This window comes from Lepisosteus oculatus, chromosome 8, assembly GCF_040954835.1.
Source record: "Lepisosteus oculatus isolate fLepOcu1 chromosome 8, fLepOcu1.hap2, whole genome shotgun sequence".
NCBI classification, from domain to species: domain Eukaryota; kingdom Metazoa; phylum Chordata; class Actinopteri; order Semionotiformes; family Lepisosteidae; genus Lepisosteus; species Lepisosteus oculatus.
This window is the reverse complement of record NC_090703.1, coordinates 26069208-26178117: the sequence shown is the minus strand read 5'-3', so window position 1 is coordinate 26178117 and position 108910 is coordinate 26069208. Positions and strand designations below refer to the sequence as shown.

General features: G+C 39.0%; 3 protein-coding genes across 6 annotated transcripts; 1 reads left to right on the top strand and 2 right to left on the bottom strand.

Annotated features, from left to right (window-relative positions):
* Positions 1 to 947: 947 nt before the first annotated feature.
* On the bottom strand, positions 948 to 11802 carry LOC102689266 (eukaryotic translation initiation factor 2 subunit 1). The gene is made up of 8 exons (XM_006632688.3): positions 11624 to 11802; positions 7841 to 8082; positions 6367 to 6446; positions 4838 to 4989; positions 4224 to 4330; positions 2269 to 2366; positions 1752 to 1895; positions 948 to 1463 (listed from the first exon to the last, which is right to left on the bottom strand). The coding sequence occupies exons 2-8, from the start codon at positions 8079 to 8081 to the stop codon at positions 1338 to 1340; spliced, it is 948 nt and encodes a 315-aa protein (XP_006632751.1). The 5' UTR covers position 8082; positions 11624 to 11802; the 3' UTR covers positions 948 to 1337.
* Positions 11803 to 12694: 892 nt separating this feature from the next.
* Positions 12695 to 26946, top strand: atp6v1d (ATPase H+ transporting V1 subunit D). Its single transcript, XM_006632687.3, has 9 exons — positions 12695 to 12945; positions 18930 to 19047; positions 19346 to 19425; positions 19735 to 19802; positions 20217 to 20261; positions 22759 to 22862; positions 23535 to 23601; positions 25310 to 25388; positions 25889 to 26946. The coding sequence occupies exons 1-9, from the start codon at positions 12905 to 12907 to the stop codon at positions 26031 to 26033; spliced, it is 747 nt and encodes a 248-aa protein (XP_006632750.1). The 5' UTR covers positions 12695 to 12904; the 3' UTR covers positions 26034 to 26946.
* A 1964-nt stretch (positions 26947 to 28910) lies between these two features.
* On the bottom strand, positions 28911 to 108262 carry pals1a (protein associated with LIN7 1, MAGUK p55 family member a). Of its 4 annotated transcripts, none has more exons than XM_015351178.2 (15): positions 108067 to 108262; positions 84565 to 84663; positions 77159 to 77657; positions 70148 to 70356; positions 61850 to 61927; positions 43150 to 43299; positions 42039 to 42200; positions 41642 to 41719; positions 39210 to 39393; positions 38707 to 38778; positions 36794 to 36865; positions 35006 to 35173; positions 34348 to 34550; positions 32969 to 33079; positions 28911 to 32108 (listed from the first exon to the last, which is right to left on the bottom strand). In XM_015351178.2, the coding sequence occupies exons 3-15, from the start codon at positions 77520 to 77522 to the stop codon at positions 31932 to 31934; spliced, it is 2028 nt and encodes a 675-aa protein (XP_015206664.1). In that variant the 5' UTR covers positions 77523 to 77657; positions 84565 to 84663; positions 108067 to 108262; the 3' UTR covers positions 28911 to 31931. The 4 variants fall into 4 exon arrangements, with proteins under 4 accessions (XP_015206664.1, XP_015206666.1, XP_015206665.1 ...); XM_015351180.2 differs by lacking the exon at positions 108067 to 108262 and adding an exon at positions 96599 to 96967; XM_015351179.2 differs by lacking the exon at positions 108067 to 108262 and adding an exon at positions 89507 to 90007.
* Positions 108263 to 108910: the final 648 nt, after the last annotated feature.

Genomic DNA, 108910 nt, shown 5'->3' with positions numbered 1-108910 from the left:
GAATAGCCTTCTGTCCTCAATTACAATCGAAGACTGATTCTTGCCATAGATACGCAGCAAACTGGTCATCGTCATTCCACCTATTATGTTGTTCTAAATCGGTTTGTAACTCAAAATCAGGCATTGTTCTTGACTTGCCTTCGTACTTGTTTTGGGTTTACGATCCATACTGAGGGTGATGCTGCAAGAAAAAGAAATGACCGGAATGCTACAGGCTCTATAGCTAGTTCCCAAATCGCAGCTCACATACTGTACGTGCTGCGCCAGATTTGAATTCTTAAAATTTCCAGCATTTGATTTTTCATTTATTTTTTCATCGCCCACTGCGTATACGCGAATCTGCACACAAGTTTCACGTAAAACGCAAGTCTGTTGTACTCAAATGAGTGAAATACTTGTCTGCACATGAAAACATGATATTGCAATGCAGTGTTGGTTTGCAAATATATTACTTTAAATATTTCAGAATGCAAGCATTTCAAAGGGTGGGAATTATGAACAGCAGTCACAATGAATTATGGGTATGAATACTAGCAGAATGACTTCTTATTTTGCTCTTCTGAATATACAAGCAAAAAATACCAATTATCACTAGCCAAAAATAGAGGACAGGCTCAAGAGCCCTAATAGGGTGATATGAGAAATTGCAAGGGTGGTCTCCTTTTAGCAGATGTATGGGTATAATAATTTGGCCTGTTCTTTAAATGTAATACATGAATGTGATTCTAGCCTCTTGAAAGGAAAAGTACTTATTTTCAATGGAAGCAGTTCATAATGATTTTAAACTCTACTTGCACAATCTCAGGGTACCAACATAGGGTACATAGAGATCCAACACTTTTTCAGAAACTACAGTATAATTTTCCATGATTTCATACACCACTGTGTGCTAAATGTATGCTACAGGTGAAAACAAATTTAAGAACAAGCAGCCACTGAAACCCACATTCCTTCAAACTGTTTTATTGAAAATTTCCAGAGCTTTAATGGTATAATGGGCAGTCAACCACAGCATTTCTGCTCAACAAATCTCTGTAAAGCAACCCCAGCAAGGTTTCAATAAATGAATCCATCCATCCCTCACTCCCCCTGCAGTAAACACCACCCACAGCAGAATTATATCTTGAAGAAAGAGTAAAATCAGGTCTTGTTCAGGGAAAAAAAGGCCACAGCCAAGGCATTAAAGTAAAAATCCTAGTTCATTTAACAGTTCGAATGCATTGGTGTTCAAAATACTTTCAAGTGAAGTAGTTTCTAGGCTATGTTCAAACACTGAGTCGAGTCTGTGTGTTCTAACTCGAAGACAGCTGTCTGTGTGGGCCCAGGACATGGTGTAGTTAATCTTCTGTCTTGGCTTCCATCTCTTCCGTGTCGTCGTCCCCGTCCACTTCAGCATTCTCCCTCTCCAGTCTCTCAAGCTGCCGGGCCAACTCTGTCTCATCGGTGTCTGTCACCACCTTCGGCTGGAAAGGAGACAAGGATAAGTGTCATCACTTTACCACTACATGGTCTTCTTTTCAGGTGTTAATTTTGGAATTAACACTGCATCCTCACAAAAGGTTAAGAAGAAAGTGGTAGGAGTCAGATACACAATCTTATACAACATGAGTTGTTGCTGCTGGGACACTCATCACAGATTTCATTTTGTGACAGCAGCAGTTAACTTTCACCCAACAGAAAGTTTATAACTACCTCAATATACAAAAAAATACAAAGAGACATGAGTCCAGCCTTGCAACGTTAAAACTCACCTCCATTTGGATATTGAAGACACCCCTCTTCTCTTCGATCTTCTCTTTGATGGCAGCCATGGCCTGGTTGAGGACGGACAAGCCTTCAGTTCTCTCCAGTGTGGTCGTGGTCATGACGTACCGTGGTGGAGCAATCAGATTGATCTGTGTGGCAAGGACAGAAGCATCAGGGGTTCGTTTCAGAACTGGAGTGACAGCAAAATGCGAGTAGCTGTGTAAACTCAGTAAACTCACCAAACATGCATGTGTACGTTTGGTATACCTGCCTGCCAGGCCTAGCAGCAACAATTTAGTCACAAATTGCTTTCAAAGTTTCAATAACATTTTATTCAATGATTTAAACAGGTAGCAGATACACAAAGACATACTTGCAGAAAACAGAAAGAGAACAAGCCTGAACATGTGAAAGTTTGGCTTCATTCAATCATGCACCATAAATCCCTACGACAAGGACACAGGTAACTTTAGAATATTCCAGCACTGGAAACAGCCTGGAGCATTGAGCTCCCCAGCTCACCTTAATGGGCATGGCCTCAGTAGAGCAGTTCAGGCCTGCCCTTAGAGCCTCTTTCACTGCGTCAATTCCCTCATAACCATAGCAGGCCACTTCGATATCTGCAAGACAGTGCACAGTCAAAGGCTGGTTTCATAAACATTAAAAACTGATTATCACAGGTACTTTTTGAATTTAGTTTACTATTAATTCAATATGTTTTCTATTAAGTGTTCTTTATTTATTTAGTGTCCTTTAAAGGTACTTGTTTTTTAAAAATTTCCATTATAAGAGGTCTCTGTTAAGCACATGAGTGATGCTTACAGGGGAAAAAAACTGCTTCTTTAACACCTAACTGCTGGTTAGGTGTTATAAGTACATTAGGGATTCACAGCATTAGTCAGAACTCAGAAAGCTTCACTTATGGCCTTGAGCAAGACCAGTTTGTTCTCAAGGCATTCAACTTCAAACAGTTCTTTAAACAGCTCGTGCACTTGACATGAAACAATACAATAGATGTCCACACATTTTCTGTCTGGGATCCCCTGCACAAAACAAAAAAGCTAGCAGCTATATTACCCTGCAACTCACAACTGGCAACCCACTGAAGCTAAGCAGGCATGCTCCTGGTCAGTACCTGAATGGGAGACCTCCTGGGAAAGCAAGGTCATTCCTGAAAGAGGTGTTAGTGGGACCAGTAGGGAGCACTCACTTTACAGTTGTGATGGGGACACTATACTGTAAAAAAGATGCTGTTCTTCGGAAGAGATGTAAAACCGAAGGCCTGACTCTCTGTGGTCAATAAAAATCCCAGGACGTTTCATGAAAAGAGTAGCTGTGTCACATTGGCGCCCTGGCCAAATTTTCTCCTGACCTTTCCCCAGTCACAGGCTCCTAATAATTCCCATCTATGAACTTCCTTTATTACTCTGTTTCCCTTCCCACTGATTGTGTAGCGAGTGTACTAGAACACTTTGGCTGCTGTTGCATCATCCAGGTGGGTGCTACTCATTGGTGGTGGTGGAGCAGAATCCCTATTACCTGTAAAGCACTTTGAGTGGACTGTCCAGAAAAGTGTTATATAAGCATAAGGAATATTATCATAAGTTTTAATTTACATTAACAATCAACTATTTTGATAAAGCTACAATAATTAAATATTCATTAATTTATAGCAGGACATTCGTCAACATTAATTCAATCTTCAGTTTTAATATTCATTAATGGAATAATAATGTCTTCTCCTTTAGAACACACAGCAGGCATGATCGTAAAATACACCTAGTACGCAATTATGTCATGACCAGTGTGAACTGGCAGAAATCCTTTTGTTTGTACATTCATGCACAGATCTGATGCAGAGAGATTCTTTTTAAGAGTGAACACAGAGAACTGTTTGTCCCAAGAAAAAGTTAATTGCTGTGGTAAGTCAGAACTGAAATCTGCAAAAACAGAGAAACAGAACTGATAGCCAAAATTTAAATTCTCTAAGTCAAAGAAAGTTTAGCAGGGTGCTTCTGTTTGGTGAAGGAATCATCAAAAATGCATAAACTAACAAACCGATCAGAGTGAGAAGCAGCCAATAAAAGAGGGAATGTTTCGAAATGGGCTTTAAAATTGTTGGCCTATTATCATTATCCAAGATCCCTTCTACTGTAAATAGATACATGAGAAAGTCCTGTTTTTGGAGCAGGGCCTCCTCTTACTGAAACAGGGAACATAGGACAAGTTTCATTTTAGATTTCAATGTTTAATCTGCAGAAATTAAAATGAAGATTATTTAATTCCTTTTTCCATAAAACTATTTAATCCTTATTCCTGGTCCTGGACGATTGAATGGATGAAGTTAAACTCCTACTATGCAGCAGTTGTCCTTTGACTTTAGTAGGAAGCACATGGGTGCCACACCAGGTAGCTTGTGTAACAGGCAGAGGAACTCTGTAGGTAGGCATAGCGTTTGGGTTTTCCCCTTGTTCTACCTGCTCTGATCTTCACAGCCTGTGGGGTAAGTCGCCTGTTGATGTTGTCGATTAGAACATTCCTCTCCTCCTCAGTCAAGTCCAGCCCATCAAGAATTGATGGATCTCTGAGCAGGAAACCAAAAGGTCACAATACATTAGGAAAATCAAGGACAAAAAGTAAACATTTTTATTTTTAAGATTCTTATTATACTAATAAAACCCAAAACACTTAAAAACAGTATTAAAATGCTTTAAAATACTTTGTTAAAGGTGATTTGTGATCCAACATTTGTATTTTGCTTTAACAATTCAAAAACAAAATGTGGTGTGAAACAAATCACTTACTGACCCCTAGGGGTAATTTTGGTCAATTTCTGCCCTTGCGAAGAATTTGGGATGAGTAAAACTGCTTCCAGTTAAAATGTTTATCATAAAACACCAGGTTGAGAGAACCTTTTCAAGGTCAATACTAGTCTCCTGAAATATTACTTAGAAGCTGCTTTGAGTTGTGCATTTTAACTGGTTTCCTTAGAGGCAATTACCAATACACTGAGGGTAGCAATGGAGGTGCAAGAGGTTTAGCATTAGCATCAATGCTGAGAGGGCTTTTGGAGGGTGCAGGGGAGACTCACGAGACAGCCTGTTTGAAGACATCGTAGGCACCGTATCCAGGTCTCTTGTACTTCTCATCGAATACCCAGGCCGTCCTCTGGAAGAGACTCTCCAGCTGCTCATCCTTAGTGTACTCCAGCACTTCAGCCACGTGGCGCAGGATACTGTACACCTGGCATGGAAGGCAGCAATGGAACAGTTACCTCTGTGTAGTGTGCACATTCACATTTGTGACTGGTGGGTCTAAGCTCTCTACAACTTGCCCATAATCAAATCAAACAATCAAGAACTATTGATAGACCTAAAACACAGGACTGACCCTGGTGACATCTGCCCCATTTGCTTTCCTGTATGAATTACAGGACCTGTATATCACCTACCACAAACTAAAACACAACACATGGTGTAATAGGAGTAATAATAACTATGTATTGCCTTTCCAACAATTACTTTAAAAAATCCAGTAAGATTAAATTTTTATAGCATATGCCATGCTATTTGTTTCTGTCTACTGTAACATTTTCAAATTCAAGGAAAGGTAAAAGGGGAATTTTTCAAAACAATATGAACATAAAAACTACAAAACTGTCATTTTCAATTCTTATGCACACTGTCAATCTTTTTTAGCAACTGCACTGCCATGAGATTGAACAAACAGGAAAGTCTACTGTTCAAGTCACAGGCTAGTAATCATATGCTTTATTCTTCTAAATGTATATATATACACAACTCCAGAAGTGTAACTAACAGAATTTAAAAAGAACAGTAAGTATAGGCAATAATGGAGATATGAGGCAAAGGATAAAAACATACACACAAACACCAGAGAAAGAAATCTGAGATTGAAGAGGATCAAAAGCAGAAGTCAAAGCAGTTCTCCGTCTCCCAAGTGGTAAATGCCATGTTGAGGAGATGGAAAGACTTTAGTTCCCAGTGAGCCTTGAAAAAACTACTTTGAACTGATTAGTCTTCAGAAGAGATATAAACAAAAAAATAATGTATTTCACTAAAGAACTGAATTGACTTAATAAAAGGATGTACAAGGCAGAAGAGCACACTGAACAAACCGAGGAGTAAGGTGAGGATATAGACAGCATCATTAAACATTTGCTTCAGACATATAGAGGGTTAGAGACTAAACTGACAGACATGGAGGGGAGTTCAAGAAAAAATCAACCGAATTCCAGATGTGTGTGAGGGTGGATCAATAATCACGTTAAAGAATTGGATTTCCCCACAGATTGAAAGAGTTCATAAAACCCTAGGCCCAAAACCAACAGATATGTGCAGATCAAGATCCATTATAAAATTAGGTTTTTTAGATATTAGACCAAAGAAGAAATCCCCACAAAATCATGGGAAAAAATACATTATAAAAATAACAGAATATACTTTGATCGTGATTATGCACCCAGATTTCTAGAAAAACATATGGAGTATAAAAAATGTAACTGTTAATATAAAAAATGAAGAAAAAGCCAAACACTGTATGTATATTTTACATGTAAATTGATTCTTTAATAAAAAACATAAAAAAATAGCTGCTTACAGTTTTGGATTTTGTAAATTTGTCTTCACACTTGATGGCCTCTTCTGGAGAAACTCTCCTTTTGGATAAATCAATATAACCTTTTGACATAAAATAAAAAGTGATGAGTTATTTACAAACAGACTGGAGTTTGACAAGACCTGTATGAAGTTGAAAAGTTTAATACAGCAGGAACAATTCAGCAGCCCATGAAGTACAAATATACCTTCACTGAAATCAACTATGGTTTGAAAATAGTTTGGTTTGTCACATCACACTGTAGTGGTTACTGGTTCTGTCTGCCAACAGATACAATGGGCTCCAATACAATGACTGAAAAGACCTCAAGATGAGGAACACTAGTACGTTCAATCCATTCTTTAATGCTGACTGTCATTGCGCGCATTTGCTAACTCACATCGTGGGCTGCTCTGTGCTGGGAGAGATAAGACAACCTCCGTGACATTCTCAAATCATCCGATCTGTTCTAAAGAAGAATGGAAATATATGGTTCTGTTCTGAACTTAAGAACAGACAGTGCGGTGACAGATAAGGAAATTCTTGCAAATTCTGGGCCAGTTACAAGTTTACCTCCCAGTAGCTTTCTAACAATCACTTGCCACTGCTTCAGAAGAGGGGCAGGCAACCACAAAGGTTGGGTTCCTGTAGGTTTCTGAGGCACCTCTCAATTTGCATCTGATTTATAAAACCTGACCTGGAAAAGACATTGGATTTGACTTCTTTGCTCACAAATCCGATTTGTTCAATTATGTGATTGAAGCGCAAGATGGAATGACCTTTCAACCTTTTACTCTGTTAAACCGTTTCTCCCCCCAAAATCTTTTCATTGTTTTTCAATATTAACTATTACCTTAGTCATTACAACTCTCCCATAAAAACTTCATCATGCAGCTTTATTGGTTGCACTGGAAAAGTAAAACATTTGAGACATCTACCACACTACTCAAAATGAAGGCCATGAAGCTAAAAATGTCTCCAGAACATGGGTGAACCAAAAATCCTGAAAATCAGGGTTTAGAACTAGGGTTCCCAGTCCAGCTGGCTGTAACTCCACTGTCAGGTAGTTTTTGTTTCAGCAGAACACATAATTAATCACTGACCCAAACGTATATAATAACCAAATTAAGATGTTTTAATCGTTTGCAGCCATAAAACTTGTAATTTAGAGATGTTGTTATACCTGTACTAATTAACTAACTTTTTATGATTTAAAAATTAAAAAGGCCTAATCAGTCATATTAGTTCCACGAAGCTGGTTAGAGTCCAGGTGAAAAGAAACCATTCAAAACACAGATTCAAATCAACCACACATGGGAAGAAACTGGACTATAATTTACTGCCTTTGTAACATCATGGCTCTCTACTGAATTGATCGATTTGGCAAAATTCCCTCAAGGACAAGCAGAGAGAGGTCACTGCTTCACAGGCCAGCTCTTGCCTAGATTCTCAGGCAACACTTGCTTGTGCTACTCACCTTTCTCCTTGTCCACCCTGATGACCACCACGCACTCGTTGCGGCCGATGCGGATGAGTTTGTTTATGGAGCGTATTCGTCTCCGAGAGAGCTCGCTCAGCAGGATCATACCCTCGATATTGTTGTACTCCAGCAGGCTGACATAGGCACCCATCTCTGCGATGGAGCGTACGTTCACCATTACCACATCCTCCACTTCCGGGAACTTGTGCTGGTAAAATCTACAGCTGAGCCCCGGCATGCTGGCAACAGAAAAGGCACATCCCATGGCATGACACACACACAGGAAAGGCAGGGAAAGACAGCTCTAGTGCATAGACTTTCAAACTAGATAACTTGTACCTTTATACACTGATGTAGGTCAGCACAAAATCGCAAGCCTTTGCTCAACAGCATACGTATTTCAGCCATACAGTGAAAAGCATAATTACTGGGACAGTGAAGTGAAATTTGTCATATATGCGAATGATTTTAAATTACTAATGAAATATGAATTTCAGATCAAAAGATTAATATAAGGTAAAGTACAGAATTCCAGTCTTTGTTTCTGGGAACACTTTTGCACACAATACTAAAAAAATGTCAGTTGTTGTGTTTAAATCCCCCATTTCAGATGAGCACAAATATTAGAACAAATGTTTCTAATTGCTCAAGTGAAGACACAAAAATTGTGAATGTATAGCCTTGGTTCTAGTCTTTGGGTGTTTACTTTTTCAGTCTGCCCCTTGAGTTAGAAACATTAATCAAGATGATGACTAGACAGTTGTCTATGATGAAAAACCAAGTAAGAAAATGAAAGCAAAGAAAATTCCAATTAGAGCCACTGCAGAGAAACTGGGCATCACAAAATCAATTATAGAATGTGCTGAAAAGGAAGAAAGTACTAGAGGTGTAAGCATTTGGCAAATACCAGGTACTTCAAGGAAGATGACAACAATTGATACAAAAATCATTAGAGCTGTAAAGAAAACCCCTACAATAACAGCCAAAGAGATTACAGACAATCTCCAGAGTGCAGAGGTGAAAGTATTTCAATTCATTGTGTTGTGACAGGAGAATTACAAGAGATAAACTGCAAGATTCAAAACTCTTAAGCCTTTTTTAGTCTTATCAGCACTAAGAACAAAAAGGCCAGGTTATAATCTGCAAAGAAGTACAAAGATGAGCCACAACAGCTCTGGAAAAAAAGTTTCATGGATAGATGAGATGAACATAAACCTCTATCAAAGTGATGGAAAGACAAAAGAGGGGAAAAGGAGAGGAACTGCACATGATCCTAAGCACACCACCTCATCAGTAAAACATACTGGAGTTAGTGTCATGGCTTTTGCATACAAGGCTACCTCCAGATCTAGCTGACTGGTCTTTCTTAAGGATATAACTAATGGTAACAGCAGAATGAATTCTGAAGTGTGTGGAAATATCTTGTCTATGTCCAAAAAATGCTCTAAAACTCAGTGGATGGCAATTCAACCTGCAACAAGACAATGGCCCAAAATATACTGCACACTTAGCCAAGGCAGTAGGGTTCATCAGGAAGAAGAAGTGGAAACTTCTGAGCTGGCAAAGCATCTCAAAGGAAAATATCAAGTCTGGTGATGTTGTTGGGTTGCAGACTTGAAGCAGTTATCACTTGTAAGGGGTAATTAACTCAAAGTTAATTTGTCTCAATACTTTTGCTGACAAAACAAATCAGGAGGGACTGACCATAAAACCATTTTTTTTAAACATGTATGCACAAAAATATCCCAATATAAAAGCTTGCATTCTGTTTAAGCTGCCTTATGTTCATCTTTAAATCTGAAATACAATTTGGAAAAGTATGCAGCAAAAGCGACACATTTTACTTCACTCTATATTTGTTATACCACAAACCTGTGAAGGATTGAACTGAGTGTTCTAAAAAGAACTGTAATTCTATGGGACTGGCTTTGTAATGAAAAACAGTGTTAAATATTATCAAATTTAAATAAGGAAATTTAATAAATTAATTAAAATCAATTTTCTTTAGATTATAGTAGTCAGTTTCTAAAGCACTGAATCATGTGTATACTACATGAACCCTGTTGCTATAGTATACTGTAAGAAAAGAAAAATAAAGCTATTAGTAGTTTTGGATGAAATCTTAGTGAAGTAGTCCAAGTCTTATTGTTCCAGAAACTATTCAGAAACAATACATCTGAAGGATTTCAATTGCTATATACGCAGACCTTATAGAAGCATTCAAAAGTGCTTTGGTTGCTCTAATTGTACATTGTGATGTTTCACATTAAAGCAGCAGGGACATCAAATAGAATTCAATTTGAAACAAAAGATCACTTACAACCAATACCAGAAACGTGTGATAATGTCTTTACGAATAGCTAAATAGCTGCAGGGGAGATGAAAACTCAGCCAAACAAAAAGTACAAATACTCTAACCACAAAATGAAATCTATCTTGAAAGATAACCACAAAATGAGATCTAATATCTAGAAAGATAAATAAAATACAGTTGCAGATACTGTGAAGATCTTGACTCCTAACTAACCATCTTGTAGCGTGATCTCATGAGATTTCAGAAGCTGATCAAGAGTTGGCCCTGATCAGTAATAGGATAGGAGACCTCCCAAACAAAACAGGTTGTGTTGGTGGATTAGAATTTGAAAACTGATGCCTCAGTATGGTGACCAAGACCACTCTGCTGTATAAGATGTATCCCTTAGATTAGATATTACACTTAGGTGTAAACTACTTGGTCATTAAAATCCCATGGCACCGGCTCTGGTGGCTTGGCTAAATTCACTTCTGGGCCTGTGCAATTCAGCCTACCTAAAGTTATCACTTAATTAATTTGATGACACAATTTCTGTTCTGTTATGGGGCTGCTGGCACATAATAGCAACCTAACATCACACAGCCAAACTCACCATGTAATATTTTCTTTTTCTGATGTGTTTTATAACTTTACTAATTTTAACACGATTTATAACTGTTTTTGCGTATCAGCCAGCTCCCAGAAAGAGTAAGACGACTATCTCGCATGAGAAGTGGTATAGGGCAGGTTTTCATGTGGTAAATACATGTGGTAATACAAGAATGGTCTGAAGAGCAAATGATTTGGGCACAAGAGCGTGCCATATAAATATATAAGAGGGGGTATTGAATAAAGCCACCACTAGTCTAGGATGACCTTTTTAATAATGGGCATTACTGCTTCAATCGCATGTCCCGAAAGACTATCGTGAAAAATTAAGGAGACTTGGGATAATCACTTCACCAGAACACGACCGACTGTGCATATTCCTGCCTTTTTCGTAAACTGAAATTTTCAGTCAATGGTGAAAGAATCGGTCAATTTCAGTTCCTGTCATTTTAATTTCCCAATACACTGAGACCACTTTACAATATCGTATATATACAGTTGAATTTTGAAGGCATGTGGCGACTTCTGCAACTCTTCTCAGAAGAATGGTATCGTTACGCACTTCTGTTAGTTTTTTATATGACTTCTTGAGTAAATCTGGCACATAAACTGCATCTTTGTAACATTTTGAGGCACTTTTCCCAAAGCAAATTACTACAACGCTCTAACGAAGACAGGTTGTGTGACCAGACCGCTGAGATTCGTAACAACATTAGATGGTGAATGACTGTCCCGAATAAACCTCTGGCCAAAAAGCTAGTTTATTATCAGCCACATCTGTATCAGTTTCTACAGTAACATCACATGTAGCAAGACTACTCTCCCCCTCCACCCAATTCATTCATTTTCTGAACCAAGGGATTAAAAAGCGACACTACCTTTATTCTTGATAGAGATCCAAACTCCGTAATGTTGAATAATTCACCTACGTTTGAGTATTTCTCCTCTCGACAAAGTTACGCAGAAAAAAATGTATTTTCTAGTTAAACGCTGAGAACGGCCTAAACCTTAAGCGCAGTTAGTTTCCTCAGCATGGACGCACAAACACGTAAACCCTGACCCGGAAAAGGAAACTATGAAAAGGGAATCGGCTTCGCAAGTTTTGTGACGGTGACACCTAGTGGAGGTGAAAGTTGCTGTTCTTATGCACGAGAATAAGAAAAGTACATCTGTTACCAAAACCTAAAATACAACAAAACTGTCTCGATGATGTAGACACATTTGTTATATAGAATATATATATATATATTTGTTTTTCTCCGTTTCAATTCTCAGGAAAATTTGTTTTTCTTTTGTCAGTGGTTGAAAGAATACACTGATGCAGACGATTACTCACACATTTATGATCGATAGAAAAAGCATATTTTTGAATTATACGAGCAAATAATTGAAATTAGCATCCAATAGTATGAAAGACCACTGGAGCTTTTCTACGTTTGAGAACTGTAGCTAACGAGCGAAAAACACAGAGCTTGAAAACCGCTCATAAACCCTCATAAAACGATTTTTTAAAATCTAAGGAATTTAGAAATTTCGTTTTTATGTTTCATTAAAAGCTTCAAGCATGGCAAAATTAATAATACAATTTTTGCGGCATTATTCGAGAAATTATTTAATTAATAAAACAAGACAAGTACTTAAAATAAATAATACTATTCAAAAGGTTTTTTTTTTATTTATGCATAAGAGATTAACAAAAATTACAATACAAACAAAAGTACATATAACAGTTCAAGACAAAAAGATCGTCAGGGGTAGATACTACTACATAAATTCAAGTTATGTAAAAAGATTAAACAAATTAAATAAAAATAATGTTTTCATATATATTTTTTTACTTTCATATTTTTGCTACTATTCAAAAGGTACAACTTCTGTCCTTCGGTTCTTACTGACATGTCGTTGGTTCTGACGTACCCAGTTTTACCTTTGACCTTCGCCACCTCTGTCACATGACGTTTACCCAGCTGATTCGCCTCTGACTGACACTGTTGACCAGGGAGATTTCCAGTTTGCTTTTTCCCGAAAGCTATTGAATAGGGAAATCATTATAAGGAAGGACGTCTTAATAAAGAACAGTTTTCCTAGGATAAATTCTATTGCAATAAAAGTATACTGAACCTAGGCAAATCAAAGACGCGTCGCTTGCATCCAACAACATGTCAGGCAAGGACAGGATCGAAATTTTCCCATCCAGAATGTGAGTATAATTATTCTTGCAACATCCAGTTCGTTTCTGCAACGCATAACGAATAATATAACAGCACAACGACAGAAGCATTCCAGACGTTATATTAAGCTTAATTTGTACATTTGTCAAATCAATTTGTTCCGAAAGTTGGAACAAATTGTTCCTGACAGGACGCAACTGCCTTTTTTGAATCGAGTGTGTAAAAAGCTTTACTTATATATTTTTAAGTTTTGTTTTTAAAGATAGATGATTATGGTGTGATATGTCCTCAATGACATATTTAATATTCTTTGAAGTTTTTAGTAATGTTACATTAATTTGACATATATTTAAAAATACATATTTACAAAAATGTGAAGCGAGTGTATAGGTAGTATATCTGTGTGTAGGGTAACGTGACTCAAAAAGTTGTTCTAAATGAGGAAGGATTATTGTGCGACAGGCCCTAGATCATGTGAGAAAGAACAGCTAATTTTTTCAACAGAGCTCTGCTCTCTCTGTGTGATGTCTGGAATTTATCTCAGTCAATACAAAACTAATATTTTCCCAGCTCAGGATGGTTTTAGAACAAGCACTGTAACGTCTGCATGTGTGTGATATTTTAAAGGTTTTTTTTTTGTCTTAGTGGTTGATGAATGTTTTTTTCCACAGAAACACACATATCATTTGCGTCGTTAGAAAAGTTTAACTCTTTATAGTGCAGGCCTTTTATTTGCTACCAAGGCAGCAGAATCTTTACTTTCTGTAGATAATTTAGCAATGCTGGGCAGTCTGGATGAAAGCATTCCAGTAATACAGTTACAGAGACGCTTTGTGTCTAGTAGTCTTAATAAAAACATAAGAGAGGGATGCTGATGAGAAGAAACCTAACAAGAAAACCTTATTTATACCTATTAGGATCTTCTAAAATTGAATAATTCTCCTCTCATTTTCCTTTGTCCTAGACTGAAAAGATTTAACCTTGAGCCTTTGAAAAATTATTGTTTCTCCATTGAACTATTTTTACATTTGTATAGATGTACAATATCATTGTTTGGTATTGTGGCCAGAACTGAACATAGTATTATAAAGTGAGTTTTTACTTGTACATTGTAAAGCATAAGCATAACTTCCCTGGAGTTAAGTTAAACACTTCTATATACTGAAGCATTCGGTTTCTTTTTATTTGATTCACCATATTGTCTTGATGAGGACATTAAAACAGAAAACAGGATGCTATGGATTCAATATGGTGAGGCCTAGTCAATTTTTTGGTTTTGAGCAATCTTAACCCCTGTTGAACCTCAGTTTCAGACATGTTAAAATTACCCTAAAACTAATGTTTTGTTTAGCAGTGGATGTGTTATTGAAATCTTTAACTGTAAAAGCTTGCATGAAATATTCATTTAGCATGGTTACTATTTCATTATCATCTTCTATTAATCCACTGTTATTTCTTAAGCTATTATAAATTATTCTTTCACTGCTGCAGTACAGGAAAAAATGCTCTACTATAATTATTTGTGTCTAGTGAAGTACAGTATTCTTTTAAGTCTACTTCTAAGCAATAGTAATACAATTTTTCAGATGTGGCTCAGTATGCTCTTTTTCCATTTTAATTTTGGTATTTTACACTGTAGAGCTCTCTCTAGAGTGCTCCTTTTTTCTTAATATCTTCTTTAAACAACTTAGGCCACATTTACATAGACATGGACTTTTTTAAGCACCAATTTGATTTTGGCCTTTAGTGTTAATAATAATAATAATAATAATAATAATAATAATTGCTTACACTTATATAGCGCTTTTCTGGACACTCCACTCAAAGTGCTTTACAGGTAATGGGGACTCCCCTCCACCACCACCAATGTGCAGCATCCACCTCGATGATGCCACGGCAGCCATAGTGCGCCAGAACGCTCACCACACATCAGGTATCAGTGGGGAGGAGAGCAGAGTAATGTAGCCAATTCATAGATGGGGATTATTAGGAGGCCATGATTGGTAAAGGCCAATGGGAAAATTTGGCCAGGATGCCGGGGTTACACCCCTACTCTTTTCGAGAAACGCCCTGGGATTTTTAATGACCACAGAGAGTCAGGACCTCGGTTTTACATCTCATCCGAAGGACGGATGATGTGTTGTGTCCTGTGTGGTGTTGAGCTAGGCCATGGTTGAAATATGCTCTATTTTACTTTGTTTTTCAGTTACTTACTAGGTAATGTGAACTAGAATACCCTAGAAAAAATACTGCTGTACTTTGACAAAAGGCCATTGCGAATCTCAATGCAACAGGCAGAATCCACATTTCCTGAACATTACTGTCCAGACTGCAGCACCACATTGTGTCCTAAGCCAAAGAGTCATGGGGACTCTACCTCTACATGAGTAATCTAACCATGGTCATTTTTGACAGTGCTGTATGTTTCCAGAATAAGTGAGTGACAGGTCTTTGTTGTTATAGTCACCCTAAAAAAATCACCCTAAGGTACCCATATACAGTGGATATAAAAAGTCTACGCACCCTTATTGAAATTACAGGTTTTTGTGGTGTAAAGCCAGAAATCAAGATAAATCATGTCAGAGAATTTTCCATATTTAATGTGACCTTGAAACCAACAAAATTCAAGAGAAAAACAAATAGATAATTATTAGGAAAAATAATTGAAATTAAAAAAACCTACAACACCCTGGTTCCATGAGTGTGCACACCATTTTATAGTGGGTGCTGTAGCTGTTCAGAGTTAACCAATCACATTCAAAATCATGTCCAAAGGTAAGTAGCATACACATGCCATCAATGAAAGTGATTCTGATTAACCCCAAATAAAAATCAGAATTTCCTGTAGGATTTCCTTGAAACTTTCATGGTTGCATCCTCCTGGGATAGCCATGGTCCACAAGGAGCTGACAATCAAAGGCATTGGATGTACCATGGAGCACTGTGAAGACTATCATCAATAAGTGGAGAAAATGTGTCACACAGGGACGTTGCCAAGATCAGGACAACCCTTAATATATGCGTTTTCTGTTGTCAGCGATCTCTTGGGCTCCATGCAATATAATCTGTACAGTCGTCACTGGGCAGGAATGTGTTAAATACCAGGCTGAGCTATGAAAATCTTACCCATAACAGTCAAAGGAGTTTTCTGTGCACAATACCTTTCAGCCCCAGTGACAACCAGCCAGCACTCAATGTCTTGTCACAGCACAATCCAGCCAACTCCAGATTCCAACATACTGTAACAGCTTTTGTGCTTTCACAGTTGTCTTAATAAAGTTAAAGTTTTGCAGAGAGATTTAAAGCTATTTTTACAGATATAATTCATTGTAATGTTTTCTTTAAAACCTTCTTAAATGTACTACATTTTGTTAAGAATAGGTTGGCAGTTTACTCGTTCATAACACTCTGTAACATCAGTAGACATATTGTTTTTCCTGAAGCAAAATTTGTATATAATTAACATTACTGACAAAATAAGAGTTGAGATCAGAAGTATTTAATAATAATAATAATAATAATAATAATAATAATAATAATAATAATAATAAAACCTTATTTTATATAAGCGCCTTTAAAGGTGGCTTCTCAAAGAGCTTTACAGGATGACAACAACAATAAATAAGAAGAATACACAATTACAATATAAAGAGGAGACTGTGGATGGTGGTACTAAGAAAAGCAGAGGGGTGAAGAATGAAACCAGTTAAGTAAAGGCATTTCTGAAGAAGAGGGTTTCGAGTCTGGATTTTGAAGGAGTTTAGAGAAGGTGACTCTCTGATATCCTTTGGGAGAGAGTTCCAGAGCTTGGGGCATAACAGGACAAGCCCCTGTCACCCATACAATGTAGAAGGGCTTGGGGGACAGTAAGGAGAGAAGAATTAGATGAGCGAAGGTTGCGAGGTGGAGAGTAGGGCGATAATAGTTCAGACAGGTACTGAGGTGCCAAGCCATGCAGAGCCTTATAGGTGAGCATGAGGATTTTAAAGTCTACATGGAATTTGACCAGAAGCCAGTGCAAGGATTCCAGGATAGGAGTAATGTGAACACTTGCACTAGACCTGGTTAGGATTCTGGCTGCTGAATATTGGACATACTGCTGTTTGTTCAGAGTAGATTAAGATACCCCAGCGAATAGAGCATTACAGTAGTCAATTCAAGAGAACACAAATGTGTTGATCAGCTTTTCAGCCACAGTTAGTGATAGCATAGGGCGTAGTCTAGCGAAATTTCTGAGGTGAAAAAAAGATGTTTTGACAGTATGCTGCACATGTGGGTCGAATGTTAAGCCAGAATCTAATATAACCCCAAGGTTTTTCAATTTTGATTCAAGCTCAAGTACAGAACCATCTACAGATAGGGTTACAGGACTGGCTTTACGAAGCTGATGGAGGGTGCCAATAAGCATGACTTCGGTCTTGTCGCAGTTAAGATGAAGAAAGTTTTGAGTCTTTCAAATTTTTATGTCAGAGGTGAAATTAGATAAAATAGAGACAGCCAAATCAGTGTCAGTCTGGAACACCAGACTTAACAAGACCAATTTCAGACCTGTACCCATTGAGAAAGACAAAGTGACAGCGATCAGTGAGGTAAGATTTGAGCCATTTGAAAGCAGTGTCAGAAACTCCAAACACAGTCTCAAGACGAGAAAGTAAGATGTTATGGTCAACAGTGTCAAAAGCAGCTTGTTTTTTGTCTCTACCTCATCAGATTCTTTTTGGTGAGTACAAGTAGAATATTCTCACTGGGCTTCATGAATGTAAAATGGTTTGGGTCAAACCACAATCAGTTCTACTGCTGGATGAAGGTCTTCTTTATAATGAAATAGATCATGAGACCCCACTGGCCATACAGGTTAGACAGCTGGAACTGCTAGAGGTTCCAGCCTCTCTACTTTTCCAAATCTCTAACCACATGAGGTGCCCAATTAACCTCACACAGATACATATGTGAAGTGCAGCACTGGAGGACAATGCTTGTTTTCACCCTACGTTCTCTCTTGTATTTATTACTAATGCATTTTATAATGCTTGTAAGCACATGTCATTTAATCTTGAAAAGTTCATAAAGGAGGCAAAATATTAACTACAAATATAAAGTGGACAACAGAACGTGAAAAGGCTGCTTATGAAAAATATATTTATGTTAACAAATCAGTTGCATCTTTCAGGCAATATGGAAAAAAACAATATAAAGGCAAACAGAATGTTAGGATATACATCTGAAAACATAGAATTAAATTAAATAGCTGTTATGTTAAAATTATTTAGTAAGGTCATTAGTGATACAAATTAATATTACTCGCTTACACTAACAGTCTAAAACATACCTCTTTTCAACCCTGAATAAATAAGGACACAAGGGACATGATTCAAACTCCTAAAAGGTACTAACGAAGTTACCCCTATGGACATCTTCAGAATAGGCCCCAGGAACAGCAGGCACCTCTTTACTCAAGGTGATTGTGGGAATCTGGAATAAGTTGCAAAGCCGTGTGCTGTATGGCCCCCTTTTATGCCCATAGATTTAGACTTTTGCCATGCCTACTGGTACAGTAGAGGTAGGTGTACGAATGTGATGTAAGATCACTTATAGTATATCAGCCATCTTGCCCACAGCACAGCACAAGGCATAGCCTGCTACTACTTTATAGTGCTCAGGAGCCATGGAGCATACCATGTGTGGATCATTCCCACTACTGTGAACAAGATAAATCATAATTATGAACATACCATTCCACAATCATGTGGACAGCATATAATATTCACAATAAAACAGGATCAGAGTTAAAAAAAGACGGAATAGAAGGATGTAAATTCTTTCTGACTATATATAAACATTTTTCCCTGTATATTTTCAAGTACTTCGTTTTGAGCTATCTTCTGAAAAGGTTGTACCAATGAAGAATCAAGTAGAACACACAGATTCAGTTGTAGACATTAAATTAAAACACTAACTTAAAGAACATTCAAAACAAAAAAATTAAAGAGCAGAACATGTCAACTTTTGTCAGGGCGCAGACCATCATGAAGGCACGCCTGAAGGGAGCCCAGACTGGACGAAATCTCCTGAAGAAGAAGGCCGATGCCCTCACCCTGCGCTTCCGGCAGATCCTCCGAAAAATCATTGAGGTAGCAGAAAGTGCTGCCTGGTTTGGCACAGAGAATTAGCACATCCATGTAGCCCCATAACAGAAAGTTTCAAACTTTAAAGCAAGGATTAATCAAATTATGATTTTTAATGTTTTTTACATATATAACTTATAATACCTATACATTTTCCTCCTGATTTAAACATGGTGAGAACATTGTGCAGATAACTCTTATTTAAACTCTAATAAACTCTTGTATCTAGAAATAAGTCTTTGTGAAGTGTTGTAAGAATACTGGGAGATGCAGTGATCTGTCTGTGCTCCTATCTTTTCAACAGACCAAAACCTTGATGGGAGAGGTGATGAGGGAGGCTGCGTTCTCTCTGGCAGAAGCCAAATTTGCTGCTGGAGATTTCAGGTACAGTAGGTCTCATGAAGAGAGAGGAAATTGATAAGGCTTAGTGATGGTCCTCTATTACTTCCCAATTTATATGGAAATATGGAAGGGTGTTCATTCTTTCATGGTTGTTTATTTGTTAGTATTTTGTTCATTCAGTGAATTCCTCTAGCTGATTCTTGTGGGATGCAGCAGTAGAGTACAGGGGCACTAATTGGATCCTGAGAGACTGGAGTGACTACTGTAGCAATAGCATTTGAGTCTGGAAAACCTGATGGGACACTGAAGGTTTAGGATCAGTAACTGTGAAGTCATCCTCTTTCCTAACAGTACCACCGTCATTCAGAACGTGAACAAAGCACAGGTGAAGGTCCGTGCCAAAAAGGACAATGTAGCAGGTGAGCAGATAGTTGTTTGTATTTTGGGGGAATATGGAGTAATACATATTAAACATCATATAATGACAATTCCCTTCTCAACTTTTAGTTTCTTTCAAAGATTTTATCCCTTGACATGCAATTGTTTAATGACTTATATTTAGAAATATTTTTAGAATGTCATATAAGAAGTAATAAAACATTGTAGCCAAATGAAAGTTATCTGTGAACTAGCTTTTTTGTTTGTCCACTAACAATAACAGGTGCTGTGTATATTAATTTAGTGAGGGATACATTGCAAAGTAGTTCAATGCTGACTGGTTACTTTTGTTAACAAAACAAAATGGGAATTAACATCCTCAAGCTCTGTATTTGTTTCTTGTTTTTCTTAGTTTGTTTTAAGTAAATACAGAAGGTCCATTTTCTATGTTTCAGGTGTGACTCTGCCAGTGTTTGAACACTACCAAGAGGGAGGAGACAGTAAGTTTTGACATGCTTGTACAGTTATTCCTCACAGAAAGCCCAGGTCACTGTAGTTCAGGGCTCTAGTGTTTGGCTTTTGAACAGCCAAGGGAGTGAAGAGTTTGTTTATTTTTTCTTGGGTGTACTCGGCTCTCCTGCATAAGTTTTAGATAAAGACATTGGGAGCTATTGGAAAATCATTCTGTCGGTACAGTATTAATAGTTGAACCATGAATTCAACAGAGTTCAACAGTGCAAAGTTATAACAATATGGGATCTAAAAACATGATGGCTGAGGGAGATTTTGTATGTGAAAGATCAGTTATTGGATTAGTTACTTGATAATCCATTTATTATCATGTCTTCATCCTACAGTATGTCCAGTTTAAATGTGTAGGATTTAGGAGGCCAGTTTTCAGGGGGTGTTGTTGGAAGACTGACATATCTCCCATTGTTCTATTATAGAGTATTATTTTATTCCTAGTGCTGGAAGGCCAGTATATCGCCAGGTTTTAACTTATCACCGAATCAGCTAATTATTGGCTCAGTTCTGTTAAACTAGTTCTCCCAGCTCTTCAAGTCTGGGTTCTTTAAAGAGACCTGGGAAAGGCCCTCCAGCAGTGAGTGATCCTGCTTGGAGAATACAGTATGTGCTAAAATTGAACCAGTATGGGAAAAGAAACTGAGTGGAAAGAACTGAGTTGTCAAAAAACAAAACTCAGGCCTCCTAACTAGTAAAGGCATTTGCCCTGGCTCACTCTGAACTCTGTATTCTAAGGGGCGGAGCAGTGGCTCTGTGGTTAAGGATCTGCACCTGTGGCTGGAAGGTTGCTGGTTCAAATCCCGCAGCCGGCAGAGGAATCTTACTCCGTTGGGCTCTTGAGCAAGGCCCTTAACCCCAACTGCTCCAGGGTCGCTGTACAATGGCAGACCCTGCACTCTGACCCCAGGCTCTCTCCCTATCTGTATGTCTGTGTGTCTCATGGAGAGCAAGCTGGGGTATGCAAAAAGACAATTCCTAATGCAAGAAATTGTAAAGGGTTAATAAAGTGATGTTGTTGTTGTTATTATTATTATTATTAGTAATTATTATTATAAATAATAATAATAATAATAATAATAATAATTATCATTATTATTATTATTATTATTATTATTATTATTAAGTGTTGTGGGTTCGAGCATGGGTCGTGTCATCAACTGACTGTAATCAGTACCAGTTGAGTGCTGCTGAGGACAAGGTGGGATGAGTCTGCCAGGGTGCTCTCAATTACATAGTGACCCCTAAGTTATAAAGAGTGTTATGAAATATTGTGCAGTGGTGTTGAAATAACATGTAATCTGATACATGAGTCTTGTTTATATCACATTAAACAACTCTTTCCAAGAGTTTTCATTATATAGCCCCCTGCAGTATTTTAAAATTGAGTATGCTTCATGAAATATTTTATATTTTTATTACTTTTAATGATAGATTGGATGTCAATATGAAGAAATTACTATGCAAAGAAAGCTGAAACACTCACATGATGAATTAACATTTCTGATAAAATAAAATGTATATGTCAGTGTATTGTGTGAAAAGTTCTGTTGGTACTGTTTATTAGGTTAACCAAAGTTATGTGTTTTCCAGAAGTTTTGGAGAGTTTTCGAGTCATATCTGCTCTGTATGGATAATCTGTAACTATGCTTGCACCCCTTTGCAAGATCTGGATGCAAATTTTAGATGCAGGTTTCGTTTAGACCTAAAGTAACATTTATTTCTGTTGTCCTCGTGTTTAACCTTCATGCTGTTAGAGGTACTGTTGCAATACGTATAGGGCTCCTCTTCTGATTAAAACCAAGGTTAAACCTAGAAACTCTTTGCTTAATTTTGGGTTTCCCCTTAAGAGGTTTTCCCTTTTAATTCTGATGTTAGAATTATCATTATTATTACCGTTATTATCACATGGATTTTTTGATAATGTGGGTGAGAAAAGTTGTTAACCCTTATATGTCATGTTCATACCTGAAATGGTTATTCAGTCTGAGCTCTACTTAGCTTTCCGTGCATTGCTCAGATGTCCGTGTTTCCTGTCCTTCATGTTCTTGAGTGGAGACTCTTTGGGACTGTTGGATGAAATCGGAGATGGTCTATATGTATGAGCATTTAAAAACTAAAGACTCCTCATGATAGAATGAATAAGCTCTGAGTCTCTGAACTAATACAGTATATTAAATAAAGTGTATATGAAATACAATCTATCAGACTAAATATAACTGGTTGTACAGTAAAGACTGCCAGAACCTCACAATGGCAGAGGTGGAGGAAACACCTCTAGACACCTAGAGCTGTATACTGAAATTTCAATTTGCCTTTAACAGTGTTATACTATAACTGAAAATCGGATACATTAAGTTGAAGATGAGTGAAAACTTATCAGACTATTGAAGTTTGCTTTATTGTTTCTTCATTTCCATCATTCAATGGAATACATGAATCAATAAATGTCCCAAATGCCTCACTCCCTGCCAGGCTATGAGCTGACAGGCCTGGCCCGAGGTGGAGAGCAGTTGGCCAAGCTGAAGAGGAACTACGCCAAAGCTGTGGAGCTGCTTGTGGAGCTGGCATCTCTGCAGGTGAGCGGCACCCTGGCATGACCCGATTTTTGTTGTGATAGATGGCACACTGGTACCCAGCAAGTAATGGGGTAAAGCAAAGAAATCCTGGCCAAAAACAAAAGCTTTCTGTCCCTTGTTGATTGTGTGCCACTGCATAAGGCACCCTGGATGCAGCCAGCTAATGATAGCTCAGCCTGGAACCGGTGATCTCTGGACTGTGGACACAATGTAATTAATAAATCCAGGGTCACAGTTGGTCTTGAACATTAGACACAATTACAGGAAGTGCTATATTCATTTATTTAAAAAAATCAAGAAACTATCTTAAATGTTTAATAATTTAATAATTCTTAAAATTAATAAAGAGATATCGACACCTAGAAAAAACCCCAAATATTAACATTCTGTTGCTTTACAGATAATAAGACGTATTTAAAATTGTGATATTACAATTGCAAAGAGCAACCCAACAGTTTACAAAGTTAAGGACATCTTGTTGTTTGGGAATTGAAAATACCATTGATTTGAATTAGCTGTAATGTGGATTTCATTATAGAGAATATCCCCTCATTTAGATGATGTGCTGCTAAGTATAACTGATATACGGCTCATGGTTAATGCCATGTTGAAATAAACCTTCCATCCTGCCTGTGTTGCACTGTGCTGACGCATCACTTTTGTCTATCTCAGACCTCCTTTGTGACGCTGGATGAAGCAATCAAGATAACAAACCGCAGAGTGAACGCTATAGAGCATGGTGAGTGCTTGTTAATCGCCTGCTAATTTAGTTAGAACAGTGGTTCTCAAACTTTTTGGACCAAGTACCACCCCTGATCAAACCAAAGCATCCAAGTCTTCTTCTCGTAGGAACCACAGAAAATCTCAATGACCAACATGAGCGCGCGCCCACACACACTCACATATACATATAATAAAAATAGCACTCTGCACTTACCATTTTAGTGAGAGGGATGAGCCTGTTTAGTCGAGCAAAGCAGATGTGAATTCATTGGTTGAGCCTTGATACAATTCACAACTGTGACAGCAGAGTCTAACAGATTTTAAATCCCCAGGCATTTTCTTGACTGTCAGGGCCTCACAGTGGATGCTGCAGTGCGTCCACTTCATATCTGGAGCAACCTCTCTAATTGGTGCAACTAGACTGCTGTGTCTGCCTGTTATTGCTCTAGTACCGTCTCTACAAACTCTGATGCATTTTTTCTAGTTGATGCCATTCTCTTTGATAAATTCATTTAGAAGCTGAGATATGTGCTCTCCTGTAGTTTTTGTTGGCAGCGGCTTACGGAACAGTCCTCATGGGACGTGCCCTCAAACTCAAATCTAAGGTGAACGTGCAAATTGGTCAAATCAATGGCATCTACAGTAATTGCAGTGAAAAGCATCTGTTCATCTTAACGTGCTCCATCAGCTTACTTTTGACATCATCTGCCATATCAATAATTCTACAAGTGACAGTGTCATTGGAAAGGGACAGCAGGTTGAGCTGTTTAGCAGCTTTTTATCCACACATACTGTGTCAGCTCTTTTGCCAATGGTAAACAAAGTTCTTCACAAATAGTTAGGGGCTTACCTGCTTTAGCAATCCGCAAGCTTGCATTTCCCCCCATTTCTGTTTCAGGAGTCCGTCTCAGAAGTTAAAAGAATTTTTTATTTCATGTGCATGGGAGTGAAACACAGAGATGCTTGGTGTGATTTTTCTCAAATTAACCTAGAACAGTCCTTAAATATTTTTCTTGTTATCTATCAGGCTTTCCTGCGCTCACAAGATTGGCATTGTTCCAAAATCATGCACATTCTCCTACCTCCCTCTTTGCTGGAGATAACTTTTTTGAAATACAATTGGTCACTTGCATTCGTACCACACATTCCTATACAATCGTATAGAGTTACATAGTAGCTCTTGTGTCCACTCAAGTATTAGTGAGCGCTGTACCGTAGTATATAGGCTGCGTATTTGACACATAAACTCATTTTATTAAAATAGAAAATATGAAAATTCGTCCCAATTATTCAGTGCACACAACAAATTTCCAGGGTCATCTGGTGTACCACTTGGGGGCACTCTGCAAACCAGCAGCGGTATGTGTACCACAGTTCGAGAACCACAAAGAACCAAGAAAAACCAAATATGTGGCCTATTTGGCTGCATGTCCAACACAGCTGTGAGGCTTCAAAGAAGGACATCACTAATGTAGATGAGCAAAGATAGAATTGAAAACTGTTTCATCACAATTTGCAGTAAACTAATGATAACTGAAGTCTGTACATCTTTATTCAGTTTTAATGTATAAAATTGGAGTTTCAGTAATGGCTTGTGGATGTTTTGGTGGTGAAGAGTGAGCACACTGGAAAACTAAGCCATAATAAATCACTAAATAAGAAAAGAAATTGCAGAAAGCTAATCTGTTGTCAGAACCTCCTTACATTTCTCCTTTGCGTTACAGTGATCATTCCCCGGATCGAACGCACTCTGTCCTATATCATCACAGAACTGGACGAGAGAGAAAGGGAGGAGTTCTACAGGTGAGACAAAGCAGATGAAGGCAAAAATCTGTCTGGGTGTAAGTCATTACAAACAGTGAGGCCTTTGTAAGTGTCCCTAAAGTTTACTGACAGAAATCTAACAAAATGTCAATAAAGCAAAAAAGTTAGAAGTAGAATTACCTAGATGTATTATGAGGGGAGGAATGTGTTGTGTAAAGCAACATGCAGTTCCAGTAGATCTTGTCCTGTAGCTGGAGCAATTAAGCCAGTTCAAAAAGAAAATTACAAAATTAAGCAGTTTCAAACCTACTAGCTACCTGTTCTGTTATATTAATGAAAACATTTCCATTTTGTCTATGGGTGGCTTGCCTTTTTCGGGTTGGGTATGCTCACTGGGGCCCCTCTTTAAGTAGAGGAATCACCTGATGGCTCCTGGTAACTGTGACTGAAGTTCATCCAAAAGGACCAAAACGGCTGACGATTAGATAAGACTAGAATAGAATAGATAAGACTATTAATTGTTTTTTGCTTTTCATCAGGTTGAAAAAGATTCAGGAGAAGAAGAAGCAGATCAAAGAGAGGACTGAGAAGGAGAGGCAAGCCCGCATGGCTGCTCTGGGCACTGTGGCAGAGCCAGCGAATCTCCTGACAGAGGAGAGGGATGAAGACTTACTGTTTGAGTAGCTGTCTGTCCACCTGGACACTACCCCCAGGCCCTGAATTTGATGTACATCTGTTATTTATTGTGAGACTTGTGTTGTATTGCAGCATATCCAAAATACTTTTTTTAAATTGGTATTATACTTGTGTTCCCTTTGAAACTCTCTGGCATTTGTCACTGCCAGATCTTCTAGGGTTCAGGGCTTTCAGATATTTAATTCTTATTACACAGACAGTGATGAAGGAATAGTGTATGAGGGCTTCTGTTAATCTGACAGCTGCTCAGAATCCTACAGGGTTATATAGCATCTTCTATTCCAATTGGCATCACAGTAGCACAGTTTTGCAGATAAACAAGCTTAACATTAAGCTCTGGGGCCTTGGTCTTTTACTTTGCTTTAAAATACTCTACTTACTAATACTTTAAAACAAGTGGGACAATTTACATTACACAATATTTTTCAGGAAATGCTCAAAGTATTTCAGTTGAAAAAGCATTGGATTACTATAATTAACTAAAAAGTAGGGACAAAATAGAAGCCTAAGAAAGAAAATGGACCGAGTTATTGGTGATGCAAAAAAAAACAAAATCTGTGGAGATCAGTGTGTTCTTGTAACAGTTAGGCTGAACAATTTGTCTTTATTAGGGACAACCAAAGCCTGGCTTTCATTGTACCATTCATTTTATGTCTATGGTTTCTATTGTAGTACTGTAGTACTGTATTCAGTGTCAGTTACAAAAATGGTAACAAGAGACCAAGTTCTGTGTGGTGAACTGGTTAGTTTTTAACTCTTAAGCACGTGATTGAGTCTGAATGGCAGTGGGACCTTTCCTATGGTATTGTATTCTATGACAACAATAAGTGAAGCATGACAGTTATCGTTTCCTTCCTTGATTGGAAAAATACTAAATAAAATCACAGAAATTGACAAAGTATTCTTGGTACATGGTATTCATTACATTTCATACTTGAAAGTGTTATTGTACCCATAGTATCATCATTTTGAAGTAAGCATAAGTGACCTGCATGATTTTAAGGAGATAAAAGTTTGAGAGAGCTTTAAGGCTATAAGTGACCCCTTGTTGAAATATAGGCTACACTAATACTACTGATGGGCAGTTACAGTTCTCATACTGTCCTTTCTAGTTCTTGTAACAGAAGAAAGAAAATGTGTTCTTTCAGCTGAGAAAAACTGAATAGGACATGGTAAAAAATGCCAGCTTCTTTTTGCCAACACCAATTAGCAGCAAATGAAGATTGTGAGACATTAATTCATCTACATTGATCAAACCCATCTGCCTCAATTTAAACATTTCTAGCTATTCAGTTTTCATAATGCGCTTTCAGTTTGCTCGCCCATTACTAACAAAAGAACTGACGCAATGTCTCCAGCCACCCTTGCGAAGGATACTGAGCAAAAAGCAATGGACTAAGTAGATTTTTGTTCAATTATTATGTATAAGTGTTTAAAGAATTTAAATTTACAATGACAAAATAGACAGGAGTGGAGCTGAAATGCCTTCTTTCAGTTCACCTGCCTAGCCCATCACAGACATGGCACTCTTAAAAAACCCAAGGGAGGCCCCCCCTTCAAGGGCTATAAAAGTCGTCAAAATGCTAAAACATTTGTTACAGTATATTACCGAATTGGTTTAGCCAACTCTTCAATTTTACTAATGCTTGTCCAATCCCAACTGGTGTGCTGCTACAATCACCAAAGGCTCCAAAGCACCTTCATAAACATTAACATTCTTTTTCTCCATGAGATGTTTGATAAAGGAAATATATGAAAAAGAATTTGAGGTCAGGAGTAGCTACAGAGTTGTGGTGGGATGAGTCAGAAGGGTTTAAGAAGTGCCTTCCTAACCACAGTCTCCAAAGATCCTCAGAGAAACGGGGAGGGAAAGACAGGGATCCATATCCTTCTTGGGTGAACATTGGCTGTTCCCAAGAGCAGTTTGTCTCAGTGAGTCAAGAATTAAGATCAGTATAAAACAAAAACAGCAGCCTTCCCCATATGTACTTGCCTGAGATGCATCAGTTTACATCAGTTTTAAGTTTGCAGTTGCATGAACAACACACTGTTCCTTGAATTGCTTTGAATCCAAGTTGCAACAATGATGTTAGGGTGGATAAGTTTGAAGAAAAATATGTATTTTGTATTAAGTAAGATTTAAATGTAGGCATATTAAATCAATGTCCAATGTCCCTTTCAAGTATAGTGACACCTGGAAGCAATTGCACAATCGAGGAACAATGCCAACTAAGTCCCATAAATGTAATCTATAGACCACAAAGCAAAACATAGCCGATGTGTATTGACTCTGTAATAGATTTTTAATCAAGGGTGATGAAATTTTAGCCTGTAAACAGGCATGATAAAACCTGATCCAGTATTAAAAGTAAATACAAATGTGAAATAGTTACATGCTATATTTTCAGGCCACTGCATTTTACCAAAGCAGCCCTGAATTTCTTCATCTTAGGTTTCATCCAGCTCTCCAGGATTAATCACATTTTTGTTCTGAATGTACAGTGATAGTCACAATACCTGTATTTTCTATACCTGATGTTTACTATGGAATAGTGTAAAATAGTGAAACTGGTGGAAAATTAGTTTCCCTTAAACCTCTGTATATCAGAACATTTGATTGTGAAAGACTTTACCATTTGAAAAAAAAAAAAGAAATCACTGCTGGTTGTTTCTCCTTTCAGAATCGGGACAACCCAGTATAGAACATAAAATGAATCCTTTCTTAACAAATCCCTGTGAAATACAAGCTGTTTTATGAAAGGTATTTTAAAAAAGTAATATTTCCAGCAGTGTTTCTACACAGTTATAAAGGCAATTGAGTATATTTAGATCTCCAGAAAATGATAAAGCAATCAACAAGCATAGTTGAAATTTCTATTATTCTGTTTTTTAATTTGCTGTGCAGAATAAATCATACAAAATGAGATCTTCAAATGGCCTCAATTGTACATTACTTACATTCATTAATTTTAATTCCAGTTTATTTGCTTAACTACATCACATATTACAATAACAATGTTACTGCTAAAACATCCCTGTCTGTAAAATCACCCACCAGAAAACAAAAAATTCAATTTTAGCTCAAAAATAAAGGGTTAAGTTTGAAAATAACCTATTGATGTATTTTACAGAACATTCTATTTTTCATAAAAATAGGTTGTCTAAATACATTATCCCTACAAAAGTGAGGAACAGTACTTCAGTAGAACTGTTTCCAGTGTGTGCTTAATTGTTTATCAAGAATTTACCTGTATAAAAATACCACAGCTTAAAGGTCAGTATACATACTCAGTTAATGTATTTATGTAATGGTGTATATATGTACAGTACACACACTTCTAAACACAATCATATATACAGAGTAAAGCAAACATTAGTGACTGCTCTGCAGATTTAAGGGAAAGTAGAGGGTGTTCTACAAAAGATGAAAATCTTTAACATTAATACATTAGACAGCCATTAGGGGTTGTTCAAATAAAAAAGTAAAAGCAGATGCCTTTCCAGCAATTAGCACTGTCAGAAGAGAACTCAGAAGACTGTTGGTGACCATCCCTTCAGAGATGACAACGTAATATTTTGTGAGGAAAGTGGACCCACCCAGCACTGACATTTGGAAAAACCCGCCTTTTAAATGAAGGCAAGGTTGTGTGTATTTTCCTGCTTTTTGCATGTACAATTCCACACAGCAGGGGGCATTAGTTGTAAAGACATTGCTTTGCAAGTGTTATCACCATCAGCAGTAAATGAGTATGAGCTTCAAGGTCTTTAGGATGGCTGTACTCTTCTCTACTCACTTACTCAGGTTGCAGACTTAATATCACAGAGCTGATATCTGTTGTTCCTCCCTTAGCTCGAGTCAGCTGTGACCAGCGTTTCCCAGTGGTAGAGTACTGCTGCGATGGACAGCACTTTAGTCAGCCAGCACTTCCCTAAGATGCAGTGCTTCCTTAAGCACAAACACTCCTATAAGGTGGAGCTCATAACTTGTTATATCATGAATGCCCCTGACAGGTAAGCATATCAGGGGAGTGTGTGCACAATCCTCTTTCACCTCATGTGGTACAGGGGATGTATTGTAGCAAGAAGCAGATGCCCGAGTGGCGGATCTCTGGACGTAATCCCATCACAAGACCTCTACTGTCAACAGAACCTAGGGATTTACCCTAGGTAACCTTAAACATTAGTGTATATTGATTCAATCTTAAACACTTTGGCAACCAAATTCCAAAAATATTCCTCAGATTCCTTCAAAATTATTAGTTGCACATGATCTTTTACAACACAGAATGGTGGCTGCAATACTGATAAATAAACCATTTAACTAAAAACATATAAGATGTAAGGATGTTTTTCATTCGAATATTAAGATATTACAGTGTCGAAAAACATTTTAATGCACCACTCTCAATTCAGATTGATGCCTCCCTTACTTTCTAATTTCCTTATTCATTCTGTAATCAGATGTGACTAGAATGTGACAATTTATTCCTAGTTCACTTTAATACTGAATTCATTTATAATACATCATATTCCTAGCAGAGTAGATGACCTGGGTTACTGGTGTAAAAAAACATTTTAAAGCTCCAAGCACTTTCACAACACAAAGAGCCAACTGATACTGGGTTCATTGCCATTTCAGTCCAGAGAGAACAAAACAACCAAAAGTAAATATATAGGCTAAACTAATTTCTGTAGTCTTGCACACGGTGTTTTCTGCATGTATATACACTGCATGTAAAAGTAATGGGAAAGCGAATTGCTGATATCTGACCCTGCAAACAGACAAACAGGCACTGGGTTGTATTTGAGATCTGAGAGCTCTTCCCACAGGCAATGCAAATACAATACTTTCTTCAGCAGACTGTACAGGACTGAGAACAGAACTATTGTTCTTGAGAGGTCCACTACTATTACTACTACTACTAGAGACTTACAAATTAATGATTCATGATCAACACACAGAATTACATTGACACACCACTGTCCATTAAATTGGCTCTTGATCAGATGCTAGAGGCATTCTGGGAGGAGCTTTATCAGCTTCTTTTCATTTATGAAATTCCTGTCAAATCAATGACACCTGATTTAGGAATTAAGTTCCTGTATATTTACACAAATATTCATGTCAGCTCAAAGCTGGCCTGAACCAAAAACAAACAGCACTACTGACTGACATGAACATTTTGACTCAATTAAAATACAAGAATTCAAATTAGACCACAATTACTAAAGGCAAATCCTATTTTGAAATAATCCTTTTTTAAAAGAAAGATTTGAGCAGAAAAGTCTTTTTCTTAATCTAATGGCTCAGAGTTTAACCCCAATATACCAATCACTTCTATGCAAACCTGCTCATTAACGACATTTTTCTTGTGACCTCCATGCATTTTCATATAACAATGATAATAGTAACGGGAATGTTTTACTCCACACAGTAAGAGGTTGAAACAGCTTCATTTTAAAATCTCAATATGGCCACATCACCCTGGCCCAGCCACATAACACTGGACTCCTGGTTGCATACTTAGGTAATGTGTAGTGAGCAATTCAGATATGCATTTGTACTACTTATATTCACATATATTTACATTATAAATAGTTACCAAAGCTGTAGATCCCTGCTACCAAGTGCAGGTAAGAGCTGGAATGTTGATCTTTAATTTAGAGGAAAATAGAGAAAGTCCTGAACAGAGACAGTTTGCCACTACTACTGTCCTTTTTGTGTGTGACATATACCAGAAATAGGTATGAAAAAAGTATCCCGACTCCTGGCGCTGGCCATCATGCAGAAATGGGGAGCTCCCCACTACAAGCTCCTGCTCCCTTGTCAAGGAAACTTCGGCACAGCTCCCCCTCCTGTTAAAGGGTTTTGGAGAGGAGCACAGGTTAGCGCAGCCAGGAGGATGGCACCCACTGTGGCTCTGTGTCCAGCTTGTTGATGAGCCGCAGCAGCTCCTGGTAGGCTTTGTCTTGGTCCATGTTGACAATGGCTGCATCAAACAGGTGCCCATAGTTCTGTTCCATCTCCCTGGCTTTCTCAATGATGTCTCGCAGCTCCTCGGGCTGGGAGCAAGCAGGAACAAGAGCAAGTTAAGTTCCTAACTAGCATCTGCCAGAATACATGTTTTTGGACAGTGTAGAACAAAAAATCTCCATTGTGTTACTACATTACAACACTATAATGGCGATAAGCATCACCCTTCGTAGTCTTTCTATTCCCTGGTTTTCCGTTTCAGAGACTTTGGGTATATCTGACAGCTCTTTTGTTGAAAAATTATAATGGCGGAGATGAAACAGTAGGGACAGTTTACAGTTAAAACTATGCATTGCAATCTGGGACTGGTGGGGGCTTTGTTGTATTAACAATATCACTAATACCTCAAAAATGAAAGCCGAAAAACAGTAAAACATTAATTGTGACTCTTACTAAAAACTGAACTGAAAATGTTTGTTTTTCTTAATTACAGTCAGTACAATCCTGACAGGAAATGTTAACAGACAACATGAGATGACTGCATAAAGAAATGTGTTAGAAGAAATATTATTAATAAGGAATATTATAGTTTATAGCACTTTTCATGGAACGTGATCTCAAGGCACTGTACACATACAATACCCTGCAAAAGTATTTGCTGAGTTCCAATGATGTCACATATTATACAGGGAATACACAACTGCATACACAGCCAGTTGTAACCAAACAAAATGGAACATCACTAGGAGGCAGTGAATATGTTTGCAAGGCACTGTAAACCAAACAAAGGACACAGGTATAAATAAAAACCTTTTGTAAAGTAAGAGCTACCTGACTTCTCCCAGTGTTTGGAGCCATGTGTTGGGAACTGGAAAAAAGGCTGAGTGAACCACACCCTGAAACTCCAGCAGTGTAAACACACTCACCCCAAGGTCTGAGGTGCTCTTACCTTGGGGTTCTTTCCTTCTTTGGCCAGTAAAGCACGGAGCCGTTCCTGGTTTGGAGGTGCAATGAAAATGATATACGGCTTTAGGTCTGAGCTGCGGAGCACCTTCAGAGACTGTGGATAAGGAAACAGCAGAGAGACATGAAACTGCTGAATGGAAACCTTAGTTCTTGCATTTAAAGCCAGTTAATCAACTTTCCCCAAGATCAATCTCATCTCCTGGGCATAACAGCATAGAGATGTATCTAAACATCTACCCCTACCCTTCAGCCGACAGTCAATCAATACAACAAAGGAGTTATAACTGATAATACAACAGCACCACAAGGAGACCTGTAATTTTTAAGCATGCCTTTAGGATCTGGAGGGAGTTTGAAGCATTTACAGCACCACAGAAGACCCTGATTCTAGACTTATAAGATAGTGTAGTTTATGCAGCACTGTACATCTAAAACATATTGCAAACCTATGTATACCTATCACCCTGAAACTCACAACTGGCAACCCATTGAAGCTAAGCAGGTGTGACCCTGGCCAGTAGCTGGATGAGAGACTTCCTGGGAAAAACTAAGGTGGTGCTGTAAGAGGTGTTAGTGGGACCAGTAGGGTCCTGACTCTGCACGGTCAATAAAAATGCCAGGGTGTTTCTCGTTAAGAGTAGGGGTGTTACTCCTGGGTCCTGGCTAATTTCCCCCTGGACTTTACCAGTCATGGCCTCCTAATAATCCCCATCTATGAACTGACTTCATCACTCTGTTCTCCTCCCCACTGGTATCTGAAGTGTGGTGAGCGTACTGCCCATCGCATTATCCAGGTGGGAGCTACACATTAGTCGTCGTGGAAAGCAGTCCCAATAGCCTGTAAAGCACCTTGAGTGGAGTATTATAATAATAATGCATACAAAAGGATTGCAGATTACTTTTTTCCCGTCATTGCAAGCTAATAAGGAATCGAAGACAAAAACCTCCCTTATTCAGTTGACATATTTGTTTCACACACACTGTGTCAAAGATTTACCTTGTCTGCAACTGCAACCCTTAAAGTCAAGGGCAAAATGTAAATTTGTAGGTAAAGATCATGCCATTTGTAAAAACCACACTTTGTAAAGTGTGACATTGTGAATATGCCAAAACATTATCATGATTAAACCTAAAAAGCTCAAGTGATTGAAGTGACAATGAACCAGCACATATTTAAGAGTGAATATGTGCCAAAACAGATGAAAATAACTGAAACAACTCTGTAAAATGACAGTAAAGTTAGTTATGGCTATGGAACCTAGTCCGTGTAATGTAGATTATTCTGAAGCCCTAGTGTCAAATTTACAATTAAACAAAAAGTGCATTTCTTCCAGTAGTGTCCAGTGTATCCTGGTGTTGTACCTGAGTATGGAGACTCAGCAGGCAGATCTTTCCAGAATTGATGACTTGACGCACAGAGTCGGTACTGGTACCGTAAAGGTTTTTCTCAAACTCTCCAGACTCAATGAATTTGTTAGCCCCTACATCCATCTCAAAAGCCTGTCGGGAGACGAAGTGGTAGTCACGGCTGTTCACCTCATTGTCTCGCCTGCTCCGTGTAGTGTCTGAAAAAAGGAAATCGTCAAATGTGCAAGAACAGTAAAAGCAGGAAAAAACACAAATTACTGCATTTAAATAGCGGTAGCCAACAAGTAAGTTAGTTTGGTACAGATCTTGCAATATTCTGTTTAAGTGAACTACACTAATCACTATAAAGGAAGAACTTGTGTTGCTATACAAAGCTTTCCTGTCGACGTAACCTCTGAATTCAATGTTGAGGTTCCTTCAATGAATGGTAGAACACAAAAGGCTTATAAAATCATGGTGTTCTAACTTTTAGCTCACAAAAACAAAAGGTGGTTTGAAGCACTTACTAGCACTAAAACGTACATGAGTAACTGAAAACAATGGTGAGCAGACCATTGAGTCTGACTTAATCACAAATATGTGATTAATCAATAGAGGGATTTTAACACTGTCTGACTGGAGAATGAGCGGGGGGAAGCCTTCATTATCTTACGTGGGACAGCAGCGGCGAAGCGCTCGGGTTCGTTGGCCATCAGTCTCTGCCGAAGCTCATTCTGCCCACAGCCGGGAGGACCTATCAGTGCTATTGGCCTTTTCCTATTAGCTGGCTGGTGGTAAAGAGCCATTTCCTCATATGTCAGGATCTCCTCATTGTCATAATCTAAGGCAAAAGTAGAAGAGGACTCAGCTCATCCACCGGATTCAAACCCACTGAATCCATACAAGTTCAAATGGTGCTTATACCAAACAGCAGTCTACTATTACACTATTACACAGAGTATTCTACTGTGTGTAAGTCCTATTAAATGTGTTAGATGAAATGTATTTGTATTTTGAAAAGCCTTCATTCTGTTTTTTCTTTTAGACCTTGGATGTTTTAAATTCACCAGGAATTTAATTTTCCACCCTGTTCCAGGAGCAGAAGCGTGATCACTTGCCAAAGTCTGCTTCTTCAGTACTTCATAATGGTCAGACTAACCTCTAATAATCTGCTGAATCTTTCTAAAAATGAAGATTTGTGAAATGAAGTGCTACACTGCTCAGACATCTTCTGAAACATATATTGCATAAGTGTTTTTCAAAACATGGATCTATGCACGTACAGTATAAAACTGCAACACAGCACTGCACTACTCTGACATTGACTACACAGGAAGTTGACAGGGCTTTTTATACTGTACCCGATTTAATACTTAGAAAACAGTGCTTTGCACCATCCAGTAATGACTGCCAATCCTATGTTATTTATTCTGGTAGTTTTATGGGAAAAACTCTAAGCTATATGAACAATAATGCAAGCATAAAATTATATAAACATTTCCACCAGGATAAGCAAGAGCCCACAATAATTAAACAGCAGTTGAGCACATTCCATTCTGTTACCTAGTGGTTAGAGTGATTTACTGTCATTTTCAAAGCTGTGAAGAATCCGTCTAATCTGAACACATTTACCTACAGAGATTTAGTAATTTATTAGTTTCAGTTTAATGTAACAGATAATCTGTTCAAAGTGCTCTATATTAAACCCTAGAAGAACAAGATGATAGGGGGCAGAATACAGCCTTGGGGGCAGCAATGTGGGGTTGGGGTTTACGATTGTGGTCTCATAACTGAATGTTTGTGTTCATATCTTGAGGAGGGCTCTTTTACGACTGCTTTGGCAAAACTGTAAGGGTGTATGACTGGGCACAAACTAGAAGTTGTCTTGGATATAAAAGGGTCCTAATTGGTCTTCCCATGTTTGTTCAAGTTTGTGTACTAAGCCAGGTAGAGATCATCTTCCATGTGGCAATACCAGCAATACCAGGCTTTGCACAGTAAAAGTTAGAACAACTTCAAATTTTCAAAGAGGTCTGCCAGGGTCTCTCCACTGAGTGATTTCACCCAAGAAAAATTACAGCACTTTCAAAGCAAAAGAAACTTCTACTTAATGATGATGGGCGAGAAGACCAAAAAGCCTCCCCTATGATGTCCCTTATGTTTTCCATAAATATTGTTTTCCAAATTTTATGTAACATTTGTATAAGTTTCTTGTCCAGGTTGTCACTGTAAATGAGAATCTGTTTTCAGCCGCATTATCTGGTAAAATAAAGGTTTGATATTTTTCGAGCTGGGTCAATGGTTTAGCTGCCTCTAGTCCTCTGAGGATCTGCAGTGGACACAGTTGTGAGTACAGATGTTGCTCCTGGCACCCAGGACACGCATTACAGTGCCAAATCCTCAAGAAAGTACTTCCCATGCCTGACTTTCCTAGCGAGAAATAAATCATAGTTTTCCATACCTTCATTTTTATTAGCATTGTACAACAGCTTCTTCCGCTTCTTCTTGTTCTTTTTTGCACACCAGAGCTTCCCTATGGGTTAGAAGAGTTAAAGGCAGTAGGTTAATGTCTCCCTGATCTGAACTGCCCCAGTGAAGGCCATTCACCTCTGTGACCCATATCACTTACACTTGTAGGAGGCACAAAGCAGTATGGATATCTAGGCAGCATTCGTCTGCACCCGGGGTCGCTTAATCTGGTCCTGTAAAGCCAGTGTACTTGCAGGTTTCCAGTATATGTGAGCTCTTAGTGGCCTAAATAATTTGACCATTGCCTTAACTGGAACTTTACCTCTCCCAGCTCTTCAGGAGCTGCTGCTTTAAAGAAACCTTAAAAAACCTGCAGACACACCAGCCCTTGAGGACTAGGATTTACATCACTCGGTCCACATGAACTCAGTCCTGAATAATATGAAAAGGCATAACCATTATATTCATGACTAATTTTACATGTCTATATTCAAACAAAACAATGGCTGCAAAGTTCTTCTATTGTTAACGACCCAGTTGAAAAACAAAATGCTCAAAATTTAGTCAATCGGGTGAATATCTTCTGATCAAAACAGTGTCAGTTATCTCTATGAAATAACTTAAAAAATGCAACAGGGAAATCAGTAACACACAAACCAAAATTTTAATACTCAATTACGAATAATATCAATATGCATTGCTCAATGATTAACCAAGTGTCAGTTAGCATATTTCTAAAATATGTTAAACAATGTGTGACAAGAGTGTGAAAAGAACTTTATTCTTTTCAGAAACCAAAAGGTTGTTGCATGTCCCCCACTGTATCTTACGGATTTCTATATTGCTAGTCTTATTATCTATTTTGTGAACCACAGCTTCTGATCAATTAGTTTTACATTTCTCAAATTCACAGGACATGAAAACATCATCCATGAATATGTACTTTCAATTACAATGGGAAATATTAACGTATTTCGGCATGTAATGCAATTATAAAACTTCTACTGATTTCTAAGGCCCCATAAGTCCCCATAAAGCACATCTCTCAACTACATTTCTAATAACGTGTTTAATAAATGTATGAATTAATAGCTTGCAGTAAAAAAAGCTTTTAATTTAAAATGTAGCTATTTTTTAAACTTAAGACATTACTGAGAAACCAATCTTATTGTTTTGAATTAATGGTGTTTTTATGTTTCCCCATTTCATCATCATTCTTTAATTCAAAAATTAACATTCAATAGTGACAACACTAAACAAAACAAGTAAAACAGTACACTCTGGATAAATAATTAACAAAAACCCAGAGACACAAATATAAATTAGGAAGGAGTTTTTTTAGAACTGAGAACAGGTATCACTTTCTGATAGGGGGAAGGTGGCAGGTGTCCGGAACAACTAGCTCATTTATGTATTTGATAAAACCACTGGATCCTTCAAGGAATGACTGGATTAGATCCTTGGATCAATTAAATACTAGTAATCAAGAAAGCAAGATATGAATGAGGGCATGCTATTTGGTTTATGTTCTTATGTAATTGGAATGATCTGTTTGAACACTGGTGCTTAGGCTGAAGACAAGTCCATTCTAATTATGTGAAAGTTCTTAACATATCCTGTAATCATTCTTTGAATTAGTATCAATCAGTTGTTAGTATAGTCAACTAATAACTTACTTGGGGGTTTGGGATATATATACAGTAAATAAAAGTAAATAACACAACTGTATAGGCTCACTAGCTCTCATAGTATTGCTTGATTTTTTTCAGAGAATAAAGCATTCTTTCCAATATTTATTATTTTCCAGAGCAGACAGCGTTAATCTGCGACTGCTTTGAGAATGCGCAAGTTGCAAGACCACTGTATCAGTAACAATTTTGATGATGTTTTAGAAGGCACACTAACCTGACTTCTCTGGCTCCTTATCTTCCTCAATTGTTTGCTTCATGGCTTCTCTTTGCTGCTGGAAACTTTTCCCTAAGAAAAATTCACAGGGCAAAAGGTTAGAAACAACAGGAATTAGAAAGTATCTCTAAAATAACCCAAAATATCATGTGCTCTAATTAGAATCTGCACTTCTCCAGTGTGGCAATGGCTTATACTATATTGTTCTTTTAATATATTTAAAAACATGAAAAACAATGAAATTATATTAAGAAATAGCAATAAATAAAAAAAACAGATACAGAAATCCACCTAACACAGTACACAGTAGTAAATGGTAAATTGGTACTTTATTCAAAAGAGAGAAAACGGAAGAATTTTCAAAACCCAACAAAATTGTAAATGAAGTGATCCACCAGCAATTATTTTGTGGAAAATTAGCAATTCTTTGTGGTGCCATCAGGTCAGAAGCTCATACATACTACTGGACCACTGAGGTCATGTGGCGCTGCTTCCTAACCTACCAGGAATGAGGCCGGCCAGCGGCTGATTGTCCTCGTCACCATCGCGGTACGCTTGCCACCAGTTGGGATCCTCTTGGCTAATCACATGCAGGATATCTCCTTTCTGGAAGCACAGTCCCAGCTCCCGACAAGGCACATATGGATCATCAGAGGGGTCATAATCAAAGTGAGCTTTGAAATGAACCTGCACAGAAAAAAAAAAGATAAATTTCAGGGAGCAAGAGATAGCAACCACTGAATGCACCCTGAATGCTCCCCTTAAAATAATTAAGGACATTACAGACCCTTCTGTCTTGATGACATTTTCCTGAATTCTTGAACAAACAGTAGATGTATTCAAACCACAGTGCCTGTGAAATCACTACCATGTTGTTTATTCTTTAGAAATATACAGGATGATCAGAAAGTTAGATGGCCCATTTAAACAACAACATTACAGGGTGTCCGATTTATATACATTTTATTTAATATATATTATTAAAAATATAGTGACGTGGTGGTTAGCATTGCTGCCTCTCAGTGCTGGGGACCTGGGCTCAACAACTGGGGCATTATCTGCGTGGGTTTTTCCCCCAGGTGCTCTGCTTTCTTCTTCCCACAGTCCCAACACATGCTGGTATGTTAATTGGCTTCTGGAAAATCTGGCAAAGGTGTGAATGTGTCCGTGTCTGTGTCACAAATAGTTTAGCACCTAACTGTGCACAGCCTAATAAAAGTGAAGTGATCAGTCAGAAAGATAACAACACCATGATCTTTGATGCTTCTCAAGAAGTCTGCATTACAGCAGTCTCCTTTGAAGGGCTTCCCTGAGGAAAGGGGAATGAGGCAGTGTTAAGCTTGTGTTGTATCTCACAGTACTGTACTGTAGCACAAGGCTAACAATCATGTAGTTCTGATGGCTCCTGCAAAGGCAATGTGTGAAGCACCATTACAAATGAAATCCAGATATGAGAAATCAGATCTGGTTGTGTGGTATGTCCAAGGAAACTGAAATGTATATCTATAGAGACTAGCAATCCTCCTTGTCTGATGTTTTTATTATATTTTTTAAAATCACCCTTTCGTACTGTTATTGTGACCAACGGATTTGATTCCCTCAAACTACTGAAATATGGAAGAGGAGATGGATTGCATAAGGATACATTCTGTTGAAAAAGGCATACAATTCTTTATGCCCAGGATTTCACATGCCTTTAATCCAGACCTTTTACCAATAAATTGTCCCCACCCAACATACCAATGAGCAGACATGCATATATCTGGTTCAGAGTAACAACCATATGGGTTATGCTCGATAATAAAGGGCTACACTCATCTTTAAGACTGAAAACACCTATTGTATTTTACAACAATGTGAATATTATTCCTTGATTTAACCTGAAGACATCTATGTGAGAAGCTCAATGACTACCATGAGTGTCCAATATTCTTGCTGACAGGCATTTCGAGAGGTCCTTCCAAAGGACCCTGGCTCTTCTCTGGCTGTCATCATGCCGAGGAAGGAATCTCAACAGTTATTGCTAACAACTAGATGTAGTTAGTCACCAGGGCATAGAACATTGGAACTGAGAAATTCCTGATTTGAAAGCCTTACAAAGATCTGTGATTACAATTTCATGTGATGATTCATGCCATTTAATTATCTAATTTTAATAAAGGTAAAAAAAAGCTCTTCAAAAACTAAGGAAAGAAAAAAATGTGGTATACTGAACAATTATTAATGTTAAGCAAAATTAAATTTTTCAAGTTTATTACCAATTTTATTTTTTACAGTTGCTTTTATTAGTTGATCCCTATAAAAAAAAGCTATTACTTGCAGCAGAATTTTTCTCACACAAAAATTCGTTCTTTATTGCTCATAATTGAATGAGTGGGTATTTTATAAAGACATTATGACAGGTTCCAGTTTTCTTGTAAATGTAATTGGAACTCTTTAATTAGAAGTAACAAGTAATGAGAATGTCTTCTTCTGAAATTAGTTTGTTTCCCGGGAAAATAAGTTAGCACAAAGTTAAATAAGAGGTAATAAACAAAATGAGAGTCCCAGAAAGCACTTACAGCACATAAAATTAGTGTTATCAAAACCCTGGAGTATTTAATTTAGCAATGGAAAAGAAAATGCAAAGTCAAGCCAAATTACACACTTTTCAAATACAAACTAAAATTTACCATTAACTCTTTCATTTTATATTTCAAGGGAATCCTACTTCCTGGTTTCTGCTTCTGCTTTTATCAGTGTAAAAATAAAAATGCCAACAGTATAAAATGGTCCATTGTGGTGTATGTTCTACTGCCAGTGTCTGGCAAATGTCTAAAACACATCAGTGAACTGAAATAGCTTGCCGAAAACTTGGCAGCTATTAACTCTTCACAAAGAAATAAAGCTAATAGGATCACTGTCCTCAGTGTCAGGAGCAGACAGGTCCACTTACCACAGTTTCCTTGATGGGTGGGGGCTTGGACTGCTGACTGGGAATGAGCACAAATGTCAGCGTGCCATGCATATCAGCCTGCAAGACCAGAAACCAGTCACCCCTGGGTTAGCATCAGCTAGCTCCATCCACAGAGTTACAGGTACAGTTCACTGAATGGGATCATTTAAAAAAAATGCATATCTAGTCATCCATTAGTCATCTATCCTGCTATCTCAGATCAGCTTACACATGCTTGAAAAAGACAAAAAGTGCAGTATGTTTGTATTTATAGGACCTAGGAATACTGCACATAACTAATTTTTGGCTCAGACCCTGAATTCTGAAAACCATTATCAAATTTTGAAAATGACTACTCTTACGAGGCTGGCTGTATGCCGCTTTAGAGTGGACTTACAAGGATGTCGAAGACCTCGTTGACATCTTTTCCCCGGATTTCGATGCCATTGATCTCCAAGATCTCATCTCCTTCATGGAGCAGCCCACTCTTCTCCGCAGCCCCTCCTTTCACAATCCTGCTGATAACCACAGAATCCATGTCGTTCCTCACTGTGGCCCCCTGAAAAACACACACCACAGCTATAGCACTGCTCCATTCTGCTTTGTCCCTCCCCCCTTTATATTGTTCAAGCTGTTTTCTTCTACAGCTTGGAATCTTGGAAACAGTTTGATTTTGTGCTCATCTTAAAGTTATTAATTATTATTGCTAATGGCAAATTGCTTAATTGTTGAATAGTTAGGAATAAAATGGAATTGAGATATAAAAGTAGGTGTAAGTGTTCAAATTGAGTATCATAACATTAACACATACAAAACACCTTTCATCCTTTAAGAACTGTGATGACTGCACCTCATCATGCATTTCACCCAGCTGCCACTGAAAGGTGCCCTGGCCACAAATGAAAACTCTACAGAACCGGTTTTCTCACTAAACGTGGTTTCAAATGTTGACAATTAAAAGACTTATAGCCCTTCTTACAGTTGTTATGGCTACTAAATATAGGATAAATTGAAATATTTGATTTTTTATAACTTTTGGCACAGCTTATTCATTTTTATCTTCTGATACTCCTGCATATTGTCACCTTCTGCAGCTTGCATTTCAAGTAATTCTCTTCAAAGATGTAGATTTTAACTGGAGAAGCTACTCGAATGCATCAGGTAGCCTGTGAAGCTTGGATTTCACTCCTGGCAGCTGACACTGCAACCAGAGAAGTGCCACTTCAAAGACTGATGTCTACAAAGTCACTGAACAGAGCAAGCAGCAAAAACCACCTAAACACCATTAGCAGTTAAATTTAAAGGTTTCAGTTAAGAGCCAAGGCATGCCAATACAGATAAAAAGGGATGTTTTCTGAAGACAAGCAGCACAGTTTTAATTATTTGATTCTCAGACAGTGATGCAATATTTTTCTTAATGGTATAATGGTATCTTAAAGGCAGGAAAGAGAATTAAGAGGAAGAAGTGGGCAGCTGATGAGATAGACTGCTCAACTGCCAGCACTCACCAGAGGAATGTCCCGTGCTTTCTCGATGCGAACAATTTTCACGGTCTCCCCGCCATATTGTGTCAGTGTCTCATAGAGTCCATCCTGGGGGCCAGCTGGCTCTGGCTGCAACTCCTGTTCGGCCACCTGGTCATGAGCTTGCATCAGAGCCTGAGGAAGAAAGTGTCAGGGGCCAGCATGGGCCAGATGAAGCCTTTGAGATCTTCTGGGTGTTTTTCTCACAGATGCCTGCAAGGAGATGCACTGCACAGAAGGCTGAGTCATTGCAAGGTTTACCAACTGACATTATGGTTTAGAACAGTGGCTCTTAAACTTTTTCGATGACGGAACACTTTTCTGTCTAAGCTAATATTGTGGATCCCCAGCAACATTTTTTTCTTTTCAGGATTAGCTATGGCAGTGTTCTGCAAAAAGCATTCTAGGACTGCTATCCAGAGGCAATTTAGCTAATTATTAAGGAGAAAACTATCAATTGCAAGCACCACATGAAGCCATTGAGTTTATTTCAGTAATTTATTAATGTCTTATTGTCTACGATTAGCACCCCCTAGAGTTCAATAAAGCTTAATCACTGAAATAGTGTTTGAGAATAAAAAAATTGACATTTTAACCGCTGGTTCAACCAAGTTAGGGTTTTCTTCTGGTATAAAACTTTTATTTTTTTACATTGTTAGCAAAGGGAAAGAAAACACATAGATTTATAGAACCAGACGAGGTGCAAATAGGAAAAGAGTTGGTAGCAAAATGAGCAAAATAAACCACAGTGAGACAACAATACACAAGATTTTTTTTTAAAAAAAGTACTGATAATTTTTAATCAACACTGACTTCAAACCAGCAGAAACAGAACAATCTCAGTGCGTTGACTGAGTTTGTCTCTTACGTCTACAATTTTTTATGTTTGGAGTATGGATATGAGTTGCAGTCTCCTGTTCAGCTCTGCATCTAATCTGTTGCGATACTTTGTTTTTGTGGAAACATACGACGAAAATCCAGCTTCACACAGGTAGATGGTCGCAAACAGAAGAACAATTATGGATACTGGATAATACTGGATATTCGTTTCTGCCAACTGCAGTTCATTAAAAGCTGTTTGTAAGGAAGAGTCAATTCTTCTCATATTCTTGCGACGTGAAGTCTCAAGGTTTCCCTGAAACTATGAATGAATTTTTAACCCAGGAGTAATTATGCAGTTTTTCATCCTGCTCATTTGGAAAGTACTGCATGACAGACTCACGTAGGTTGTTTAAATGTTGGACGATTTTTACAGTGAGTTCATCAAGCACTTGGGTGTCCTCATCAAGCTCTTCACAAACTTTTCAGTGTTGCAAAACAATCAATCTCGTTCCGTTGTATGCTGCTTCTTGAAGGCATGAATTTTGTCACTGGCTTTGAATACTGTCGTGTGTTTCCCTTGCAATGCCAGATTAACTTAATTAATTTTTGTAAATATGTCCACTAGGTAAGCCAATCTGAGCAGCCAATCCCCATCATTCATTCACTCCCTCATTTCAAAGGTGTTGTCTATTAAGAAAGCACACATTTCAGACCGCAGTTCAAACAGTTGTATTAGTACCCTTCTGCAAGACAGCCATCGAACCTCTATGTGCAGCAGCAAGGATGTGTGTATGCTTCCCATGTCATCACAGAGGATTTTAAACAGCCTCGTATTCAGTTGTCAGGATTTTAAGTTTATCATTTTTACGGCTTCTTCGAGGACATTTTTAAGAACAAGTGGCATTTTCTTCATAGCAAGTGCATGTATTGCAATGTATTGAATATTTCAACCCTGGTTGTATTAGTCGGTAATGGTTCACAAAAAAGAAGGTCCTCAATTCATATGCTTATCTGTGAACGGGACAGAGTTCTGTTGACGTTATGGAGGCCACGCGTTAACAGCAGATTTATATCATTTCTTATAAAGCTTTTATAAAACATTTTAATATGTATAACTTTTGCCCCACCGCCTTGTGGTTGCAGTCATTTCTAAGCGGTTTTTCTACCAAGTAACACGCTATTTTTGAGATTGTCCGGATGGCAAAATGGCAAATTTTTAATCTCCAAATGAGATAGAAGAGCAGATGGAAAAAGACATTTCATCAACAGCTTTGAGGTACCTTCTGGCTCTAGCAGCGAAAGTACAGACATTTATTCAGAGAGTGAATTTGAAGATGATGTTTCTGAAGATATGTCTACCTTTTCTGACTCTTGGAGCCATGCAAAGCATTCATAACTCACATTTTTTATTGATAGCAAATTTTTATTTTTATTCCCCTGCCAGAGGTTCCATGGAACACAGTTTGAGAACCACTGGTTTAGAAGAATACAAGTGCTGTGCTGGAGACTTTTAATATTATGATAATCTGAATAGGAAACAAACGGTGTAAGCAAAGATGAAAATCACTGTCGTGCAAATGATTTAGTCATCTTGCATTGTTCTACTATTATGCCTCAATGTTTTACTTTCTAGGTTACAGGAACAATCTACGGTGATCTACTAAAGGATCAAAAATTTTGTTTTGTGATAACCGTTAATCCTGACTTTTCATACTAGTAAAGGTAGCTTTATAACTTTCTGAATGTTTGACACGAGAAACAACTGACTAGGGCTAGGTCACATTTGATTGGTAACTCTGATATACAGTATTATCTGCTATAATAGATAATATCAGCAGCCACATCACCCTGCAACTCACAACTGGCAGCCCACTGAACGGGAAACCTCCTAAAAACTAAGGTTGCTGCTGGAAGAGGTGTTATTGGGGCCAGCAGGGGGGGCTCACCCTGCAGCCTATGCTGGTCCTAATGCCCCAGTATGGAGATGGGGACACTATACTGTAAAAAGGTGCCATCCTTAGGATGAGACATAAAACTGAGGTCCTGACTCGCTGTGGTCATTAAAAATCCCAGACCATTTCACGAAAAGTGTAGGGGTGTAACCCCAACATCCTGGACAAATTTCCAATTGGCCCTTGTCAATCATGGCCTCCTAATAATCCCCATCTATGAATTTGCTTCATTACTCTGTTCTCCTCCCCACTAATAACTGATGTGTGGTGAGCGTTCTGGCACACTATGGCTGCCACTGCATCATCCAGGTGGGTCCTGCACATTGGTGGTGGTGGAGGGGAAATACCTGTAAAGAGCTTTGAGTGAAGTGTCCAGAAAAGCACTATATAAGTGTAAGCAATTATAACATTTCAACAGATTAGGTTCTGATTAATGCATATTTAAGATTGCTAAAGGAAAAATGCTGTTTCTTCCCACCTAAAACAAGTTATATTAATAGTCACAGTTGTTGTAACAGAAAACACCAGTGAGGCTTTGAGCAAATTTTTCATGCTCATGATACACATCTTATTTTGTAAGTCCAACTCCTGACTATCAAAGTTGTCTAAAATCTTTGCACAACTGTGTATATAAATCTATAGAGAACCATCTGTCCCTAAGCAAAAATAGTCTTAATATAAAACTCAAAACACAGTTTATGTTTAGTTTATAAAATAAACATAGGCAGCTGCACAGCACTATAAACTTGAATTTAATAAAAACTGTCATTTATATGAAACAGTCCTGAGAAAAACTATTCTGTACTCCCTCTGTGAGGTCACTACATCCACTACCAGACCCCTACCCAAAAGGCGGGCTTGACCAATAGGAAAAAGAAGTCATGTCCAAAGCAACCTGCCCACTGGTGACAAAGCTAACAACTCAAGTCAACACTCCAAGGCCATTGCAACCACACTGAAGAAATGGTCACATAACATATCCCACTCTTTACAGGCAAGCACTTCTAATTGCTTGCCTAGGTTTCTTAGGAGCTTAAAGACTTGCAAGTAATACCACTAACTGGTCAAATATCTAGAATGTCTTCTTTATATGAAATCCATAAAAATGAGAGACGGTTTTCCTTAGTTTGCTACTTAAAACTTAATCACTCAAGAAAACTTTAACCAGTAAAATTAAAATTTTTAAAACTAGCTTTCTACAAGTCAGCTGTACAGAATTTCACAGATGGATACATGATAGAATGATTAGAAGAATATCACAGGCAACTCATGAATTGGACCTTGGACTTTGTTCTAAGCGCTGGGCTGAGGATCCCGTACGTACTCAAGAATTCTGCAACGACCAATGTGAATGCTCCGCTTGATCAAGTCACACTCAGTCACACTCTGTGCATAGAGACTTTCTACTAGTCAGCTGGACTGCTGGTAGACCCCTCGGAGCAACTACTGCCCTGCGCGCCGCAGTTAGATTCCTCCGCCTGTCCTACTCCGAGCTGCACCTCGATTGGTTGGCCGGTAGCCAGAGGACACCTAGACGGACACCTAATTGGCCGACCGCTGGAACAGAGGTTGCAACAGAGCCTGTCATCTGGTTTGGTGTTCGTGCCGGGAAATCCGAATCCCTACAGTGGATAAGTAAACCCCATGTTCTACATTGCGTCTCGAGAATTTAATTGTTACCTCAACACAAGTTGTTATCAATTTAATGAATGTGTAATGTATTTACTTCCGAGTCTAGTAGTAGTAATAATAATAATAATAATAATAATAATAATAATATCTTACACGTATATAGCACTTTTCTGGACACTCCACTCAAAGCGCTTTACAGGTAATGGGGACTCACCTCCACCACCACCAATGTGCAGCATCCACCTGGATGATGCGACGGCAGCCATAGTGCACCAGAACGCTCACCACACATCAGCTATCAGTGGGGCATTAGGACACACATGGACCGCGGGGTGAGCGCCCCCTGCTGGCCCCACTAACACGTCTTCCAGTGTAACAGTGGGTAATAACACTGAGTAGTGATTTGGTATAGCCGAACGATATATTGAAATATATTCTCTGTTGTGCATCTCTTTGTGTTTGCATCTCTTCGAGATTATATACCTTGTATATTGATAACCCTCGCAGTAACATCTACCCCCTGTATCCAGGCAGACTGGTATATGTTTGGTGCACAATTTATGTTTAATAAATGTATCTCGTGTATTGAATCCGTGTGTGTGCGTTGTTAGTTGTTCTGATTTTCTAAAAGCCACAATGAACCACCTCGTGATTACTGCTACAATTAATAATTGTCTCAGTAAAATTATAAAACCACTACATTTATTGGCGTCCTTGGGTGGGCCATTTTAGAATGAAATGAGAATCAGTCGCACAGAATAACTGAGGCTGCTGTGAGTTCAATTTCAGCACAGCACCGTGGCTTCTATATATGAATACCAGGTGTGCTGATAACTTCGAAAAAAAGTCCCCCTGCTTCTAGCATCTAGTGTAACGCGTGCTGATTGGAAATCAATCTGCTCGGGTGTTTAGATTCCACACTGTGGTGTGTAAAAAAAAGGGTAATACTCTTAAAGTTTCTCCGACGCAATGACAATGGCTGCTAAAACGTCTGAAATGGAGTCGCTTAAAGCTACTACTTCTAGCGATGACAATCCTGGTTACTGGAGTGGTATCGAAAAGTTTAACTTTGATGATATTGAGAAGCTGAAATTAGATTTGGTAGCTAAGGTAGCAAACCAGCTTAACACAGGAGGTTCTGTGAACGCAGTACATGTCCTATCTAGTTTCGCCTTAAATCTAACTCAACAGCTTGAACTGTCTTTGTCCAAGCTGACAAAGTTTCAAAATCTTCAGGGAAAGCTAGAAAGGTATAAGGCAGAACGAGTTGATTTGTGGGATATAATCAAAGAAAAGAGAGTGGAAAATGAGAAAAGTGAAGTCCGGCTCAAGGAAGTTTTAGGTAAATTAGATGACCTGTCTGCTAGAGAAACTGCAGCTGAGGTAGCTAGAAGAGACCTGGAAGCATCTCTCCTAGCTACATGAGCTCAGCCAGGAAAGGCAAAAGGAGATTGTGGTCGGCACTGGGGGGAATTGCCGAGTCCTGCGCAAGACGCAAGGCCGATTCAATCCAGGCATAGACCCCCGGTCCTGATCACGTCTGTCTCCCTGCCCGCGGAGAAGTCGTAAAAATTAATCTCCACTTCCTGAGACAGCTAGCAAAAGATGTAGAAAGGTTTGACCCATCAGTGTCAAGGAATAATGTGGAAACCTACATTGATGAGCTGAAATACACTTTGCAGTTTATCCCCGAAGCAACAGAACAGGAAAAGGCTATGTTACTAAGGAAAACTTCCAGCCGAGCGTTCCACGAGTGGATGTCTAGACAAGGACTGGAGGTCTGTAATAGCTTTGAGGAGCTGTGTCAGTCAATGATCGAAGAATTTTCGGCTTTTATCGATCCCGTATCTGCAGTGGCCGCTGCGCATCATATTAAGCACGAAAAAGCTGAAGCCCCTCGCGAATATTATGAGAGGCTTAGGTACACTTATTTTGCAGGGCGGAATGAAGAGAGTTGCGAAGAGAATGTGAATTTCAAAGGTTTATTCATTGCTAATCTGCATCCCTCCGTCAGGAAAATGATTGTGGTGCATGCTGATGCAAAAGCAATGAAAATGGCTGACATTAGAAGGTTGGCTCAGAAAGCCTGGAGAGCTGAAGTCTCTGCTTCATCAGAGTGCATTCCTGCGAAAACGGCAGTGTTCGCCACTAAACCAGCAGGGTTGACGACTCGCCTCGGCTCGAGGGAGCTGAGGTTCCAGAGCCCGCTAAGCCCCGGCGCAAAATAGGCAGGCAGGACCGCACTAAGTGTCAGAGCCGCCGTGAGCGCTCCGGGGAAGGCAAGGGCTCAGGCAGAGCCTATCATAAGGCTGGACGAAGGGAGTTGACTGCAGTCCGCCTGGCCAGGCTTGAACAAGCTTTACTTGAGAGATCAGGACAGGGTAAACCTTCCGCACAGACTGCCGGAAGCGTGAATGAGCTGAGGGGGACCACGCCCCTCCTCACTGGAGGAGGTGGGGATCCGCCCCAAGCCCCTCCCTCAGTCTATCTGATTGGGTGGGAGGGTTCCTGCCTGGAGGAAGGCTGCGACTCTGAGTTGGGCGTTGACCCCGCCCCTGAAGTCAAAGAAAAGGCAGGCTTCCAACAATTCTTAGGGAATCTCAGCCAGAAAGGCAGAGCAATGCGTATTTATATCAAGGTTTCTCTGGAAAACGTCTTAGATAGAGAAGCACTTATTGACACTGGAGCTGAAATTAGTTTGATGTCAGCCGATTTACTCAGTGAACTCAAACGAGAAGCGAAAGGAAAAGGCATCAGACTTAAGGTAGAACCGTGTGAAATAGATATTTCCAGCTATACCCAGGATCACGCCAGGATCACACACCGAGCGTGGGTGGCACTTAGGTTCGGGCCAATGAACGCAGTGCATCCTGTTTACATCTCTAGGTTTAAAACAGAGCCACTACTCATTGGCCAAGACCTGCTTGACAAGCTGGAGCCTCTGGTGGACTGCCAGCATGGAAAATTGTGGGCTCAGGTCAAAAACCTTAAACCTGTCGTACAGCAAACCTGTCGTCTGGTCTGTAGAACATTTCTGTAGTTATGTTGGGGGACAAATGATCATCATCGAAACCATCCACCAACCTGTGTCGTTCCTGCAGAGCCAGAAACTGAAAGCATGCAGGGTGTCAAATAGCAGGATTGTGGCATGGATGATGGCCCTACAAGGCTATGAGATAGAGGTACGTTATGCACAGAGCAAGAAAATGTACCTGGGACAGGGCCTGGTTTTGGGCCAAATGTGTCACGGCTGTGACACTAACATGGAACCTCCAGAAAGTATCCCCGCTGCTGAGCTACCGAACAATCATCAGTACTACGATGAGAACGTGGGCCAGGGCTTACCCATGGTCTATGTTGACGGTTGCTCTTTTCGTCACGAACAGCAGGTGCTGGCAGGGGTAGGAGTAGTCTGGCAAGACAATACTCCCTGTGAGCCGACCTATAAGCTAGGACCAAAGACTAGTCAGTATGCGGAAGTAGCTGGGGTGCTGATCACCCTCCAGCAGACCCTGACACATGGCCTTAAACAGTTTGTCATCTGTAGTGACTCGAACTACGCCTGACACAGCTTCGTGTCCCATCTTCCGTATTGGAAGAGTAATGGCATGAAAAATGCCCGGGGCAAGGAGGAAAAGAACAAAGAGTTGTTCCTGGCCAGTGACAAGCTCACGACCGAGGCTGGAATGAGGGTTTACTGGAGGAAGGTGAAGGGACACTCCCAGGTGAAGGGACCCGACAAAAACAGGGAATGATGAGGCCGACCGGCTGGCCAAGTCTGGCGCCTTGGAGGGTGAACCTTGGCAGTTCCAGCAGGAATGGCTACCCCCAAAAACCATGGCTGAGGTCAAGGTGGTCGCCCCGACGCAAGGCTAGACAGGATGGTGGAGCTGACCTTCAATCTGTAGTGCTTAGGTCACAGGGTTTTAACACTGATCTTGCGGAAATGCAGAAACAGGACCCAACGATTGGGCAAATGTATCGGCATATCGCTGACCCAGTGCGTCAACCTCTTTCGGAACAGGTGCTGAGTCAGTCTCCGGAGCTGAAGGACCTGGCAGAGGTGAAAGACAACCTAAAAATTATAAAGGGGTTGTTGGTTTGTGTACCAGTTGCACAAGGTGTCCCAAAGTGGGTAGTTCCCCACTGTCATTGGGGGGTCATGATCCAACATGCTCATGACGAACCCTGTGGGGGTCACCGTGGAATCAAGGCCACGTACGACACTATCCAGCAGGTGGCAGTCTGGCCTCACATGGGGCAAGACATCGCAGCGTATGTAAAGGGGTGTCTGACGTGTAGCCAGTTCCAACTGTCGTGACCCTTGCACCATGCACCACTCCAGGAAAGGGACATGACATTCCCCTGGTCCAATTTACAAATGGATTGGGTGGGTCCACTAGTGAGGTCATCCAAAGGGAACAAATATTTCCTCACTGTTACGTGTGCATTCACAAAATGGATTGAGTGCCTCCCAGCACTCAACAGCATGGCAGAGACAACTGCAGTGCTTTTGGTAAACCATGCATTCAGTCGATGGGGACTCCCCCTGACTGTGGACTCGGATCGGGGAACCCATTTCACAGCTACGGTAATGGCAACCCTGTGGAATATGCTTGGGGTCAAGGCCCAGTTGCATATCTCCTACCACCCTCAATCCTCGGGCCAGGCAGAAAGGGCAAACCGAATGGTGGTTAGTATGCTCAAAAAGTTTGTCTCCACCAGCAGTAGGGACTGGGACATTAAACTGCCCCTGGTTTTGATGGCCATTTGAGCTACACCGCATTGCTCTACGGGGGTCCTGCCTTTTGAGATGATGACAGGTCAGAAGATGACTCTTCCCCTACACTGTCTCTATGGGGTGGAGGACCTGAGCACTACGGGGGCTGCTACGGCCCATCAGTATGTGTCAGACCTGAGAGCACATCTGCAGGCAACCTTTGCTTTTGCCCAGAACAATCTGGGAAGGAGTGCAGAGGGTAGGAAAGTATACTATGACCGAAAGGCAGTTAACCAGGAACTCCAAGTAGGAGACAAGGTCCTGTACTTCCAATTTGCCAAACCCACAGGAGTGGCCCGGAAGTTCTTACCTAGTTCTGAAGTTTCGGAAGTTCTGCCTTCCGCATGGACAGGACTACAGAGTCCGGTAAAACCAGGGGTGGGGGAGTGTGCATTTTTATTAACAACGCGTGGTGCAAAAATGTATCTACCATCACGAAACACTGCTCACCTGCTCTGGAATGTTTAATGATCAAGTGCCGCCCCTTCTATCTGCCAAGGGAATTTACAACTGTTATTATCACCGCCGTCTACATCCCCCCTGACGCTAATGGCAAAGAAGCGCTCGAGGTACTGCACACTGCAATTAACAAACAGGAATCTGCACATCCCGATGCAACCTTTATCGTCGCGGGTGACTTAAATCAAACAAATCTCAAATCCGTTCTCCCAAAATACCATCAGCATGTCTCCTTCCCAACGAGAGAAGAAAACACTCTGGACCACGTTTACACCAAGATTCAGAATGCTTACAAAGCAGTCCCCCTCCCCCACTGTGGAAGCTCAGACCACATCACTCTGTTTCTCCTCCCGGCATTCACTGGCTGCACAGGCAAGTGAAACCAGTGGTCAGAACAATGAAAGTGTGGCCTGAAGGAGCTGAATCAATCCTGCAGGACTGTTTTGAATGCACTGACTGGAGTGTGTTTAAAGAGGCTGCCACACAGGGATCATACACCGACATACAGGAATATGCATCATCAGTCACGAGCTACATCAGGAAATGTGCTGACGATGTCACACTCACAAAAGAAATAAGAACTTTTCCTAACCAGAAACCATGGATGAACAGTGAGGTTCACATCCTAATCAAAGCAAGGGATGCAGTATTCAAATCAGGCAATAAATCAGAACTAAGGGCAGCCAGGATCAATCTAAACAATGGTATTAAACATGCAAAAAACACACCCAAACAGGAATTAGAGGAACACTTCACCACTAATGACCCAAGGCGCATGTGGCAAGGTATACAGGCCCTCACAGACTACAAGAGGAAGAACATCCGTGCACCTGCCCATGATGCCTCCCTGCCTAACGAGCTCAACACTTTCTATGCTCGGTTTGAAGCCAGCAACACAGAACCAGCCATCAGAACTGCACCCTCCGCAGCTGACCAGCTGCTCTCATTGTCTGCAGATGAGGTAAGGAGATCCCTGCAAAAAGTGAACACACGCAAGGCTGCAGGACCCGACGGCATACCCAGTCGCGTCCTCAGAACCTGCGCCAATCAACTGGCAGGTGTATTCACAGACATTTTCAACATGTCTCTGGCCCAAGCCGTAGTCCCCACCTGCTTCAAGACAACCACCATCATCCCAATACCGAAGAAAACCACAGTGACATGTCTTAATGACTACCGACCGGTGGCACTAACACCTGTCATCATGAAGTACTCGAGAGGCTGGTCATGAAGCACATTAAGGACACCATTCCAAACACACCCATACCAATTTGCCTACCGGCCCAACAGATCCACAGATGACGCAATCTCCATTGCCATACACACTGCCCTATCTCATCTGGATAAAAAGAACACATATGCAAAACTACTATTCATCAACTTCAGCTCAGCTTTTAACACTATCATTGCAGAGAAACTAGTCAAGAAACATGCACTGGTTCTCAACACCACCCTCTGCAACTGGATTTGGGACTTTCTGACAGGCAGACCTCAGGCTGTCAGGCTTGGAAATCACACCTCTGGCACACTAACTATGAACACTGGGGTCCCCCAGGGGTGTGTGCTTAGTCCATTACTCTACTCCCTCTACACCCACCCAGGACACCACAGTTGTAGGTCTGATAACAGACGATGAGAGGGCCTACAGGGAGGAGGTCAATCTCCTTACATCGTGGTGTGAAGACAACAACCTCACCCTCAACGTCAATAAAACCAAGGAACTGATCGTTGATTTCAGGAAACTGCAAAACGGATATGCCCCTATCCACATCAACGGGACTGAAGTGGAAAGAGTCAGTAACTTTAAATTCCTTGGCGTCCATATCACCGAGGACCTCGCATGGTCTCTCAATACCACCTGTCTGATCAAGAAAGCGCAACAGCGCCTGTACTTCCCAAGACGGTTGAATAAGGCTAAGATATGTTCCCAGATCCTCACTAACTACAGATGCACTACAGAAAGCACACTGACAGGTTGCATCACAGTGTGGTATGGCTGACCGCAAAGCCCTACAGCAGGTGGTGAAAACCAGTCCATCACTGGGGTCGCCCTCCCATCTATACAGGACATTTATGACAGATGGTGCTTGAGGAAAGCTCTAAGCATCATCAAAGACCCCACACATCCCAGCTACAGACTGTATGACCCTCTGCCATCTGGAAAACGGTACTGGAGCATTCAGGCCAGGACTACCAGACTCAGAGACAGTTTTTACCCCCACACTATCAAATTATTAAACTCCCAGCCTCTCTCACTCTCACCTATGATCTGAACCTCACACTGCCTTCTTTCTTTCTTACAAAAAACTCACACATTGAAATCTACCTCTACCTTACATGTCAAAAATCTCACTCTCCATACTATATCGTTTTATTTCATTCTGTTGATGCATGTTTTTGCACATCTGATGTTGTTTTGCACGCTGCCTGTTGTCTCTGTCTTTCATTATATAATTGTATTGTTGTTTTTTTTTGTACTACGTATCGTCTGAGAGCTAGCTAAATAGCATTTCGTTATATCATATACATGTATATGAGTTTAACGACAAACTTGAACTTGAGTTGGACAGGACCCTACGAGATTGTCGATAAGGTATCACCGGTAGCTTATCGAATTCGGATCGAAAAGGGAAGACAACCTCTGATCTACAAGTGGGTGCATCGCAACCACATCCAGTTGTATCGCCCACCTCAAATGGCACTGGAGGACACAGAATAGGGTTAAATTCCAAACCTGATCAAAAGGGGGGTGCCCCTTTGTAGCTGCAGATAGTTAGGTACTGTAGTGTAGGTCCTGCTAGTAAAAAATATTCAAAATTATAGTGGAACTGTACCATGTGCCTCATCTGTGTTCCAGAATGGAATCCTAAAACTGCCATGGCTGGTACTGACAGTACTGTGTCAGTCGCTTCGACACAGCCCCTTGAAGTTGTAGAACCTGGTCCTCCTACTGGCATAGTCCTGCAGGACGCTCCCGGATTGTTATTAACAAATTGCAGAACATATACTCAGCGAGTGTATGTACGGCTGGACCCAAGTGATGTGTTTTAGAAGCACATCGACATGAACAGTAGGGTGTCCTATCATGGTAGGCAGTGGGCTAAGGATACTGTACGGCATGCCCAGCTAGACACTATACACATGCTCCACCAGCCGAGGAAGGCGACCGTCACCCAGGAGGAAATGACAGGCCTCAGCCACCCCAAAAGGTACTTGGGGGGGCCGATTGCTGCAGCCTCCGCCGTGGGTTCGCTATTTTCAGTGGGTCTGTTTGCTGCTAACACTGTCACCCTGACCACCCTGAGAAGGCAGGTGTCTGAGTTATGTAATTAAATGCCAGAAATTAGTGACAGGCTGTATCGACAGCAGCAGCGGCTGGAAAGCCTAGGGAAAACCTAACAGGGCACAATTGTAGCAGTAAACCTTCATGCAGCGGTGTTAAATAACACCCGCCACACCGCGGGCAGGATTGTCGACGTGATGCAGTGGGACTATGCTTACATGCAACAGGTCAGAAGGCTAATGCAGGATCTGCTCAGGGAGCTTAGTGCCACAGTAACTAGCCTAGCCATGGGACAAATTCCAACCTACTTGGTTCCGCTTTCCTTAGGAAATAGGTTTCCTGTTGAACCTTCCCATCATGAGTAGCAAGGAGATCTATAGACTCAAGTCTATATGGAACGTTGGCTTCTGGAGGGAGGACATGCATGTGAAGTTAACCACCCCACCGCTCGTAGCTTACCAGGAGGATGATCCGAATTTGTACCTAGTTCCAAACCTGGAACTGTGTATATCAACTTGGGACATCCACTGGGTGTGCCCAAGTAAGCCATTCATAAGGGACACAAATCAGAGGTTTGTGGTATCAGGAAGGGGGCTGCTACTGAAAAGTGTATAGCCACAGTAACGAGCAGAGGGGAGGTTAACGAACCCCAGGTTGAGCAGGTGGGAAAGTAATGGCTGGCCAGCACACCACAGTTAACTGTTACAATAACCTACGACAGACATGATACAGCTACCGAAGTGCAGCTATACAACCAAACGTTTTTTCTACAAGTTCCTGAAGGGGCTATAGTGCATCTCAATGATTTAGCGCTATACCACCTGGAGTCAGAACTATATGAAACAGAACTTCTGTGGACGCTTTCAGAGGACACAGCGTTGATTTGGATGACAGAATCCAAGAGACAGTAAGCCTTGAGGGGGTACAAGTAGTCGAGTTTGTTCTCAACGATAATGATGTACAAACTAAGCTGGTAGGTTCCAGACATGGTTGATGTGGATCCTCTGGGAAGCTGGGAACAGTAAACGTAGTCATATTGACACTGCTGCTGGGTAGCTGGATCATGGCTGGTGGAATGTGTTGGATGCTGTTCTCTTGTATCAAAGCCTTGCGGGGTAGTTTGAATGAGACAAAGGGAGCAATTGTGTATCATCGAAATCGGGTAACCACACCCAAACGTCTGCCTGCTGCAGAGCAATCCAATACTGACAGTGAACTGCCTGATGTCAAAAGTCTAGGGCTAATGATGATGCCCGATACCTCATTTCTATGTACCTTATAACCGAGAGCAGGTATACGCAATGTTCTTTCCAACACTATTTCCTGTACGAATTCTCGAGAGGTAATGTGAATATTGGGTGGTAAAATCCAATGTGTTTCGACAGATGTCACTTAACTCTGTTTTTGTTTTGAAGGCAACAATGCCTCAGGACCTCGTGACCTTCAAAAAGGGGGGATATGTAGCTGCAATGCTTGTTAAGAAGACAGAATTAAGCATTGCTGTGCTTTCCCAAATGAGGCCCCATCTCTCTCTTCATCTCTATGGTGCAGACACAGAGAAGCTATTCATGCAGGCTGATTTAAGGTGTTTTCTTTAGATAAGGGACAGTTTCCAAATGGCGATGCACATAGCTAAGCCTGGCTATCATGATCAATGGTCATCCATTGGTGCCTATCTGTCAAGGAGTCAATGCTAAATGTCAGGAGTAAGTGACTCATATCTCACCTTGATCAATCAATCAGGGATTGGCAGGGTGTGGTAATACCACATGGGTCTCCCATGCCCGCCAAACTCTCAACCAATCAGCACACATCTGTGTCTTGGTCAAAATCTGTCTTGGTAGTACAAGCTCAGGTCAGACCTCTCCTTGGCCATTTTCACGCACCCTCAGAGACAATCACGTGACAACTGGTGTTGTCTGCACTGGGACTTGGACTTTGTTCTAAGCGAGGGGCCGAGGATCCCATACATACTCAAGAATTCTGCAACGACCAGTGTGAATGCTCCGCTTGATCAACGGCAGCCTACAGTTGGACCCTCGTCGACAACCTGAATAGCTTATTCAGAAGCAGCACTGGCCGGGTAACGAACCAGTTTCTTCCCGTGCAAAAGAGTGACTTGCGAGGACCCGCAGTCACATTCTGTGCATAGAGACTTTCTACTAGTCAGTTATCAATTTAATTAATGAGTAATGTATTTACTTCCGAGTCTAGTGTAACAGTGGGTAATAACAATGACTAGCGATTTGGTATAGCCGAACGATATATTGAAATATATTCTCTATTGTGCATCTCTTTGTGTTTGCATCTCTTTGATATTATATACCTTGTATATTGATTACCCTCACAGTATTTTCTGAAAGCCACAACGAACCACCTCGTGATTACTGCTACAATTAATAATTGTCTCAGTAAAATCATAAAACCACTACATAGTCAACAGCATTTTAAAGTATTTTAAGAAGGGATACACTTCTGGGGTGTAAATTCAGAAAGAAGTGATAAGGTTCCAGAAATAGTAGAAACATATCTGCATTAAATTCCTGGTTTTTAGTTTGAAACGGTTAAACTCAAATAAATACAACATCTAAACCTTTTCATGTTGCTTCTTTAAATATTGGTACTCTCTTATCAGTGGTTGGATTCCACAGCACTACATTTTCAGTTTTAAACAATGCATTCAAAACACGTTTTAGCAGATGAAGTCAGTATTCTCACCGTTAAAGTACTTTATGGAAAATTAGGCTAAACTTTTCAAGCAAAAAGAAAATCATAACACATGGAACAATGGTTTGCAAGTGATCTAGCATATTGACAAGCAATTTATAAAACATGAAAAAAAATGTTCTGAATTTTAGTTCTTACTTACATTCTACACTGCCTAACCTTTGACGGTTGAGCTTCTGTACAATGCAGTCTTCTTAATAAACTCCACTATGATGTGCAAAGCACAGAAGTCAGCCCATCACCAACTCCAGCAGTGATGCAAATGTATCGGGGTTGTACTCTCTTAATCTCCTGGCTTCTGCTTACATTGGCAATGGGTTTAGGAATGTCAGGCGACATTGCCTAATTCTTTACATAATTAAAGCAGACAGGTGAAAATTAGTTATGGACATGAAAGTGACCTTACAATTGCCAGTGCAGAAACACAAGAAAATAAGCAAAAGCACGGTTTCCAAGAAAATAAAAATGTGAAAACAGCTGCAAAGATTAATTAAAGGGCTCCCAGAACTCCCATACTACCCAGAAGACTACCACCTCCTCATCTCTCAACTCAGACCCACAAAAAAACCTGCTCATTCTTGATTTCCTACTTGACATGTAAAAAGCTGAAAATACTAAGATTTGCCTTACAGAACTTAACAATGGAATGAGTGTCTATGTTTTACAATAAAAAGATTATTAACAGTACAGTATAATGAACACAGTTCTGTTTAGCCTTGAATGGAACAATCAGTTAAGGCTGCTGGCAAAAATGGTCAATTCTTTATGCTACCACTGATGTATCTTGACTGGTCTTGGTAAGTATTGGGATAGGAGACCTGCAAGGAAAACCATGTTACTGCTGTAAATGGCATTAGTGGACCAGTAGGTAGCACTCTTCCCTCTGGATCAGGTACTGTAGGAGCTGCCATCTTTCAGACAAGACCTTAAAATTAAGGGCCTGTCTACTTGGTCATTAAAGATTGCAATGTTCGTTAAGAATAGGAGTGTTACCCCAGAGTCTTTGGAAAATTCAAATCATATCTGATGTGTACTGGGGCTGCAGATGGGTAATGAGTGATGCTCAAAAGTAAGGGATGATTTAACAACGCTTTAATTAAGCATTGATATGCACTTCTAATATCTAATCTGGAATAATTCACAGTTTGTTCTTGCAGTGTCATGCAAAGCAATGCCTTGCTATGTAGCCCCTATTAGAGCTAATTTGCCATAACTATCTTTGTCCCGACTATTATTTTAATAACTTCACTGGAAGTGCGTTTGCCTGACTGTGATGCACATTTGGGTCACATACTGTAGAAGCAACTAGAGAATACACAGTGCAGGCTGTCATTGTGCATCCTACTACTATATGTGCTTAAGGGAAAAAAGCAATGGAAAGTGGTGTGCAAGCTCACAGACAATGAGAGTGTAGCATGACATGAATGCTTACTGTACAGCCAGAGCCATATGAAATCGCTCATAAAAAAGAAGCGATTACCAGTACAAAAATAAAGCTTTCATATGTTGCCACTTGTAAGAAACAGCACTCTTGAGAACACATCCCCATTGGACCCTTGCTCCTTTCTCTGGACTGTATCCTCCATGCTGATTGAGGCACTGTTATATTTACACACATAGGTCTACTGGAAAATGGCTTTACAGGACAAAGAAGAATACAAAAATAAAAATTACTTGGAAGTCATTTAAGATATCTTCCACATTAAGAGTGAACAAGAAATTGAAGGTGCTGTCTTCATTGAAAAAATGATAAAGAATCCAATTCAAGGATTCTAAGTGTACTTCGAATAGCATTTGCCCTAAAAATTGTCTAAAAATTGAAAAACAAAACTTCCTGAAAGAGAAAAAACACCACTCCATTCAGCACAAATCTGCTCATATTAGATTATCCCTAGAAAAATTTTCAATTCGCTGAGGCATCTCCGTGAGGAACTTCCGGTTGTAACACTGACAAGAGAAAACGCATATAAAGACAACTTTCTTTTCTACTGTCCTCAAAGATAGACCACTTAATCATCAAACTGATGGTTAACCTGAAGATTCCTGTAATACAATTCTGACATGAAAGTGCGCACAGTTGCTGCTCAAGAGCCAGTTTGAAAATGAATGGTTCACTGACAAAACAATACTTCAGCAGTACTGTTCAGCATCAATGCACTACAAACTCTGCTGTAAGAAAATTACCATAAGAATAGCAACCATGAATACATCCAATTACTTCTTTAGTATTCTGCATAAATTATTGCAGACATAAGTAATGACAACATATACCCTAAAGAACCTATCTTTACCTGTTCCAAGGATAAATAAGCAATCAGAACAGTCGAAAAAACTAAGGTAAAAAATAGTAGAAGCAGATAGGTGAAAATACAGGGCGTGCGCATAGTAGTGTAGTGGTTAGCATTGCTGCCTCCTAGTGCAGGGGTCCTGGGGTTTCTTGTAGCCGCACTATCTGACATCGTCAAGTTAAGGTGCTCTCCCTGTGCTCTACAGGTTTTTTTTCCCCACTTCCAAAATACATGCTTACATGCCATTTCATTGAAATGCATCTGACTTTATTAAACTAAAACACGTGCATATTTCAATACATGATTAAATTGTGTATTGTATCGCAAAAAAAACAACAAATCCCCAAAGGGACAATCTAGCTATTTTAGGCCTTTTGCTTTTGTGAGTTTGTGTAGTTCTTTGATACTATACTATAATAGCAAATTTGACCTTGAGGTTTAATGTTTTAACTTATTTCTTTAATTACTGGAGAAATTAAAAAACCTGTTCTTGTTCTCTGAAGAAGTGGGCAACAGAAGCAAAGAAGATCCTCCAGACAGAGACTCTAGACAGAGAGATGTTTGGAGAACAGTGTCACTGAAGACACCGATGAGAGACAATAAGAATACTAGAAGCACCTGAACAACAGCTCCCAAAATCACACAACCCAGAATCTGCAACCAAAACACTGACAGCTGACTGATTATTTTTAGATAATGTGATACTATTCGCACTTAAATAACCTGAAACAACAATTCTTACCTGCACGTGAGGGGAAGTTAACAGTGCATTCAATTCCAGTCCATCCTTTTGCTGGCTTGATCGGAGTATTGCCTGAACCTAAGGAGAAATTTTTACAGGTCACTTTCCAGGTGAAATGGTCTGCCATATACTGCCCATTACATATTTTAACATTACTCACTACCTAAAAAGTTTGATAAAGTGCACTTAATTGACTTATTTTAAAACAAAATTACACTCATTCATTCTAGAAAGTGGTAATTCACCTTCCTAGTGAATTAAGTTGCTTAAGACACAGGGTGCAAACACATACATTTTCACCTACACATACTTTATAGAGCTGCACAATGGAGGGTCTCGGCACTAAGATCCACAACAACATTGGGAAAGAAGAAGTGTGTATAATTCAACAGATTAATTTGGTATTTGATTTGTGCATGCATGACCAGAGGGAGACTACAGGGACCTGAAAGGAGTAAAGTTAGAGCAAACTAAGAGGCAGAAGACATTTGTCAGTACATTACTTCCAAACATTACTTCCTTTACATATGGCTTTCTTGGAAATGCACACACTGAAGACAGAAAGACAATATAGCTCTTGTCAGTATTACTTATTAGAATGAATAAACCTTTTTCCATGCCATGAAAAATACCAACACATTGTAAGGCCACAAACCTCTTCTAGAGCAATTTAGTCACTATTATACTGAAACTGTATGGTCTCTCCTTCACGTGGGAGAGACCAGCAATCTGAATCTTTGTCATACTGTCCTTTCTTGAAAGCAGAATTTTAATCTTGAGAGAAAATGTATTCCCTTTTTAATGGATAAAAACCTAAGTAATGAACATGACCTTTGAAAAGCTTGTCACTCTTACGTTGTGGGATTTGACTTGGCCTACTGTTGAATCAATGTTCATGTTTTTATGAAGAAAAATTACTTCAACCCCCGATTTGTTCACAAAGAGGGGTAATGTCAACTTGACACTGTATGGCTTTTTCAACAAAAAAATAGTTTTACTAATTTTATTAGTAAAATGAAAGTAATTGTAAAAGTGAAATCTGCAAATGTAATAAGAGAACACATCAGTGCTGTAAAGATAAAAATCTTCCTTCTTATCCTTATTTAAATATAGCTTAGGAACTTCACAATTGGAGCAAAAAAGTAGTTCTACAAGCTACAAGATGGTTTGGACAATATGGACACCCCACATTTTCCACATCACTTGATGTCTAGATTATTCTAAGGTAACATGGCTTTAGAGTCAGTACAGAGGTGTTTAAGCTGAACAGAAGTGACCAGCCTGCACAAATCCCTTGACAAACCAGGTCAGATAGGCTCAGAGAGTGATGATCTCTGCATGACAAAACAGACTCTGATAATTATAGGGCTCTTGAAACTAAGCATATAAAGATGGTTTTGCATATAGATTTGCATTCATGACATACAGTACCCTCTCAGTTCAGCCTACTCATCTCTCATGGGAATTCCAGTTCTCAAAGATCATTCCTGAGCAGCAGGGTCCCACACATTCAATTAAGTAGCAGCCTGGGAGTCTCAGGAATGCTGCCATATTCATTCCCAGTTTTATTCAGCAACTCCTTTCTTCTGGAAGCCTTCTTCCAGCACTGAATGGACTCAACTGATATTTCGGACACAATCCAGCCAGTTGCCAGCCAAAAAAGTCGGTTCTACAAATTTATAAATTTCTTAAAAGAGATCGGATCACATTACTGGACATATCCAATTGCTTGCATTAGGAATTTTTCTTTTCGCATACCCCAGCTTGCTCTCCATGAGACACACAGACAGAGAGAGAGAAGCCTGGGGTCAGAGCGCAGGGTCAGCCATTTATACGGCGCCCCTGGAGCAGCTGGGTTTAAGGGCCTTGCTCAGGGGCCCAATGGAGTAGGATTCCTCTGCCGGCCACAAGATTTGAACCGGCAACCTTACAACCACAGGCGCAGATCTTTAGCCACAGTGCCACCGCTCCAGCTTAAATTGACTTTGCTTTTTACATTCACCAAGGGTGGGGCAAACTTAACTGATTAAAAAGCTCCATCTTTAATAACCAGAGTCCGAAAGTATTACAATATGTATCTTTATAGCAGGTGGTGTACAGCTTTTTAGTATAGATTACACTTTTCTAAAATGTATTTAAAAAATAAAACGATTACAATCTATTCTTTCCACGTTTGATCCCAAGATCCCAAGAAAAATAAATCTAAATGGGGAGAAAGCTATGCTGAAAGTTTAAGATACTTAGAAGATAAAAATATCAATTTATGTTGCATTTGTCTGATTGTGAATAAAAAAACACATATTTAAACAAACGTTTGCGATTTAAATCAAAACGTGATTTAAATCAATATAAATGTTTATATTGTAACGCATAGGTGACTATTCATTGTTATTAAAATGACTTAAATTCGATCATGTTGTGATATTTAGAAATATAAAAGTCAATTAATTGTCCATAATATTGCTATTTTATTTTTTCAAAGAAATGTCGCAGTACACGAATATAATCATATCCTTATTAATTTCTTTAGATACGCAATTCCATATTATATTAGCAGAAAAGCTTAAAACTACCACTTTTTTCCACGCTATTTCACATGTTAGTTAAAGACTTCGATGCTTAAAATGTTTAGGAAGAACTGGAATACCGGTGTGTATTTTTTCTTTAAAGTATCGATTCCTGGAATCTGACTGGCTGACACCCTTCTGAAGTGGTTCCATAATATCTGGTATACGGAAAAGAAACCGTTGATAAAAAAGCCTGGATTCTCATGTATCTGATACAAGTATCTTTTAATACAGTCTTTAATGTGCTCTTGAGGATCCTTGTGATATTTTGAGCTCTGGTTGAATGATAAGTGTCGCAGTTTAAATGATTTTCGTAGTTAGAAATTATGAAACGATCTGTTAAAAGCAAGGGAGTTTTTATGTCCGTTGCAGTAAAAGAAAATGCCTGACAAAGTAGGGCTTGGACAGATTCCAAGTGCTTGTACAAATGTGCTAAAGAAATTATACTTTTAGTTTACAGCTTGTCCAAAGTCATTCATTATTAATTCTATTAGTAATATCTTCGGTAAAGGCTTTGATGCATAAATATTTCTGATAAAGGTAGGTTGTGTACTTTTGTCCAACTGAGCAATCTTGCTTTCATAAAATATACCAACTTTCTAATGACTCATTATTAACATGCTGTAATACAGAGTTTAAATTTAAAAGCTCAAATGCAGTACATGAGAGGTTAAGCTTTATTGGCTCCCCCTGGCGGTTTTACAAGGTGATGCCGGATACTTTCCAGCATGACGTCAAATGACGCGATTTACCCCGTGATACTGCGTGATACTGCGACACGCCCACTGGGGTATACCGCGAAATACCCCACCCATTTTGAATGGCTGCATCTGTACGTACCATTTCTCTCAAGAACAGATAGAACAAATTTAAAAACATGGTAAAATGTGAAACGAATTAACTGAAAAACAGTAAGATTATAAAATTTCTAGAGGAAGTAATTAAACCAAATCAAAAGAGCACTGCTTGCCATACATCTTGGGCATGACACAAAACTAAAAACAAATCAATTAACTTTTAAACAATTAAAGAGGAGCCACAAAGCTATTTTTACATTTTGGGGTTATAATGAATCAGTAAGGATGAGTGCATTTTAAACAATGAAACTTCCAAGTACACGGTAATGTGTACAACCTCCAATTTACATCACAAAAGAGAGTAAGTTTAAGTGTCATATATAATTATACTCCGTTAAGCACCTGAGCAAAGCCCTTAACCCCAACTGCTCCAGGGGCACTGTATAAATGGCTGACCCTGCGCTCTGACCCCAAGCTTCTCTCCCTGTCTGTGTGTCTCATGAAGAGGAAATTAGGGTATGCTAAAAGACAATTTCCTAATACAAGAAATTGTATATGGCCAATAAAGTGATCTTAAAAAAAAAAAACCCTGAAAAAACAGTGGTTTGCCCTTAGTTTTGTATCTACTAGGATACAACCTAGTTTGTACATTTGTTTGGAAGGTATGCAGGTAATGGACAGTGGGATAGTGAGGTAACAGATAACATTATCATTTTGTATTGGTAGACACTGGCAAATAAAGTAGAACTCAATATGTGATACGTGAGGGCTGAATGTTAAGTAATATAAAGCAGTAACATTGTAATTGCATATATAAAATGTTTCAATTTAAAATGTATACTAAAAAGACCCCAGTTACCATTATTTTAATTAATAGTGCAATTCTGACTCTCAAAGCAGTTTTCTATTTAGAATCCAAACCTGAACACTCACTTGAGAATTGGAAATATTTGTCCTTTGCAGTTTTCCCGAGATTAAAAAGGTTAACATTTTTTGCTGTTCTTCTCAACAACTTTCTTCAAGCATGATGGCTTCAAGGTTACTGAATAAGGAAAACTTGTAAATTTTGTGATCTTGGGAGCTACAGTTGGCATTCACCACCTGTGACTTTAATTGCACTGAACAGCCAAAGCTATGTGCATGGACTATTTCCAAACAAGTTACAGGATTTTCTTTTTCTGTCCTCAGTGAAATAATCCTGGCTTTCCTCCACCCTGACACCTGCAAGGAGATTTTCTTATTTAACAGATTTACTAAGAATGATCCTTTAAGACAGTTGAACTTAGTACAGATGAAGGCTCAAAGTAAAGCAATTATTAACCATTTAGAAATGTAAAAGATTCCCAAAGAGATTATTTCTGAAGGACATGTTTGCTTCACCTCACCCTGTTGTTTTGTGAAAAAGGTAATATACACAAGGATCCGAACTGCAAAGTCTAAAACATTTAAACTGTCTAAAAGGGACTTTATAATAAGCTTCCTGAACTATGTGTGAGATACTTTATTTTAAAGTTTCTTGCTTTGTAGTACTTTGGGGTGCTAGGTCATTAGAGATAGAGTTATTGTTAATATGAGCATGAAAAAAATAATTAATAAGAGGACAAACAGTGGGATTTCATGGGTTTACCTCTGGACATCTTGGACTATGATGGGAAGAAGTACACCCTTGTGATCAAGCTACATATGCATCCCTCTGTTCTAATTACTGATGAAATCTCTAAACAAGTACTTCATCTTGAACCAAAACAATGAGGACACAGAACATGGACGACTGAGCAAGTGCTGCCATTTTAAATTTGCTTACTTCTCTCACTTTGTTGTTACTTCCTCCCGCTTCCCTTCTATACTAATTAAGATAAAATTCTCTTTGTTAGCTTACTGTAGCAAATAAATAGGAGGCTTAATTGAAGGACAGCAAAACAGAAGTAAAAACATATCAGTGTGAACAGAAATTAAAGGAATGAAGGAGCTGAAAGTGAAAACAATAAAAGGAAAATAATTCCAGTTACAGTACACAGATGAATTCATTTGAGGGCTGACCAGATGCAATTACACAAACTATACTAATGAAGAAAAGCAATTACAATAACATGTCTGGCTGTGAAAATATAAAGAAGGTGTTGAACTCTAGTCAGACCCTGTTGTTAATAGACTACAAAACTGCTGTGTAATAGGAGCTTTATTCATTTCAGTGACATAATCTGACAGCTTCTCAATGAAATACTTTTTTGTGCTGAAGATGGTAACATTAAAATGCCATTCACATTTTTGTTCTTTTTAAACACACCACTAATGCTCATAAAAACAAAAATGCATCTTGTGCATGCATTTCTGTTAGTAATTTAATCAATAAGCAACATTTCTCACCATCTACCCTGTTAAGCAGCTTTGGGATAATTGATGATTGATGACCCTTGATGTTTTTTGCAATCTGTGATTCAGTTTTTTGCCGATTCAAGATTCTCTAATGCAGAGATTTTTAAACATTTGAGGCCTTTGAAAATTCTATATATTTTAGTATTTAAAGACCAGTAAATAAATGAGGTCTTTTTATAACACACATTGGTCACAGCATAAACTAAAAGAGTGATGCAACCGTCACTGACAAAAGTGCAAACTCATAGGTTCCTAGCAAGTCATAAGGGAAGCTGCTGGATATTAAATTAAATAACACATTCAGCCAACTATGTCACTAAAGACCCAATCCAGACTCGCAGTGACAATATCTATACTAATTGTTTTGTATTTTTCAGAGAATTATTCACAACAAGTTGGTCACAGAGTTTTTTATAGAAAGATGCACATCAGCTGTTATGTACAGAGATAGCAGACCATTTGGGACACGGTAGAGAAAAGCAAAGACTCATTGTGGATTCAGTGCAAATTGGTTGCCTTCCTTCCGTAAGTCTTTTGAGTTCCAGACACAAGTCAAGATCTAGACTGCCCTTAGATATTTCATCTGGGGTGTCACAGATGGTACAAAAACTTGTCTTACATCTGGAGTCTGACATCCTGTCCTGGACCTGTCACGAAGAGCTTAATCTGTTCTCTGAATAAGACCCTATGTGGAGTGTACACACTACCATTTTAAAATCATATATAAAGAAACCTTAAGGCAGGTCTGCACAGAACAAGTTTAGTTTGCTTCTGGAACCAGAGATCAAATTATATTAGAAACAATGCTTTAATGCTTAAATTACTAACTTGAAGCATCTTAATATAAGCTGCTGTTGCATGGGATGCAATTTCAATTTTACAACAGGAATACATTTATTCAAACAGACACTATGTCTGTTGCTGAAGTAGGGGTCAGTTGTCAGATTATAATTTTCTCTTTATTTACTAGAGATTGGAGATAACCACGGCAGGATCTTGAGAATGAAGTCTATTCTATTTAGATCAGAAAACAATATTGATTTAATAAATTAGTCATTATATTACCAATGAATGTTACAGTGTGAAATCTCCACATACTTAACCACACATTTAATGTATTTAAATACTGAAAGTGTAATAGCATTATGTTACTACAGTTATGTAAAATAATGTATATAAACATACCACACAGAATATGTAAATTACAACTAAATAAGATTGATGACTGGGCAAGTGACAATCTGAAGGGCAGAGGAAGGCCTGTTTAAAAAATAATGGCTGGCTACAGTGATTGTTTATTTGGCATGTTGTCATTGTGTTGTTACAATGAACAGTTTAAACTGACAGGTATAACATAAGGACATGACCACATAAGGACAGGAAAGGAAATAAAAACAATTAATTTACAATTAGCCCACATTCCAATAATGTAGACTACCTATTTACTTACTGAGTTTACTGCACAGCAGCCCCAAATACAGCATGACTAAAATCTTCCATGTACATATTCCACTTAGGGAGGGGGGATAATTAAATTTACTAAGTCAATTAATTCTTAAGTCTGCCATATTTCCAAAAGACTAATAACTGGTGGACAAAATATCTCCATTAGACACATTGGACATTTCAATGCAATAGTTTTAAAAAGAAAGAAAACAGTTTCCAGGCTTGACGGCCTGTGAAGAACGTACTTCACAAAAGTCACTTGATTACACCCAATTTTCAGTTTTCATGGTATTTTTCATGGTTGCTATTCTGACCTGTGCCCAGCCTAAGATGCTGGCTGATATCTGATTTCTGGGTTCATTCCAAAATATATGTTTAGCATAAAAGCATTAGAGTAGATTAGAGATAAAACTTTTTAACAGGAAGGCAGGAGGAATGATTTCCTGACCAAAGGGGTCACAGGACTGATGTACTTCCCTACCCCACAGAGGTCCTTGACGGAACTGAGCTGCACCTCAGAGCTCCATCACTAAGCAGCCATTGGGATACAGCATAATGAAAAGGAAATTCTGGGAATACCAGTGCACCAAAGGAGACTATGTATCACTGCACAGCAACTGAGCCGTGGCTTCTGGATTTAGCCTTCCTACACAACTGATAAAAACTGAAACATTTTCAATCCATGTATCTTTTAACTGCTTCATCAAATTCAAGTTCACAGAGGAGCAGGACCTTTCCCAGAAAGCAACAGGCAGAAGACAGGGCATACCCCGGATGGGAAGCCAGTCCATCGCAGGATTCACATATCTAGATGCACACATTCAAATTAGGGACAATTTTCACAGAAGCCAATTAATCTACTAAGCATGTCTTTGTACTGTGGAGGGAAAAGGTAGCATCTGGAGGAACATACAAGCAACATGCATATAGGACTCCAGGTCCAAAAATGAACCCAGGGCCCAAGAGTTGCGAGGCAGCAGTGTTAACTACAGCGCCACCATGCCTCTCTGAAAAATTTTCATATTCATGTTTTTAGAGAGAACAAACTTTAAAGCTAGAGGACCGAAAATAAAAGAAATAAGGTGCTAAATAAGTCGAGAGCAGCCACAAACCTCCTGAGATAAGTCCTGTGCGTTAGATGTCAGCGGGAAGGGTGGACTGGGCTTGTTCATGTGCAATGCTACTGCATTGTGGATTTGGAAGGCATTCTGGAAATCGGTCTTCTGGATCAGCTGCAGCACCACTGAGATGTCCTCCTGGCTCTGTGAGTCAGACAGACTGTACTGGATGTGCTTGAGAGATGCGAGGAGATCTTCCAGGTCTGCAAAACAAATGCAGACTGTAAGCATATCAGCATCTGTCAAAACCCTTTCCAGGGCCTTCATCTGCATGCTCACTGTTACATATATAAAGATTTGAAGATGTTTGCATTTCCAATGACCCTGAAAACAGACCACATCTAAAAATGTCAAAGTTAATGCTATGGTACATCCAAAATTTTCCAAAATACACATTTTGATTTTATTACTTTGATTGAAATATGGGGTAGGTGTAGATAAAACTGAAGCACCAGCAGTGAAACTGATTTACTTGCTAGATCTGGTGAAATACAAAAAGAGTGTGTGCATTTCCTAAGAGCAAATCTGCAACTGTAACATAAGAAGGTTTACCAATAAGAAGATATTCTGACCATCTGTCACATTTGGGTTTACAGTAGTTAATTATAGTGAGGGTCTCATCCTATCATTTTTAAAAGACAATGGCTCAAACTTTCAACCCACCTTCAAACCTGTAATTAACTGGCACAGAGCCCAATCATTCTGTAACGGCTGTCAATGATAAAAAGATTAAATGTTTTGTAGTCTTGAGATTAACTTTATGCTTTATACATGATTAAATCTACAAAGTGGGCACTTCAGAAGACGGAACAATCTACCATATTAGGCTCAAAGAAATATGTCTAATTATACAGTCTATAAATGTTTTAATGTCTTAATTTGGCCAATCTAGTAGAACTTGAATGCATGAACAGGTTAAAATGGACCATTGTGCATAACTTACCCGAAGTTGTTCACTATATAGACATGTTGGCCACAGTGTCTAAGTGTGTATAGGGGTCTTGTCCAGGAATCTCTAATTCTTTTAATACTTGTGCAATACAGCAATTCAATGCTAATCACACTTGCAGACGAGAATTCAGTTTCAGTTAATTTAGTTCATCTGCTAAGAGTATGTTGCATATAGAATAACATTCAGTCAGAAAAGACAGGAAAAACTAAAAGATCGTAGTTCATAAAAGGCTACACTTTTGCACACAAATTACAACAAAATACTTATAAATCTCGCTAATCTCTCCACCATAATGACATTACAAAGCCTTCAATGTACAAATATACCCCAGGACAGAGGAAGTGGATGTAGGTTAAACAATACTATAGAATCATGACCTTACCAGCTTCAGCAACAAAAGGAACAGCTGGAGAGTGCTTGTGTTTTTTGAATGAAAGCAAATGCACCTCCAAAGACTTCACAGCTTCCTCAGAATGAAAGTGAAAAGCAAAATGCAGACTGTTAAAAGCTTCTCAGACTCAATGTACTTTTGAAACATTTACAGAGAGATATAGCAAGGGAGCTGCAAGGAACTGCTGGATGACATGGGAGGTTCTGAGAGGGAGGCAGCAACAAGACTGAGTGACTCTTGTAAAAAACATGGGCTTTCACAAGAGGGACCTGCGGTCTCGGGATATTTTAAGAGTCCCAATAGTAGCTCTTTGGTATTTTAAAAATTGTATTTGAACTTTTAATAAAGATCATAAGAAGCTACCATTCAATGTAAAATTCTCATTACACTTTATCAAGAGCTGTGTTATTAGAACTCCCCTCAATTAGCTAGATTGTATCCTTAACCAGTAAGTAATATCCCACCCAACAAGTAATCGGCCCATGCAGACCCAAAAGTGCTTGTAAGTGCTAGTCACCATTCCATCTATTAAGATTCATTCAATCACTTTTAGGCTGAAAGTGTAGGACAGGCTGAAAGTAGTGATTTTCTATGCTTTGAAAATAAAACACACCCTAGTCAAGTTATTAAACTTCTGCTCAATGCTGAAAATTGCATTTTAATTATGAAACAAATTAAGCTTGGTAATGAGGAGCTCAGGTAGAACAAAAACATGCAAGGACCAGGACTGAGAAAACTGGTCTGCAGTCACTGAATTACCTTTATTACTCCAAATCCCACTGCACGACTCTCCTGTCTGTGGTGTGACTCAGTGGCTTTTGCTTGGCATAATCTATACAACAATAATAGCTCTTTAAAAAAAACTTTGAAAGCTGACTGTTGCTGATTTTAATGAACCTGCACTTACAGCTCAGGCTGAATCCAATGGTCTAGATGTTGCAGTCTGAGCCTGGGCCATGTCATTAGCTAACTGTGAGGAGGATTCCCCAAGTGGGAGGTCTAATTTGGATGAGTGCTACCAGGGTCCACTCAGCTTATAAAGCAACAGCAACTCCTGGAACTGCCTGAGATCCCACAAGCTTGCAATGGCACTGCTCTTTTAATCAACTCTAATTCTTCACATATCAAACAATGAACAGCTCTAACGTGTGGCCGTGTCCACATGCCCTTATTCTCTTTGTTGTACAGGGGTTGTAGATGTAAAGATGAATCATAAATAACTTTTAGAAAATCTTGTAACTGAAAAATAGCGAGTCATTAGCACAGCCTGGACTTGACCTGCAAAACCATTCCTACCACTGGACCACTTTCCTCCATTAAGCAATTGGCTTTCACACGTCTTGATATATTCCAAGTACAACTTTTGGTTTTAGATGATAACACATTTCTTCCTTTTACATTACACATGGTTTTCTGTATGGCTATAGGCTGAAGTAGGGGACAATGGAGGTGCCTAGGAATCTAGGTAAAGTGTGTAAAACATGGCAGTGTAAACATTTCCAGGTTCAAAGAAGAGGGAACATTTGCTGAGAAGTAGGGAGTCCAGTCTGTGATCAAAGTAATCAAAGTTTGCTTGGATTACCTTAATTGAATTCTTTGTAAATAGTTAAGTGTTACTTAACAGTCCAGAAAGATACCATATAAGATCAGATCAAGAGAAAAGGGGAAAAAAAGGATGAGACCATGAGAGAGAGAGGACAGGAGCAGATAGAACTTGAGGCTTGTGCCAGGTGAGAGTCAGTTCTTCACAATCATCTGAAAATCTCAAATGGAGCTAAGCATTTGAACCTTGCTTAGAGAGCCTGCTATTCTGTAGCTTTTAAGGAACTTCAAGAAGAATCCCTCAGCTTAATACTGCCTCTCTGGTTAGGGCTTCTATTTATTTTGTGGAAACCAGGTTTTAGGGAGGTATTTAATTACAGGTTGTATGCTATTTAGTTAAGAAGGCAGCTTATCTCTTCCTCTGTAGACATTATTTAAGAGTCAAGTACTTGGTAGCAGTCCGAGGAGGGTTTACATGTAGGTCTCTGAAAGTCCTTGTCTTTATACAGAGTAAATTTTCCATGTTTGCTGTGTGTAGGGTAGTGTGTGCAACTGTCATTGTTCATAAATATTTGTTTAATCAGGTGAGTCTGAAGTATTACTCTTTTCAGCAAAGCTGTGCTAGAGAACAAGAATTCACGTGCCTCTAACTATACCAACCACTCACATATATTCTTGGCAGAAATCATATACAAGCAGGGGGTTATATTTATTACTGACTAATCTGCCTGGTCAGATCCTGATTTTCTACATTTTCTAACCCCCCATTTGTAACAGTACAGTTAAGCTATGAAATGTGGCTCTGCAAAGCAATGGCTTTCTAAATTTAAATTAAAGAGATGCCACCTCTTGTTATAGTAGAAAGCAGACGAAGTTGGGATAAATAATTCAAGTAACTGCCTGATGCAGTTCTCTGACGTGTACAAGGAGGCTGACAAAATCTGAAGGCCACTCCAAGCTGAGGATTTGGTGTACGATTTTACTCGAAGTGAACATGGACTATGAGCCCTGAGAGGAACAATTCAGCAGTCTATCCTGTTACAACAAATTTAATTCACATTTTGGCAAGAATATTTTTTACATATGCATTTTGTACAACTCTATCAAAGCTTGCATTACAAAAAAAACACCCAAGCTAGATTAATCCATGGGCTGCCTGGAACTGTCTGACAGCTTGAAGCAGATATCCTCCCCTGTGCCTGAGCACACAGAGTACAAGACTGTTTGAAAAACACACTGTGAAATGAAGTAATTAGTGATTTCCTCCTCAGTTAAGAATCCAACTGCAACAACATCAGAATTTTATTAATGAAGTGGGCTCCCGTTAGGGTTACAGAGAAAACAAAAGAAATTAATTATTGTCTCCAGGGAACCTGCTTTTTTATTGCACATTTAATCAGAGAGTAACCCTTAAAAAAGAAAGGCCAAATCCTCTCATCAATTATCAATCTTGTAAACAAGCAAAGTTAAACTGCAGCAAATTTCAGTCCTGAGAGAGAATTTAGTCTCGAGAGAAAAATAAAATGCCATTTCAATTTGGAGAGGATTAAGGTCTACCTAAGATGTTAATCCTTTCTGTAAGATTCTTCCTACAGGGGCTAGGAGAGACTTGCCTGACCAGACTGTCTCTGGGATATCTCTCTGGCCAAAATAAAGGGATTTATATTCCGGAAATTAATGTCTTACAATAGAACATCTGTTCTTTTTTATTGTTCTGTCTTTTTCTCCTTAGGAAGATTCCTTGGGGTTAAAGGCTCTAAGATACTTGTATTATAAGATTACAGGTCTTGCAGTTACATACACAATGTGGGTCTGATATGGTTTTTTTATAACATGCCAGACATTATGGCTGTGTGTAATATGGTACACCAGTTAAGAACATACTGTATAGGGTGGGACCCAGAGCTGAATTGTGAGATATGCACAGTATGTTGTCACAATTTCTCCAATTTGGAGGTTATATTTTAGACCTGGGGTTCTTAACCTTGGGGGCGCAACCCCCGTAGTCCCAGGACAGAACGCAGGTTTAGGGCGGTTACATATCAAAGGACAATAACAGAGTTTAATCAATAAACTATTATATACACCTGCACGGTTAAGACTATTTACACAAGCAGGGTAACTTAGTGGTAACTCTGCGAGCCCACAGACCATCCCCAGGATACAACTCCCAGCCTGCTCTGCAGTGTGCCCGGCGAGGGCACTATATTATTTTCTATTGGGTGGGCCACGATTGCATTTATTTTTGTAGTACTTTTTTCTTTAGCGCAAGGTAGTCGTGATTAGCCTAACAATAGAGCATTTTTTAATAGGTGGCACTGGAAGAGTGAGAGCTAAAGATAATTAGGAGAAATTAGTTTTGTTTAACGAGAGCTACAGGAGCTAAGAGGCCAACAATCTACTCTCCAAAAAGCCACTACTGCTTTGTTCACTACCGTGAACCAGAAGGCACTTCAGGCATCTTTCGTCATAGCTAACTGGACTGCCAAAACTGGGAAGCCACACACGTTAGGCGAGACTTTTTTCTTACTGTGCGCTAAGGAAATGGGTTTCAATTATGTGTAGGAAGAGCACTGCAGAGCAGCTAGCAATACCAGTATCAAATGGTACCATGTCTAACCGCATTGGGCATATGGCAAGAGACATGGAAGAGGAGGCGATCGCTAAGATAAAATGTAGTGTGTATTCCTTACAACTTGACGGGACCACTGATATCTCCAGAGATGCACAAATGCTTGTTTATGTCAGATTTGTTGAAGAGGGAGTAATTAAATGAGGATTTTTTGTTCTGTCATCCAATTCCCGAGCATGCCACTGGCGATCAACTTTTCATTTTGCTGGACACAAACAGTATGTACCTGAGCATGAAATTGACTGGAACAAGTGTGTGGGAATCTGCTCAGACGGTGCACAAGTTATAACTCGCAAACACATTGGGCTGGCCATGAAAGTACAGGCTGTTGCTCCATTAGCTTTGTGGACGAATTGTACGATTCAAAGACAAGCCCCCACAGCTGAGAAACTGCAAGTAATGGATGAAGCTGATTGTACTGTAAACAAGTGCAACAAGCGCACGAGTTTTCAAGATTCTCTGTCAAGAGTTGGGAGCAGAACATCATCAGCTGTTGTACTACAGCGAAGTACGACGGCTGTCCAGGGGTAACGTACTGAGTTGCCTTTACGAGCTCTGAGAAGAGGCGAGTACTTCTATTGGAGAAAAACTCCCCACTAGCCACTAAATTTTCAGACGAAATTGGCTCGCCCTGCTGGCTTATCTGGCTGACATTTTCAAACGTCTCAACGAGGTGAACACTGGACTGCAAGGGGAACTCATCTCTCTGACAAAACTGAAGACTGGATCAGAAAGCTATGCTTGTGGCAAACTCGGCTGGACAACGAAAACTTTCAGGCTTTTCCTGAACTAGAGGAGTGTTTGAATGACAGCAGTTTTAAAGGCTGACCTGTGTGTGCTTATTCAGGTTAATCTTGTTGGAATGACAATAGAGTTTCGGGAGTTTTTTTCAGAAAACTGTGCAGTGTCTGTGACAGATAAATGGATAAGGAATCCTTTCTTTGGCAACAGGAATTGCTCTTGAAATAGAGGAACCATTGATTGATCCGACTATTAATATGGCCCTTAAGCAGAGGTTCACAGAGAGGCCTCTGGATGAAATTGAATTTCTGAGTATGGAAGACTGAGTACTTTGGCACTGAAAAATCTTTGTTTGTGTGTGCGTGTGGAGGGGAGTGGGGTTTGCGAAATATTTTTAAACCCAAAAAAGGGTTGCACTCTCAAAAAGGTTAAGAACCCCTGAAATTTAGACAGTTATGACTACCACACTTTAACTGTTAAATTGAGCTTTAAGCAAGAATAAGATTTTTCGGCTAAATAACATATTTGATTAAATTTGAGTGAGCCACCAATATACCAGGAGTTCATCAACATTAAAAAGGTTGAAAACTGCTGATACACAGTAGAGGCATGTTAGTAAGTTGGAAATGATTAGAAATCACCACAAATACCAAAGAGCACAGTTTTTATCCCCATGCTGAAGTTTAAAAGTAAAGAGGTATTCTCTCCCAGAGTATTTCCTCAGAGACCTCTCTCTTTCTCACTCACCCAGAATTCTGGACGTACTCCCAGGTCCCTGGGGGGGCAGACCTTCAATAGGCTCAAAGGTGGGGTTATCTATGCCGATTCTGGGGTTCTGGGAAAGCTTCTTGAGCCTCATGGAGGAGTTGAGGTCCAACTCCTGCTTCTTGCCCTCTTCTTCGCGGCGGCGCCGCATGTCCTCCTGCTGCTGCCGGATCCTCTCTAGCTGGGCACTGCGCCGCACTGGCATGGCCCTGGAGCCCAGGTCCCCTGGGCAGTCCACTGCCATCTCCCGGTGCCACTGCGGCTCCTCGTGAGCCAACAGCTCACCACTCTTCATGTCACTGTCTGAATCCTCTGTCACGTGCCCGTTCATGTGTGAAGTAGTCATGGCGATCACTATCACCTGGAGTCACCTTAACTCTTCAGATACAAAGGGTGATTGGGCAGTTCTCAAATGCAGCTGCCATTCTATCAACACTGTCACTGATCAGCCAAATGCCACCCTCCGAAATGGGCACACCACCTACAGAAGAAACACAGCCCATTAACACTGGCACTGTAGTACCACATTGGCTCCACTTGCATTCAATACATCAAGTATATTGTCGGTAGCAGCAAGCAAATTTAAGGTGGGTATTTCAGAGGAAAGACTTTATTGCCTACAGAAACCTAAGCGGTGAAGATCCCTCAATAATTTTGACACTTTTCTTTAATATAGAGGCTGGCCAGTGTGTTACAATACGGGTTTGATGAAGTGGATTTACAACACCTTTTCTGCCCAAGAACAATTAAACAGTAAAACAGGAGGCAATCATGTCAGTGCAGCAGGAAAAGGTATTTTCAGAAAACTTCAATGGAATATGGATAGACAGCCCTTAAACTCTCTCTTTGCCAGTTAAATCACAACCACTTAAGCTCTCTCTCATATACCTGAGACCAGGTTAAGAATATAAATGTATTGAAGAGGATATGAAGTCATGCAATGTGTGCTGCTTTATAAAATAAAAAAAACAATATTGACAAGATATTATATATACACTTGAGCAGTCAGGTGTTTAAAATCAACTCAGTCTCACCAAGAACTTCTTTATTGACCTGTATAAAAAATATAGCAAATATAAAATTCACTTTGTGTGTACTATCCACTTCACCTATATTTATGCAAAGGAATTTTTTACATTTTTCTGCAATGTAAGAGTTGCAATCTTTATAACGGGACATCTGAATCACCTATTTTAATATACACTGTGCTGCAAATTATTCAACTTGCCTGAATTACTAGTTCATCAGCACCATGCTTAGAACCCCGTCAAGATTATAGCTATTACTGCTTTCATTTTGGCATGTGCAGAAGCTATTTAGAGAAATGTATTGAGATCAGCATGTTTCAGAATAGCTCATAGTTATATTTGCAAAGCCATAAATGACTTTGCGCACTAAACTTAATACAAACATCCCAGTCACATTCCTTTCTCATCTTGCAGTTTTGGAATGTTATGAAAATCGAATTGCTTTGAAAAAGAATCCCACTTCTTATATGAAGATCTACTGTAGTTAATACAGTGAGTTCTCAGTCAGCACTGTATAGATGTCATAAAGGGGCTCATTTACTAAAGCAGTACAAATATTCTCAAACACCTGTCAACAGAGGTATGACAGTGATGGGTCACAGGCTTTTAAACACAAGCTCAGTTTTTTCTCCCTGAAGTGAGACTATATCAATTAAAAAGCCTAAGTTTCACTAAGGTTAAAAAATAATACCACAACTAGCAAGCCATAAAATGGGGGAATAATGCCAGACAAGTCCCACAAATGCTCTAGGGCAGTGGTTCTCAAACTGTGGTACGCGTACGCGTACCGGCAGTGGTACGTGGCGTGCTGCCAGGTGGTACACCAAATGACCCTGGAACCGTGTTGTGTGCGTCGGGACGGGTTTTCGTATTTTGTATTTTTATACGTGTCGAATACGCAGCCTACGTACTACGATACAGTGCGCGCTAATACTTCAGTGGACACAAGAGATACTCTGTAATACTATACCACTCTATAGGAATGCGTGCTACGGACGCAAGTGATCAATTGTATTTAAAAAAAGCTACTGTATCTCCAGCAAACAGGGAGAAAGGAGAAAGTGCGTGATTTTGGAACAATGCCAACGTTGTAAACACAGGAATGCATAGAAATGCGTGCTACGAACGCTGGTAATCTTGTGAGCACAGGAAAGCGTGAAAAATAACAGAAAAATATTTAAGAACTGTTCAAAGTTAATTTGAGAAAAATACACAGAGCGTCTCTGTGTTTCTCTCACATGCGCATTAAATAAATACTTAAGATAAACAATGAAATAAAAACGGAAACGTGGAAAAATGCAAGCTTGTGGATTGCTAAAGCAGGTAAGCCCCACACTATTATGTGTGGAGAAAAAGCTGCTGAACAGCTCGACCTGCTGCCCCCCCCCCCCCGAAAGACAGTCATTCATAGAATTATTGACATGAAGGATTATATAAAAAGTACGCTGACAGAGCGCATTAAGATGACCAGATGTTTTTCACTGCAATTAGATTAGTCTGTAGTCGATTTGGCCAATTTGCTCGTTTACGTTAGATACGAGTTTGAGGGTACGTCCCGTGAGGACTTTCTGATATGTAATCCGCTACCAACAGGAACTACAGGAGAGCACGTATTTCAGCTTCTGAATGAATTTATCGAAGAGAATGGCATCGACTGGATAAAATGTGTCGGAGTTTGTACAGACGGTGCTAGAGCAATGACAAGCCGACACAGCGGTGTAGTTGCACGAATTAGAGACGTTGCTCCAGAAATGAATGGTTTCATTGCAACATCCACCGCGAGACCTTTGCCGTTAAGAAAATGCCTGACGACTTAAAATCTGTTAGACTGTTGTGAATTGTATCAAGGCTCGAAAAATTAATTCACATCTGCTTTGCTCGACTAAACAGGCTTACCCCTCTCACTGAAATGGTGCTTTTTTATTTTTATATGTTGTTTTTTTTTCTGTAAAACACTTTGAGAAGCCACATTTTAATATATCAAACAAAGCTTATTATAATATTTATTATATATATGTGTGAGTGTGTGTGCACATGCGCTCATGTTGGTCATTGATAATTTCTGGGGTTCCTATGAGATGATGACTTGTAGGTGGTACTTGGATACTTGGTTGGATTAGGGGTGGTACTTGGTCCAAAAAGTTTGAGAACCACTGCTCTAGGGGGACCTTAAAGAAGATTTGTACAGATCTGTCCAACATTTCAAATTGCTGTCAGCAACTTATCAGTATGTTTGATGACAAACTTGGGTTTACCACTACAATTTAAAGACTATGTGATCAACAATGTGGTCTTTGTTTTAACAGTATTGAAACTGTGAAGATATACATACCATTAGGCTACAACAAACAAAACAACGCTTAGGGGAACACAAACGGTTCTGTTCAGAAGGATTATGGTAAAAATTAAGCATAAACATTTGAAAAAAGCTAAGCAAATCTGAATCTGAACAGCAACAAGGTTGAAATGAAAAGTGCTATACAGAGTGGTGAAAAAGTACACCTACTAAAGATTTTATGGTTTAATATATTTAGACTTATTTCACATTCACCTAAATTTCACTGAGTCCTAATAGCAGATAAAACTAACTTCATCTGAAAATTGACACACAACATACAAAAGTATTCAATGTCAGTGGGTGAAAAAGTAAGCAAACACTTTAGTCCAATCCACAGTACAGCATCAATTCAGGCACCTCAGCAATGTCTCTTATAATCTGATGTCAAGGGTGATGTTTCACTCAACATCATGGGATTATTGTCAAAGACTCACAATTTTAAATTTCCTCACTGAATGCACACTGAAGCTACTCAAAACAAACAAAAACAGACATCTTCATAGAATTTGAAGGCACAGTAAATCATTTTTTCAAGATTAGAACAAAAAAAAACATACACCTGGTACTATTTACCTCAAAAAAGTCAGCTAAACAGATTCTTATACAAAGAAATTTGCATATAATACATAATATATAATATATAACATATAATACAAGCCTCAAAACACAGCAGACTATAAAAATTTTGACCTGACTTGTCTTTTAGCTATGTGTAAGCTAGAAGGAAATAAATCACCAATAATGAGACCCGGTAAGGAACCTGCCTTTAGAGAGGCACTACAAAATTCCCCAACGCAGAGTGGTGACAGTGATGGCAACGGAGGAATGACCATGAAGAGCTGAAAGAGAGGGGTTTAGAACACACAGAAGACAGAAACAGCTTAATTTTTAATTTCTCACATATTGCAGAGATTTATATTAAAACAAACCTAACCAGAAAACTAAACCAGCAAACTCACCCTTTCATAAAATATTTTTTTTTTAATTGGATGAGGCAGCACATTCTTACCATACTCCCCAATGAGCGGGTTAACTTTGTAAGCATGTTAAGTGTAGTTAACATCATAAAAAAAGACATTAAAATAGTCTATATAAAATCCATACAACCCTTAATTTTTAAACAAGTTAAACAAAAAAGGGTTTATGGAGATATACTCAGCTAGTCATTTAAAGCATCTGGCAGCAATTTGGCAAGCTGGGCCAGGCTTGCTATTGCTATAAATATGGTTTTCAGGAAGTGAGCCCATGACTGCAGCTAGCTTTATTGTGTGGAAGTTTGAATATACTTACAGAAGACTGACTAAGGTAAACAACTGAAATTAAATAACTGACAGCAAATGTGTCAGAAGAAAACAAATGCACTTGTTCTTCTATCATGACTAAGTCAGTGCAGCTCAGAGAAATCACTCTTAAGCACAATCCAAGCACTTAAAAGACACCAAGCATACTGAAAGCAATGTTTCTAAGGTAAGCAAAATAATTAAAAAAGCACCACTATGTACAACTTTTCAAACTTTTTAAGTTGTGAAACTACTGTACCTTTGAATTCCTACAATTCAAAGTAATGGAGTCTGCAGAGTGTCTGAAAATCACTCTTTTATGTGGTTTTCTTTATTTTTCCCCCAATCAGAGATTAAATTGGAAAGAAAAGAAAATGAATTAAAATGGTTATGTTTGAATTAACAAATGTAAGAATGAAAGTGTTCCAGCTGCTAGTAATTTCTTGAAATGTGCAATATTGCTGTGAATGCTTCCGGACAATAAGATTATATTCTGCCCTTGTTATGAATCCTACAGTTATAAAGCTGCAGTTACATCTGCCTCATAAATATGATATATGATATGTTCACCTAGGATTTGAAAAAAAAAGCGCTTTTTAAAAAAATATTTTCTTACTGGTTTCATAAATAAAAATAAATGTCTAGACAAGGAATTCAACAGGTGAAAACCATTGTGAAGCCTCTGCACAGGTGAAAGATTTATTAGACACATCTGACTTTACCTAAACAAAATGTATAAGTCACCCATAAAAACTGCAGCACCTTACATCAAACCAGATATTTCAATTAATGTCAAGGGAAGGTTTGGCAAAGTATTTCACAGGTGGGCAGGATACAAATCACTTCAGGTCTCAGAGCAATTATCAGCTCTAACAAGAGCCAGACAATCTTCAGATCAGTCCTTATCAATCTTATCTGCACAGGATACTACCAAATGGAAACACCTAGTCTTGAGATAGCACTGCTCACTGTTCTTGACAGCCTTAAACACACTTGCTTTTGAACTTTTTATTGCCCTTATAAAAGAAGAAAATATATTATGTGTGCTTTGAAATACAGTGCTTCTTGTTTCACATACTATTTAGACCATATATAGGTAAGACTAGAATTATATAATAGATATTTTGCATGCTCTTTTGTTTGAATAGTACAACACAAGAAGCTGGCTGCTTCTCTGGTGATGAATTTGCAGAAACAGCAAGAACTCCCTAGAAAAAGCTCTGTATTTTATTACCACACCCAGGCTCTCTATCCCTAGGTCCTGATAACCACCAGGCCTGTTCGCCATCACTGCTAACACTTCTACTTTCCGGTGTCCATCACTGTGAACTCCTCCTGGAGGATAGGGATTAGGGTATTAGAAACAAACCAACTAACAAGGCCCATAAGCCTTCATATTTTGGACAGAAATATTGCAAGTCTGAGCCAGTGTTTTGTGAACTTGTGAGCTCTAAAAATGAGCAGCACTTTGTGAGATTCCTCATGATGGACTCCCATAGATAACCATGTTGTTGAACAGGAGGAAACTATATTTACTTGAGAAGCACTGACTTTATACAACAGACTTGATTTTAGAAACATCAGGATATCATTCTTTCAGTTAGAATTTATTGATGAAAATAGGTTAGATTTATTGATATAAAGGAAAAACCTTTTCTAAGACAATTTGAGTCGTCCAGGGGGAACCTCAGGCAGCTGATAAGAATTCTGAAATCTAAACTTATGTTAAATATAATTAACAGTTCTGTGCAAATTTTAACCTTTTGTCAAGTGGATATTTCACTTTCTTTACATGGAGCTTACAAAAGAATTTTATGATTATGACCTACTTTATACAGCAGCCGTCTTTATAAAATAGTTTTTTTTTCAGATCCTACCTTCAACACCACTCAGATGCTCAAATTCACACTCACGTTATTTTTGTAAAGCTGGTTAAAACATTCTTATAAATGCAGCAATGGTTCTTCTGTTGAGTAACCTCTCTACTATCAATTTGTAAAATGAAAACCTCAATTATTGACAAAAAGAAAAACAAACTGGCTGAAAAACCCTGGACAATGGAGAACAATCAAACACAGCCTTTTAACCTCAGTGTCTAGGCAGTCAAGCTCTCCTATGCACACAAAGATAACCTACATCTCTGCAATGGCACTGTTGCTATTGTGATTTTGCTTTAAATAAGCTTCAGTCAGTTCACACAAATACCTAACAGGCTGATGTTTATTTGGAGCCAAAAACATCTGCATTACAGCTAAAGTGGACAGTGCTGCCATACCCAAACAAAAGGACCTTCCATCTTCAACATAGTAGAAAGGAATAAGAGTGGATTACGTGAACAGTAACTGTGTTACTGTAGGAGGAAAAAACGACAACTGGTCTTTTTCAAATTTCAAAGTGTCAGATACTGAAAGACAGCACAATTCAAGCAACCGTTGAGCACACTATGTTATACTGTAGTTTAAATGCCTAATTGCCATATCACAGCCTGAAACGTCATGTGTGCTGAAGTATCAGATGCTGCTGCTCCTGTGAATAAGTTCCAATATTCTCCCGATGACCCCCTTAGCCCTCTCTCCCTCTCCAAACCCTCCAGGGAGCAGCTGGGAAGCCTCTTTTCCAGGAGATTATCATTCCACAGGCAGCCCTCACCACAGCGGCCTTAAGCATCACCATGGGAACAGCTTTATCAGCGAGCACGAGGTCCTGAGAAGGAAAGAGAAAGGTGACTTCCCGAGTCCTTACCCAAAACCAAGCAGGAAATACTCTCTTTGCACTCCTTCCTGCCTACGCCTTCAGATCCCTTCCGCGTCTTTGAAGTTTTCTTTACTCTTATGGCTCAACCTGAAATGTAAAACCAAGGCAGGCAGTCACTCTAGTGCAGGGCAAAGGGCAAGGGGCAAGGCAGTGTTTCCACTTCACTGAGCCCATCCGCACCCTGTGCTTACACAGCAGATGGCTCAAGCAGTCTAGCAAGACGCTCTGATGATGCCAAAAAAAAGCCTGGACACTGAGCAGTATGATGTGTCTTCTCTCAATATTCTGACTCAGTAGATGTGCAGGAAAAGATGAGTGCACTGGGGGTACAGCTAGTGACCTATCTCTAGATCCACAACAGTGACAGAGGCAAGACAGGAAACAGAGCTAATTAAGAGCTAGTTAATTGTGTTCTACTTGAGCTTCAGTGTAAACCTGACATCCCAATTAACAGCTCCTCATACTACATACTGTGATCAAAAGTGCTGGTCAACCAACCAGATACCTATCAAACTTAAACACTCTTCAGGAGCAAATGACCTCTCAAGAAAACAATTTTAGATCAATTTTTATATACTGTCTATATCAAGGGCAAAGATTTGTACAAAACTTAATTGCTTTTATTACTGTGCGAAAGTTTCAATTAAAAGATTATTATTATTAAGAATGACTGATGTACTTCATTTGCTTTTCCTAGGCTGAGTGTGTGAGGACAATAGAGTCCTTGTTCTACACAAGGAGGACATACAGGGGAATGGCATATCACAACCCTGCAGGACATACAGGGGAATGGATTTCCCATGTGAAACAGTGGGAATTTACACCATTGAAATCAATAATTGATTCAATTAAGTACTTATAGGAGCTTAAGTGGATAGAAAACCAGAAATACTTGTGACTACAGGATAAGGAGAGGGGATCACAGTTCTTGCATTTACTTTCCTTATTGGTTTGTGATCAATATCAAGCGCCAAGAGGGAGCAGTGCTTCACTTCAAGCACAGACCTAATGATTAGTGCTATTTTAAGCACTCAGTCCATACATTCATTATCTATACCAAGGGTCTCCAACCTTGGGCCAGACAGTGAAAGGTTAGGTAGATGGCACTCTTCATCACCTTTTCTCCTCTTAGCTCCTGACATTTCGATGTAAAATAAATAAACAAACAATGCAAGAAAACTCAAGAACAACAAGTGAACATGAGATAAAGGTTATTTCACTTCTTTAACACTTGCCCGTAAGCATGCAGTGCTGGCGCTGTCCTCTGTTCTTGGGCTAGATAAAAATACTTTATTACTTCATTCTCAGGCTGTAGGTTAGAGACCCTTGATCTGTACTATTCTGAAATCAATATACTACCATACACTGCAACTTGAGCTTCAGTTCTTTTTTGAGGACCCATAACTGCAATGTCAGTGCTGTGATGCAGTGTACATCCAGCTGTGCTAAAGGTTTTCTCCTTTGGTTACCCTTTTCACATCAGTTCTCAGTCCCTTTGCAGTAGTTTAGAATTAGCAATTGACAATGGGCATCATTTTTTTTGAGCTAAGGTAAAATTGACCAGGAAGGGCCTCACATTCGAAATTGGTTATTTTAACTAATCCATCAACCTCTTAGTCACAAAGTGCAAGTCATCAACATTCCCGAGTGCCTTGGCTATGGTTTGCCATTTTGAAGTGCTGGGAGTTGTACCTTGGCTGCCTTTCTGCAGAAAGGTTCCAGATGAGTTCATAACAAAAAAGGAGTCCTCTATCCTGAACTGGGGGGTATGCTGTGTTTTGGGGTTTTTGCTCCAAGTTCTTTGATAAAATTGATTTTGGTTTTGTATTTGAAATGTCATTTTAGTTCTCCCTGTAGTTCTTAATACATTGTAACACATTGAGATTTGTAATTGGTATTAATCCTCTTCCAATTCCGATGTATTTCAGATCTTACCCTTGTTCAGGCATATTAGCTGAAACATAACCAATAAGACCTTTGCAAAAAGGAAAAGCACCTACTGTTTAATGAAAGTATTTGATATAGTATAATCACCCCCTCTACAGGTTAATCACTGTATTACCTCTTAAGAGCTTTTTAGTCAGAATAAAAGGAACAAACCTTTATTTAACAAGTTCAGTTTAAGTTGCTGTAAATATATTTTTTAAACCAAGGATGGAGTGAAAAAGTCCAATCAAGCAGGCTGATCAGCTACAAGCATCAGTTAACATTAGTGGTTAAGGGTGTCATTAGTGACACACCTGAAGAAGGCTCCACGGCCGAAACGTTGTGTTCTCTTTCTTCTTTTTTTCAGCATGGAATAAACCTATTACTTGTTCCTTTGCAGCCTACGCATGCTGACGCAGCTACCCACCTGAACTATTAGTGGTTAAGGGTGCAGTTAGTACAAAAACTAGGAGACTGTGTCTACACTGGTCAGTCAGGCCCAGGATTCAGAGTCACTAACATAAGATACCTTAGTAAACATAGATAAATCAAGTTTAAGATCATTTTATGGAGATAAAACAAATTCCCTCTGCTGCAGATAAAAAGCACCTATCACTTTCAAGACACAGCAGGCAATATTTACTTTATTTTAAAATATATCCATGCCATAAAAGCACTACAGTGACTGTTCCCATGGGTTACAATCGTTACAGTGCTAATTCTGGTGGATTAGTATGGTCAATAGTACCGTGGACAATTATCTGTGTCAATAAATACCATTCACGGGGAGGCCAGTTTTTAAATGCAGCATTAAAGCACTGTACACCTCAATATCTGGCAAAGTTCACTATAACATAACAAATTATAAAGACTGTCTGCTGTGCATTGTCTCTCCATTTGGTGCTTAAAAAGAAAAGTGAAATTTGGATATAAAATTACCTGGAAAAGAAACCAATCACAACTTACATATATCAACTGCAGAAACACACTTAAAACATGAATTATGTTTTAACAGAAAGGCCTCAAAAAGCATGGAAAAATATGTCCAGGCATAATGAATAACCTAGGTCTTAAAGGAACCGTAGCGCAGGTCACACCTGAAGAAGGCTCCACGGCCAAAACGTTGCGTTTTCTTTCTTCTCTTTTCAGCATGGTATAAATCTATTACTTGTTCCTTTGCAGCCTATGCATACTGACGCAGCTAACCACCTGAACTACTTTAACCTTGGTCTTTTCAAGAATCAGCTGGATTACATTTTTGAATGAAGTAGCTACTACCAAATAAGTTGGATGGGCCAAACAGCCACCTCTTGTACGTTACATGTCTTATGGTCTTATATATATTAAAAGCAGATGACAAGCTAGTAAAGCATCCTATTCCATAGTGCCTTTCAGGAAATAGGCTTCATACCAGGATTCTTCTTACTAAAGCAGAGTACAAACTGAACAGATTCCCTTCAAGAAAGCTCTCTCTGTGAGCAAGAAAAAGAAAAGAAATCCTGCAGGGTTAACAGGGAATGTCACATTGGTAATGAGCACAGATCTAGAGAATATAGGAACTTGGATTCCTACAGACCAGTGTTAAACCCTTACTTAGTGTGCCTGTAGTCATGTTTTTTTCAGTAGCAGTGAACAGATGCTAAAATCCACAACATATATTTGTGAAAAAAATCAGTATAAGCAGCATACAACATAATATAAATTGAATTAATCAAGTCCATTATTTGTATGCTAGTGCATAACTATAAATAGAATACATCTAAACTTAGGACAGTGCAAAAATGTGCCTTCTTCAAAGGCTTCAGGGACTGAAGATTAATGTAAAAACCCTGCCAGACTGCAGCAGACCAGTGACTGTCCAGACCAGCAGTATAACCTTACAGTGTTAATCCCATCCTCCAATCCTAAACTTGTGGGGGAGGGGGGAAGCATATTTCTTGAGTGTCTGAGTTTAAAAGCAGCAGGATTCTCAAGCAAGCCGTCTTTTTCTTTTTTTCAGTTTAGCTCTGGTACCTAGCTAGTGACTGACAAGTGGCAGTCTCAGCAGCCTAACTGAACCCCACAATGTCTTGTCCCATTGGCACCCTTGATAAAGATGAAAAAAAAAACCACAGATAATGAGCTTTATTTTATGTCCCCAAAAATGGGGCTACTACAAATTTGTATTCCAATACAATTATTTAAAAATGTTTTTTTAAATGAGTAATGTTGTTTTTAATCAGAAACATCGGTGTCAAACAATGAACTTTTTAATGAAATTATTTTTATTTAAATACAACTCGGTTTTAAGGAAAGTTTTTTTGCACTTCCTGATTAACAAGAATATAAAAAAAGAGATAACTCAAGAAAACCTTTTGTCATCCATCATCATGGAGAAAGGCAAGGAACTGAAATACCAAGAGACAAATGGTTGTTGATCTTCACCAATAAGGTAATGTTTAATGTTTAATAATCTGTGCTACTTATTTCATACAATTTTTTCCATTCATCTTTATCAAGGCTGCCAACAATTCTTGAGCCCACTGTATTTGCAGATTCAGAAACCAGGTATATTTTCAAATACTAAGCAGGATACTTAGCACAAGGCTAAGGGATAACAGGAGTGTCTATTCCTATTATGACCTGCAGGTCTGATTGTTCTTTGGGTACACAAATATGCATGGAAATCACAGAAGACTTCCAGAGGCAAATATACCACAAAAGAAGTAACAATTTCAAACTTGATGAGACCCTCACATATGTAGCAAACAGCTTTCAAAGATGTTGGGGGGAGGGGGGAACAGAAAGCTCAATAGGAATCAATTCATGTGCTTCTTAATGAAGCAAATCCTTCAAGTTGCTTATCTATTATAATAGATAACTGACAAAAACACAGAAACTCAAGACATCTCCACGTTCACACAGGCTCTAATATGTGACCACCCTAGATATCTGGCTTTTATCTTTTATCCAAAGTGACTTACACTTACATGCATACAGCTAAGCACAGTACGGAGTGAAGTACCTTAATCAAGGGTAGTGCCCCACCCGGGATTTAAACCAAGTCTTCCAGGTACAGAATCCAGATGCCTAAACAGTGTTGCCTACTACTTATGTGCTGCTGACACAGATGTTCAGAGGTTCTTGAAGTATTATCATTGAACTTTGGCAAGTGAATTACAATTTTCAAATATGCCTACATCTTTCCAGATTCTTTTACTTTTGCTCCTTCACCTCATAGAGAAAACTGAAAGAAAGTTAATCACTTTCCAAAATGGCATGGCATCATGTAGAGAGGGCAAAAAGGGTAAAAGAACAGAAAGGTGTAAAGACGACAAAAATTCTAAGCACTTGCTGACGTTGTCCAGTCCAAGATCTGAAATCAGCTTTCCTCCCAGTATTCTCACAAGGTTAAGAACTCTCTGTCCTTTGGAAATAAAGCAATCTTCAATCCCAATTACCACATGGCTTCCAACCTCTTTTTTTTCTGTATGATGACTATTCAGAAGTCTGAAGTTCTTTGACTAAAGCCCAGTCAGTTATGATGGTCGTACTCATGTGCACCTCTGAAGAGGCTTGTGAGCAGCATTCTGGAGTATCGGAGCCAAGCAGCACAAGAGGGCTATTGTATCCATTCAACAATGTGAGGGGACAGGCAGTTCCTGTCAGAGGCACGGATTCCAGGCACCCGGATCAAGAGCCTTCGTTACCACACAGAAACACTCCAGAAAACGCCTGCCACTCCAAGTTCTCAGGCTCTTTACAGTTAAAAAATAAGTTTTGAATAACTTCACCAATTTGCAGTTTCATAACTCCCCCCCCCATCACGCTCCTTCAGAAAACAAGGTTTCAAAAACAAAGCAGGGTAAAAGAACCTTCCTTTGCCAAAAATGAAAAGTCTCAATAAAAACGAATACACTAAATACACTAGAAGTTCACTAAAAAACAATATTGAAGTCATCTCCTATTAATAACATCTAAAACATCAACTTAACAATAACTCTAAAACTCTCCTTTCTATCAGCCTCTTCAGAGTATTTCCATACCCTTCATTTACATAAATACTGTACAATGGCCTTACCAGAGACTGAAATGCAGAGCTTAGTAATGTAACTGAGCTTACAAAATGAATTGGGAGATTTCAAAATAAGCTGCTGCTTCATCAATGTCAAGAAGATAGAGGACTGTATCTGTTAAACACAGAAGAGCATGGAGCTGTGTCTAAAGTGCCCCAGCTCTCTGTACAAACATACACCACTCCCTGAGAACATCTGCATCTTCACTAGCCTAGTGCCACTATCTTTGCACTGGCCAAGCTGTTGGCTGTTGTCCAAATTACATCTGTCTCTGGTATAAGTCAGTTGGTAACTTTCTTAATCAAAAACAAGGTGCAGACTGTTCACTCACTTCGAGACTCTGAATCCACATTGTCTTTCTTCCAAAGGACAGAAACAACCCTTAAAACCCACCTAGTTTCTCTTCACAAACTGCTGAAGGTAACTGGGAGCCTGCTAATGAAACTAGTTCAAATTTCATGAATCTCAATACATTGATGGTTTGAGGAGACATTTTATACAGGGAGAAAGTTTTCCACCACTTTAAATGGACAAACTAAGTTATGAGCATCACAGGAAGCATATCAAATATCACACTATTCATGAGGAGCTTTAGAATACTATAGGAAACTTTCTACTGTTCACATCAGCAGGACTAGCAGCTATATTTAAAAACAGTTATTCTACAAAATGGTCAAACACATCTTACGCATTCTCACATCTGGGTCTGTTTTGATGCACCACTTTGCTAGGAAAATGTTTGTTTGTCTGAAATACAGCAAGCTGTAACACCGAGTTAACACCAATTCATCTGGGTAGATGACACACCCCTTTCCCTTACTTTGAACAAGAACTTCCCAAATGATATTTTTTGCCTGTTCTCTAGTGAAATGACAAAAGTACGAGTAACTAGTCTATTCTGCCTTTACTTTGATTCCCTTGTGTGACAGTAACAGTTAAAGAGTTAAGCATATCTTTCTGAAAAGCTTCTCCACACACAAATCATAGCTTCCTCCTATTGTTTATCCTTGTAAAAAATGAAAAAAGAAAAGCACAATTTCCCTAGTAACAAATAACTGGGCAGACTGCCAGTGCAGGTGCTGGCAAGTACTGCTACATCAGATTCAGGTTTATTCCTTTTCTTTATGTCAGAGTGACCAGAGAAAAATGCTTAGTGATAGTGACTTTGATAGACTGTGACCACATTTTACTGTGAGCTCTTCTAACTACAGTATGTGGCTCTTAATGGTCTGTTCTTTCCAGGTATCAGTGCTAACACATTGCTAGGGTGCTGAATTATGCCAGAAAATCAAGCTAATCAGCTTGATTATCAAAACATCAGCTTCCCAGTCATCCACACAGTCTATCTGAAAGTGAACAGTTTGCAACAGATAAGTTAACAAATAGCATAGCCTGACTGAACTACACTGGCATGTTTGACAGTATGTGAAAGTGTTTATTCCCCAAGACTTCACCAGCTATCTGAAATACTATTGCTAATTAGCATCTGGGCTCTTCCAAAAATGCTTTGTAGTTATAGCTTCTGTAATGACATCCTTACAGAACTGCTACATACAGCAGTTCTCCATTACTTATGTTGTGGTTTGGTCTTTCCAAGAAGAGCAAGGGGCATTCATAATATAGATAACCATCAGAAACCACCCCTAAACACCTAGTTACAGTGACTGGTACATATTGCAGAAAACATGAACAGCAATGAAAATTCCAAAGCAAAAGCCACCCATTTGTCTGGCTGCATTACATTCATTTCATACATATAAGCTCTCTCTGCAGGTAGAAACATCACATATAGGCCAGGCAGCATGTGGTCATTTATGAGTAACTACCACAGCAGAGCAGTGAACTTTATGCTAAATAAAGAAAGCATACCGACCACAAATTTACATAAAAAGTTTTGCAAACACATCACATATAGGCCAGGCAGTCTGTCTTACGCCCGTGAGGCAATGATGAAAAACGCATGTGTGCACTATCTGGAATAATTTATGTTTGCTTGAAGATTTACCCTTCTAGACTGAAAACTATCCAAGTCATGTGGTAAATGCAACAACCTAATGCAACAAAAAGCAACATACAATTAGTATGCAAGAGTACAGGTTTTCATTTTATTTAAGTACTGAACAGAACACTATTTTAAGTGTAACTTTGTATTATTACAGTACAGAAATAATGTTAACAGTTACTTCAACCATATAAGAGTGTGTTCTAGCTAACTTCTGGTTGTTCAAATATTACATAAGCAGGAGGTATCTGTATTCTTAAACGTCATAATGCCAAGGATTAAGAGACTGGTAGTACAGCATGCGGCATCTAACATGTCAGCCTCAAGTGAAGTCTAAAGAAGCTTGATGTAATCATCCAGGCAGGGGTTGCACATTGGTGGTTTTGAAGGGGAGCTCCCATTACCCATAAAGTGCTTTGAGCAGCGTATCCAGAAAAGCGCTATATAAGTGTCAGGAATTAATTATTAATTTCAAGGGAAAGGTAAAAATGTTGCACAAATATGCAGTAGTGTGCAGTATGAGATCGCTAAGATGACTACAGTACGCTGTGTTTTGTGAATGATGTACCCATAATCTTTGGCAGTTTGTCACAGCTCCTGTCACAGCCTAAATAGCAGGTAAAAAAAATGTTTTGAAATTCTTGGGGCACCCTGAATACTGCAACAGAAGGCTTGAAATCAGCCTGGTACTGTTCACTACAATTTAGGTCTCCTAATTAAATCTGGCAACAGTATCTGCTCACAATACTCTGACAAATGTCAGGATACCTCAAGACCATCTGTTCTGCTTAGATTAAGACATCAGGCTTCCTAGCTCACTGATGCTGCAGCACTAACAAGGACAAGCAGGCAATTCTGCGGACAGGCAAGGCCCAGCTGCTTGGGCCACTGTGCTTGCTGCCAATAGCAGATGCTTGTCTGGGATCATGATGAATAGGCCTGCTGAATGAGTGCAACTGGTGTCATTTAGCAGATTTTTTACTATTACTAAATGCTGCTACCAAGGGAACACGAATGGTAAAAATCGTTTGGAAAGTGGGATTCAATGTACTATTATTTAAGGTTCTAAATAAAATGATTGGCAGAATCAAAACCTGCAACAGTACTATGCAATGATGCATTCTGGCTCACAAACTGGCAGCAAGTCACTGGAAGATCAGCACAGCCAAGTCAGATCTCACTGGAGGTGAAACTGCACTAAGGAATGCGGTTTGCTACACTTCAGTCATTGGAATACACCCACTCAGATCTTACAGGAAGTGAAACAGGATTTAAGCAGTGCTGTATTTGTTACTCTCCAGGCTATTATCCTAGCTTAAGATGGCAAGGAGTTCCCAGGAGATGGTACACATCTGGACAACTGTCAAAGAGAGGTTTTTAGTACATAAGGACTGGTGCAAACAAGATAAGGTTGCTTGGCCCATCTAGCTCTTTTTTCAGCTAACTGAGCCAAGATACTTATCCAATCATCCCGAAAGCAGGTTAGCAGTCAACAACAGGGCAGCTAGCTCCTCCCACATCCTCGTGTGTACACAAGAAGCTCCTCACATTTTGGTATTAAACACACTTTAAGTTTACATTTTCATGTTTTACAGTTGGTTCTGAATAAGTCCATAGAACTGAATTTGTTAATACTTTAAGGGATTCTGAATGTCTGAATGCCTGAACCATGTCTCTTAGCAGTCTTCACTATTCAGGACAAAAAAGGTGTGGTTATTTTGCCTGCCAGTGAAGGAGAATCCTTTGATTCTATTAATTACTCTGAAATGATTCCGGGACAACATGTTATATCATCATACAATCATCTTATATATATTTCTAACTGCTGTTGAGCAGAATTGCACACAATATTCTGAATTGTTAGAGAATCTTTATAAAATCATACTAGTGCACTGTAGAGTTTAAACATGTACCTTGATAATTCTTTTATTAAGTGTACGCTACCATTATTATTTCCTTTTCAACTGCTTCCTTATAAGGTCGAGAAGATTCAATTGTTTCAATATAAATGCTTCAACCTTTTCTCCAATCTCAGTGTTTCCCATTTTAGACTTGTAGTTTGTTTTTGCCATTTTAACATCCTGTACTTGAGCAAATTAAATTTGCGATCAGTTTGCCCACTCCCATATCACTTTTAGAAATCTGAGTAGGCCATTCCAGATTAACGGATAACTGGGAAGGATGATTAATTATACATTTTAAAATATTTCTAATTAAAAATGGAGTGTTTCTCTAATCTCCCCTGTTAACTAAAGCCTTAAGTAAGTATTTTATATAGGATTCCTATACCACCTTTTTAATATTAACTGTTCAAGACTTAGGTATGTATAAAAACTTAAGGTGTACTTGTAAAGATGCTTCCTACTGTGAAATTAATACTCATTTACTATAGTACTCCACCTACTGTAACCCTGCACATGTTACAACAAATCAGAAGAATCTGGTATTTCAGGCTCAGTCTACACTCAAAGTTCGAAACTGCCTGGGTCCTCAGTCTTGGGTGTGTTGTTAGAAGCTATTACCAAATTGCCATACTGAACCCCAGCCATTCCTGTACATCTGGCAAGCTCCAGCAAGAGTACAGGTTTACTGTACAAGTCTGACCTATAACTAGCATCACAATCCCTACATTTAAAAACACATAAGAAATTAGTTATGTTTTCTCAATATGAATGGCAAGCTCATACTGCAACTCATTATTGGCCTTACTGTACACTTTTAAAAAAGTGTCAGTACAGAAGTGGTTCCAATTCCATTCCTCTTTTATTGAATTTGATGACTAACCTGTTGTCTTCCCACCATCCAAGTTACACTGATTCCTTACTTGAGCATAAATGAAGCAATGTGACATCTTCATTGTTTACTTGACCAAAACCATGTTCAAATGCCAACATCTCTTGAAGGTTAACAACTGGAATGGGTAACTCTATACACTACTTCAGAAAAACTGACATAACCTTCCACTGTGACCATTCAAGTTGCTTTACCCAACATCGCATACACCTCCTACCAGAAACCAACAATCTGCATTACTACACAATGAAGCAGTGACCTCATGGTGAACAGCTGTTATCCTATTCCTGTTTATTCAGTGGATCCAAGGGCTTACATTCCTCTCTGGACAGCATTCTTAACACCTTAGCTCCTTCCTTGTGGTCATATCTCCGCACTAAACCCCTCCTCTACACCTCTGTCGCACATGACCCAGCTGCTTTGGTCCTTCCTAGCCTGACAAGCTTGTGCGTACCTCCCAATTACACATCTAGCTCATTGGTGACAGCTTCAGTTAGATGTCAAGTTTGTTTTTAATCTCAATTACTACTGTCCTCAAGCCATCCCTTTTCCTTCAAAACCATCAGGAAAAGATCTTGAATTCACCCCACATACATACTGCACAATAATTCATTATTGTAACAAATAATGAAGAGATCTCTGAAGTGATCTCCATACATCAAAGTGCCTATTATAGAGGTTACAGTACCTTTACACTAACTGCAATGTGCATAATTGCTTAAAGAACATTAACTGACAAAGCCTAAACAACATTCTAACAAAACTGTTTTGCTTTCATTTTTTAACGGTTTTACAGTACCAGCCCTACCAGTACGACTGGTGCTGTAGTCCAAATCACACATTGTTAAAAGGTTTTAGTCAAGATGCAAACTGTTTACAAGTTCCTTAGACAGTCTTCTGCACAAGAGACCCACGTCCTTTCAATGAAAATGCAGACAAGCTTATGAAATTCCAGCACAGCAGCACCTGTAGAACATAGAGGTTATTCCAGAGAACTGAGGACTGTCGCCAAGTGTAGCTGCAGCACAGTGCATATAGCCCAAAATGACAAGGCTGTACATATTGCTACTGACTTTTTTTTAATCCCCAGACCAACTACAGCCCTCCCACTAAAATGACAAGTGAAACAATTCCAAACACAAAAAAAAATAATTGCCTTTTAAATGTAAAGTCATTTTGCATAATAGACAAAAAGGCCTTATTTAAATGTATCTTTTTGCTACATACATGGAGCTGAGCTACCTACCTGAAAGGACTGGATTCCCTTCTGGGATGATAATGATTTTTGTTCTTCCCATTTCTATAACTGCATCATCTTCAGCTCCAACATGGGAGCAAAATAGAACAGATTCTAGACAACTTACTATTTTAGAAATAAAATAAATGCAAATATGGCCTATCAATCTCACAGATCTCTAAAGTTGAACATGTTACAAGACATATCTCATTCCAATTAAAAAAAAAAACCTTAAGTAAGCTACAGTACAACTCTGATCTTAGTTGGAGACGGGTGAAATTTAGACTAATTTCTGTCCAAGTCAGTAAAATAGCCTTTCTGTCTTGAAGACAGTGTTCCAGTACACTGCAGTGTACCCCGACACTTGATGCTAAAGCCCAAACCTCAATACTTCAAGGAAAAATACAACCAAAACTTGAATGAGAAACTCATGTCACTTGAGAGCAAAACCAGAGCTTTCGCCTGTCAGCAGACACGTCACTTGTAACATTCCTATACAATCCAGATCTGCCTTCTCCAGATTCCAAATCCAGCTCTGAAGAAAATGCTGCTCAGTGCCAGGCACAGGAAGGGGCTGAGTCCTACTTCATTTCTTTATCTCAGAAAAAACAAGAGACGTTGAAGAAGAACTAAACACGGGCCCTGGAACAACGGGAGGTGAAGTAGACATTCCTGAGGACGGAGTTCACAACAGCTCGTTCAGAACAAGGGGTCTGAAGGGGGGGGGTCACACACTGGTCACGTACCAAGCAATACTGAAGCACAATTTTTGCTCAAAGATATGAGTCCTTTCTCTTTGATTGTCTGTTTAAAAGCTGCTTTGAAGCATCTAATTAAGAAAAAAAGGAAAAAAAACTAACTGCAGACAACTGAAGAGAGAGACTATTTTTTTTTTCTTTTAGTTCATGCCATCATATAGGTATATTTTACCAGATTAACAAGAAAGCTGCAACAAGGTTTTTTAAGGTCCTTTTAACACAGGAACAGATTTTTTCAGATTTACAGAGCAGCAGATTATTCATCAGAGTTTCATCCATTCTGTAAAAGAGATATTACAATGAAAAGAGGATGTTTGGTAGATCATGTTTTCATAGTAGTTTAAATGTGGATGGATCTTGTCCAGCCATTTGTTGAATGATCCCAGGAGTTTTGAACAGAGCAGCAATATATTTTTCTTTTATATGCAAACTAAAAATGAACACAATACTGAAAATAAAGATATCCTGGCTTGCTACCATCTGCTGTCTTGTACTAATTTTGTCATTCTTTTGAGCACTTTTTCTTGCACCTTCAAGCATTTTCTTAGTTTACAGTCTCTGGAGTAGCATCTTTTAGAATCTTTTTTTCCTTTAGAGAACTGCCAACTGATAAGAGATTAAATCACTAATGCCATTCAGCAACAAGTGTGATGTATAGTTACTATAGACAATCCCTATTTAACACACAGAGCATCTAAATCTGTATGTCTTCTAGATCATAAGTGTTATTTAATTTAAATATAATCCCTCATTTCCTGCACAAGAGGAAACTTTAAAGTGATACCATAGTTACTCCTAAGGGTTTTATGTGGGTCATGCTGTCAAATCATAAGACTGCTTCATGCCATCATTTTTTCAGATTGGCTCCTCCATCTCCCAGCCAGAACAGTTGTGTGGTTTAAACAGGTTACAATACATTTTCAGATTAAGTTCATAACCAGACCACAGCTATCCGTTTCTTTGTTTTCTATTTTCATGTGCCTGAATAAACACCACTATAACCACCTATGTATTTTATACGGCAAACTTGGGAATCAGGCAAGTAAATGACACAATTTAGTCCCCATGTACCTCAGTGGCTCTTCAAATCAATTTTTTATTTTGTTTTTACAAAGGGTACCTGCTCCATAAAAAAGGCTGCATATGAAGGGAGGCCATTATGCCCATGTTGTTCATTTGACAGTGTACAGGTACATATATATACTTTTTACACCCAGAAGCATTCCTTGTTCACCATCCTAAATTATTTTAGTTTTCAACCAAGATCCCGTGTCCCAGTATTAATACAAAGCGTGAAATATTACTCTGGGTTGGTCCTGTCTTCCTTAGGATTTTATATACAGTACATGAATCAATCTCTTCTCAATTTCCTTTGTTCTAAACTGAAGAGATACATTCTTTTGGGGTATGGAGAGCAAAACAGCACAATATTCTAAAGCAGGTCTCACTAGCTTCCTACTGTACATCCTGAATCACCCATTCAATAGGTATAGTGTATGTTTCTATGTTTTCCATGTACCTTAGTTAATACAGGTTTAATAATAACATAGGAAAATACATAGAATATTACTTTTTTATACAATAAAAAAATTGAACATATTTAAACAATTTAAGAACTGCTAGTTGTTATAGCTCTGCCATTTGTTTGGCAGTGCTGTAACAAGTATGTATCCCCCTCACCACATGCTCAGCCACAGCAAGCAAGTCTGCAGACATTTAACACAACAAGTGTCAAATAAATAAGGAGGAAATTTAAGCAGGTTAAACTCAAAATGACTAAAAGGTGACAAATGTTTCAGAGAAGGTGGCAAAACAGTGTTAAGAAGCATGAATGTTTCCAGTAGTGGCATTTCAGCAGTCACTGAGCTAGTTACCAAGTAATGGATAGTCTCCAGCCATCCCATTAGCATAATCAGTCATGGGAACAATCTCTTTTTAGGTTAATGCCAGCAGCCATATCACCCTGCAACTCACAACTGGCAACCCACTGAAGCTAAGCAGGTGTTCACCCTGTGGTCCACGTGGGTCCTAATGCCCCAGTATAGTGATGGGGACACTATACTGTAAACAGGTGCCATCCTTCGGATGAGACGTAAAACCGAGGTTCTGACTCTCTGTGGTCATTGAAAATCCCAGGGTGTTTCTCGAAAAACGTAGGGGTGTAGGCCCTTACCAATCATGGCCTCCTAATAATCCCTTCATTACTCTCTACTCTCCTCCCCACTAATAGCTGATGTGTGGTGAGCGTGTGGTGTCTGGCGCACTATGGCTGCCATCGCATCATCAAGGTGGATGCTGCACATTGGTGGTGGTGGAGGGGAGACCTCATTACCTATAAAGCGCTTTGAGTGGAGTGTCCAGAAAAGCGCTATATAAGTGTAAGCAATTATTATTATTATTAATGCTATGACAAGTGGTACAGACAAAACTAAATATGGCTAAATTCCATAAAACCTTAGAATGTCAACAACCAGGTATGATTTCACAGACTGCACTTGATGCCAATTTCAGTGAATGTTTTGCATTGAATAAAACCGGAAATAGTAAGTTATTGTCAATATTTTAATGTGAATGTGAAAACTAATTTCTCAACAGGCTGCCATTGTTCATTCTAGCCTCTCTGGTTCTTTAAGATTGAGCAACACCTCTGGGACACAGTCGAAGTACAAGTATAGCGCTTGAGTCACTAACACAACAAGAGATAAGAGTTTGTATCATGGAGTTATGAAGAACACACTGTCTAGATGCCACACAACAACCACAGGCAAAGAGCAGGAGAACTACTCCCACCTGAAACACTTTCCAATTCTGGTCACTGTAGTATTGGAGAAAGTCAGAACAGTCAGAAAGATTGCAGTATTATTAATGAGGAGCTCAACATATTATAAATCCAGGACTGAGAACATGGGTTAGAGAGTGTGGAATAAACTGCCCCATCATCCTGGGATCATACCCAACAACCAGAGGAACGAGAAGGGTCAGGGGTCAAATATTTCAACATCTTGGATGCAGCCTACAATGTTTCCTGGGAACCACAATCCCTTGTGAAAAAAGTTCAATACACCTTTTCAGTACAGACACTAAAGATTTAGGGCACCACCTGATCTCACAATGGGAGAGAAAGTGTTAATCAGAACAAACCAATTAAATTGTTCCTTAACACGATCCCTTTAAACGAACTAAGGAAGGGGGCTCATATTAACCTGGGTCTGATTAAACAGAGTTTAAGTTTAGTTTATGTGACATTCTGGGCATGTAAAGCACAGTGGGATTTTAACATTCGTGAGGGTTCAGTCACATATAACCAGACCTAACTGTTGTACTGTTGTACAACATATTACAATATATAGTCTTTTAATCATAGATACATAAGTAACCCTCCTTCATTATGATAAAGAACTAATGCACTGGTTTCAACTTAATTTAAATAGCACTGATCAGCTAAAAGAAAAATGGTAATCAAAGACATATAGTACTTAGCTAAAATAAACAACAAGAATCCCTCCTCTGTGTCCAGCCTACACTTTCTATCTCTGCCTCCATCAATAGCACGCTTCACTATAATGAAAAAAGCAATAAAACTAAGTTTCTAGACTGTCATTCCCCACACAATAAACACAGAACCTGGAACTTGTATTACAATACAAAATATCACACTGAAATATGGATGCTGGATAGTGGGTACTTGGGCAAGGAGTAGGAAGAGGCTCTCTCGCTAGCTAGTTTCATCTTACTATCCTAGTCTGAAAATAACTTTTCACTCCTCCCAGCATTAATTTTTTAACTTTTATTTTAAAAAAAATGTGTAACCCTTGTGTTATATGGTTGTCTGGCTTCAATTTATCTGTTAATATGCTGTTTTACTGGGTTAGATGTACAGTACATTACCTCAGATATTTAAATAAAGTAGCTATTGCAGTATTAACTTCAACATTGCAGTCTGAATGTAATGAACAACAAAATATTACAAATATTCTTGCTCTCCTTCTACACTCTGAATTACATTTGTTTTAGAAACATTTTTACACATTTTGTCTAAATACATAGTTGAGATTTCTTGTAGACATGACATTTGTGCATGCCTCACACATGTTAAACCAGGACATCACCTTTAAGATGCAAGTATTTCCCCTGAAAAGATGACAGAGAATATCACTGTGCCATTTCTGTAAGAAGATTCCTGTTTATTAGTTTTACATTGCTTACTTTTGAGACATTTCTATTATCTCATCATCACTACTTCAGGATTTTACTGAACTGAAATACATTGACTACCATGTGGGTAACACAACAGACAGATGCAACAAACACTTAACTGCAAAAAGCCCACCTCTGCCAGTTACCGAGGTGACACTGGCTTTCAAAGCATCCTGCTCCAATGTAAAATCTGTCCCACATTTCCCCATCTCAAAATCAAATATATTTCAGGGAAATAAAATGCTGTGTTTTCATTTCTAGCATACATTATTTCTTACTAAATTATAAAATGGATCCATTTTAATCTTTTCAGAATTCGACTTTCAATGGACCCAAGAGGGACATCGTGGATATAGCTATCGTTTAGGAGGATTTTTCTGGTCTACAGAGATCTGCATGGGGTACTGACATACAGAAAACATGATGAATGGATTAATACCCTTGTTCATTTATTCCTTTTTTTAATTATATAATGTTAGCATGTCCAAAGGGGTTGGCCAGTCAGTTGACCCTGGACCCCTAGAGGGTTTTTTCTCCTTATTAATGAGTTTTTGGTTCCTCTCCTCCATTGTCTTCTGGTCTTCTGTTCTGTATTCACAAAATGTATGGTAACTTGCATTATTAAGCACCTCAGGAAAAGCTTGTTCTGAAAGGCACTATATAAAATAAGAAACGTTGAATTTAAATCTAGAAAACAGACATGAATGGGTTCTGATTCTCGCTATTTAATGATAGCCATAATATATTGAATAAAACAATTCAGTGTTCACATAGATTAAATGTCTTAGAGGAGTTGTTGTACCAAACTACATTACCGACCTGGCCAATAGTAATTTCAAGCAAAGGCTGGACGAGATCCCTCTATCAATTAGCTGTTAGTAACAAAATGTGTTAGACAGGCCAAATGGCCTACTCTCATCTGTAACTTTTTTACTTTTATTATATTATATAATATATAAAGCATTTTTTGTTGTATCAAGAGGATACCCAAGCTGCCATCAGCTCTAATCTACACTGCAGTGTGTGAGAACACACCTGGAAGATTTCTACAGCACTGACCTGTGGAACAGGAAGGTCTGTATAGGTCTGCTCTGGCAGTACAAGATGAAGAATTCTCAGCTTGCACAGGAGAAACAAGCTTTTTTATTCTCTGCAGCTGCTCTATCATAAGAGCAGGTAAACAACCACCCTTATAAGACATAAAAAGATATTGCCACTATATTTTCTGAGGAAGTCAGAACTAACCTCAAAGCAAAGTAAACTCTAATGGAACTGTTCACTTTCAACAAGTGGAATATCCCGACTGCCCTGAGAAGACTGTCAGATGTTGAATTAAACATGTCTTTGATTGATCTGGTTTAAAGTTTGCCTTATATATAATACATTCATTTTTATGTCTGGAATAATGTTCTGCAACTGATCATTAAGTCTTCCGTGTTGTTATAAATTGCTCAGAAAGTAGTCTTACAGGTACAGAAAAGCCTTTCACTTCAGCTGCACCCATCATTCATTGAAATGTGATTTCCTGCTTGTAAAATCACAAATCATAAAACAAAATGTGTAAAATAGTGATCTTTTGCATCTGCAGTTTTACCAGTAACTATGGATATATGGTTAGAAATTTTAACTGTTTTTTTGCAAATTAGTTTTACATTTGCTGAAAAGTGGAAACAGCTAGGAATCGTGCTCTCCCCCTTTTAAATGTCTGTGGTCAACTTCTGAGTTATTGTTCTTTTGAATAATAAATTGCAGGTTTTGCCAAAGCAGTTACATTTATCTGTACAGTGTAACAGTCCAGAAACAAGGACTGTTTGTACTGCTTTAAATGCTTTTTAATGTGTTTGCTTCTCTCTCAATTTATTGATTTTCATCCAAAATCATAGTTTCTAATTAATCACCTGATGATTACTAAGATTAGAGTGCCCACAGGGATTCCTAGAGGAATGTTACCAAGGAAAACTCCAGGCCCAACTCATGATCACAAGATACACCTCTGTTTTATGAGCACACCTAAATATTTTGATTTCAGATTTAAATTTTCACCAGTTTTGTTTGAAACAATATTACAAGAATTCCCTGGTCTCTACCCTGTATACCATATTTGTCTAAACAGGAATTAGCCCTGGAGAAAGCCATCTCATTTTCCTGGCCTAAAAGAGGAAAAGATTAAATCAAGACAAACTGTGGTTTCCATTTTAGGTGCTGAAATAATCCTTGTTAGAAACAACAACCTAGTGTACCAAATGACCTACTACATATTCTTTTAAAGGCCCTCCTCTCCTGGTTCTACGCAAATTATTATTTTTCCTAGACAAGACTTAAACTAGGCTGCAGATGAAAGTATCCAGACTTCAGTTCCTTTCCTTTCTAATTCAGAAACACACTGAACATCATATACCTATATAAAGCCTTTAATCACATTGCTTTCACAGTTTAATCTACGATGCCTTGGGTTTTTACCAAATGTGAAACTACAAAGATAAACAAAAGCAAACAAAAATAAAAATCAAACAAGAGTACAAGGTCTATCTAAAATGTAGCAAAGCATTGTTCTGCAACAAGGATGCTATGCATTTATCCATGACTTTATATAGCACATTTCATCATGAAGCATCCCAAAGCATTTTCATATACTGTATACAAGGTGACCCAGGTCATTCATCACTGAAGCGCAGCACTACACAGCATGGTAGAGACATGAGAAGCTTCTTTACTTAGGGAAACAATAAAACGGTCAAACTGTGCAAATGCAGGGTAAATGTAGACACCAGACTGTCTTACAGTGACAAGGGTTCTTAAGTGACCAAGTAGCAACCCGAGGTTCTTATACAGTGTGTATACAGTCATAATACCATGGCATTGGTTTGGAAATTCTGCAACAGAGGAAAATGCAACCTAGCATTCAATATCACTTACATCAGCACTCTGTGAAAACCATTTTAATATACAGCCTACATATCTACATATGTTGTTCAAGAAAGGTTCACTCTTCTGGCTTTTCTAGATCTGCCATATAAGTGGTTGTGGAGAAAGAGGTAGTTAGCAATTTCCAGCCCTGTCAGACTCAACTCATACACCAGTGAGTTAGCGATCCTCATATCTCCAAAGTGTAACAACTCACAACCAGGGTTGAAAAATCTTTAGGCCCATATGGACATTGGAAAAAAGAATAGTTTTGTGAACACAGACCAGGAAAATAATTATAACTGTAAGCAGTAACTTTCTATAAGAAACAACATCACTATTATTGTATTATTATTCAGCCACCCCTAAAACATAAGTAAACAATCAACATGTAGCCTAATCTCATCTACACAGAACATTAACAGACCCCAAGTTTGAAAAACTCAAAAAGTACATTCAGAGCCTTGAATATTCTTCAACTCTGCTTCCACGACACGATGGAGGCCTGCCTCCTATTGATACATAATAAAGTATAGCAGACGGGTTAGACAAGATTTACTAACATCACAGACCAAATAATGTAGTACTAGACCACACAAGAACCATAATTAGGCCTCCAATTATATAAAAATATCCATCAACCTACCAATCACAAATTCTAAACACGTCATATGACTGTGATGACACTTTAATCTCCACCCAATGAAACATACTACAGAGAAATGTGTTGGTGATCAAGTGTTGGTAGGCAATCTGAAGTTTAATCTGGGCTATACCAGATTACAATTATGGCCTTTTTAAAATTTAGAACATGCCTGGATTTAGACAGAAATTCCATGACTTAATGGACTAGCTGTGTATGTGGCTTAAGGTAGACTTAGGTCTCCATTTCCAAAGGTACAAGGAACAGTTAAGAGCGCACTACATACATCTGGATAATTAACTTTACTTTTATAGAGCCTTTAAAGATAGATTCTCAAAGCGCTTTACAGTAAGAAAAGAAGTTAAAGATAGCAGATAAAATTAGCACAATTGAAGACAAGGATTTAGAATGCAATAGGAGATGGAAAGACACCAATTACATAAAAACCTCTCTTAAGAAAAGGTTTTTAGCCTGAATTTGAAAGTTCTCAGGGAAGGTGACACTCCAATACCTGTGGAGATAGAAATCCAGAGCAAGAGAAGGCCCTGTCACCCACTGAATGTAAATGAGCTTGTGAAACAAACAGGAGACCAGAATCAGACAAACAAAGGTTGCAAGATGGGAAAAAGGAAGATAAGTCAAATGTGGATGTCTGGTCACAGCTTTCTGACCAAAACTGTCCAGCACTTGAATAAATTGTTGCTTATGGTTTAAGACTGAACCATAGACGCCTGAACCCAATAATGTCTATTCAAATATGAACACAAAGTTCGCTCAAGAAAAAGCAAAAGCAGTACTCCTTAGGGACAGAGGATCTTGGTGATGACTTCTATCAATGTTTGCTTTTTTTCTTCATCCTTGATGTTGTAAAGACCAATCTGTACAATACAGGAAAAAGTAACTGGGAATAAAGTCTACTTTATATTTTACAAATTTAAAACTTGTTAGACAATTTCAGCCACCATTAACTGATGTGTGGAGAAGATTATAGCTATACCATAGAAAAGAACAGATAGCAATTCATTTCTAAAGGAAGGATTTTTCTTTAGTTAGGTCTCCTTATATTTAATTATATGCTACCTGTTTATCTCCGGCCCATAACTCCAGTTATTGTCAATCAACTTGGAAAAAAGTTATCATCATCAGGCCCCAGAGACGTACAGGTATTGTGGGGAAGCCAATCTGTGATGTTTACAAATCCAAAACTCATCTTCAAAAGCTCCCCACTAAAGCCTGGGCAACACAGACATCCTTCCTGCCCCTCATCCCATAGAGCAGCAGCTCAGTCTTTAGAACAGTTACTGTTGCTCAAACTCATTTTACAAACAGGAATTCCTCACAACAAAAGACAATGGGATTTTTTTTATCAATAATCACAACAAAACCCATGATCTAAACTACACATCTGAAGGCCGAGACAGCTGAAGCCCCTAGAGAATTTAGCAATAACCCATGTGTCCGCAAACAAACAGCAGGGTCTCACAAAAGTCCCCATACTTTATTCATAGCACATTGTGCAAAGACGCGATAAGACTGGTGTTCAATACAGGGGGCGACTCTGGATCAGCATGTTGAAACGGATAAGCTTTGACTGAAACATTTGATTTTGCCGAGTATTTCACTTATTTTGAATCTATTTTAAGTCACTATATTATTGCAAACCTTACAAATCTATAAACCTACACTTTTACTTTTCATTTTCCCCAGTGAATCCCACCCAAACAATAGCGGCTTTAAAAGGGAGGGGACGAGTTTAATATAACGCTTGGTAGGATCAGACAGTATAATTATACCGCACGAAAGTCCTGAGTGTATGATGCGCAGGTAAAGCAAACCGCTTTCAAGTAGCAATTCACACTATTTCTTTCTACTAGGGCGGTTTTTTTTTGGGGGGGGGAGAGACTTCCAAACACAAGCAGCAGTGGTACAGTTACATGTGTCTCATCTAGATAAAACGACGTTTCATAATGCACCGTTTCCCTTATGCAAACCACACTGATCTGCACGGTCGGGTTTCCAGACTGGGCGTAATAAGACAAGACGCCGGCATCGGCTAACCTCACGGAGAATTGAACACCGAATTTCCACGTGTTTCACGTCGGAAACGGTGAAATGAACCACCGATTACCAGGACAACCTGGACACAAGCTCAGGTCTGCGTGCTATAACTCAAGGCTTTAAATGAAACAACGTTAAAAAACTATAATCTATAAAACCAATATTTTAAATATTAAAAACAGGTAGTTTTACAAATCACTCAAATAAGTCACGATTTAAAAAAAAACCCATCAGAGAATATTCCTTATTTCGAAGTAAATAGTTTTCACCCACATACGTGTTAGTCTCTGACTTCTGCGATTACAGGAATGATTTCTCTCGTTTCCGAAGGATAATTCCTTCATCACAGGTCCTTAGACTATGGCTAAATTGTATCGGAAATGTTACAGCGCTCCCATCACTTTCCTGTCGACGATTATCAGCAAATTATTCTAGTCGCCACTCACAATCAACACATTTGTACAAATAAACTGATTTGGCACAATGTATGTCCCATCCAACTAAACCCCAAAGGCACCAACACAAAAATCAGTCTTTGAATGGACAAATCAATCCTTCAACCGCTTTGATTTCGGATGAACGTCGCCTGATATTCGCTCCTTCAACAGGTTGTACTGATCCTGGTGGAAACGCAAACACGGCTGTGACCAGAAACACGGACGGAGCCAGCACATTGGGGACACAATAAAGTTAAGGGAACCATTCTAGACCAGAGAGATCATAATTTTAAACACCTAGATTTAATGGTAAGGTTTTTTTGTTCTTATTGGCAATGCCTCCGGCGACTGCACAGTAGGCTAAGCCCGCAGGCCTGCAAACTATCCAAACTTCCCAGGCGTCGCTTCCCTGCTCCAGAGCTGAAACCTGTTGACAACAATACTTCCAGAAGAAAGCCAGCAGCACGAAAAGACGCTCACCTCACCACGGTCCCTTTGGATAGAAGCCCCCAGTTCCTTTCACTTCCAATCCTGGGGGGTAAGAAACAAAACCAAGTTATAATAATGGTGAAGTCCTAAATGATCGTAGAAATATCCTCTTTAGCTCCGAATACACGACCCACTCCGCTGCTGCACTTCAGCAGCACCATGCAGACAGCCTTCATGCAGCAGCTCCCCGAAGCTTTGAAACACCGCCACCTATTGGAAGAAACTTAATTCTAGGCTCCATTCCCCTGGAGACTGTCCAATCAGAGCACGCCTTACTTCAAGCCTCAGGGAAGGGGTTGTATCTGAAGGGACAAAGGTGAAGCCAGGAATGTTATTGTACTTGTCAGGGAGGCGAGGAGTGGAGCATTAATGCGAATCAAGTCCTGAAGTTAATTAACAAACCTGAGTCTATACGACCTCTTATGTTCGTATAATTATTTAGATTATCTCTTTTTCCAAGATGGCTTAAATACAAAAAGTATATAGAACTTACATATATATAAATTGTGCATTAAGGCAACAATAAAATTTGCGTACAGATCTCAGTTTATCGACAGGTAAATACTAATGGGCATTTTGCCATTTTGCTATTAGTTTTTTTTAAATCCTACATGGAAGCTGCCTATGACCATGTTATCATCCTCTTTTAGTCCATTATTCAGCAAGATTGTTGCATACAGTATATTGAAAGTTTTAATATTGAACTTAACCATTATGTAATGACATTTGCAGGTTACTCACTTGTAACCACTTATAGACATTTCTATGTGTTACGTTTGTCACTCTTGCGTATTTTAAGTATATTTCATTGTATTTTATTCCTGCAGCAGATGTT

Excerpts from the sequence above, each read along its gene's own strand:
- LOC102689266 (XM_006632688.3), bottom strand. The coding sequence starts at position 8,081 with ATGCCGGGGCTCAGCTGTAGATTTTACCAGCACAAGTTCCCGGAAGTG. Across the intron at positions 2,367-4,223 it reads GGCTGTGAAGATCAGAGCAG|ATATCGAAGTGGCCTGCTAT; the intron begins GTAGAACAAGGG and ends ACTGTCTTGCAG. Across the intron at positions 1,464-1,751 it reads TCTTCAATATCCAAATGGAG|CCGAAGGTGGTGACAGACAC; the intron begins GTGAGTTTTAAC and ends TCTCCTTTCCAG.
- atp6v1d (XM_006632687.3), top strand. The coding sequence starts at position 12,905 with ATGTCAGGCAAGGACAGGATCGAAATTTTCCCATCCAGAAT. Across the intron at positions 19,048-19,345 it reads TCCTCCGAAAAATCATTGAG|ACCAAAACCTTGATGGGAGA; the intron begins GTAGCAGAAAGT and ends TCTTTTCAACAG. Across the intron at positions 19,426-19,734 it reads TTTGCTGCTGGAGATTTCAG|TACCACCGTCATTCAGAACG; the intron begins GTACAGTAGGTC and ends CTTTCCTAACAG.
- pals1a (XM_015351178.2), bottom strand. The coding sequence starts at position 77,522 with ATGACTACTTCACACATGAACGGGCACGTGACAGAGGATTCAGACAGT. Across the intron at positions 70,357-77,158 it reads GAGTACGTCCAGAATTCTGG|ACCTGGAAGATCTCCTCGCA; the intron begins GTGAGTGAGAAA and ends TTTGTTTTGCAG. Across the intron at positions 42,201-43,149 it reads AAGCACGGGACATTCCTCTG|GGGGCCACAGTGAGGAACGA; the intron begins GTGAGTGCTGGC and ends TGTGTTTTTCAG.